Here is a 144,179-nt window from a genome sequence, read left to right on the forward strand (position 1 = left end):
ATGTGTGTTGTAAGATATGTGTATGTGTGTTGTAAGATATGTGTATGTGTGTTGTAAGATATGTGTATGTGTGTGTATTGTAAGATATGTGTATGTGTGTTGTAAGATATGTGTATGTGTGTGTTGTAAGATGTGTGTATGTGTGTGTGTTGTAAGATATGTGTATGTGTGTGTTGTAAGATATGTGTATGTGTGTTGTAAGATATGTGTATGTGTGTGTTGTAAGATATGTGTATGTGTGTGTGTTGTAAGATATGTGTATGTGTGTGTTGTAAGATATGTGTATGTGTGTGTGTTGTAAGATATGTGTATGTGTGTTGTAAGATATGTGTATATGTGTGTGTTGTAAGATATGTGTATGTGTGTGTGTTGTAAGATATGTGTATGTGTGTTGTAAGATATGTGTATATGTGTGTGTTGTAAGATATGTGTATGTGTGTGTGTTGTAAGATATGTGTATGTGTGTGTTGTAAGATATGTGTATGTGTGTGTGTTGTAAGATATGTGTATGTGTGTGTTGTAAGATATGTGTATGTGTGTTGTAATATATGTGTATATGTGTGTGTTGTAAGATATGTGTATGTGTGTGTGTTGTAAGATATGTGTATATGTGTGTGTTGTAAGATATGTGTATGTGTGTGTTGTAAGATATGTGTGTGTGTTGTAAGATATGTGTATGTGTGTGTGTTGTAAGATATGTGTATGTGTGTGTTGTAAGATATGTGTATGTGTGTGTGTTGTAAGATATGTGTATGTGTGTGTTGTTGTAAGATATGTGTATGTGTGTGTTGTAAGATATGTATATGTGTGTGTTGTAAGATATGTGTATGTGTGTGTTGTAAGATATGTGTATGTATGTGTGTTGTAAGATATGTGTATATGTTTTGTAAGATAAGTGTGTGTTGTAAGATATGTGTATGTGTGTGTTGTAAGATATGTGTATGTGTGTTGTAAGATAAGTGTGTGTTGTAAGATATGTGTATGTGTGTGTGTTATAAGATATGTGTGTGTGTTGTAAGATATGTGTATATGTGTGTGTTGTAAGATATGTCTATAAGTGTGTGTTGTAAGATATGTGTGTGTTGTAAGATGTGTGTATGTGTGTGTTGTAAGATATGTGTATGTATGTGTGTTGTAAGATATGTGTGTGTTGTAAGATATGTGTATGTGTGTGTTGTAAGATATGTGTATGTGTGTGTTGTAAGATATGTGTGTGTGTTGTAAGATATGTGTATATGTGTGTGTGTTGTAAGATATGTGTGTGTTGTAAGATATGTGTGTGTTGTAAGATATGTGTATGTGTGTGTTATAAGATATGTGTATGTGTGTGTTGTAAGATAAAGGTATATGTGTGTGTTGTAAGATATGTGTATGTGTGTGTTGTAAGATATGTGTATGTGTGTGTTGTAAGATATAGGTATATGTGTGTGTTGTAAGATATGTGTATGTGTGTGTGTTGTAAGATATGTGTGTGTTGTAAGATATGTGTGTGTTGTAAGATATAGGTATATGTGTGTGTTGTAAGATATGTGTATGTATGTGTGTTGTAAGATATGTGTGTGTTGCAAGATATGTGTATGTGTGTGTTGTAATATATGTGTATATGTGTGTGTTGTAAGATATGTGTATATGTGTGTGTTGTAAGATATGTGTATGTGTGTGTTGTAAGATATGTGTATATGTGTGTTGTAATATATGTGTATGTGTGTGTTGTAAGATATGTGTATATGTGTGTTGTAAGATATGTGTATGTGTGTTGTAAGATATGTGTATATGTGTGTGTTGTAAGATATGTGTATGTGTGTGTGTTGTAAGATATGTGTATGTGTGTTGTAAGATATGTGTATATGTGTGTGTTGTAAGATATGTGTATGTGTGTGTGTTGTAAGATATGTGTATGTGTGTGTTGTAAGATATGTGTATGTGTGTGCTGTTGTAAGATATGTGTATGTGTGTTGTGTTGTAAGATATGTGTATGTGTGTTGTAATATATGTGTATATGTGTGTGTTGTAAGATATGTGTATGTGTGTGTTGTAAGATATGTGTATATGTGTGTGTTGTAAGATATGTGTATGTGTGTGTTGTAAGATATGTGTATGTGTGTTGTAAGATATGTGTATGTGTGTGTGTTGTAAGATATGTGTATGTGTGTGTTGTAAGATATGTGTATGTGTGTGTGTGTAAGATATGTGTATGTGTGTGTGTTGTAAGATATGTGTATGTGTGTGTTGTAAGATATGTATATGTGTGTGTTGTAAGATATGTGTATGTGTGTGTTGTAAGATATGTGTATGTATGTGTGTTGTAAGATATGTGTATATGTTTGTAAGATAAGTGTGTGTTTGTAAGATATGTGTATGTGTGTGTTGTAAGATATGTGTATGTGTGTTGAAGATAAGTGTGTGTTGTAAGATATGTGTATGTGTGTGTGTTATAAGATATGTGTGTGTGTTGTAAGATATGTGTATATGTGTGTGTTGTAAGATAGTCTATAAGTGTGTGTTGTAAGATATGTGTGTGTTGTAAGATGTGTGTATGTGTGTGTTGTAAGATAGGTGTATGTATGTGTGTTGTAAGATATGTGTGTGTTGTAAGATATGTGTATGTGTGTGTTGTAAGATATGTGTATGTGTGTGTTGTAAGATATGTGTTGTGTGTTGTAAGATATGTGTATATGTGTGTGTGTTGTAAGATATGTGTTGTGTTGTAAGATATGTGTGTGTTGTAAGATATGTGTATGTGTGTGTCTAAGATATTGTGTATGTGTGTGTTGTAAGATAAAGGTATATTGTGTGTTTTGTAAGATATGTGTATGTGTGGTTGTAAGATATGTGTATGTGTGTTGTTGTAAGATATGTGTATGTGTGTGTTGAAGATATAGGTATATGTGTGTTGTAAGATATGTGTATGTGTGTGTGTTGTAAGATATGTGTGTGTTGTAAGATATGTGTGTGTTGTAAGATATTAGGTATAGTGTGGTGTGTAAGATATGGATGTATGTGTGTTGTAAGATATGTGTGTGTTGCAAGATATGTGTATGTGTGTGTTGTAATATATGTGTATATGTGTGTGTTGTAAGATATGTGTATATGTGTGTGTTGTAAGATATGTGTCTGTGTGTGTTGTAAGATATGTGTATATGTGTGTTGTAATATATGTGTATGTGTGTGTTGTAAGCTATGTGTATATGTGTGTTGTACGATATGTGTATGTGTGTGTTGTAAGATATGTGTATATGTGTGTGTTGTAAGATATGTGTATGTGTGTGTTGTAAGATATGTGTATGTGTGTGTTGTAAGATATGTGTATATGTGTGTTGTAAGATATGTGTATGTGTGTGTGTGTTGTAAGATATGTGTATGTGTGGTTGTAAGATATGTGTATGTGTGTGTTGTAAGATATGTGTATGTGTGTGTTGTAAGATATGTGTATATGTGTGTGTTGTAAGATATGTGTATATGTGTGTGTTGTAAGATATGTGTATGTGTGTTGTAAGATATGTGTATATGTTTTGTAAGATAAGTGTGTGTTGTAAGATATGTGTGTGTTGTAAGATATGTGTATGTGTGTGTAAGATATGTGTGTGTTGTAAGATATGTGTATGTGTGTGTTGTAAGATATGTGTGTGTGTTGTAAGATATGTGTATATGTGTGTGTTGTAAGATATGTCTATAAGTGTGTGTTGTAAGATATGTGTGTGTTGTAAGATATGTGTATGTGTGTGTGTTGTAAGATATGTGTATGTGTGTGTGTTGTAAGATATGTGTATGTGTGTGTTGTAAGATATGTGTATGTGTGTGTGTTGTAAGATGTGTATGTGTGTGTTGTAAGATATGTGTGTGTTGTAAGATATGTGTATGTGTGTGTTGTAAGATATGTGTATGTGTGTGTTGTAAGATATGTGTATGTGTGTGTTGTAAGATATGTGTGTGTTGTAAGATATGTGTATGTGTGTTGTAAGATATGTGTATGTGTGTGTTGTAAGATATGTGTATGTATGTGTGTTGTAAGATATGTGTGTGTTGTAAGATATGTGTATGTGTGTGTTGTAATATATGTGTATATGTGTGTGTTGTAAGATATGTGTATATGTGTGTGTGTAGATATGTGTGTGTGTGTTGTAAGATATGTGTATATGTGTGTTGTAAGATATGTGTATGTGTGTGTTGTAAGATATGTGTATGTGTGTTGTAAGATATGTGTATGTGTGTGTGTGTTGTAAGATATGTGTATGTGTGTGTTGTAAGATATGTGTATGTGTGTGTTGTAAGATATGTGTATATGTGTGTGTTGTAAGATATGTGTATATGTGTGTTGTAAGATATGTGTATGTGTGTGTGTTGTAAGATATGTGTATGTGTGTGTTGTAAGATATGTGTATATGTGTGTTGTAATATATGTGTATGTGTGTGTTGTAAGATATGTGTATATGTGTGGTTGTAAGATATGTGTATGTGTGGTTGTAAGATATGTGTATATGTGTGTGTTGTAAGATATGTGTATGTGTGTGTTGTAAGATATGTGTATGTGTTGCAAGATATGTGTATGTGTGTGTTGTAATATATGTGTATGTGTGTGTTGTAAGATATGTGTATATGTGTGTGTTGTAAGATATGTGTATGTGTGTGTTGTAAGATATGTGTATATGTGTGTGTTGTAATATATGTGTATGTGTGTGTTGTAAGATATGTGTATATGTGTGTTGTAAGATATGTGTATATGTGTGTGTTGTAAGATATGTGTATATGTGTGTGTTGTAAGATATGTGTATGTGTGTGTTGTAAGATATGTGTATGTGTGTGTTGTAAGATATGTGTATGTGTGTGTTGTAAGATATGTGTATGTGTGTGTTGTAAGATATGTGTATGTGTGTGTGTAAGATATGTGTATGTGGTTGTAAGATATGTGTATGTGTGTGTGTTGTAAGATATGTGTATGTGTGTGTTGTAAGATATGTGTATGTGTGTGTGTTGTAAGATATGTGTATATGTGTGTGTTGTAAGATATGTGTATATGTGTGTGTTGTAAGATATGTGTATGTGTGTTGTAAGATATGTGTATATGTTTTGTAAGATAAGTATGTGTTGTAAGATATGTGTATGTGTGTGTGTTGTAAGATATGTGTATGTGTGTTGTAAGATAAGTGTGTGTTGTAAGATATGTGTATGTGTGTGTTGTAAGATATGTGTGTGTGTGTTGTAAGATATGTGTATATGTGTGTGTTGTAAGATATGTCTATAAGTGTGTGTTGTAAGATATGTGTGTGTTGTAAGATGTGTGTATGTGTGTGTTGTAAGATATGTGTATGTATGTGTGTTGTAAGATATGTGTATGTGTGTGTTGTAATATATGTGTATATGTGTGTGTTGTAAGATATGTGTATGTGTGTGTTGTAAGATATGTGTGTGTTGTAAGATATGTGTATGTGTTGTGTAAGATATGTGTATGTGTGTGTGTTGTAAGATATGTGTGTGTTGTAAGATATGTGTATGTGTGTGTTGTAAGATATAGGTATATGTGTGTGTTGTAAGATATGTGTATGTATGTGTGTGTAAGATATGTGTGTGTTGTAAGATATGTGTATGTGTGTGTTGTAATATATGTGTATATGTGTGTGTTGTAAGATATGTGTATATGTGTGTGTTGTAAGATATGTGTGTGTGTGTTGTAAGATATGTGTATATGTGCGTTGTAATATATGTGTATGTGTGTGTTGTAAGATATGTGTATATGTGTGTTGTAAGATATATGTATGTGTGTGTGTTGTAAAATATGTGTATATGTGTGTGTTGTAAGATATGTGTATGTGTGTGTTTGTAAGATATGTGTATATGTGTGTGTTGTAAGATATGTGTATATGTGTGTTGTAAGATATGTGTATGTGTGTGTGTTGTAAGATATGTGTAATGTATGTGTGTTGTAAGATATGTGTATGTGTGTGTTGTAAGATATGTGTATATGTGTGTTGTAAGATATGTGTATGTGTGTGTGTTGTAAGATATGTGTATGTGTGTGTTGTAAGATATGTGTATGTGTGTGTGTTGTAAGATATGTGTATATGTGTGTTGTAAGATATGTGTATATGTGTGTTGTAAGATATGTGTATGTGTGTTGTAAGATATGTCTATGTGTGTGTGTTGTAAGATATGTGTATGTGTGTTGTAAGATAAGTCTGTGTTGTAAGATATGTGTATGTGTGTGTGTTGTAGATATGTGTGTGTGTTGTAAGATATGTGTATGTGTGTGTTGTAAGATGTGTATGTGGTGTAAGATATGTGTAGTGTGTGTGTTGTAGATATGTGTATGTGTGTGTTGTAAGATATGTGTATGTGTGTGTGTTGTAAGATATGTGTATGGGTGTGTTGTAAGATATGTGTATGTGTGTGTGTTGTAAGATATGTGCTATGGTGTGTGTTGTAAGATATGTGTATGTGTGTGTGTTGTAAGATATGTGTATGTGTGTGTGTTGTAAGATATGTGTATGTGTGTGTTGTAAGATATGTGTATGTGTGGTGTAAGATAAGTGTATGTGTGTGTGTTGTAAGATATGTGTATATGTGTGTGTTGTAAGATATGTGTATATGTGTGTGTTGTAAGATATGTGTATGTGTGTTGTAAGATATGTGTATATGTTTTGTAAGATAAGTGTGTGTTGTAAGATATGTCTATGTGTGTGTGTTGTAAGATATGTGTATGTGTGTTGTAAGATAAGTCTGTGTTGTAAGATATGTGTATGTGTGTGTGTTGTAAGATATCTGTGTGTGTGTTGTAAGATATGTGTATATGTGTGTGTTGTAAGATATGTCTATAAGTGTGTGTTGTAAGATATGTGTGTGTTGTAAGATGTGTGTATGTGTGTGTTGTAAGATATGTGTATGTATGTGTGTTGTAAGATATGTGTGTGTTGTAAGATATGTGTATGTGTGTGTTGTAATATATGTGTATATGTGTGTGTTGTAAGATATGTGTATATGTGTGTGTTGTAAGATATGTGTATGTGTGTGTTGTAAGATATGTGTGTGTGTTGTAAGATATGTGTATGTGTGTGTTGTAAGATATGTGTATGTGTGTGTGTTGTAAGATATGTGTATATGTGTGTGTTGTAAGATATGTGTATATGTGTGTGTTGTAAGATATGTGTATGTGTGTGTTGTAAGATATGTGTATGTGTGTGTGTTGTAAGATATGTGTATGTGTGTTGTAAGATAATAGTGTGTTGTAAGATATGTGTATGTGTGTGTGTTGTAAGATATGTGTGTGTGTTGTAAGATATGTGTATATGTGTGTTTTGTAAGATATGTCTATAAGTGTGTGTTGTAAGATATGTGTGTGTTGTAAGATGTGTGTATGTGTGTGTTGTAAGATATGTGTATGTATGTGTGTTGTAAGATATGTGTGTGTTGTAAGATATGTGTATGTGTGTGTTGTAATATATGTGTATATGTGTGTGTTGTAAGATATGTGTATATGTGTGTGTTGTAAAATATGTCTATAAGTGTGTGTTGTAAGATATGTGTGTGTTGTAAGATGTGTGTATGTGTGTGTTGTAAGATATGTGTATGTATGTGTGTTGTAAGATATGTGTGTGTTGTAAGATATGTGTATGTGTGTGTTGTAATATATGTGTATATGTGTGTGTTGTAAGATATGTGTATATGTGTGTGTTGTAAGATATGTGTATGTGTGTGTTGTAATATATGTGTATATGTGTGTTGTAATATATGTGTATGTGTGTGTTGTAAGATATGTGTATGTGTGTGTTGTAAGATATGTGTATATGTGTGTGTTGTAAGATATGTGTATATGTGTGTTGTAAGATATGTGTATGTGTGTGTGTTGTAAGATATGTGTATGTGTGTGTTGTAAGATATGTGTATATGTGTGTGTTGTAAGAAATGTGTATATGTGTGTTGTAAGATATGTGTATGTGTGTGTGTTGTAAGATATGTGTATGTGTGTGTGTTGTAAGATATGTGTATATGTGTGTGTTGTAAGATATGTGTATGTGTTTTGTAAGATAAGTGTGTGTTGTAAGATATGTGTATGTGTGTGTGTTGTAAGATATGTGTATATGTGTGTGTTGTAAGATATGTGTATATGTGTGTTGTAATATATGTGTATATGTGTGTGTTGTAAGATATGTGTATCTGTGTGTTGTAAGATATGTGTATATGTGTGTGTTGTAAGATATGTGTATATGTGTGTTGTAAGATATGTGTATGTGTGTGTGTTGTAAGATATGTGTATATGTGTGTTGTAAGATATGTGTATGTGTGTGTGTTGTAAGATATGTGTATGTGTGTGTTGTAAGATATGTGTATATGTGTGTGTTGTAAGATATGTGTATGTGTTTTGTAAGATAAGTGTGTGTTGTAAGATATGTGTATGTGTGTGTGTTGTAAGATATGTGTGTGTGTGTTGTAAGATATGTGTATATGTGTGTGTTTGTAAGATATGTCTTTTAAGTGTGTGTTGTAAGATATGTGTGTGTTGTAAGATGTATGTATGTGTGTGTTGTAAGATATGTGTGTGTTGTAAGATGTGTGTATGTGTGTGTTGTAAGATATGTGTGTGTTGTAAGATATGTGTGTGTTGTAAGATATGTGTGTGTTGTAAGATGTGTGTGTGTTGTAAGATGTGTGTATGTTGTAAGATATGTGTGTGTTGTAAGATGTGTGTGTGTTGTAAGATATATGTATATGTGTGTGTTGTAAGATGTGTGTATGTGTGTGTTTTAAGATATGTGTGTGTTTTCTAAGAAACAGAAATCACTTGAGACCAATTTTTACTAAATCCTGGTGTCATCTCATTTCTGCTAAATTCAGAATCAAGTTTGGGTTAAAGGATAAAGGACGAAGCATTCGGGGAACTGAAATGACAACATTGGTGTTAAATTGCTAATAACTGTCACCAACATTTCTGCCCGTCAGTCTTATTTAATGTTGAGCATTTAAGTGCAAAATGCAGCCTGAGCTGACCCGAGTGTGTGAGGTCCAGCTAAGTGGGCTTTGGGTCTACAGCTCTGGAATGAAGGAGTGTGGGAGCCGGGAGAGGAAGTCCATCTAAAGCTGAGGCATGTAGTCCAGCTGTGAGCTCATCGTACACACACACACACACTGTATATCTTCACTTACTGTGTGTATTCATGTTCAGCTAGGTTTATTCCAGCTGTAAGCTCAAAGTGTGTGTGTGTGTGTGTGTGTGTAGAAATATACATGTGTGTTCATGTGTCGCCGGCCTGTGATTAATGACCCGCCGCCCTGCTTTCTTCTACTTCCTTCCTCTCCAGTCGTGTCACACACATCATCACGCGTCAGCGTAATGGACGCCGACAGACGGCTGCAGCAGCTCCTGCTCGGCCTCGTGGATACAAACAGACCATAACATCCTCCTCATGCAAACGCATTCGCACATTTACATTTTAAGCTGCTCTGGGAGACTTTGCATGTCCCATGATGTGACGTCAATGTGTCCTCCTCTGACCGGAGCTGGAGGTCAGCTTCATGAAGCTTCAGAGGATCAACTCTGTCGCCTGAAACATTAAGTTCCCAAACAACTAAATACTAAACTGTATTGTCAATTACGTTTCGAGGGAAATGTTTTTTGTCCCAGAACACAAGAGGGTAACGTCGTTGAAGCAACAAAACGTCTGGGTTTGGTTGAGAAGAAAGATCTCGGTTTGGCTCTAAATAAGTTTGTTCATAAATGTAAAAAATACTTTTTATTTCACACGCAAACTGTGTAAAAGTCCACCAGCATCTCAAAGGAGGAGGTTTGTTTTTTGGAAATACGCTTACAAAAATTTCCAAAACAAGATTTACACATTTAGTAAAATCTCTCCGTCCAGCTTTAACAAGTTTAGGTATTTTATTAGGCTTTTACAATTCTGTTATCCAATTACCCTCTGACTATTAAACTCATGAACAGAATGTATTTCAATTACTACATTGCAACCGAGGAATATTAGACAGCTGATGTGTGATAATAAATCTGTGTTACTGCCATGTGTGTTTGAGAAAACTCATTATATGTATTTATTTAAAAGGACGACACATTAATCGACATCTTTAAAGTGTTAGCCAGTTGGCTCATTTTCAACTGCAGCACTTTGACGAGATGTTTTGAAAGCAGTTAGAGAAAGTAGAGAAACCAAGAAGAAGTAGGAAGAACACACACACACACACACACACACACACACACACACACACACACACACACACACACACACACACACACACACACACACACACACACACACACACACATCTCATCCATCAAACCTCATCAGACTTTTCCAAAACCCATCCTGTCAAACACACTCTGAAGGCCAAAGAAAAGTGTGTGTTGGTGTGAGCACATGTGTCCTGGACTGTCTGCTGACGTGCTGCAATGTGCTGCAAGTGTGTGTGAGAGAGAGACAGATACAAGAGAAAGAAAAGGAGTGCGACTGACAAAGAAGAGAGAGGGGAGATAAAGGAAGAAAAAGCATGAGCAGTGGAAAATGAAGAAAGAAAGGGAACAGCAGCAGAGACAGAAAGCAAGCGAGCCTTGCATGTGTGTTGGTTCCCAGCCCTGTCAGGGCCTGTCAGCCTGTGATTTATGGCAGCGAGACTGGGAGCAGTCTTCGCTGCCAGCTCAGTATTGTTACAACTGACAGCTAATGAGGCCGGACGGGCTTTCAAGCACAGCACTTAACAGAGGCCTCCATCTTCACGAGTCACGAGCTCCCCTCTTTCTTTTCTCCCATTTATTTCTTCTTCCAGGGTGGCAGCAGTGTGGCGAGCCACCACCACATTTCTGTGGCTGCAGAGAGAATCAGGCGGGCGACAGAGATATATGGGCGACACTCTGTTACTGCTTCCACTCTCCTTCCTCCTGCTTGCTATTAAGCCAGAGGCTCTGCTCATATACACGAGAGGGTGAAACACACAAAGGGAAGAGACCTGCGTCCCTCTCTCTGCAATCTGTCGTGTTTCTAAAGCCTGGAGTCGCACGTCTCTCTGTGATTATGTGTGTGTGAGCCTGGCTGTGGTGTGTTTTACCTTCAACACCCCTGGCCCGGACTGCTTTGGACCCCGCTCTATAATCACTACCAGAGTCTCTCTGGCAGAGCTAGCCCCCCTCCCTCCACCCCCCCCCCCCCCCCCCCCCCCCCCCACCTCCTCCCACGGCCCCTGGTTTCTTGTCAGTCGTGATTAATGGCACTCGGGCCCCGGCGCGGCTTACGCTGCCAGTTCCAGCGATGTTCCCTTGATACTTAATGAACTCTGACAAACTTCTTTTCCCTTGCTCTGTTGTTCCCTCCCCCACCACCGCCCCCCTCCCTGTTTAAAATGCACAGCACAGAGCTGCCACTGCAGCACCTAGGGGTTAGCTCTAGTCCTTTGCAAATTTCTCAAGAGACCAACATCTAAAAATAAAGCGCCTCGGCCATTTTAGTGTCAAGAGCCGAGTGGTGTATCACTTCCACAGGCTGGTCTCTGACTCCTGATGTCATTAGTGGACCTTTACGCTCACAACTGACCTTTTTTAACACATTGCAGCCTCATTTTCTAAACAAAATGTTAAACTTTCTGTTTGTTGGTTTGGCTAACAACCCAGCGTGTCCACTACACATGAAGGAAGTAAAGTCAGCTGCAAGACAGCAGCGTTAAACTCTACACGTTGAAGTCATGGCAGACGGAGGGCGGGGGGCGGAGGAGAACGCGGCCTTTTGTAGGTTTCTCATGAACATGAAGTCTCAGCTGGTCTGTGTCGCCATCTTCTGCTCACAGCAGGGAAGAGGGAGAAACACTTCCCTGAACACTCGGGTCACAAACATGCACGATACTTCATAGAGCATCTAAGATGAGATAAACAAGTGAAAACAACTACGTTTTTATTTTAAGTACATTTTTGAGGTACTTTAATTGAATATTTCTACTCCACTACAATTCAGAGGCAAATATTTTACTTTTTTCCCCAATACATTTACCCGACGGCTTGAGTTACTTTACAGATTCAGATTTTATACAAAATATAATCAACAAATAATGTTTTCATCACTTTCAATTCTGTACATTTAGAAATCTGCAACATTCAATTATTAAACACATGAATGCATCAATATTATAATTCAATAATATCAAATATATTATTCTGAAACGTTTTGTACATTAAAAACATTTTATTATTATATATATTATATATAGATACTAAGTATTTCTGTGGTGTTATTACTTTTATTTAAATAAGACCTCTGGCAGGTAGAGAATCAGTTCCACAGTCCAGAGTTGTATTTATAGTATTTATTAAGTTGTTGATAAAGGTTATATTGATACTTTTACACATTATGGACATTTTAATGCCACTACAACGAGGCAGTAAAGTAAATTGTTTGATTAAATGACTTGTAGTCATGCAAATGTTCTGAGGCTCATTTAAAAGAGACTTTCAGCTCAGTGTTTGTGGGTTCCAGCTCATAAACTCAGCAGGAAAATCAGGCTGATTAAGTTAAGCTTCCAACAACAACAAACATTTGCAACCAAAAACAACAACTTGCAGCTTCAATGAGCGTTGGAAAATGTAAAAACAGGAAGACATGCATGCAAAGCTTCAGGGCTACCATTGGGTCATATAACTAAATCCTTCATTTCTCTTTTTCATTGCTTTTGGTGCATTTTATGCCTTTAACGAGAGCGAACCCGGGGCAGGGATGTGTTCACGGTCAGCGTGACATCCTCAACCTGGTTAAACAAAGTATGCCATGTGTTTTAGTTTTTTTAGTACAAACACAGAGCATGTTGCTTCCATTAGGACAGAAATGAGAGGAAGACTCGACACTGTCTCCTGTTGGCTTCTGGCCCGATAACCAGCTGCTTTGCATTCGCTCTGAGACAGAACTCATTTGGTTTACAGTTTATTCATAGTGTACTTCATTTCTTTAGTTTTGTTTTTAGCCTAGTCACTGTTGCATGAGCCTTTTCTTCTTCAGCTGGAGCCTCGTCATGGAAATAAAGCCTGTGTGGAATTTGCACACTTGTCCCATGTTGCTGCATGCTTCCTCTCTGTACTCTGAGACATACAGGCTGTGTGAAGTGTATATGCAGCCTCTTGTGTAAGTACTGTAAATAGTTTATTTCATTTTAAATAAACATGTTAATCATATTTGCCTCTGTTTAAATAAAGCAGGTCAGGCAGCTGCTCAGGCGAGGGGGCCCAAACGCAGGTCGACCCACTCCAGCACTGTTTATGTGAACAATAGGAGCTGTATTGGATTTTAAATAAGAAATATTGTGTTACAGACAAAACCGAAGAAGTTTCAGGGTCCAGAAATGATATTGATGTAAAATGTGTGTTTTGAAACAATGGAACCAAGAATATCTGTATATGTATATGTATTTAAAAGATTTGGTTAGATATAGATTGACTGGCTTAATTATTAATTTAGAAAAAAGAGACATCATATTGTATATATGTTTTATGATAAGAATGATCTATATTTGAACCTCTTTATTTTATATGGATAATACAACACCCCCAAATGCAAATAGAATAAAAAGAAACCACACATAATTCAAAATAGAAATCAGACACTATATTAACATATTACATAGATTAAAGAATAGTAAAGTAACAGGAAACATTTTTATTTTGTGATATTGGGCTATATAATCACATTTAGATATACAGTATCTATGTAGTTGTGTCTTGTCAAATTATCAAATTGTCTAATATTTTGTTTAGTTTGAAGATAATTGTATGGACAAAAAATTATACGATTAAACGTTTTTTTATTGATATATAACAAATTAATTCAATTCAATTCAAAGAACAACAGACGCTGTTTGTCGACCGTCCACGAGGGGGCGCTAATGCAACAGGTTGGAGGCCAAACGGTCAACTTCCACCGTAGAAGAAGAAGGTCGCAGGTGCCAGTTGAGGTGCCTGCTTGTTATCTGTTGTTAGTGTCCTCTCTGGTAAAATTACAGGTAAGACCTGCCGATTAATAAGAACATTGTGTTACTGTCTATTTAAACAAAGGCTCTGGTATCCCCTGTCTTGTTTAGTATAACAGTAACATGTCAAAGGAATGAAAGACGTGCTGATATTGTGTCGCTAACTTGTGACGGTAGCAAAGGTTAATTAGTATTTGGCGCTGTCTTGTGCTTGTAACGCGTGAAATGTAAAGTTAGCTACGTTGTAACATCTAAATTACTAATATTATCGTTACACCAGTCTGCTATTTAAAAATGCTCCTTTTTTAGGCAGCAATAACAATATAACTCACATTATGCTATTACAGCTAGCTGCCTTTGAAACCAAACTCTTTTCAAATGTTTGTATATTTTAAGTTAACTTACTAATAAGTCATACACATCTGTCATAATTTGATTGTTTTACGACTGTATACATATTTTGTAATTCACTCCTACCATTCGGCATACGTGTGTTGCCTAATAATTATATGTATTTTGATAACTTTGAACTTTGAACTGCTGCAGCTTTCCTGTCCGTGAATCAGGAAGCTGTGTCCGCCACTCTTCAAAATCTGAAGGGTTCTGTTTGGTCGATGATTTGTTTTCTGAAATTGCCAGAAGACCCTTTGTATTCGTACACGATCTGAAACAATATTCTATATGTACACTTTTACGCCTATAACACGATACGCATAAGCGAGTAATCACATCCGGGTTGTCCATGCAGGATGGTACAGCAAAGCTACATGTTTCTTAAACATTATTTTTAACTGTCAGGATGCATTTCTTGTTTGCATATACGTTGTAACTTAATTATATCTTTGTTTATTTCTGTTCAAATTGAGAGTCGCTTCCCAAGAAAAATATGACTAGCAACAAATCAAATAGTTGCAGACCAGAGTCTTGTAAAAGAACAAAGTCACAATACACAAAGAAATCTGAATTTAATTGGATATAACATACAAAGGGAAGTTATATCAACACTGCCCGATAACACTATGATTCTGAGAGTCCAGTGTTGAGCTGGCACGGTACCCAGATTATTGTATCTGCAAATCCTTACCAACAAACACTACCTCATCCGTCTGTCAGCTTAAACTAGCTAACATATTCACACATGTGTGCATGCAGATACTGTGAAATGGTACCATAGATTTGTTATGTATGACAAGAGGTTACAATGTTTTTGCACTTCAACTTCAATCCTCTTTAAGTGTGACAAGGTCATTGAGTCCCAGCTGATGCCGGGCTAAGCCTGAGCTGAGAGGAGATAACCCAGTGAATAAGAAGCCAACTCAACATGTTAGAGCAGTACGACACAAGCTGCTGGATAGACAGAGTTATTAGTACTTGTGGTTCGGAGCATTTGATTGTAATTAAGCCGAGACTTTGTGTAAACACCAACAGAGAATCTCTGTTCCCACCTGCTCGTTTTCACATGCTGTCTCTTGTCTGCCTGCCAGCAGGATGGCACAGTGGGGTGCCATATTCTCAATAATCGCTGCCATCGGAGGAGCAGCGCTCTTTGCCTCCGTGCACAAGATCGATGAGGGACACACTGGAGTTTACTACAGGTGAGACTGCAGCACACATTTCCTGTTGTGTGCCTGAGACATAAGTGTTGTAAAATGGAAACTATAAAGAAGAGAGCATCTGCTTCAAAGATGTTTGCTGTAAACAACGTGACTGTTAAATAGTGACAGCTATAAATACCTGGGCATTAAGATTGCAAAAAAAAAAAAAAGCAGCTGTGGAGCCTCTGTATCAGTATTTAAAGTGTCAACACCTGCACAGACATGCAGTAAATATCAGAGTGTTCATAACAAGCAAGAGGTGTGTGTGTGTGTGTGTGTGTGTGTGTGTGTGTGTGTGTGTGTGTGTGTGTGTGTGTGTGTGTGTGTGTTAGGGGAGGGGCTCTACTGACCATCACCAGCGGCCCGGGCTTCCATCTTATGCTTCCATTCATCACAACCTACAAACCTGTCCAGGTGAGTGAAGTGAAGTCGATCTTATTTTTAAATCCCAAATCCGTAATAATCTGCACGACGCACTGTGTGTTTATTGGATCCTCAATTCTGAAGTGAAAACTTTATCAAACATGCAATAGTTATCGTGTACAGAAATACCACATGTTGTGTGTATGAATGATAATATATTATTAATATATTCATAATTCTACATGTAGAATAATCTAAATCCTTACTATTGAATGGGTACTGCATGAACACAAGAGGATCCCTCTCGGGTGTTAAGGCTCAGACCATGATGTATAAGCATGTGGTAGGTAGGGCTGCACAATATTTTGTTTTTAAAGTCAACTTCTACGACATGAAAGAGTTCGATATTGCACTCAGGGATTCTTTGTGTTCGTTGAAAGAGAGTATCAGTAGAAAAGTGCAAGTGTTGTTTTAAGCAGTAAACTGAGTACACTTCAATATGCTCATTTATAGTATCTCACATGTCGCATGTTCCCCTCATCGTGCAGCGCTGACAGCAGGAAGTAGACTTTATCTGGTCTTTTGTTGTAAGACTGGTTCCACTGTTTAGGTACCGCACACCCATGTAATACACAGTGAGCATGTGATGTGCTGCTCAGGGCTGATGTTAACATCAGAGGAGTACGTGTGTGTTGGACGAAGAGACTCTTTATAAATGTTGATAGTTTGGACACCAGACTGTTTCATTAAACTGTGTTTGAAAAGGGAAGGAGACAGCCGGTCACAGCTGATCTAAAGCACGGATAACATGAAGATCCAGGAGGATGGAAGTTTGAATACCTTGAACTTTGCATAAATCTGTTAATATGAAGCAGCTTTGTGAAGGTTTATAAGGTCATAGAGAAGTTTAAAAGATACTGACCAGGACTTCCTGCGTGACTCCTGCAACTCAAATCCAGCTTTCTTCAATTTATTTTACCGCAGTAAAAGATTTTATTTATTTAAAAACATAATTTAGAGGATAAAACCCTTGAGATGCAGCGTCCAAACATTAGTCCTCAAACATTTATATACACGTGATAATCACACGATAAGTAAAACAAACAGCAGTATAATAAGAGATAATAATATATAATAACAGTAAACACTAATGCATATTATAAAGACATAATTCTCTCCTTCCACACTTTAACATATTGTGTTGATGGATTTACTCCCACAGTCTCTTGTTTTGATTTCAGAATGTTTTTGCACAAAACTAATGAAATGTTTTATTCCTGCAGACGACGCTGCAGACAGACGAGGTGAAGAATGTGCCGTGTGGCACCGGGTAGGTCTGAGCCTCCACACACTCACACACACACACACACACACACACACTCACACATACTCACACATACTCACACACACACTCACACACACACACACTCACACATACTCACACATACTCACACACCATCACACACACACACACACACACACACACACACATCACACTCACACATACTCACACACACACTCACACACACCATCACACTCACACACACCATCACACACACACACACACACATCACACTCACACACATCACACTCACACACACCATCACACACACACACACACACACACATCACACACATCACACTCACACACACACATCACACACACACACACACTCACACACACACTCACACACATCACACTCACACACACACTCACACACATCACACACACACACATCACACTGTCAGAGCGTCACACACACATCTCTGAACTGTTGGCGTCACGCAGACTGAAGATACTGATTGATCTTGTGTAGTTGGTTCATGTTGTGTGTTTGCGTTCTTCCAGTGGAGGAGTGATGATTTACTTCGACCGTATAGAAGTGGTGAACTACCTCGTGCCATCAGCAGGTAAACCAAACATCCAACCATGTGTTGACCCTGAACCTTCTTCCTGGGGTCACATCAGACGTGTGTTTGTTGCAGCTCTCACCTGCTCTGTTCCGTGTCACTCTGTCCTCTCGCTGCAGTGTTCGACATAGTGAAGAACTTCACAGCGGACTACGACAAAGCTTTGATATTCAACAAAGTTCACCATGAGCTCAACCAGTTCTGCAGTGTTCACTCGCTGCAGGAGGTCTACATCGGCTTGTTTGGTGAGTGCTGCACACGGGGTGGAACGTCTACACACAGCTTGTAGCGGCTGCAGCTGAGGGTTCAGAGCACCTGACGGCCCTGCTTTGCATCAGCCCGTCTCTAAAGAGCCACATTTTTACAAACTACCCGGCGTAATGATGAGACGCATGCATATTCATTCTAAAGGTTTGTTCACAGTAAACAGATTAGAAGTTGTGTAGCAAACACTGATCGTGGAGCAGCGCCAACAATACTTAACAAAACTTATGGTGATCCTGAAGAATGTTTTATACATTTAGATTAAAGCGGATTACTTCCATCCGGATGTATTTTGAAGCACGTATTGCCTGATACCAGTAACTATCTCTGGAGCCGCACACTTGTGTATTGTAACGCATTGTATGCGTGACACTGTCCAAACTGACGGACGAGCGTCAGCGACTAAATAAGTTTCATTTGTTTTCTATCGGAACGTCCCAACCGGCTGTTTCTATTGTTTCTCACTCGCTCACTTTGAAGCTCCACAACTCACCAGAACAGCTGATTAGTGACGTTCAGATCCTAAATATTGTGGCAGCCTGCTTGAGGGAGATCGCCTGGAAGTTTCCTGCTTGCTGTGTTGTTTGTTGTTTCTAGGAAATATCCCATAATAAAGCTGAAGGACGTGTTTCAGCGCTCGCTGGCTGTCCCGCTTTATTTTACACGTGTTGTTGAATCCTCGTCCAGCTTGACCTGACGTTACCTTTTTATTTTCAGTTGATTAAAGTGACCTTGTGTGACTCGGTAGATAAATAGATTCTATTGTCTGTAAACACTTTGTTCCTCTGAAGACATGAGACCCATTTACAGAGACATTGACATTGACCCCCCCCGTGTCGCTCTCGCACTTTACCCCAACAGACCAAATCGATGAGAACCTGAAGTTGACGCTACAACAGGATCTCACATCGATGGCTCCTGGACTCATCATACAGGTACAGGAAGGCTCACCAGCGTCTCAGGTGTAGTTGGACCAGAACTAAGCCCCGGACAATGTATAATGTATGTTTCTATTCCTTTGCTGAACTGATTGCCGCGCCCTCACAGAGAGGCTGGATGTCAGCACTTAAATATATAACAACATTTCTAAGGTTTACTTTGGAGCTTCTATCCACATCTGACGTGTTTCTACCAAAAAGCCTGGACTTCTTCACAGAGCCATCATGTTGCACTGCCTTTAATGAAACGAGGGTTTATCTCTGAGAAGTAACACGTCTCTGGGTTTAAATACGAGATGCACATTTCTGAACACGCAGCAGCTTCAGTGGACCAGAATGCAATGCAGTCCATGCACAACACACGTGTTGAGTTGTGGCTGTCATCGTTGTGTTCTGTCGGGAGGCACTGATGCCGTGCGGGACCAGAGTTTCATTCATAATCTGCGGAAGTGACTGCGGTCTTTCCTTTACATAAGGCATTCATAACTTTGTAAAACAAATACACGAAAGTAACACACAGCCTCGTGTAATACAAAGTGTAAACCTTGTTAATGCAGCAACACGTGTTAAAAGTTATTCTACTTCAGAATGTCTGTAGTATATAAAGCTAGAATCCATGGTCCCGCTGTCACGATGCCGGTCCAGCTGGGTCGGTATCTCTGCATCTTTGGTTCTGCAGCTTTGTGTCAGAAGCTCATCTCTGATGGATTGCATCAGCTGTTTGCACGCTGGGCTTTGTTTAAGTGCATTCTGGGAAATCAACTAGTCGAGGAAAGCTGTGAGCACCATGAAGTTTATTATCTAACCAAGAGAATGGAAGAAGGTTTATGATAACATCCAGACTGGACTGAGTGTGCTGCATCAGCTTCACAGTTCTACCTTCTGTCCCCTTGTTGTCTCTGAACATGAGGACTTATAAATATAAATAAACTCTGAAATAGATCTAAACTGGACTGCAGCACAGAACCAGTGTGGACCAGAGCTGAAGCCATAAAAAGCAACAGTTTTCAGCCTCATGTTGACTTTCACAGCCTCCCTAAAGCCTGCAGAGCTTATAACAACACCAGACATCATTCTAAAGAACATTAGGACTGGCTTTAAAAGGAGCCTGAGTGCCCCCACACACACACACACACACACTGAATCCTCCCGCAGAGATACACACATCTCCCTCCTGAGTGTTAAACGCTCCGCTGGGCTTTAATACTCTGGACTTATGTTTCCTGTAAATCTGTAGAAACCTTTAAAATCCCAATGGCAGTCACTTCTGTGAGATGATCTCACGGTTCAGAGGGCTTGAAACAGGACGGGCTTTGTCTCCGGCTCCATGTTGCCTTTAATGTTCCTGCACTTCACCGTTGACTCTGTGTCTCTGTTTGTCTGCCACTGATCCACAGGCGGTCCGTGTCACGAAGCCCGTTATCCCAGAGAGCATTCGCAGGAACTACGAGCTCATGTGAGTTTTCTCTTTTTTCCGTGCCCAACGAGGAATGTTCCCTGACCCCTGCAGCAGCCTGCGTTGTGTAATAACTTTCCCTCCCAAGTGGATAAACTTGATGTGCACCCCCCTCCCTGCCAAGTCCTGTAAGACTCTGCTGTTTCATGTCCGTCTGTGAGCTTCTCACGTCGGCCTCATGAATCGGCAGCATGTGCTTCTTCTTAGAAACTGTGACTAAGAGAGGAAGTCGAGGATTTACAATAAGTTGTAGTAGAAGCACTGAGACATCGGCTACAGTGGAAAATCAGGAAAGAATGTTGGCATGGTTTGTCTGACTTCTGACTCCCACACACAACCTGATTATTGCAACATGCACTTGTTGATTAATTGTGTAACTGGTGGGTGTTCCTCTCAGAGAAGTGGACCGTGTCTCAACTCTCTTACAACGCCACATTTGCAGTTTAGTTTGGCAGATTTACAAAATTCTTTATCATTTTCTAAATGTCAGCAAACGTCAGTTAGATCAGCTGTAACGAGCCGGTGAAGCTAACATTCAATGTATTAGTTGAAAACGCCGCCGGACTTTCAAGATGACAGATCTTCTATTTCACCTTTTATTTTACCAAACGTATTCCTGGGAGTCCTGGCCGAGACTATACTCGCATAGACGTATATATTTATTCATGTTTATAATAACCTTAATTCATATTTGTAGATCCACACCCTGACTACATGTTTATACTTGTATTTATTATTATTATTTGTTTGTGTAGGCAGAGACGGTGCAGTCAGACGGTCGCAGAAGTTCAGTGTTGTTAACAAAAAACATAACTTGCAGAACTTCAACTGGATGTACTGCTCTGTGTTGGCAGTGGACGTGAGACTTTGGATGATCTTACTTTTTGGTTTCACTTTCTAATAAGCCGTTGAGGATATGTTGAAACTGACTTTTGTTGTTGCAGCCTGTGCGTTGGTGTTGTTTACATGACTGGAGGCCAGGCATGTAAACAGATCTGAGCTGATGTGATATGTGATCATACAGGAGATTACAATAACCACGCACACACAGTAACCCCCCCCCACTCTTAAAACAAAGCCAGTTTCCATTTAAACCAGCAGTTGTGTCTTCCAATGAGGCAAAGCATTGAAGATGCAAAGCAAAGATTTAATAAGCAGATTGTTTCAGTCCGTGTGTCCGTGATGTCACAGGTTTAGATCTTGGAAGGACTGCAGCTTCCCTAAACATTTGCAGGACTCAGCGCTGCCTGGTGGAGTTTTTGAGCACAACTCTACATTTTATATAGAAGTTATTGTAATTCTGACCGTCGGCATCCAAGTTATGATTGCAAATTATTACTCGGATGTTTCTGAATATACGATGCATCAAACTTATAATATGAATCCCTCATGTCAGCCCAAGTCTAGTGTTGAAGGTGATGTGAAGTGTTGGATGCCCTGACTAAACCGTACATGCCCAGGTGTGTGTGTGTGTGTGTGTGTTTTGTTGTTAAAGTGTGTGTTCGTGTTTGCAGGGAGAGCGAGAAGACGAAGCTGCTGATCTCTCAACAGACACAGAAGGTTGTGGAGAAGGAGGCAGAAACAGAAAGGATCAAAGCTGTGATCGGTGAGCAAACAGAGAAGTGCAATAAACACTAAACAAGTTACACACTAAACAAGTTACACGCTAAACAAGTTACACGCTAAACAAGTTACACGCTAAACAAGTTACACGCTAAACAAGTTACACGCTAAACAAGTTACACGCTAAACAAGTTAAACGCTAAACAAGTTACACGCTAAACAAGTTACACGCTAAACAAGTTAAACGCTAAACAAGTTACACGCTAAACAAGTTAAACGCTAAACAAGTTACACGTAAGTTACACGCTAAACAAGTTACACGCTAAACAAGTTAAACACTAAACAAGTTAAACACTAAACAAGTTAAACGCTAAACAAGTTACACGCTAAACAAGTTAAACGCTAAACAAGTTAAACACTAAACAAGTTAAACGCTAAACAAGTTACACACTAAACAAGTTACACGCTAAACAAGTTAAACACTAAACAAGTTAAACGCTAAACAAGTTACACGCTAAACAAGTTAAACACTAAACAAGTTAAACGCTAAACAAGTTACACACTAAACAAGTTACACGCTAAACAAGTTAAACACTAAACAAGTTACACGCTAAACAAGTTACACGCTAAACAAGTTACACGCTAAACAAGTTACACGCTAAACAAGTTAAACACTAAACAAGTTACACGCTAAACAAGTTAAACACTAAACAAGTTACACACTAAACAAGTTACACGCTAAACAAGTTACACACTAAACAAGTTACACGCTAAACAAGTTAAACACTAAACAAGTTACACGCTAAACAAGTTAAACACTAAACAAGTTACACGCTAAACAAGGTTAAACACTAAACAAGTTACACGCTAAACAAGTTAAACACTAAACAAGTTACACGCTAACAAGTTACACGCTAAACAGTTACACGCTAAACAAGTTAAACGCTAAACAAGTTAAACGCTAAAGTTACACACTAAACAAGTTACACGCAAGTTACACGCTAAACAAGTTACACGCTAAACAAGTTACACGCAAGTTACACGCTAAACAAGTTACACGCAAGTTACACGCTAAACAAGTTACACGCAAGTTACACGCTAAACAAGTTACACGCAAGTTACACGCTAAACAAGTTACACACTAAACAAGTTAAACACTAAACAAGTTAAACGCTAAACAAGTTACACACTAAACAAGTTACACGCTAAACAAGTTAAACACTAAACAAGTTAAACGCTAAACAAGTTACACGCTAAACAAGTTAAACACTAAACAAGTTAAACGCTAAACAAGTTACACACTAAACAAGTTACACGCTAAACAAGTTAAACACTAAACAAGTTACACGCTAAACAAGTTACACGCTAAACAAGTTACACGCTAACAAGTTACACGCTAAACAAGTTAAACACTAAACAAGTTACACGCTAAACAAGTTAAACACTAAACAAGTTACACACTAAACAAGTTACACGCTAAACAAGTTACACACTAAACAAGTTACACGCTAAACAAGTTAAACACTAAACAAGTTACACGCTAAACAAGTTAAACACTAAACAAGTTACACGCTAAACAAGTTAAACACTAAACAAGTTACACGCTAAACAAGTTAAACACTAAACAAGTTACACGCTAAACAAGTTACACGCTAAACAAGTTACACGCTAAACAAGTTAAACGCTAAACAAGTTAAACGCTAAAGTTACACACTAAACAAGTTACACGCAAGTTACACGCTAAACAAGTTACACGCTAAACAAGTTACACGCAAGTTACACGCTAAACAAGTTACACGCAAGTTACACGCTAAACAAGTTACACGCAAGTTACACGCTAAACAAGTTACACGCAAGTTACACGCTAAACAAGTTACACACTAAACAAGTTACACACTAAACAAGTTAAACACTAAACAAGTTACACACTAAAGTTACACACTAAAGTTACACACTAACTAATTGTATTTGTCTTACAGAGGCTGAGAAAGTGGCACAAGTGGCAGAGATCAAGTACGGACAGAAGGTCATGGAGAAGCAAACAGAAAAAAGGATTTCTGAAATTGAAGGTTTGTATCCAGCGAGGGAAGAAGTACTCGGATCAATGAACGAAGGATAAGTACAAAGTAAAAGTACTACATTACAAGTTACAGTTCTAAATTCTAAATCCTACTTAAAGGAAAGATCAGATAAATCTAATCTAAAGTAATCCTTATTACAGATTATTATCTGACAGACAACAAGGGTGTGAATCCCTTTTATTTATCCGATGAAGAGGAGGAGTAAAGAGTACATACTTACCTCCACTGTGCAGAGGCTCAGGCGTCACATGTAACAACATGAATCATTTCTACGTGTGTTGACTGTACGGTTATAAAACCGATCACCAGCCTGAAGCATCAACATGCACTGTATGGACAAAAGTATTGGGCCACTCCTCTTCATCATTGAAGTCAGGTGTTTCATTGTGTATAACATCCAGCAGCGAGTCATGCAGCCTTTACAAACGTGTGAGAGAATGGCTCCTTCTAAAGAGCTACCTGAATTCCAACGTGGTCGCCGAGTGCTGAGCCGCATAGTGCGTAAAAGTTCTGCAGACTCCAGAACCAGCTCCGGCTTTAATATCGGCACCAAAACTGTGCCGGGAGCTTCATGGCCGAGCGGCTGCATGCAAGCCGGACATCACCAAGCACAACGCCAAGCGTCGGATGGAGCGGTGTAAAGCACGGCCCTTTAGTTCCAGTGAAGGGACATCTTAATGCTTCATCTTAAGTCATTTTGGACAATTGTATGCTTCCAACTTTATGGAAACAGTTTGGGGAAGAACCTTCTGTTCCAGCATGACCAGGTCCAGACACGGAGTGAGGGGTTTGTGTGGAAGAACTTGACTGTCCTGCACAGATCCCAACCCCATTGAACACCTTTGGGATGAACTAGAACGGAGATTGGACATCAGTGTCTAACCTCTCTAATGCTCTTCTGGATGAACGGGACACGCTCCAACATGTTGTAGAGGTGCTGAGTTCAGTGGGAGCTGCGTGTTCACTGGTTCACTGTTTGAGTCTGAACCAGTTGATTAGATGGAGCTCATGTTTGTGGGTCTCAGTGTTTACACCAGCTTTACTAAAGCAGGATTTATTAAACCAACCTGCTGTTGACTCTCACGCTTTATTTTCTGATTCACAGACGGAGCTTTCGTCGCCCGGCAGAGAGCCAAGGCCGACGCCGACTTCTACACGTCACAGAAAGTTGCCGACGGCAACAAGGTAGAGATGACGCACAATACCCGTTATTTAGGATGCAACCAAAGCTCTGCTGATTCAGTGATTAACACGATTTGTATTTACTATATTTTTCCTATAGATTCTTCACAATAAAAGTCCCCTGTTTTTTTTATTTTAAAAGCTTTTATTATGAAACAGGAAAATCAGGAAATGTCGAGTTCTCATCAGCAGGAACACGATACACTAACTACAGTACCCATACTACCGTATTATTTAGTATGCCTGCTTTTCTGGCTATTGTGACCCACAATCCTTTGGGATATACGATCAAGAGGGTCAAAAGTTGCTTTTTTATGACTAAGTCGTGTGTCCCTCTTGTACACACACTAAGTGCAACAGCAGCTGCAGAACGTAAACTAGTAAAAAGACAAAGTTTAGTATATTCTCCAACACGCTCTTGTTTAAGGGGGGGGTGGGGGGATGCTCCATCTCAAAGTGCTGAAACTGGTAATGAAAACGCAAATCAGCGGCATGGTTTAACACGGTTCCGATAGAGAAGCCCTAAACGAATGCAAAGCAGAAAGTCCACACCGCTCTATAATTTGAGTTCTGGTTCCCTTCTTGCAGATGAAGCTAACGAAAGAGTACCTGCAGCTCATGAAGTACAAGGCCATCGCAACCAACAGCAAGATCTACTTTGGCAACGAGATACCCCAGATGTTTGTGGACACTGGCTCTGCAGGGAGCTCCGTCAAGGCCGCTGCACTCATGGACGTTGTTGCTGAGCAGATCCTGGACCTGGATTAGCACGGGGATTAGCCGGGCCCACAGGACCACCCAGGGGTGGAGGGCTGTCTGCTGGAGGCAGGAGCCCGGCCCGCTGGCTTCTCCCTCTGACCCGGAGAAGCTCTGCTGACCAGGCCCGTATTTCTCAAACGCATCACAATAACCTTCGAAGTCACATTGAAAGTCTGGGATGTAATATTCTCTGTCGGAGCAGAGCGCTGTGTTAGTTAAGATCTAATCTCTTCACTGTTCCTTCAAAACAACCATTTTAAAGAGTTTCTTCTGCCGCTCTGCTCGTGTTGTCAGTCCATCACAACCTCCAGGATCCTTTTCTACTGTGTTTATAAAAGACCACTTCATTTTATTATCCATTAATCTGCCGATGATGTAATTAATTAACTAATTAGTCTAAGAAACATTACCGGTAACCTCACACAGGAGCTTTTCATTATGCTAACGTTTCCCCTCGAGTCCTTCACTCGCGTCTTCGCTCCTCCGAGCGACGACGTGAGCGAGAGAAGCGAGGACGGAGCAAAGCTCTTTGCTTCTCTCTCATTTGTGTTTCCTCCCCTCGAGGTGCATTTGAAGGTTTGGAAGATCCTCCATGATGGCAGAGGAGGAACACTTTGTCATGTGAGGAAGCTCAAGTTAGCGTAATGAGAAGCACCCAAAGTTCAGTAGGTGGTTAGAACTGTGCTAACGATTGGCCTGGGAAGTAATGCTAGGTTACTACTGTAGCTGGACATGCTAACAACTGTAGCTTACGTTAGCAGAGAAACTCAAAGTTAAAGAAAATAAAACCTTTTAATCAGAACATGACATGTTATATATTCACGTCCAGCTCTTATAGACCCCAGAGGACATGAGCTGACAGTTATAACATGTCGCTGCTGAAAGGACCTCTGAAGATGCTCCGCCGTGACTTCTTATTCTGAAGTGCTTGAGACATACGGGTCCAGACGTCCCTGTAGACGAGACGCAGAAGGAGAATGTTGGCTGCCGCCCGCCGGATGTAACGTCATCGTCATTCTGTTTTATCTGTCGAGTGCAGCTGTGTGAAGTTCATGTTGCTGTAAGTGTTTGTAGCACTTTGTTTTCTCACCGTACAAACAGCGGGAGACTTTATTTGTGCGGCTGTTTGTTTTGACTGTTCATGTGTATTTTGCATTAGAAGTTTTATTTGCCCACTTTGAAACCTTTGTGTTGAGTTGTGACACGAAGAACAATCTTCTTTTCTACAAACATGTGACATCAGCTTTCCTCAAAAGACAGTCTTCAGCTATGTGTTGATGATTTAATACAGTTTGATGTGCATCCTGTGACGATAGTACCACAGTAGTGAATTGGCTAATATACAGATTGATGCTGAGGGACTCGCTGGACCTCAAAACCTTTTTTATAGAACTCTTGACTTGATCAGGACCAAAAAACAAACCTGTGTTCTGTGTCTTAGATTATTAAAGGACTCATTTGTCTAAACGTTTGTCAGTTTTTCAGTTGGAGTGTTTCCACACATTATAGATTATAGAGTTATGAGTTAGCGACCAAATGATGCGTTCTTTAAAGAAACAATGACTCACTTTATTATGTAGCTTCAGGCGAAGCGGCTTGTTCAGGCGATGATTCTGGCAGTTTCTTAAGTGTTAGCAGACGCAGTGATGACATGAAAACCCAACACGACTTCCTTCTCTCTTACTTTCTCTTACGTTTCTCTTCTCTTCTTTCGTGCAAACAGTGGTTCTGTTCTTGTGTCGGCGCCGCTCTGTGTTGTTTAGAGTTGCTCCAGTTACTTCAGATTAAAACACGTTTCTCTGATTGATTTTCGACTTCACGATGACTTGAAATGCAAAAGTTTCTGCACTGATTTTAATTGTAAATATGCAATCGAGATATTGTCATTTGGCAATAAAGTACTGCGGGTTATTCTTTGACAAATCAGTTTCATTATGAAGAGTTTTTATTTACAAGGATGTCTGTTTGAAACACGAACATTTAGAATTGTAAATCACATATCGGATTATTTAAAAAGTACTTTTGAGTAATAATTACACCAGAAGCTTAACATCACAGACATTTTAATAAACGTAATGTTGTATGTAATGAGATTACATCTAATATCCAGGTAGTAACTATTACAGAAACACAGTCTGCACCATGTCCAGCTGCTGCAGACTGTGTTACGGTTGTATTTTACAGCTGTGCCATATTTATGAGTCATTGGCTGATTGTGTAATGCTTAGATTTCCCTTTAAACGCCACAGTCACTACTGAATTACTTGGTAACTATTTTCGAGCCCCCGCCTCCTTGCCAGGAGTTCCTGTTAAACGCCTTTTTTGTTAATCTTCTCAAGGACGGAGCTGAACTGTCTCCAGACGGATGTGTCAACGACCTCCTGAAGGGCGCGTCTGTCCCTTTTAGATTCCACAGATTCATCCCACACAAACGTTACTGTGCAGCACTGTGCTGGGCTTTCTGTGCAAAATGTATTGTTTGCATAATGGATCTTATAATGTAGTTGATTTTGATGGCCAGTAATAATTCAGACATTTGCAATGATTTCAAAACTGCATATTTGTGTCTCCTTAAATCCTGCTTTTATGAAGATAAGTGGTAAAAATCAAGATTTAAGATTCAATCATTTATAGTATCGTGACTCTTGATCTTCTTCATTATCGAACATTACTTACGCTTTGGTAAAGTTGGACACTTTTGTTTATTGTTGTTTACTATTTTTCTAAAGTTAGAATCTTGATTTCTCTTATTTTGGTACTCGTCCTTATAGAAACAAGATTTAAGGAGATAAAATATTCAGCTGTGAAGTCAAAGAACATAAAGAAGAATACAGAAAATCAATGAGATGATAAAATGTTTTAGTTTTTTTATTCTCAGTTTGAGAACCAGTCCACTATCTGCAGCCTGTTTTCAGTCTCAGTCAGACTTATCTTTAAGAAACATGTCTCCCAGAAAGCCCCCACACTTCCAGCAGCCTGCATGGGGGAGGATCCAGAGTGTGAATCTGCCTTCAGGGGGATTGCATCATAATCACTTTCGCTCTGTATGTTTCCACATGTAAGGACCTGGAGCTCCTCCTCCCCCCCCCACACCGTGTGGACAGAAAGCTTATCCAGCAGCAGCAGCGAGGCAGGAACACTCGAGGCAGCAGCACCTAACTTACCTTTTATAGAATCTGATGACAGAGTTGATCCAGGACGGATCCTTCTGAGGGACATTCAAAGTGGAGACGGTTCATATGAGGACATCAGCTTTACGGGCTTTTTAAATATAAACTCCTGCTTCGTTTTCTCTCAAATATAAAGTTGTGCATGACTCGGTGACGCTGAAAGAAGATGCACATGCTCCCCACTGAGCACGGAGAGGCGCCTATCCTGCAGGGTCTGTGGGAGTCGGTGAGAGCAGGGCAGGAGGAGATCCTGCTCTCCCCTTACCTGCCTGCGTCCTACGCCTTCCTGACGCACGTCCTGCTCTGCGCACCTTTCCTCGCGCTTGACGCGCTGGGGAGCGTCTGTCAGCGGGTGCGCTCGTGGAGGGTCTCCGCAGGCTCGGGCCCGCCGCCCCCTCTCCGGCGCTGGTTGGACTGTTTCTGGAGGGTTCTGTACAGATACCTGACCACCGTGCTCCCCGCCACCGCGCTGCTCCACGGGCTGCGCGGCCCCGCGCGGCTGCCGCTGCTGGCTCCATCCTGCCCCCAGCTGTTTGTAGAAGTGTTCGCGTGTTTGCTGCTGTTTGACACGCTCTTCTTTATATGGCACGTGACCATGCACAGGTGAGCAGTCTGCACCGTCACGTTAGTTGTTGATGTTGTACTTTTATCATTTAAAAGGTAAGTTAGCAAACCTGTTTCCATCCTGACGAGAATCTAAAACATTACAACGCGTGCGTGAGACGTCAGCTGTTAGTGTTGGGAAGGTTACTTTATAAGTGTAATAGATTACAGTAGTTACCCTGTTAAAAATGTAATCATTACATAACTATTTCAATTACTTCATCAAATGTATCCTATTACATTTGATTACTTTCTAACAAATATTTTAAAGTAATAATAAATCTAAAAAAAGTCCTAAAAACAAACTCAACACTGATTACTATTATTAATATTAATTTAATTAAGATTGGAACAGATCAAATTAAATGTTATATTCTACAAATAACTTTTTAACAAAAATAATCTGCTGTATTGGGATGTGTGTAATCATCAGTTTGATTAGAAACTAATTTAATTACATATTTTTTCTTAACTGATTACAATTACATGCATCTTGGAATTTAATGACATTAAATCCTTAAAACTGACTGTTGGCAGCTTCCTTCCAATAATGTTAATAATCATTTATTGTCCCTATTAGTCTATAGATCATATTACTCAGTGGTGGAAAGTAACGAAGTATATTTACTCAAGTACTGAATTTAAGTACAATTCAGAGGTTCTACTTTAATGGTCTGCTTAAAGCCTGCATTTACAAAGGAACTACTGTTTTGCTAAAATGATCTTATCAAGTGATATTGTGACAGCCCTACTGTCTATGTTTATTTTGTATTATTGTTTATTGCAGGTACATTGCAAGTAATCAGTTCCGTCCCATGAATAAAATAAAATAAATAAACCCCTCTATGGCGCAGATTACCCCAGACATGCTGGTAAACATGTAGAGATGATCCAGAACAGCAAGAGTGAACGCTGACGGCTGTTTGTGTTCCTCACCAGGTTCCCTCGGCTCTACCGCAGCACCCACCAACAGCACCACCTTCACCGCGTCACCTTCGCTCTGGCCGCTCAGGACAGCAGCGCTGCGGAGCTCCTGTCCCTGCTGCTGCTGGCTCTGAGCAGCGCCTGGGTGGTGGGCTGCCACCCGCTGAGCGAAGCCTTCTTCCACATGGTCAACAGCTGGCTGGCGGTGGAGGACCACTGTGGTTACGACCTGCCCTGGGCTCTGCACAGACTGCTTCCCTGTCTGGGAGGAGCCCCCTGCCACCAAGCCCACCATACTCTCCACAGCGTCAACTACGCCCCCTACTTCACCCACTGGGACCTCCTCTTCGGCACGTACCGGGCACCAGTGCGGACTTCATGTCCAGCGTGACAGAAACTGTTGCGTGTGGCAAACGGAGGATTGCTCAAGTTCCAGTGTCAGGATACAATGAAGGATGTTTTCCGGTCAGCTCTTCATACGCACACTTGATGAGAGACATGTCATCCATCTTTAGTCTCACATCCTCCAGTAGCAGGACATGTGGAGAGATGTGACCACAAAATGACTTTTATAATAAAAAGATTGAAATCTGTCAACAAGACTTCATGTGACTTTAACACCAATGATAAGAGACTTCACCTGAGCCTTCTGATACCTTCCCCAAAGTGTGACACCAATCAATTCATGTCCTGAATAACTCCAAACTAATCGACACCTCCAGGTCCGCTCAGATCCACTTTGTCTGAGCCGACAGCATCCAATCAAGTTCAGGAGAAAACCATCAACTAGGGTTACTTACAGAAAGGATTATACAAAAGATCATTTCAAAAACTATGCGGTGGTCAACAAAACACGAATTGCAGTACGCAAAGCAGGGGGGGGGGGGACAAAATGGCATTAGAGTTGTTTAGGACTTTAGGATTTACGTGCAAAGACTAATCACGTTACGTTACATTTTACAATAAGTGCAAACAACCATGAGGTCACAAACTCCAAACAGCAAGAATCTGGCAGCTACATCAGCTTCAACCATTTTAACTGCTACATACAGATATATTCTATTTTATTTTAATTATTGGCCGAGGTGCAGTCGAAACAGGTGAGTTTTCAGTGTGCGACGGAAGGTGTGAAGACTTCCTGCTGACTGGGTGATATTCTGCTATTTAAAAACAGGATGTCCAGTGACGGCCTAGTCTCTGACCAGTCAGGGGGCTGCAGTGTTTTAGCTCCACTTTTAGTCTCATGGAAAGACATGGTGCAGTGTTTACAGTGTGAAAACAATCAATGGCATTTTAATGCTCATTTCTACAGCTGCTCTGTGTGAAGTGAATGCATCACGAGACAGTGCGGGGACGACTCAATAAATCAAGACTGTGAAACAATGAACGTGTGTGGAACTGCATCTGATTTGCCCTCGTGACGTGGGGGTGTTTTTTGGATTGATTTATATGCTTTCATTTTGTAGGCGTAACGCAGATGATACATGCCAGATGCATTTTGGTCATTGCTGATCTTACGTGTAGGTCTTACGTGTAGGAGACTCCTCTGTAACATCCAGCAGGAGGAGACTCCTCTGTAACATCCAGCAGGAGGAGACTCCTCTGTAACATCCAGCAGGAGACTCCTCTGTAACATCCAGCAGGAGGAGACTCCTCTGTAACATCCAGCAGGAGACTCCTCTGTAACATCCAGCAGGAGGAGACTCCTCTGTAACATCCAGCAGGAGACTCCTCTGTAACATCCAGCAGGAGACTCCTCTGTAACATCCAGCAGGAGACTCCTCTGTAACATCCAGCAGGAGGAGACTCCTCTGTAACATCCAGCAGGAGGAGACTCCTCTGTAACATCCAGCAGCAGGAGACTCCTCTGTAACATCCAGCAGGAGGAGACTCCTCTGTAACATCCAGCAGGAGGAGACTCCTCTGTAACATCCAGCAGGAGGAGACTCCTCTGTAACATCCAGCACCAGGAGACTCCTCTGTAACATCCAGCAGCAGGAGACTCCTCTGTAACATCCAGCAGCAGGAGACTCCTCTGTAACATCCAGCAGGAGGAGACTCCTCTGTAACATCCAGCAGCAGGAGACTCCTCTGTAACATCCAGCAGGAGGAGACTCCTCTGTAACATCCAGCAGGAGGAGACTCCTCTGTAACATCCAGCAGCAGGAGACTCCTCTGTAACATCCAGCAGGAGGAGACTCCTCTGTAACATCCAGCAGGAGGAGACTCCTCTGTAACATCCAGCAGGAGGAGACTCCTCTGTACATCCAGCAGGAGGAGACTCCTCTGTAACATCCAGCAGGAGGAGACTCCTCTGTAACATCCAGCAGCAGGAGACTCCTCTGTAACATCCAGCAGCAGGAGACTCCTCTGTAACATCCAGCAGCAGGAGACTCCTCTGTAACATCCAGCAGCAGGAGACTCCTCTGTAACATCCAGCAGAGGAGACTCCTCTGTAACATCCAGCAGGAGGAGACTCCTCTGTAACATCCAGCAGAGGAGACTCCTCTGTAACATCCAGCAGAGGAGACTCCTCTGTAACATCCAGCAGGAGACTCCTCTGTAACATCCAGCAGGAGACTCCTCTGTAACATCCAGCAGGAGGAGACTCCTCTGTAACATCCAGCAGCAGGAGACTCCTCTGTAACATCCAGCAGGAGGAGACTCCTCTGTAACATCCAGCAGGAGGAGACTCCTCTGTAACATCCAAGCAGGAGACTCCTCTGTAACATCCAGCAGGAGGAGACTCCTCTGTAACATCCAGCAGGAGGAGACTCCTCTGTAACATCCAGCAGGAGGAGACTCCTCTGTAACATCCAGCAGGAGACTCCTCTGTAACATCCAGCAGGAGACTCCTCTGTAACATCCAGCAGGAGCAGACTCCTCTGTAACATCCAGCAGGAGCAGACTCCTCTGTAACATCCAGCAGGAGACTCCTCTGTAACATCCAGCAGGAGGAGACTCCTCTGTAACATCCAGCAGGAGACTCCTCTGTAACATCCAGCAGCAGGAGACTCCTCTGTAACATCCAGCAGCAGGAGACTCCTCTGTAACATCCAGCAGGAGACTCCTCTGTAACATCCAGCAGGAGACTCCTCTGTAACATCCAGCAGGAGACTCCTCTGTAACATCCAGCAGCAGGAGACTCCTCTGTAACATCCAGCAGGAGGAGACTCCTCTGTAACATCCAGCAGGAGGAGACTCCTCTGTAACATCCAGCAGCAGGAGACTCCTCTGTAACATCCAGCAGGAGGAGACTCCTCTGTAACATCCAGCAGGAGACTCCTCTGTAACATCCAGCAGGAGGAGACTCCTCTGTAACATCCAGCAGCAGGAGACTCCTCTGTAACATCCAGCAGGAGGAGACTCCTCTGTAACATCCAGCAGCAGGAGACTCCTCTGTAACATCCAGCAGGAGGAGACTCCTCTGTAACATCCAGCAGGAGGAGACTCCTCTGTAACATCCAGCAGGAGGAGACTCCTCTGTAACATCCAGCAGCAGGAGACTCCTCTGTAACATCCAGCAGGAGGAGACTCCTCTGTAACATCCAGCAGGAGACTCCTCTGTAACATCCAGCAGGAGGAGACTCCTCTGTAACATCCAGCAGCAGGAGACTCCTCTGTAACATCCAGCAGGAGACTCCTCTGTAACATCCAGCAGGAGGAGACTCCTCTGTAACATCCAGCAGCAGGAGACTCCTCTGTAACATCCAGCAGGAGGAGACTCCTCTGTAACATCCAGCAGCAGGAGACTCCTCTGTAACATCCAGCAGGAGACTCCTCTGTAACATCCAGCAGGAGGAGACTCCTCTGTAACATCCAGCAGGAGGAGACTCCTCTGTAACATCCAGCAGCAGGAGACTCCTCTGTAACATCCAGCAGCAGGAGACTCCTCTGTAACATCCAGCAGGAGGAGACTCCTCTGTAACATCCAGCAGGAGGAGACTCCTCTGTAACATCCAGCAGCAGGAGACTCCTCTGTAACATCCAGCAGCAGGAGACTCCTCTGTAACATCCAGCAGCAGGAGACTCCTCTGTAACCTCCAGCAGGGGGCGACTCCTCTGGTTGTATAGAAGTCTATGAGGAAATGTTTCTTCTTCTCTCTTGATTTATTTCCTCAGTAACATTGTCCTGATGAGTTTATGTATCAGTCTGTAGTTTCAAGTCTTCTTCAACATGATGTTCATTTAGTAACTTATGGAAACATGTAGAGTAAAATAGAGGATAAAGCAGCGACTCTTCAGGGTGGGGCTACCTGTGATTGACAGGTTGCTACCACGGTGTTGTTGTCCGTGTTCTCGTCTTACAACTTCAACTCTTTCACAGTTTGTCTTCTCAGTTCTTGAAAGTTATTGTAACATTTTTGGTCCTATAAAAATGTTTCTGTTCAGCGTTCTGTTGTACTTCGCTTCACCCTCTCACGGCTTCAAAACCACAATCCACTGGGGGGGCGTCACGGTGACTACGTCCACTTATAAACACTATATGGTAGAGACATGAGGGGTTTTGATCTTATCATCTAACTTTTGGGAAATCAAATGAGTTATATAACCCAAAATGTGAAACTATTGCAGTCATTTAAGTAAGACTTCAACTTCAGCTTCAACTTCAGAGGAACAATGTCAGAATAATGTCAATATTTAAGGTGATCTTTCCTCTTTGAGCCATAGTTGTTGTATACTTTGTATATTGTTGTATATATCCTCGTGATGAGTGTATTGTAAAGATGCTATATTTGCTCGTGTACACATGAGAGTATGTGGAGGCAGGACACAGAGGCCTCAGGTTCAGGTTTCTGTTGTTCTGCTGTGGTTGGTGATTTTTATGTGCTGGGCCTCTCAGCTGGCTTCTCTCTCTGTAAACTGATTCCATGTGGCTGAGTAATGACAACCACATGTTGTTAGAGATGCAAAGCCTTTCAGGCGCTATTTGCAGTTGTAACATTCATAACTACTTTTACTAGACGGGCATTGTCATCAATACCTTCTACAGAAACAACACTAACGGCACCCTGAGGGTTCATGTTGCACAGAACTCAGCTGCAGAGGATGTGGAGCTTCGTCTTCTTTGGCACTCGTGCTGTGTTCGCATGAAAGTAGGACAGCAAAGAGCGTCCTGCTCTTGATCACCTGAGATACGAGGTTGAACACTTTATGACTCGCCGCGGGAGCCAAATGCAAATCCTGCAGAGAAATAACAAGTTTATGAATCATTAGCAGCAATTAATGTTGTGATTGTGACTGTTGTCTGTAACTGTGCTGCTGGCCAGGACTCTCTTGAAAAAGACATTTTCAATCTCAATGAGACATAAGGTAAAATAAAGGATATAAAAAAAAAATGTGTTGTTTCAGAGCCGAAAGTAACTTAGTACATTTACTTTCCCTTTACTGCTACTTTACACTTCTACAGGCAGATATTGTACTTTTTACTCCACTACATGTATTTTACACTTTTTACATAAAAACCTGATGTTTATATTATATATATATATTTATATATATATATATTTATATATATATATATTTATATATATATATATTTATATATATTTATATATATATATATATATATATTTATATATATATATATATATATTTATATATATATATATATATATATTTATATATTTTTATATATATATATATATATATATTTATATTTATATATATATATATATATATTTATATTTATATATATATATTTATATTTATATATATATATATTATATTATATATATATATATATATATATATATATATATATATATATATATATATATATATATATATACATATATATATATATATACATGACTTATCTACGCAAAGTATTTGGTAATTGGCTTCACGTTGACAAACTGCTTAAATGTTTTTGTTGGTGATTAAAACACTTTTTAAAGAGCCATTCTGCAAAATGAGTACTTTTACTTTTGACACTTTAAGTACATTGAGCTGATAATACTTTTACTTTACATTTTGAAGTATTCTCAGTATTTTCAGACTGAGCTATTACTACTTTTACTTGCGTAAAGGATCTGAGGACTTTTTAAACATGATTTTAACAATAGTACAACACTTATTTTTCCCACGCAGCTGCCTTCTGGATAACAACTTTATATGATGTTTATTTTGAGGGTCTCTGGCGAGTGAAGTTTAATTAATAACAGTTGACTTATCCTGAACGCAATGTTCTGAGAAATCACACGAGTCATCATATGTAGCACGCTGAACATATGGTTTTCATTTCTGACTCTTCCAATGGGCTTTTTTTGTTGCAATTTCGCAACATCAAGTTATTACATAAGGCCTTTGAACCGTTGGAGGTAGTTTTGGCATTCTGTCGTAAAGTTGTGCCAAAGTGAACTTTTCATGGGAAATGAAGACGAGGGAGGAGCAAGAGATGAGTGCTGGGTGGTGTTGCAGAGAGATGGAGTGATAAACATGTGACCCAAAACGGAAACAATCAGGCCTTATTACAGACCCCACGTCAGAGTCGGGCGAGTCCTGCAGCTTTGTGTGACACACACGTTCACACGCGTTCACACCCACACACATGTTCACACCAACACACACGTTCACAGCAAGACGCACGTCAGCGTCCTGCAGCTGACGTCACGATGTGGATGCAGTGGTGGAAAAATCCTCAGATCCTTTACTCAAGTAAAAGTAGTAATACTTCAGTCTGAATATACTCCATCACAAGTAAAAGTAGTAATACCTCAGTCTGAATATACTCCATCACAAGTAAAAGTAGTAATACCTTCAGTCTGAATATACTCCATCACAAGTAAAAGTAGTAATACCTCAGTCTGAATATACTCCATCACAAGTAAAAGTAGTAATACCTCAGTCTGAATATACTCCATCACAAGTAAAAGTAGTAATACTTCAGTCTGAATATACTCCATCACAAGTAAAAGTAGTAATACTCAGTCTGAATATACTCCATCACAAGTAAAAGTAGTAATACCTCAGTCTGAATATACTCCATCACAAGTAAAAGTAGTAATACTTCAGTCTGAATATACTCCATCACAAGTAAAGTAGTAATACTTCAGTCTGAATATACTCCATCACAAGTAAAGTAGTAATACTTCAGTCTGAATATACTCCATCACAAGTAAAAGTAGTAATACTTCAGTCTGAATATACTCCATCACAAGTAAAAGTAGTAATACTTCAGTCTGAATATACTCCATCACAAGTAAAAGTAGTAATACTTCAGTCTGAATATACTCCATCACAAGTAAAAGTAGTAATACTTCAGTCTGAATATACTCCATCACAAGTAAAAGTAGTAATACTTCAGTCTGAATATACTCATCACAAGTAAAAGTAGTAATACTTCAGTCTGAATATACTCCATCACAAGTAAAAGTAGTAATACCTCAGTCTGAATATACTCCATCACAAGTAAAAGTAGTAATACCTATCAGTCTGAATATACTCCATCACAAGTAAAAGTAGTAATACTTCAGTCTGAATATACTCCATCACAAGTAAAAGTAAAGTAGTAATACCTCAGTCTGAATATACTCCATCACAAGTAAAAGTAGTAATACCTCAGTCTGAATATACTCCATCACAAGTAAAAGTAGTAATACCTCAGTCTGAATATACTCCATCACAAGTAAAAGTAGTAATACCTCAGTCTGAATATACTCCATCACAAGTAAAAGTAGTAATACCTCAGTCTGAATATACTCCATCACAAGTAAAAGTAGTAATACTTCAGTCTGAATATACTCCATCACAAGTAAAAGTAGTAATACTTCAGTCTGAATATACTCCATCACAAGTAAAAGTAGTAATACTTCAGTCTGAATATACTCCATCACAAGTAAAAGTAGTAATACTTCAGTCTGAAAATGTAAAGTAAAAAGTTTTATCAGCTAAATGTACTTAAAGTATCAAAAGTAAAAGTACTAATTTTGCAGAATGGCTCTTTAAAAAGTGTTTTATTATTTGTCTAGAATCTGTTTTTATCTTTCTCTCACAAAGAGCTTTTTCATTTGGAGCCAATTTAAAAATACTTTGAGTAGATAAGTCGTATATATATATTTTATATAAAACATGTTTTTATGTGAAAAATAACTATAAGTATCAAATAAATGTAGTGGAGTAAAAAGTACAATATTTGTAAGTATAGTACTTGAGTAAAAGTTACTTTACTTTGACGAGCTGTACGTTTGTTTGCTTGTGAAGTGTGCTCCTAAATAAACTCCGTCAGCCAAATCCAAGAAGAGAGATTAAGACTGTCAGATGAAGCCAAGAGAGGAAGAAGCCCAGAGCGTATCCACCAGAGCTTATCATCACAGCGAACACTGAAGACTTCCCATTTCATCATATTCCCTGAAAGTTTGCAAAGTGACAAAGGCCAGATTCATATTTCTTCCACCATTCTGTAAATATTCAATTAGTGAGCTTCACACAGCGGTTGTCTCAGAGAGGTTCTTGCTCTCAGGTCTGTAACTATTCTTAGACGACCTCTGCTCTCATCCTACACGAGGGTCAGTCACTGACTTGTTTTCTGAAACAGCTCAGTGCACTTGTCATTAGTGGGATGTTGCCAAAGACTTATTTTGAGGAAAGTTTCGAGAACTGCAACTTCAGTTATGACGCACACTGTTTGACTTTATGTGAATCAATGTAGCATATTAGCATTTTACTGTGTGATGATCCATGAAATTAAAATAAGCATTTTATCAAAACCAAGAGGCAGCAGAAGGGTTACGTAACCATCATGTTGTAACAATGTACCAGTGATGTTTGCACAAGTTATATTAACCTCACACGTACCTCTCACTTACATTTTTGTAAACTTTTAATAAATGAGTAACCGCAATAGATTTGGTCACAGGTTGCAAAATCCTCTGCTTAGAATTGGCTGAGAATTGGATGAAAAGATTGACACCACACTCTAAGTGTGAAGCTACCACTAGGAGACAGTTAGCTTAGCATAAATGCAAGAAACGGGGGGAAACCGCTCGCCCGGTTCTGTCCTCACTCTCAAAGAAAGGAATTTAAATGTGCAAAATTAGCAATATGAAATTTTCATTTTGTTACATCAGTCTGTATCTTAGTCTTTATTTCCATCCTGAGAGAATTACCCAAACAGAGCACAGCGTCTCACCTTTAATACAACTTTGTGTTCTTGACAAGAAGACTTTCAAGCATTTCAGAGCATGAATCTGATCTGTAGCCTTTATTTATCGTCACTGTGCGTTGGTACATGAAAGGAACAACACAATGCTCTTGAGTTCAGAAAGAGATACTGCATCTTTGTGTTGCATCTGCATCTGCTAGCTGTCAGTGTGAGCAGCAGGCCATCCATTTTGTTCATTAGCAGTCCTCCACTCAGTTTCCCATGGCTCTTTGTTTGTGTGTCATGTATGAACTATGCCCTGCGAACTGATACTGTCTAAATTATCTGAATGTCAGCAATGCATTGTATCATTGGTCCAGCAGCTTCTTCCTCAAATAACGGCAAGGAAAGTTGACAGACCAAGATGCTTTGATTGATAATGTTTAAATATAACTGTGAAAACAACATCAGTGTGGCATTTCAGCTCCAAATATTTACATTCATCTTGATTCGAGATAATCCTAATGACATTGTTATGGCGTGTAAATTTTCTGAAACCCGATCAGCGATGGATTCACAGTTAAGGAGACTTCGTTAAGTATTTGTTCTTTATTGTTTTAGAAATTGTTACCATTTCTCTTCCCAACAGAATTAAGCTTTATGCTGCAAATGCATTGTCATGGATACAAAACCTGCTGTACACTTACAAATGTACATATAGTTATCTACTCTGTTGTAAAAATTAATAAATTAGAACAATAAATAGTCTTTCATTTGACACAAGCAGCAGAGGTATCAAAAGGCTTCTAAACAAAGAAAGTGTATTTCAGTGGCTGTGCTTCCTCTGGGTCGTACCCATATAGGTGACAAGGTGCCGCCTTCCACTCGGCTGTCAGATAATAACTGTCCAAAAAGTCCGTTTTTACCATAAAAGTGATGGATGGCTCAACTGAGGAGTTGGAGATATGTTAGGGGCACATGGTACTAGGTCAGAGAGTTGCAGTTAAGATTGGTTGTTGCCTAGGAATTTGGACAACCCTGCCCCCTCGTCCTGTCCCACTCCCCCATCCCACCACCTCAAAAGTTGCCCAGAATGCGTCCAGTTCTCCAAGCCTGAGTGATGGCATACATGTTTCTCAACCCCCCACACCTTGCTATCGCTATAGCCCGGGGGAGTGGAAAAGAAGCATGTGAAGTGGGAAACAGGATCGGGATAGATAACCCTGCCACTAGGAGTCCTTGCACAGCGTCTACGTATCAGGAGGCTGCAGGAGGCAGGAGGTCGGACTGGAGAGTTCATGTCTTGTCAGGTTGCCTCAGGGGGGGTCATTTCACTGCGCCAGGACACATGAAGTGCTGATTAGTGTTTGCATCGAGTGGGGAGGCAAGAGATAAGTGGAGAGGAAGACAGATGTCAGGGGGAAGGAGAGGGAGGGGGACCACTGGCCCGCTGGTTCCCACCAGGCCGCACACACTGTAGGAGGTGCTTGGTTCGGTCCTATGGGAAATCTTGGGCCTTTTCTTTCTATGACATTTGGCAACATGTTAACTGTAGATCTTTCCATTGGCAACTGATATTTATGCCTTAAGATGAAGTTCTTGTTTTTGTTCAGCTGTTTAAAACACATATTGTCCACAATCATTCATTTCAAAGCGCACATAGTTTCATGAATAGTGAATGTGCACTTCCAGTCTCACTGAGGACCCTTTCCAACAGATGGCTAACCGCCTTTTTCAGATAGTACTGTCTTTCCTCTTTTTGTAAGACTTTACGACGAGTTAAACTCTTTGAAAGCATGGACTATCTGCAGCCACACTCAGCTACCACCATGCCTTCAAACTTGTACTTGTAGGTGACCACGCCTGTGTCATCCAGGTACAGCAGGGAGATGGGGTCCAGCTTGGTGGGCACGCAACAAGCTCGTGCCGCCTTCTGAGGACTGTTGATGTTGATCAGTGTCTGGACTATGGCATGCTTTGTGGGTGTGACGTGCTTCGTCAGTGGGAAAGAACAAACGCCTGTGCACTCAAAGGCATCGTAACCGGTGGGTGCCAGGATCCAACTGTCCCATCCAATGTCCTTGAACTCTACATACAGAGATTGTTTCTTGCAGTGGTTTCCCTTGGCATTGCGACGAATGCGGGACGCTGTGTCGTAGATCAGATTGGAGCGCATTTGGATGAGGTCCTCTTCATCTGGCTCTGCTTCTTCATCATCCCTCCCCAACTCCCCCCAAAGCCCATTCAGGCCCATCCCCAAGTCGTTCTGGAGAACCATGTTGGAGGTTTCGTGGTCAATCATCTCTTTCAGCTCGCGCTTGTCATCCCGATGATCACTGCTTTGGTCATCAGAGAAAACAATCAGCAGAGGTTTGTGTTTTTCCTCCGGGCTGGTGTCGATCTTCATGCCCTCTTCAGGTCTGTCGTTGTTGTCCTCTGTCATACCTTGAACATTATCTTCATTAGCCATGCTGGCAATGCACACTTCCAACCGGTGCGTGGGGCTGTAGTCAGAATTGCGCCAGCGTTGAACAGCAGCAGTGAGATCAAAGGCCTCCCAGCCGTTATCGGTGCCGTAGACCTGCCGTGAAGCCAACTCCACCAGCTCTATTTTCTCTTCTTCACCTCTGAATCCATCGCCTCTCACAGTGTTCTCATCCGTCATGTTGTCATCCACCACATGCAATTCCAGCGCATAGATAGTGACCTTGCGGTCGACACCACCATATAAGTGACGGTCAGTCTGGACAAGAGTGTAGAGGCGAAGCTCAGACGCTGTGATGCGTTCATTATGGGGGATTGACACATTGAAAAGGAGTGGGTGACGCCTCACTCCTCCAACACCCACAACACTGGGGGATGAATCTGAGGAAGAGAATACCTGGTCAAAGTTGAACTTCAACAAAAGTTTAAATTTTGTCTTTATAATGAGTTTTTCAGTTGAGTTCTTCAACATCTTCTAACCTTTATCTTAATCTTATAGACAGTTGTTCCATTTTAGAGTAAGAATAACATTTTTATATGAACATTGCAATGAACAGGGTCATGACTAAGGCTTGGATTTAAACAGCAACATTTTGATTGGTACATGCAACAAGACCTTTGCTGTCAGTTTCACTACTTATATGATGAAAATACTCCAATGAAAAATGTCATAAATATATTCAATAAACATGGCAGCAACTAAGAAAGCAAATGTAGTTCTCATTTTAATATACATTATATGATCAACATCATCATATGGATCTATAGAGAATCTTTACCTTCATTTTTGAAGCTGCGGATGATGTTGGCGGTGGGCATGGCAGTGCGGTCATTAGCGAAACGGTTGTAGAGCTCCATCATGTACTCAGGAGGCTCTTCCCGTGTGCCTACAGGAGGCAGGGCCTGAGGTCCCAGGCCAGACAGGTTGAAAGTCCGCAGAAACTGTTCCTTCAGGCTCTGCAGCAGGCTCTGCATGCTTATGTTTTTGTCCTGCTCCAGCAGTGACGGATCCACCACCCCTCCGTGCCCGTCTCCCAGCCCCGGAGCGGGGCGATGCCTCTGATGGGTGTTGGAGATCGGGCTGCTCTGTCCACAGAGCCCCTGGAGCAGCAGGACGGAAAACAACAAGAGCAAAGTCTTGGAGCTGCAGATGGTTCCCAGTTGAGAGACCCAAATGCTCGCCATGGGAAAAACAATCTGCAGCTTTCTATGTTATGCCCTTTGGGGTTGATTATGGATGAGCTGATACAACAGTAAGACGAAATAATTGTGATCTCTGAAAGCCCTAATCCAAATGTTAATTGACAGTGTGGTCAGTTCATCTGTAGGCAAAGAAAGTTCTTGATCCCTGGCAGTAGACAGGACTGCTGTTGACCCTCGCACTGAGCAGTGTGAGCCTCTCTGCTGGAGTGTGTGTTCCTGCTGCTCTCCTCCAGATCTCACAGCATTTATTCTAATGCACACCTTTTGATGTCCTTTGCAACAGGGCTGCAGTTCCGGTGACAGGGTGGCCAAGGCTTGGCTTTGTCCGTCCGAGTCATCTCTGTTGTGTCCTCTCCTCTGTCGGTCTCTCTCTGTGCTCTGCTCTCTTTCCCAGCTCTTTCTGTCTGTCCCTTATCTATGATACGGTGGGTTCTGCATTGCTCAGTGCTTATGGTCTCTTTGCTGGTGTGTGTGTGTGCACGTGCGTGCCTTCAACTTTGTGTGAGGCACATGAGCGTGTGTTATCTCACAACTTCCTTAATGAGGATTTTGTAAACACTGTCCTGTAGCCTCTTCCTTGTGGAAGCGCTATTTTGTTTGGGTGGGTGCTCCAGGGTGGATATTCTTCATTTGTTTATTCACTTTGAAAATGGTGGAGTCCTGCAAGCTTGACCATTTCTTTATGATGACATACATCAAGGCTCTGTTGGTGTCATTGAATGTAACAGGACATATCTATTAGACGACACTTGTCCAAATGAAATTGAAATGCAATGAGGTGTGAGGCCTTAATGATCAAGGAGGGAATGTAATGAGATGACCGTGAGTCTGGAGCTCCAGAGGACTACAGAGTAGTGCAAAACAATCATTCATGTTCCCTTGTTGTGCTAAAATGTTCTGTGTACTTCCTCTTCTGGTAAATGGACACTTTCTCTGAAAGTGGTTATCTGGGCACAAGATAATTTATACTAATTATAAAATGCAACAGCAAGAACAGATGAGGTACCTTCTCAATGAGGAGCTCTACAGACATGTCTCACTCACATGTACGTCACACATCTACTGTGGTTAACCAGAGAATGCAGAATTATTATTCATGACTTTCTCTTTTTGTAATCACCTGTAAAGCACTACACGGTCTGGCCCTACTTTATATTTCTGAATTATTTTGTGGCCACTTCGTTGAGATCTACTGACAAAGGCCTGAAGCATTAAAACCATAGAAACAGAATGACAGAAGAACGGACATTGAGGTGTTTGCTGTGGTCATTTGACTCGTTCGATAGTAAATGGCGCTCAGCACTCTGACTCTAAAAATAGAATGAGGTTTTTTGTTGAGATTTTTTTATTTGATAGCAAAGCTGAAGAGAGACAGGAAATGGGAGAGAAAGAGTGGAGACATGCAGCAGAGGGCCGGAGGTCAGGTTTGAGCTGGTGGGGACACATAACAATGGCCGCCGCTCTCACATCCTGAAATGTTTGTTTAAATGTCCCCCTACTTATAAAAAACTCACCTGTTTCCAAAGAACTTTGTCCTGTAAGTGTTTTTATTATTTGTGTTTGTCTTCTTTGTTTCTGTTTTTAACTTTCTATTGTTATGTTTGCTTCATGCAGCACCTTGTAACTCGAGAGGCTGCTCAGATGTTTAGTGATCAGATTAATAACGACTCCTCATAACTTGAATCACTGTTCTGTCCACTACACAACCGTCCGTCATTCCTGAGCTTCTTCGTGTGACCTGCAGATACACTCTGACTGCGGTGCGTCACACATGGGAAGGAATGAGCTTTTCCTGCCTCTGCCACTCATCTGCCAGGCTGACAGACGACAGACGTGCTGTTATCTGTCACTCTGTTAAACTGCTGCCGCAACAGACATCACATCTTCCTAGAAGGCTTGATAATGGGAACACACACACACACACACACACACACACACACACACACACACTATCCCATCCACATGGTTTGTATTATGGAACTAAGCGTGTAGCAAATGTGGATTTACGAAGGCACGAGTTGCTATTTTTGGATTGATCCTTCCCAAAGACACTATTTTGTACGGATATCAAATATCCAGATTTTATGATTTTCATATGTGTTTCCCAAACAACACACTCGCCATCACCCCAAAATATATTATGAAGTTAATTCAGGTTAAGAGGGTCTTTAGGAAACCAGTTATCAGTTATTCACAGCAGTGTTAAGTGATTGCAGTGACATTATCACCATATAAAGTCATTTTGATGAATGTGTTGGCAAAAAGAACAATCGGCTTTTACATATTCAGCAGACATGTCGTGTTTCTGTGATATTTTATATCTCTTTAATTTAGCCTTTTAATAGTGATATTTTATATCTCTTTACTTTTAGCCTTTTAATAGTGATATTTTATATCTCTTTACTTTTAGCCTTTTAATAGTGATATTTTATATCTCTTTACTTTTAGCCTTTTAATAGTGATATTTTATATCTCTTTACTTTTAGCCTTTAATAGTGATATTTTATATCTCTTTAATTTAGCCTTTTAATAGTGATATTTTATATCTCTTTACTTTTAGCCTTTTAATAGTGATATTTTATATCTCTTTACTTTAGCCTTTTAATGGTGATATTTTATATCTCTTTACTTTAGCCTTTTAATAGTGATATTTTATATCTCTTTACTTTTAGCCTTTTAATAGTGATATTTTATATCTCTTTACTTTTAGCCTTTTAATAGTGATATTTTATATCTCTTTACTTTTAGCCTTTTAATAGTGATATTTTATATCTCTTTACTTTAGCCTTTTAATAATGATATTTTATATCTCTTTACTTTTAGCCTTTTAATAGTGATATTTTATATCTCTTTACTTTAGCCTTTTAATGGTGATATTTTATATCTCTTTACTTTAGCCTTTTAATAGTGATATTTTATATCTCTTTACTTTTAGCCTTTTAATAGTGATATTTTATATCTCTTTACTTTAGCCTTTTAATAGTGATATTTTATATCTCTTTACTTTTAGCCTTTTAATAGTGATATTTTATATCTCTTACTTTAGCCTTTTATTGGTGATATTTTATATCTCTTTACTTTAGCCTTTTAATGGTGCCACTTTAAACTAATTTAAATGATTTCATTAATGTTTGCTATACCTGGTTTAACATTGAATGTGTAAAGGTAACTGAAATGAATTTCAGAGTGTGTATTTTTGAAAAGCCTGAGATCAAATAGACGGTGTTACCACGGGAACAAGAGGAAGCTTCTCTGATAAATGTGTATTGGGGAAAAACTGGCTTTAACCGAAGGGAGTAAACCAGTTGAAGGGCCACAGGGGCCCCAAAATATGGCTCTGATAGTTTAAAACATTTACAAGAATGGTGATGAATGTGGTTTCCTGGCAGTAGGGTCGTTAAGTACGACACAGATAGGGAAACTAGGCAAGATTTCCAATGTTATTTTATACTATTGTAATTCTGCTATTTTTATACAATTTTACTTATGTTATATTATATTATTTTAATTCTGCTATTTTTATAATGGTGCTTCAGACTCATGTACATCTTCACTGTGATTATTGTTCTGTAAATGTTCTTATTCTAATCTTGTACTAATTGTTATGTTTTTGCTGTGAAGCACTTTGGGCTGCAATTCTTGTATGAAAGGTGCTATACAAATAAAGTTATTATTATTATTATTATTATTATTATTATTATTATTATTATTATTATTATGTGTTGGGATAGTAAACAAGATTTATTTAAGATCATTTATCTTGAGGACCAAACTGAGCTCAAATGCATCCGGTGTCATCCCACAGTAACCAGTTCATGTACAATTCTGTTGAAGCTGGCAGAGTCATAAATCCAAACGCTAGCGAGTCTGAAAATGACTGTTAGGTGGGATCTTGCGGCTTTTTGGCGAGTAACCGCTGAATGTCTCTTTGCAGCTCCTCGTTGCGTTTCTGGGCCTCGTCTCGGTTTCGTTCTGCGTTTCTCAGGCAGATCTCCAGAGCGGACACATGGCGGCGATCTGCCTCCTGGGCAGCCTGGAGCTCTGCCATTGTGGCCTTCAGCTCCTTGTTCTCCTGCTGCAGGCTGCAGGGAGACACAGGGGTCAGACATGCACTCTGGAAACAATCCATGTTATAGTGTTATAGTCTCCGTCACTGTGAAAACACATGAATCCAGTCTAAAACAATATCAAATATTGAGTTCTAAAATTGAATTTCCTCAGAAAGTCAAATCCTGCCAGTGGACGGAGATTACTTCTGTTTTCAATCTAACTTCTTTCAAGTGTGTCCAGGAAGTAAGTGTCATTTTCTTGATTCTAGTCCAGTGATCTGTCAACTCTCAATCCTACAATATTCCCAAAACAATAAATACTGCACATTAAACAACATTAGTTGTCAAAACACATTATTTTTGCAGGAAAGTAATCCTGGATATAAGAGTTTCGCTCCAGTCTTGGTGTTTGTATGAAGGACTGGAAGAGATTTATATATTATAGAGAGAGAACAGCCAACAGGATTTATATTAGATTTTTGGATTATTGCAGAAAATCAGCTCTGTGGCAAACAGACGTTTATGATACTCACACGTTTTGTTCAGCAGGATAATCTCCACAAATGAACGTTTATGATTTTTGAATGGTAAAGTAGAAAGCTAACATTCCGCTATAACCAAACGACACCACGGTCACATGACTTCATGACATTTAATGTCCCCTGGAGAGGGGCAAGCGCACATCCAGGCAGAACACTCAGATGGAAGACAAAGGCTTTTCTGATCAGGGAGTCTGCTCACTGTGAAGATCAGAATAAGTATTTTATTTTGTCAACATCAGTAGCTCCGGAGGGACTTGGATTGGGAACTGGAGGGTCCCCGAACGGACCAAGTACAGAGTGGACTGGTACTGCCGAGGGACCCTTCAGCAAGTGTGTACATGTGTGACAATTAAAAGTTCAATTTGAATGCTTCATTTCCATCTTCTTCAGGAAACCTCTGTACTCTCATTCAGCCACGAGTCAGGTTTTAACTGACATGTTTTATGTTGTAGAACAAAACTTTGAGATCTCTTAAGCTTCTGTTTACCACACACATCGAACATGAATAACCCCATCGACTTCGAGAGGAGGGAACGGGGAACACGTGTCCTCAGGACTCGCTCCTGCAGCTCTCTGAGTCCTGAGGACACACAAGCTTAATCTGTTCCTGAAAAGATCTTTTTGATGTTTTTCAGTGTTATTTTGTGGGTAAGAACTATTTCATTGATGATATTACCGTGAAAGAGTGTGTAGCCTCCCACATGTGCTGGATGGGGGGGTCTCAGGTGTGAACTCACCTGTCTACCAGCTGCTGCTCCGGCCCGCTGTGGCCCGGCTGTACCGACCTGCTCACTGCCAGCTTCCCTGCACTCCTCTGGTGAGACAGCACCCAGGACGGCTGGGGGTCGCGGTCAGGTTTTTGTGAGGCAGCAGAAGAAGAACTTGTGTTGTCACTTCCTCTTTGGGCCGTTAACCTCTCCCCCCCCTCCTTGTTACCCATCTGATCCGCCCTGAACAGTGAACCTGAACTCCGGAGGTCCAGGATCTTAAAAATGTCCTCCGACAACGTCCCGCTCTTCTCCTCCACGCTCTCCTGGATGTGACTCCACCGGTTCAGGGCGTCGGCCTTGGCTGCCATCCCGGTGAGGGGGCAGTTGAAGGCGGGCAGGGTCTGAGTGCGCTTGCGGGGGGAAGGCGAGTGGCGCTCCTGCAGCAGGTTGACGGGGCTGCAGTTTCCTCTGACTGGACCTGGACTGTCGTTGTCCTCCTCCTCTTCTGGAGACTCGGACAGAGAAGCGTCGGCCATCTGAGACACATTACTGAAGATTAATAATAATAATTTATATTCTACATGTGAACATTTTATAGTTCTTTCGTGTGTGTTCTGTCATGTGTGTGTAAGGCCAGAACCCGTCCTGAAGACAGGACATGCAAAGTGCCACAGAGGCCTAACGTGCGCTCCTCTGCTCATACCTCCGCAGACTCCCAGCCCACAAAGCTTCGGGGTGTGTTCTTCTGGCTCTCAGCCTTGTTTGAAGGAGGGGAGGGGAGCACGTCTTTGGAGAGAGGAAACAGAGCCTCATGCTGTCTGATCATCACTGTCATCAGCTTCTGGATCTGAGGAGTCGCTGCCAACAAATACAAACGTGAAAAGATTAAGATCAGTCTTTAGCTTCTTGTCACTTTCTTCAATCTATTGAAAACTCACAGCAACAGTCGGCGACTTCTTGTTGCACCGTTTTGTTATTATTTTGTTGTTATGTACAGTGCAGCGCCCGGGTGCATAATCCACTTTACCTCGTCTTAAAGGTCATAATGTCGTAAAAAATGTCATTGTATAGTATACCGTAAGAAAAGTGAGGAAAAAATAAAAAAAGTCACAGAATAAAACAATAAAACAAATCATAAGAAAGTCTTAGTAAAAAGAATGTATGTAAAAAGAATAATTAAAAACAATGTCATCGTATATTATGTAATAAAAATAATCATTAAATCATCATTAAAAATTATTATAAAAACATAAAAATGTCAAAGTATGTCATAAAATAAATTGTCATAAAAAATGTTGTTGCATAATATATAATAAAAAATCATAGAAATGTCATTAAAAAAAGTCACAATATATTATGTAATATAAAATCATTAAAAAGTCCTAACATCATAAGCATAAAAAAGATTTTTAAAAGTATGTCACAAAAAATCATTAAAATGTTGTCGCATAAAATCTTTTATGAAAAATGTCAAAGTATATTATGTTCATAAAGTATCATAAAAAAGTAACTAAGTAGCTTATCTCTCAAAGTCGTTTCCTCGTGCATAATAATGTCATTTCATTCATAATTTCAGAACTTATTAGTGCACAGATACGTAGGCATAAACATTGACAGTCATTTAAGATAGTATGCGTACTGTTCACAATAAGTGTATCTAAATGAGACATAACTTCCTAACTTCTGAGGTCTTTTTGTAAAAAGCAGTTATTTAGTGCAAGAAAACAGAAGCATGTCGCCACGCAGCAGCGTTACCACATATATCGAGCGATGCAGTTTCCACAGTTAGAGAAACACTTTATATTATCAGCCCGTTTCAGACCACGACATCAGACACATGCTGGTGCATCAGGACGCTTCTCTCACCCTTCATCACAGTGATGGGGTCTTCAATCTGAGGTTTGAGCAGGTTGATCCCCATCACTGTAGCCAAGTTCTCCACGTTCATCTTATTCACCTTGGAGTGAAGCTGCACCTCAAACAAAAACCTGCAGAGCAAAGACACGTGGTCAGGTAGATAACAGTGTGAGCGTGGAAGAGTTATATTCATTAAATGAAGTTTATTTAACAAAATAAGACGAGTTATATATATTAAAGAAAGTTCATTTAACAAAATAAGACGAGTTATATTTATTAAAGAAAGTTCATTTAACAAAATAAGACAAGTTATATTTATTAAAGAAAGTTCATTTAACAAAATAAGACAAGTTATATATATTAAAGAAAGTTCATTTAACAAAATAAGACGACTTATATTTATTAAAGAAAGTTCATTTAACAAAATAATACATAATATATTCAAAAGTTGAACATAGTTGATTTAACAAATGATATTAATTATAAAAAGACTAACTCAATGAATCCAATAAATCATTTTTTGGTGATGACGTTATAAAATCTGACGACATTCAAAGCTTCATTCGAAAACCTGAATCAAAGCTTTGCATGTAACAAGAAATGACATTCAGTACATCAATGTTCTCTCTGTAATGTCCCATAATGCTTTGCGCTTCAGCTTCTACTCACCGGCAGACATAACTGAGAAGGTTGTAGTTGTATTTGGGCAGAAGAGAGATTTGTTTCTCCATCTGTTCCCGACCCTGAGAGGACACATGAGCGAGAGATTAAAGGACTAACACGCCCAAAATATGACAGAAGCTCTGCTGCATGGACATGAACGCACCTCCGTGGTGCTGCCGTCCAGCAGGTTGGTGCAGTCCAGGAAGTCTTGGTACTGAGTCCACGGCACCACGGGTTCAGGAAGCTCGCGCAGGTACAGTTTGAGCAGCGACGCCACCGTGTGGACGTCTGTGTCACTGCGGGCAATAACATCATCCAATGAACATCCACTCACAGTGTAACACTTTAACACGTAAAGAAACGAGCAGCGTGTCATTTCATCACACACAATATGTTCTTCTCTGCCTCCAGGGGTCTCCAAATCAAAACACTAAGAAAAGACGTGAACCATCATCCACAGACGTCTCCTCCTCTCAAAACACACGCCTGGCGCGGAGAGTAGAACCAGAACGAACAGAGAATGAAGCAGTTTGAGGTTAAACATCAGAGTTCCTCCTGCACGCTAACGTTTGTCAGCTTGTTTCTGTGAGAACTTAAGATCCAGACGTCCGAGGACTAAAATCCTTCATTCGGTCTTAAAACTGGATAAAAAGTCCGTTTGAGAAGCTTCTGTCTACAAACACACCTTCAGGAACTTCTGAGATAATATAAGTACACAACTCAACATAGATTTAGTCATTTTTAGACCGTTTACTGTGGAAATGTTACGTATTATACCTTTAAATTAATATGTTTATTGGATTCTACACATAAATGCATAAATAAAAGAGTTGTTCCGTCTTTATCCGACTTTACCCGGGGTTGTAGAATACACAAAGTCCTCTCAGATGTTTTGGGGTTGAGTTTTGTTTGTTTTGAGCAGCAGGTTTACACTTTAACGCTCGGACTTGAGAAAACTCAAAAGCTTTTCTTCTTTGTTTTATTTAAGGCCTGAATTCGACGTCTCTCAGCAGCCTCTGCTCCTCGACTCGACTCACACACAGACGAACAAGTTGAACGTTTTCATCGACATGGTGTGATGTTGAGTAGCTCAGACTTCCTCCTGTGTGACCGTCAGAACAGGATGTGGCCTCACCTTCAGCTCGGAGCAGACACACACACGCTCTCATCGCTCTTTGCTTTCTCAGTAAGAACAGAAACAGCTGATGCTGAAGGATGGAGGTTATAAAGCAGTGACCTTCTTAATCTCACACATTTACCAACCTGGTTTAAAGAGGGCTGTGAATGTGTCTTTATATGTTTCCATATACTGTTCATATGCACAACATGTGAAATCAGTTGAGCCAATAATAATAATAATAATGTTGTTATGAGGTAGAAATCATGACACATTTTCATGGAGAACTGATATATCACAATATAATATATATAATTTAACATGAAACTTCTTCTAGTTATTACTGATATTAACACAATTACTTTTTATGTTACAAGTGTTCTGAACTGTGATGTTTGAATATGTAAATGAGGCTTTATGTTATTAAACATCTGCTGATGTGCTCCATGTCCAGATCTAAAGTGAAGTCTGGATGAAGCAGGTTCAAAGTGTTGCATGTTGTTCACATGTCAAAGGTTTGTACAGATTCTGGATCTGTGATTCTCATGTTTCCTCTCCACTATATCCCACATTCTCAAAGCAGAGCAGCATGTCACCTGGGGAAGGAGGGTCGCTCTCCTGCATCAAAGGCGTCTCTGAACTGTTTCACAGCGTTGTCCTGACCTGGCAGACGGAAGATGCCCTCCTCGTTCAGACCGTGCTCTTTGATGAACTCCACACACTTCTGCACCAGGATCGGCACCATGTGAGGCCCAAACCTCTGCTCGTACGTTACTATGTCCATGAGACTCTTTCCAAACACTGCAGACCGGCAGAGAGAGGAGACAGGACCGGTTTTAATCAGAAACATTCTACACATTCAAATGAAAGGAGTGATATGTTATCTGCTGCACTGACAGTAGTGCAGTGGGAGCGGTCTTCTCATTGAACTATATTTGCAAGAAAGTGAATAAATGTGCTTCAGAAATGTCCAACTATTCCTGTAAGATCTTTGCAATGTCATAACAATACAAAGTGTTACTAAACCTCCACTTGTTGGTACTCCAATGACCCTGCGCACAGTGCGGACCCACTCCTCCATGTCACTCTGGGAGTTTGCCATGAACACATACGGACATCGCTCTCTGTCTCCAGTCGTACCTGTGAGATGATGAATGATGTTGGACATGTGAGTCGTGGGACAGACACGCACGCATTCATCGGGATTTATAATGCATTCATAAACACATAATGCTCTCTGATTTAAAACGATAAAACATTATAAATGTGACTTATATTATGATGTCTTACAGATGTTCTGCTCTACTATGAGTTATAACTACACATTATGCTTTAATAATGTGTTAATGCACGCTTCATCATAACGTGAAGTAAAGTGTAAAGCATCTAAAATAATAAGTGATTATTTTACTAAATGCTTCACACATACAATCTCCTCCCATCGACAACACGTCTTTATCATCTTTATTTATTGTCTTTAATATTCTGTACATCATTTTTCACAGTCATATTTTTTATTGTATTTTTTATGTTTTTGTTCACATTTATTATTCATGTTTGATTTTTTTATAAATATTTCTTTATTTTTCCATATTAATTTCACTTGTGTTTATTATGCACCAAAGGAAATCCGTTACGTGTAAACCTCCTTCTGATTCTGATGTTGTAGAACACGACGACAGCTTCAGGGTGTTGAGGTGTGTATAGCTGGTCAACATGTATTATAAACTCATCATTCATAACAGCATCATCCATCAGATACAACTCTTCAGTTAGAAAGGACATGAAACGTGCACTGCTACTGCCCAAATATATGAGCCTTGCCTCAAATCTGATTTTAAACCTAGCGCTATCTAGAGCTATCAGCCAGCGACGTGATGTGTGCAGACGTGACCGGGTTCACCTGCAGCGTGTTCCTCGATCGACGGTCAGATTGTCAACATTTAGCATTGGAAAAGTAAGATTTCGTTCATGTTGTTTCATGATGGCGACAATATAAATGTTTTATTTTTTGGCAGTTGAAATGGAAAAAACATTTATCAGTGTTAATCCCACGTCTTAAAAACATGATCTCAAAAAAAGAAATGTTCAAAAGAAGAAATCCTAAAACAGGAAAAGCTTAATAAGTAAGTAAGAAAGTCCATTTAGTAAATCATCTTAACTTTAAAGGTGATTTCATGCTTACGTGGAATGATTTCGAAGAGGAACTTCCCCGGGTCGTCTGAGTTCTGAGGTAGTTCATTAACTTTACTGAACCGGAGCTGGATCACTCCCTGCAGAACACAAACAAGTCAAGAACAACCTCTGACAGACAGCATGCAGATACTGCACTGTTAGCTGCAGGCACTGTTAGCTGCAGATACTGTTAGCTGCAGATACTGTTAGCTGCAGATACTGTTAGCTGCAGGCACTGTTAGCTGCAGATACTGCAGTGTTAGCTGCAGACACTGTTAGCTGCAGATACTGCAGTGTTAGCTGCAGATACTGCAGTGTTAGCTGCAGATACTGCAGTGTTAGCTGCAGGCACTGTTAGCTGCAGATACTGCACTGTTAGCTGCAGGCACTGTTAGCTGCAGATACTGCACTGTTAGCTGCAGACACTGTTAGCTGCAGATACTGTTAGCTGCAGGCACTGTTAGCTGCAGATACTGCAGTGTTAGCTGCAGACACTGTTAGCTGCAGATACTGCAGTGTTAGCTGCAGACACTGTTAGCTGCAGATACTGCAGTGTTAGCTGCAGACACTGTTAGCTGCAGATACTGCAGTGTTAGCTGCAGACACTGTTAGCTGCAGATACTGCAGTGTTAGCTGCAAACACTGTTAGCTGCAGACACTGTTAGCTGCAGGCACTGTTAGCTGCAGATACTGCAGTGTTAGCTGCAAACACTGTTAGCTGCAGACACTGTTAGCTGCAGACACTGTTAGCTGCAGGCACTGTTAGCTGCAGATACTGCAGTGTTAGCTGCAGAGACTGTTAGCTGCAGAGACTGTTAGCTGCAGACACTGCAGTGTTAGCTGCAGAGACTGTTAGCTGCAGAGACTGTTAGCTGCAGAGACTGTTAGCTGCAGATACTGCAGTGTTAGCTGCAGATACTGTTAGCTGCAGAGACTGTTAGCTGCAGACACTGTTAGCTGCAGATACTGCAGTGTTAGCTGCAGATACTGTTAGCTGCAGATACTGCAGTGTTAGCTGCAGACACTGTTAGCTGCAGATACTGTTACCTGCAGATACTGTTACCTGCAGTGTTAGCTGCAGAGTCCAGTCTTTAGAAGGTATTAGTACCTTTATAATAATGATATTATTGGCACATTTATATCTAACCTGTTCGAAACGTATGACAATGAATTAAATGTGTATTATAATTATTGATATTCAGTGAAATTAATGTAAAAATCTAAAATAAATGTTCTTCTAAATAAAGAAATTATCACTTCTAAGCAGTGAAATACTATAGCCTATACCTAATATTACTTATTTAATATTTAAACTGAAAACATCAAATGACTACGTTACGACGAGTCTTTAACTTCCAAGTCGAGTCATTTCAAATCTCTGGTCTATTCTCATGTTGTGTGAGTTCCCTGTTCACAGCAGATACAGTACATTATATATATATTATATTTCCCAGTGTGCAGCCCACTTCCTCTATCACCACCCACACCATCATTTATTCATGGTTTAAACACCAAGGCCAAAAACTGGAAGTGTTAACAGGATTTTACCACTCTGGTGGTGATGGTCTGGTGGTTCGGCTTCCAGAAGGTTGTGAGTTCAACACCAGGGACCATTGAGCCTCTGAGCAAGACACTTCACCCTGAGCTGCTCCAGACTGTCCCTGTAGTTAGTTCACTGGAGAAGAGCGTCTGCTAAATGACCTGTAGTAATAATTTATATTTATATTTTCATGAACGCTGACTTCCTGTTTCACTATCACTCATGTCTCAGGATGACACATGTAAGAGGAGACACAAACCAAACTTTATTTTGGTTTTGATGTTTTTTAGTATGGTTTACAAATTTGCACAATTTGCTGCCTGCACAGACGGTTGTAACGCAATCTGATTGCAACAGGAAACATTTCAGGGGTTTCAGTGTCGCCTGCAGAGATCCGAACCAAGACGTCTTTTTTCTGTGCGTAGCTCATCGGTCACAGTCCGATTAGCAACTTAACACGTGAGAAAGGAGTTACGAGATGACGTCTGACGTATGACTCCATCGTTTCACCAGTTTACCAGCTCAAATCAAGCCAATGAAAAGTAAAATCATCGTCAGACTAAAGCCGATGGGTTCTGACACCAAGACATTTCACATGTTAGCAACCGTGAGCATAAATGCTAACGGCGTCTGAACCTACTCGTACGTGTAGCAGGAACCTTCTCACACATATTCATGAGGCTGCTGATAACGACCATTTAATGGGCTGACATCATCCGAAGCAGGTGATTGTCCAGACTTTGCACAACATATTAGGAGAGAATGAACATGACGACTAAGACTGTAGCGTCTTGTTCAATGTTAAATACGTGAGTGTGAACTCGTGGATTAGATAAACAAGGGTTTGTTTTGTTACAGGAAATGTGCGACGCCGGCCACAAGTCAGCAGAGTGTTTGTGGTGTTGAATGGAACATTTCTTATCTTAATCTATAATCTAATCTATGAAAATAAAATATGTTTAAGACAAAAAACATTAGATTACTAAACGTTGCAGTGAGGAAATGCTTTAATTCCTTAACATCCTGAATGAAGAATCATTTATATAGACGTGGAAAAGATGTTAAAGAACGTCCTCACATGGAAGTTATTGCCAAGTTCAAAAAGTTGTTTTTTAAATAACTTGCATGCTTTTATAAAAGCAAAAGGAGAAGAAAGTGACATAAAAATCAAGATGATAATATCAACATGGGCTGAAATAAAGTAACTTCCCAGCGTCTCACCTGGACTGTGGTCTCCTTGTCATCTTTGCTGTAGGTCAGAGTGCTTCCTCTCAGCACAAAGTACCGCTGCTGCCAGTTCTTCACTAAAGATCTCTGCTGCTTCTTGAGCCAGCCGGCCTTCAGCGGCCTCTCCATGGCCCTGGGGGAGCGTGGCGACCCCGGGCTGGGGCCTCCCTCTCCAGGTATCACACTCCTGGACCGCGCTGCCAAACACCACAAGAAAGCTGTTGGTAAAAGCGAACAACAATCCCCAGCTTGTTGTGAAACATTACAGACACAGCAGCGCTCGAATCAACCGGAGCAGAGCACTTCCTCCTTCTTCATACGCTGCAGCAGCCAATCAGCTTTGACTGTTCCCCACCTATAAAGTTTCAGGCTGAAAGGAAACTGAAGGTCTGAGTTGACCAGTTTCCTGTGGAAGGATCTCGAGCAGCTGTGATTGCTCAACATTAATAACACACAGTGTCTGCAAGAGGCCGAACATCAAACACTACGATCAGAAAGGTCAGAGATTAAAGGTCAGCGTGCAGTGCAGCGATGGACGGTGAACAAGTACTGAAGTACACATTTGAGGTACTTGTACTCTTCTCTCTTCATGCCACTTGAACTACATCTTGTACTTTTTACTTCACTACATTTACCTGACAGCTTTAGTTACAGATTGATCCATAATGAAAATAATCATTAGTTGCAGTTTTATACAAACAAGTTGAAATGAGCTCCACCTCAACAGAGAGATCCTTCTGTAATACATAACATATAAATAATATCATGATATCATATGTCAGTCACAGGGGACTAACGTAATGAATACTTCCTCCACCCTAACCCTGGCTCACCCCCCCTGTGCAGGCGTGTCGGAGAACTACGGTGGCCGTGAGGTGACAAAGACGTAACGAGCCCTCTCTAGAGCAGGTTTGGTTTGTCCCTTCTGGGCTACTGTAGATATAAAGATATAAATATAAAAAACATTTTCTAGCTTCAGGTGATTATATAATATTATATCCCTTAACCCTTCAATCCTGCACACTGGACCTTGAACTCAAACTGACACAGAAGTCCTATGTTTGCCGGACACCCTCCAGAGATGAAAGGCCGAGGTCTACGTGGCCCGGAGGAGACGGAGACGGTCGCAGTAACACGCAGCACTGTGGCCTGCAGAGATATCTGGATTGCGATCGAGCCCACACGCTCAGTTGTTCTTAAATTCACCGTGTCTTGTTAAGCAAGATGATAGAGAAGAAGAGAAGAAGCAGGGCCGCGCCGGGTAAACAGGAAGCTGCCACATCAACGCCGGAGGGCCGGCCACACTTTGAAGAGCTCTGAGAGGCCTTTGGTCTCATCTCAACAGCGTCACTCTCCCTTGATTAGTGGAAAGTTAAAGTGCTGTTGGGGAACCCTGAAGCCCACACACAGAGGCCGATGTCACACCACACCCACAGCTGACAAACACACCGCTGCTTCAAACTGGCCTTGAAAGCACCACAAAGATGTGTTCAGTGCCCGCCATCAGAAGACTTTCACGTCTTTTTACTGCAAACCAAATCTACGTACTGCAAATAAAGTGACCTGAACAGATCAGAAACCTGCAGAGCTTCATGTTCGACTGGCGGGACGGGGAGAGGATTATGGGATGGGAGAAAATAGTTTCCTTTCAGCTCGTCCTTATTTTTACACGTCTACATGTGTGTATATACAGTGTGTGTGTATGTTTACATATTTGCATGTGTGTTTTGTATGCAGTAAATATTATTACTGCTGTTGTTTCTTTTGGTGTATTTTTTTTATTATTTTGTAGCTTTTACAATTTTTCTTAAAATGTTCTCTGCTGTTTTTGTGTTTTTTTATTTATTTTAATTATTAGTATTTATTTATTTATTATTATTTTCTTTATTATTATTATTATTATAAAATTTTTTGTTGTGAATATTCATCTGTAAAACATTTTAAACTGCTTTTTTTACTCCCCATTTTGGGAATATATAATATAAATATATTGTCAGGTATACATTTAAAATGTTTAAATATACATTTAAAAGGTTTAAATGTATATTTAAAAGGTTTAAATGTATAAAGCCAAAGCTTCAGTTTACACCTTTTCAGTTAGTATAAGTTTGCTTTGGTTGGTCACTATTTTAAAAGACTTATTATATTATTATTATTATGACTTATAATTGTTATATAGTATATTATATATGTTATATTGTTATATTGTATAATTGTTTGGTGTTTTTTATTTGAGTTTTTAGGTTAAAAAAGGCAGAAAAACACAAACTAAACATTCACTCCTGTACACTGACACATGAGTGGTTGTCCTTTCAAATATGTACTGTCATGAAGATGAAGTATGACTGTGCACACACTCATATGTGCACACACTCACATGTACACACACTCACAGATACACACACTCACATATATGTAGTCAGAGCTCTGCAGAAACTGAGCTCTTGCATCAGTTTCCTGTAGAAAACCTGCGTCACTGCAGCTCCAGAGAATAACATCTGTCACGTTTATGGTCCACAAATCATCTCAAGGCAAAAGAAGCATGAAGGGGTCGCCCGATGCTTTCATACTAAATTAAGAGCGTGATGATAACAGCAGCTGATATCCAGCCGACATGAAGCAGATCGAATAATGTGCGGCAACTTCCTTCCCCAGAGCTGAAGTAACACTGATGGTGAAAGGGATTAGAGCAGATGCACTTTGTGAACAATAGCATGTTGTGCTGTGGAGAAGCGATCCAGTCGCTGCTCGTGTGCAAAACGCTTTTATTTCAGTGTTGCAAGTGTTGTGCCATCCGAGCCCGAGAGACGAAGCATGCGGTCGCACTGATGCCACCCTGCAAACAAGCCAGGCATTAGTACGTCTAGACGGAAGTTACTTTAAAATACATGACTGCACATAGTGTTGCATGCACAGCTGGACTTGTTGTAATATTGCCACTTTTAGTGGTCTAGTGGTACGCCTTCCAAACAAAACACTAGAAGGTTGTGAGTTCAACACCAGGCTGCCACCATTGTGCCCCTGAGCAAGGCACTTAACCCTGAGCTGCTCCAGGGAGACTGTCCTGTACTGAGTTCACTGTGAGTCTCTGGATCAGAGTCTGTTGAATGACCTGTACTGTAAAATCACAACACTGCTTGATGAACTACTTAAATTCATGAAGAATGTTCTGCTTCCTGAACCTTTGTTCACGGAGGCAGGACACAAAAGTTTCTTCAAGAGTTCAAGGAAACACGTGGTGAGTGTGTGATTTACACATTTTGTAGGTGAGGTTTTCCCTTTTGAATGTTTTAATGTCTAGCTATGTTTTAATATAGAAACCACTCATGCTATATTAGCAGACTGTGATTTGTGTAAAGAACAATGTTCCACACTGGTTACCATCACCACATAGGAAGTGACCACCTGCACAAACCCACACTGATAACACTAAACACAGACTCAGTCACTTCGTATCTGATCTGTACTCAAAGTGCTCATTCTGCAGAATGATGTTATATTAGTGATGCATTCATGTGTTCATCACTTTAATGTTGCAGCTTGTGAATTTCACCAAAGGATCAATAAAGTTTTATCTTAAACTATAATATGAAAATGAGAAATGAATCTGCAAAGTAAAGCTGATAAATGCAGTAAAAAGTAAAAGATGTGCCTCTGAGATAAAGTAAACCAGGGAAGTCTGATCAACTGTAAAACCCAACACTGAGATCTCAGGTGTTTTATAAAAATACTTTATTTAGTCGTTTCCACTTTAAAAAAAATACATATATATATATATATATATATATATATATATTATTTAAAATAAGTTTAATTAAAAAAGTAAAATGTCTGCTATGTGGATGTTTTAAAACACTGGTTTACTGGTAGATTATGAAGAGTTAGAGCAACAGGTACATGTACAGGTACATACGGCGGACAGTGAACGCAGCACGAGCTTACCTATGCGAGCCGTCTCAGCCTTGAAGGTGCTGAAGTCCCAGTTCCGAGGCAGTTTCAGAGACATTGTCCTCAAGTCAAAGTCAAGGCCAGCGGAGCACACACACACACACACACACACTCACACACACACACACACACAAGCTGGAGATCTCTCCTATCACACTTCCTACTTCCTGTGTTTTAATCTTTCTTCTTCTTTCTGTCAGCTAAACGCGTCTCCTCATGTTGCCTTTACTTCCATGTTCTTGTGCTGCTTCACTGAGCTGCAGAGCTGCAGAGCTGCAGAGCTGCAGAGCTCCATGTTACACTCGTGGGGACTTTTCAGATGACTAATGTTCACTAGTGTCACTAAACAAAACCGCGTGTGTCTCTGAAAGGAAATGTGTTCACCTCTCGGTTTGTCTGAAGAGGATATTTGTACTCGAGTATTTCCATTTCCTGCTACTTTATACTTCTCTACATCTCAGAGGCACATTTTGTACCTTCTACTGCATTTATCTGACTTTAAACATTCAGATGAATAAATCAACAAACAATGTGTCACGTATTATTATAGGTTATAATAAAACTATTGATCCCTTGGTGAAGTTCACAAGACAGTAACGAAGTATATTTACTCAAGTACTGCATTTGTAGGTACTTGTACTTAACTTTAGAAGTCTTTAAAGTAAAATACTTTTACTACATTTATCCGACAGCTTTACTTTGCAGATTCAGATTAATACAAAATAAAATAATTTTCTATCATAGTTTAAGATAAAACTTTATTGATAATCAGTAATTATTATACACATACATAACCAGCTGCAACATTAAAGTGATGAACACATTAATGCATCAATAATATCATTTATATTATTCTGAATGAGCACTTTTATACCTTTACTGACATTTTAAATGCAGGTAACTTGTAACAGAAGTATTTCTACACAGGTATTACTACTTTTACTTAAGTAAAGTATGAGTACTTCATGCACCTCATCTTAAAGTACCAAAAGCTTATTCTGCACATCACAATATATTTTATATTTTAGGATTATTATTATTGCAGCTGGTAAATGTGGAGGCCATTTTTTTTTTTTTTAAATGGACCAAGGGATCAATAAAGTTTTATTATAACCTATATACATGATTTGTTGATGATATTTTGTTTTATTATCTGAATCTTCAAAGTAAGTCAAGTTAAAAGTGCAGTAAAAAGAACAATATTTGAAATACTCAGTAAAGCACCTGTAAAAGTTCAGTACTTGAATAAATGTATTTATCTGCTGCTTTAAGAAATAAACCACGATTATGAAGTTGGTCAGTCCACAAAATGGACGTGATATCTATTTCAAGAAGGGGAAGAAGCCGAAGAGGGAAGAAAGCAGTCACACACACACACACACACACTTTTGATATACCTTTAATTTTCTTTGAACTAAGGCAAAGCACATTTCAGCATCAAAGAGTACAACTTTTCTCTAGACAGAAATGTACAACTCAACACAAACCATTGCACAGTTTTAAGAATATACAGAAATCATACAGCTTTATAAGAGAAATCTATAAGCACAAAGTAAAATGTCCACAAAGGGGTGTACACAGCATGTGGGACGTACATTCCTTTCACACGAGGGCACTGTGTTCATTAAAAACGGCACAGAGGTGTTTCCTGTTGCCATGAAACAAAAAAACAATCTTTTTTTTTTAATAGTGGTATCTGTTTCTTCCTGTGAGCAAATCTATGAGTCCTGGAATGTATTTAACAGCAGTAACAAACTTGAGGAGCTGCAGCGCCCTCTAGTGGCGGTAACAGAGAATGCAGTACAGGGCTGCAGCGCCCTCTAGTGGCGGTAAACAGAGAATGCAGTACTGAGCTGCAGCGCCCTCTAGTGGCGGTAACAGAGAATGCAGTACAGGGCTGCAGCGCCCTCTAGTGGCGGTAACAGAGAATGCCGTACTGGGCTGCAGCGCCCTCTAGTGGCGGAAACAGAGAATGCAGTACTGAGCTGCAGCGCCCTCTAGTGGCGGAAACAGAATGCAGTACTGGGCTGCAGCGCCCTCTAGTGGCGGAAACAGAGAATGCAGTACTGGGCTGCAGCGTCCTCTAGTGGCGCTAACAGAGAATGCAGTACTGAGCTGCAGCGCCCTCTAGTGGCGCTAACAGAGAATGCAGTACTGGGCTGCAGGGCAGAAATATAAAGACAGCAGTCTGCAGTCATCTTCACGAGACGAGGAAACACACAACTGCACTGAAGTCACAGCAAGAAGACTAAATACTTTCCCTCCATCGCAATACTCTCCTATATGGCAATAATAATAATACTTTAAATATTCCGCTAACCAAAAATACTAAAGAACACTCAACATGTTTCTAAACATCTTCTTAAATGTACAATATAGTAACTTTGAAAAAGTTTTTCTCACAGTAAATAAAATAAATACTTTAAGAAGTTAACACATGAAATGACGTCAATAAAAACATGAACGGTGCAACATTCAAATCGGCAGAAACATGTAAAGCGTTTATACAGTGGTTCCATCTGAACTCTCAGGAATTGATTGCCATAATAAGCTAAATTTGGAGTTAGAAAAAGTCCTTTGCTTAAAAATATATAGAAGTTTTTGAGGACAGAATCCGATGAGGAAATTTAAGGTGTCAAACTATTTCCAAAAGTGAAGCAGTCGTTACCTGAACACATAATAGTTTTATATGATTACCAGTTAGATACCGACCCTCACATCCTGCTACACTGACTGCTGAATGATTGTTCATATTGCTGCTCACGTTACATCGAGAACTGTTGCATTATTATGTTCCTGATTGGATAGAAAGTAAAAGGATGAATGTGACAGTCCGAAGCGAGGAGGAGTTTGGGAATCAAAAGTCATATTTGTCAAGAGTTGGATTAAATCAGCATCTTCACTTCTTTGGGAAATTTAAAGTACAAGCTGCATTTCATTTACTTTCCTAAACAATATCAGCCAAAAGTCTTACAAACATTCCATCTTCGCGCCCTGAAAGTACATTTGTTGTATTTAAGTCGTTATAACTTAAGTCAGTCAACTTAATGCAGGAAATGCAAAGTAAATGTTTACCCTGTTCATCTGGGGAGTCTCCCAAAAACAAAACAGAAATTAACTTTTATATTTTAACCACATCTCACAGAATACGACTTGTATTGGTAAACAACCTGAACATCAGAAGCAGGTCCGGTCCACCAGTGATACATGTATATGTGTGTGTGTGTGTGTGTGTGTGTATATATATATATATATATATATATATACACACACACACACACCTGCATGCATCTGCTCTGAAGCTGCCAACCTGATGAGGTTCCAACACACAGAAGCAGATATTGTGTCACAATCAGGATCCATAATGCAACAATCCACCTTCCTCATGTGTAACAACTATAAACACACAACCAACCAATCAAAAAGCTTCTCTGAAAGATTGTGACCATTATTCTGAAAGGGATGCTGGTATCTGTCGCACTGGCCTTCAAAATAAAACGCTATTTTTGTATAATTTCTAACCGTGCCTTACAACAAACCATCTCAACTCGGACTTGATTCTAACGGATCCGGTGAAACTTCCACTCGGGACGTCGCCGCTTGATAATATGAGAAAATGGCTTTTTTGAAATGAACTGCAGAAACAACGCAGGAGACGCTTCAACACACGCGCTGATGTCTGAGCAGAACAGACACGACATTTATAATAGAACATACCAAATATAAAAACATCTATGTATAAATATAAACAATCACAACAGAGTAAATTAAAATCTGTGTGTGTGTGTGTGTGGGGGGGGGGCAGCTGGGGTAACAACACGGTGAGAGCAGTGCATTAAAACTAAAACCACACGTTAATAAGTTTATAGAGGATTTCCTGTCGAGCTGAAACCTTTGGTTCCACAGTGTTACTAGAAACACGTCGGCTGTAACGGAAATGTTTAACAGTAATTCACTGATTCACAGACTGCATGAAAACACACACACACACACACACACACACACACACACACACACACACACACACACACACACACACACACACACAAAAGGGAATGAAGGCTGAAGGTTTTTGTATTTTTTCTCTGATGTGGTTTCTTCTCGCTCACACAAAGTACTGGCAGTCTCCCAGATTTCCGGGGGCTGCTCGGGGCCCTCGGGGCGCCGCCCTCCTCTCTGGTCTCCCTCTCAGGGGCCGGTGTGGGAGGGCTCTAGGCGGCGGCCTCCTCCAGCACCGGCAGCAGCCCCTTCTCCGTCAGGTGAGCCTTCAGCGAGTTGAAGATGTGGAGCTGCTGATCGATACGCAGCGCCAGGAGCTGCAGGATCACCCTGCTGGGGTGAGGGCCCCTGAGAGCAGACAAGACGATTAGGGATGAGATGATAATAATAACATTTCAAGTGTCATCATTTCACATAGTCGTGTGTTTACCTGATGAAGCTGGCTATGTAGACGTTAACAAACGTGGCCATGAGGTACTGGCAGTCGAATCTGTCCATGATGCCACCGTGACCCGGGATAGTGTTGGCAAAATCCTGGAAGGACAGAACTTGTGCTTAGATGCTCTGAACATGAAGCAAGATAGAGAGCGACAGACGTGAGGCTGTACGAGGGTTAGGGTTAGGGTCGTGTGTTCGCTGCAGTAAACAGACCGCAGTACCAGGAGACAACAGTGTAATGTGCTGCTGGCGGGGACGTGAGCACTTAAACAAAATCAATATCAGTTTAAATGTACGTTATATTTAGAATATCTTCACTACTTTACTTTAGCCCTCTCTGACGGAGCCACCAGACTCCATTGAAAAAACGGTCGTTTGTTTGTGTTGTTGTGTGACTTTGGTTAGTTCGGCTTCACTAAACCAAAGTCACACAACAACACAAACAAACGGACCGATGGAGGCAGCTGTACACCAGCCACTCCTGTGGTCTGAGTAAAATGACCGTTTTTTCAATGGAGTCTGGTGGCCTTAGCGAGAGCATCGATAAACATCGTCGTAAACATATCTTCTATAGCCGTCTCACAAGGGAAAGCGGTGTAAATAATCTAAACACAGCGTACGGAGGGCCTAATGCCCAGCGGTACAGTTTTATCTTGTGAGCGGTAACTTCTGTCTGTTTCTTGCCAACATACACGGACTATGAATAAATACATCGGAAAACTGAAAACATCCAAACTACCCTTTAACAGATGTTTTACAAACACAGAATATTTCATATGTAACTAAGCACAATACGCCGGACACTGAAATATAAAACTGTACAGTGGACTTGACAGAAATAATAAACCTTGATCTTAAAGGCTCTTTTGAAGCCGCTGGCGAAGAAGCCTCCGAAAGGTCCCATGATGGAGGCAAAGGAGGAGAGAGCGATGCTGTGGATCTGGAACGGGTAGAGACGCACTGTGGTCTGCGGAGACACGAACACACACAGCTGTTCAGAGACTTTGACCAGTGAGAATCACTTTGCTATATTTTGTGTTAAAAAATACAAATAACAGATTTCTTTAATTTGTATTTTATAATCGCTTCTCTTCTGTAATTGTAAGTCTTTAGTTCTTTTTTTCATGACTAACATGAGATGAAACAACGTCATTAAACACGTGATTATATCAACGCAACACTAAAATATTTATATTTATTTATATATATATAAATAAATAAATGATATATATATATAAATATAAATAAATATAAATATATATATATATATATATAAAAATATATATTTTATTTATAAATAAATATAGAAATATATCTTTTTTTATTTATAAATAAATATATTTTATTTATAAATAAATATATTTATAAATAAATATATTTTATTTTTGAAAAATGAAAAACATCAATAAAATCCTAAAACCCCTTCTTACAGAGGACTAAAAATAAATAACAAAAACAGCTGACAAAATGAACACCAGCTGAAACTATAAAAATGGTTTGTTTTATTCTTTACATTACAGAGGTGCTGTTATGCTGCACAAATACAATCTGCTATAAACATCTTAAATGTTCGCATCTTGGCACAACATGCTTAAGGTAAATGTTACTTTTATGTTCTGCAGAGAGACAGAGATGGCGGACGGGGGGAGGAGGAGTGCGGGGGAGTCTTACCCATCCAGTGAAAGACTGCAGCATGGCGGGCAGGATGTAGTCCTGGAGCTGGAAGAGCTCCGATGGCTCACAGTCGACCTGGAAACTATTGGAGTCGTTGTTGAATTCCACCGGACACACAAAGTAGCGCCAGCCGGCCATCACGTAGGAGAGCTGAGAGGAGAACAAGGTTATAGTGGGGGCCGAAACAGACGGCGTGCAGGATTCTCTATAACACTCTGATCTCACCATGATGCCAAACACAATGGTGGAGAACAGGCCTCCGATGAATCCCTCCCACGTCTTCTTAGGCGACAGCTGCAGAGGACAGTCAAGGTTAACGTGTCCCCATGTACCAAACAAGACTCTCAATGTGTGCACAGGTCGACACCCACACCCCCCCTGCCACCCTGACATTACACGTGAGTTTATTCTGTTTCTTGCTTTAATGTTAAGATAAGAACGACGATGTACAACCAACCTTGATGAGAGGGGTGCGGCCGAAGAAGAAGCCAAACATGTAGGCCATGATGTCGTTACAGATCACGCAGGATATCGGCACGATGAACCTGTTCAGACGAGAAGCGTTTACATGACACTGAAGACACTGGGGGGGGGGGGCATGTTTCATGGAAAGAAAGACACGAGGAGATTTTAACAAGATTGTACTTCTGGACTTGACACCAGAGAGAAGAAGTTACTTCCTGCTACAACACACGTGCGTGCAGGAGATGAAAGGAGCGCTTGTTTACCAGATCATCCCCTCGAACAGGTTGTGAATGATGAGGTGAGACTGCGTCACCACGATCAGCAGAGTCACATGAGTCCAACCAAACTGTGGAGACCAAACAACAAGATGAGCCACATAAGTTCACACTCAATGTGTGAAAGTAAACACTGGACGGTCACAGTCTGATGAGCAGATAACATCTGGATTAAATGTGAGGTCTCCTCCGTGACATGAAGGAGCTGTAAAACTCTGCACGCCGCCCCAGGATCCGTATCTAGGTCGTCCTTCATTGCACTGCAAGTATAAAATGAATACGTGCAGCGCTGGGCAGATTGCATTAAAACAATGTGTTTATTCCAAGAGATTAAACTTTAATCTACCAGAAATCTGGAATATTCTCTGAGAATATAAACTCAGATATTTTAATATCAAAATGTTTTGATTAAAGCTTCAATGTTCTGTCCAGAAGAAACTCTTTGGTCAAGGATGACGTCACTCCCTCATTTATTGTATTCTTTTATTAACAATGCGCCGCACTGTCGTCACGATGTGAACACTGTTCGAGCTCTGGCCCACTTCTCCAGACGCTCGCCTCATCAATAACCCAGGAGCCCCGAGCCGCTCGCCACTCACCATGTAGAACTGAAGGCGGTAGTGCTTCTTCACCAAACTCAGCACAAACATGCAGAAACCTGCAACAACAGGAAACAACATGTGTGAGACACTGAACAGCGACACCATCAGGGCAAATCAATTCTCACTGGGAGAAAATAATAATCTAAAAGAAAACGTGTTCCTGGCACAACCATCTTCAAAGCCTTTCTGCTGAAGACGAGCGAGTGAGCGCTTCCTTCCTCACAACATCCTGTTCAGCTGCAGCACAACAGAATTACTAACTGACAACACGCCGTGCAGGAAGCGGGACTTTACGCGGGGCCTGAAATAACCGACTTTGGAAGACAAAGTTATGAAGTTTGATTCAACGGTTGATGAAAGAAGCAGTTTGAGTTTGTTAATAATCAATGTGTCCTTTATGATCTATTGAAATATGAAACTTCTTCTTTGCTCCCTGAAGTCTAGAGGTTTTACGTTGGTCTGTTACGGTTCTGTGGTTCCTCACAAGGGACTTCTCTCTGCTTCGCCAGCAGGTCACTTTACAAGTGACACATTTAGTCAGAAACAGGAACACATTGCAGTGAAGATGCACAACGAGGCGGCTGCGTCTGCGTTCAGGACGTTTCTGTGATGAATCTAAATCAAGAGATTCATCTCGTCTACGAGTTCAGTCATTCTGGTTCCTTTGCATTTGTTCTGGTTTGACCGCAGGACTCTCCTGAAAGAGACGTGGAACTGTTGGGATTAAAGTCTCACGTATTAAACCGGCGAGGAGATGGCAACTTTGAATGTTGTGTTTATAAAACGAACATCCCTTCTCATTGTAAAGTCCCTGTAAACCCGACGAGCGGACAGACATCAGTACAGGATGTGTTCAGCGTCTGTACCTGTGAGGTAGAGGGCGAAGGATATAAAGCGGTGGTATTTGCTGAGGATGCGAAGCGGCTCCTCCCTTTGCACCAGCGTGAAGAAGTAGTCCGTCACAGTTTCACCATAGAAGAAGTAGTTGACGCACAGCAGGAAGTACCTGTGGGGTGGAACATGACGTCTCAGGGCTTTAAGACAGCAGCTAATCAGACTCTGCGTTCAGGACGCCTGCAGAAACCCAGTGACTGATGTGACTCACTTCAATGACAAAAGATTAAAAGGCCAAATTACTAACTGCACATACAGTTCAGAGGTTTCTGACTCGCGGCGTAGTGAACGTCAGGACTGATATCTATCCCTCTATAAAGTTCAACACTAATGTTCTAGAGATGCATCGACTGCAATTTACTTTAAAAGTCTGAGCTGCAGACTTTCTGTATAACATTCAACATACTTTATTGTGTGCGTGTGTGTGTGTGTGTGTGTGTGTAGGTCGATAACAGAGTGTTATCAACACAATGTATTTAATATATAAATCTATCTATGCATCAGTATCTTAATACAAGAAAGTATGTGTGTCTAAATTACAATAAAATAAGATGTTCCAAATGTGTGTGTGTGAGAGTGTGTGTGAGAGTGTGTGTGTGAGTGTGTTTGGATCGATGCATCTCTACTAAAATCAAACAGCTCTCATGATTCACAATATTCCTGATTGGCTTAATAATCTACAATCTACTCAAAATGTAATCAGGTCAGTAAACAAACCTCAGGACGTCTGCAACAAAACATGAGACAACACCATGAGAGAAGCAACACACCAGATTTGCACCGTTCATGACACAAAATGTTGTGATATCGTGTGTGTGTGTGTGTGTGTGTGTGTGTGTGTGTGTCCTCACCAGCTCAGCGTCCTGAACCAGGGCAGGTGGTAGGAGTGATACACATTGTAGCCGATGGTGATGATTTCCTGGAAGCATTTTATCTGAACACAAAGGACCTGCAGAGAAACACTGGAGCATGAGGTGTGTGTGTGTGTGTGTGTGTGTGTGTGTGTGTGTGTGTGTGTGTGTGTGTGTGTGTGTGTGTCTGTGTGTGTGTCCTGGATCCTTTAATCTCACGGTGTTACATTTTTAATTTGTGCTAAGAGTCACTGAACGTGCAGCAGAACAAACACAGTACGATCCCGACACACTGAACACTTGAGAACCTTAAATACAGACTCGTGTACGTGCAGGGCTCAAATGTTAGATTTTAAAAGATGAATCTCTTTGTCAGCACAGCAACACCTTCTCTGCACGGTGTGTACTCACAATCATCATGAGCACCATGGGGCCCAGGTAGATGATGATGAAGAAGAAGGAGATCATGGCAAGTGTGAGGATCCCCCGGACCCACCAGTTCCTCCATCTGAAACAGAGCCACCGTCATATTAATGATGTTTCTGCAGGAATACAGGTTCAAAGGTTCAGTGATTCACTTCTGCTGCTCATGGGGGGGGGGGGGGGGTACCTTGAGGAGAGTCCAGACAGGGCTTTGTTTAAAACCACGGGGGTGTCATCAGCACAGACTGGAACCTTTGGGACTGTGTCCACCTTGGACTCTCCATCTGAGGCTCCATCTTTCTCCACCTTCAGCTCGCTGTCTGAACCCTGAGACACAGAGAGACACACACACACACACACACACACACACACACACAGAGAGACACACAGAGAGACACACAGAGAGACACACAGAGAGACACACACACACACACACACACGATTAATATGCTGACATTTAGCAGATTATGCTGTAGAGACTAAACAACAGTCAGTCTTAGATTCTGGTGGAATGAAGCCGTTCAGATATTCATACCATAAATCGAACTATTCTCCAAATGTTTTATGTATTGTTCTGTCTGGCAGCTGTCCCAGAACATGTATCCACACATCTCCAGCGCCAGAGCAGCTCGAGGAACGTAAATAAAGCTCTTTATTTACGTCACAAGTTCAAACTAACAATAAATACTCTGAGCATGGCGACTGCCACATGATGGTATCCAGGTTACAAACCCACAACAGATCTTAAAGACACATCAGATCTCAAAGTGTCACAATGATGAGAATGAAAGCAAAGACGCAGGTTTATATAAACATTTAGATGCAGTTAAACATTATGATACGACGTCAACAGTACAGCCATGTCATCGCATCCTATCAACTGTAATTCTCAGTTTAAATACGTAACTGTGAATTATCTCTCCGGCAGCCGACTGTAAGAGAGCCGCTGCACGCTGAAGGAAGTGGGATTTATTGTTTTGTTTGACGAGAATCAGATTTCCCTCGTCCTCAGAGAGTCACATGCAGACTGAGCGTGTAGTAAACAAACACTTCCAGTCGTAGGAAGAGGTCAAATATCCCAGAATAATTAAAGACTTGGCCGGAGCACACGTGCAACACGTTTAAGACCCTGCTGGTCAAACCTGTGTTCGTCATGTACAGCATTTAATCCATTATTTAAAGTCAAAGTGTGTTTATTGGTAATTAGTAGAAGTGGAAACAGAATTTAAAGAGATTTTTGCATGAAAAGTTACTTTAACTATCGATTATCAAAATGTCTCAAGATGTCTCGGCTGAAAGCGGACGCAGGCTCATTTTCCACCTGCTGGTTTCTATGGAGACCGTATCCATCACTCAGGATGCTCGAGTTAAAAATAGGCGCTCTTTTCACATAAACACTCCTCCCCTCTCCCCTCGGTGGTCGTCAACACTGAGCGCCTCCAATTCATTAGAACAAACGCTAAATCTGCAAGCTGTGAAAGGATCATTTTTACTGGGATTTTAGGGGCTTTGTTTCTTTAGACGAGTGTGTGATGCAGGAGTGTGTGATGCAGGAGTGTGTGATGCAGGAGTGTGTGATGCAGGAGTGTGTGATGCAGGAGTGTGTGATGCAGGAGTGTGTGACGCAGGAGTGTGTGACGCAGGAGTGTGTGACGCAGGAGTGTGTGATGCAGGAGTGTGTGATGCAGGAGTGTGTGATGCAGGAGTGTGTGACGCAGGAGTGTGTGACGCAGGAGTGTGTGACGCAGGAGTGTGTGACGCAGGAGTGTGTGATGCAGGAGTGTGTGATGCAGGAGTGTGTGATGCAGGAGTGTGTGATGCAGGAGTGTGTGATGCAGGAGTGTGTGATGCAGGAGTGTGTGATGCAGGAGTGTGTGACGCAGGAGTGTGTGACGCAGGAGTGTGTGACGCAGGAGTGTGTGATGCAGGAGTGTGTGATGCAGGAGTGTGTCCTGCAGAAGCAGAGAAAAAGAGGTTTGTGATTCTCAGCTGTGTCGTGTCACCAGGCACAAATGTTTTAGAGCAACCGTTTTAAATGTTTTGAATCGCTAAAGCCCAGACGTGTGTTCAGATTAGACTTCCCGACATCGTCTGATTTACAAACAGTCAATGTCTATAATTAGAAATGTACACAACCAGATGTTGCACCACACACACATGCAGAAGTGTTGCAGGTGAATGTTGAGGCACCTAAACTAACTCCTCATTTCATAAACGGATCCAGATAAAAAGGTCGTGTCAGGGCCAGAATAGATTTAACCCTTCACTAGATGCAGCTGTATACCCTGCAGTAATGCTTTATGTTTTGGATGACTTGTGTGATTGTGGTTCTCCTGCAGCTAAACCGCAGGACGATTCATTATTTTCCATATCCAAATAGAACACCTGTGGCACACGATCACTGCTCGAGCGTTCGCACCAGGTGGGTCCGTGTTGAGCCAGGATGTTGTATTTACACAGGATTGAGCTTTACACTGGTATTATGTAAAAACTGCTTTAGATCATTTCATAGACGTCTAGATGCCTGCATTTTGAGCGTCACTTCAAACTACTGTATAAATTACTACTACTAATAAAAAACAATCAGTGGATTTTCTATATTGGTAGATGCTACATGAAGCAGATCATGTTGAAGATATAAAAGTTATCAGTTCCTGTTCTTTAAATGATTACAGAGACATTATAGGCATCAATAAAGAAAACAGACACGATATAATAAATAAAAACAGTAAAGATATAATAAACAAGTAAGCAAACAACAAAAAACATACAATAGTGGACAGACTGAATCATTGAATTCACATTATTGCACATATTAAATATTGATATTTGACAGAATAATATCTTTATTATTAAGAGGTGTTGACTGTTAAACTTGCACTTCTGTAACAAACATCCCCGCTGTGGATAAATAAAGGATTCCCTTATCTTAGTACAACTCCACATTAGTGCCAACACATGTAATACTACTCCCTGATGTGCCCAGTGGTTTGTGTCCGGATGCAGATGAAGCTTTTAGCTCTTCCTCAGTTATCTGTAATGATGTCCTCTCGTCCTACATTACACCACCACGCCCCTTTGTTTGCTCCGACTATTTACTGGAAATCTACTGAGACATCCATGTTGACAACACAGAGAATGAGTTTCTTTTCCCTTCAGTTTGAATGCAACACGAGAGCTTTATAATATCTTGTCAGAAAGCCTGAAGCAGTTGTTATTATTGTTGTAGCAGCTAAGCTAGTGTTGCACTAGCATGGAGTCCTGTTTAGCAGTCGTACATTAAATAAGATAACGTTACAGTAAACATTTGACTTTATCTAACGTTGTTGGGTAGAAACTATAATTAAGATCAAATACAGTCATCACCAGTTTTTCGCTTGAGGCTTTTTCGACATTTGTTGTGATGTAAGACCGTGTCTGGGGCTAGCTACAAAACGGCTTACCAAACATCCATCAAATTCTTCACGATTTACTAATGCTTTGATTAGCATGAAATAAAAACACATGTTCAAATTAAACTTCAGGGTTTTTATACAAGGAGAGTCTTTCTATACATCGGCATATACATGATAAAGAAAGCAGAGTTAATTTCGATATAATTTGAATTGGTGCATTTTGTTTGCCTGTTTTCACGATGAAAGCACACACAGGAAGACCGTAAGTAGCATCAGCCAATCAAGTTTAAAATGGGAGTAGTTTGGCGGATGATTTGTACAGCCCATATCAGTTGATTTTAACATATTTTAAATAATTATGCTACTCAAGCAACATTGTCCAAAGTCAAAATGCCGGATATAAATAGATTTTAACATGTTTTTTCCTCTAGCTACACGAACCACAGGATAATGCATTGGACATCCGACTATCACATAGCTAGCTGGCTAACTAGCATTAGCATCGCTTCCCGTAGCGCTGGCTGATGTTACCTTGTCCTCTGACGGTTGTAACGTCGGGTCGGTGTCTTTGGCTCCACGGTGCCGTAGCTCTGTCATCGTAGCGGATAGTAGCCTCACGACTACAGCGAAGGTCCTGTGTCTCCGAGACACTGACTCGTTACTCGGACTGACAGATCTCCTGCTAAGCTTGCAGCTAGATTTTGCACAGCAACACTTTTCAGTCGATGAACCAGGACGGTGTCAAGTCCGCAGGAATAAAAGATAAAGACGACTTCCGGCTTTCAAAATAAAGTCCATGCCGATTACGTTTAATAATAAATAATGCTTGCATTACTCAAAGTACATGTTGTATTTTAAAAACTTTATACAGCAGATAATACTTATCTGTGTGCCAGTATAAAACAAACATTTAACAGAATTATAGGTATATTTCCAGCTGTGTTTTTACCAGTTATTTAGTGAGCAGCAGAAACACATCTATCTGAACAGGTTTAATGTTTAATCTATCTGGAATTAAACTTAAAGTGTTTCAAAGGAAAGACAGGATCAGAATCACTTCATTCACCAAATGTAAAATGTACACATGTAAATATATTGTTGTTATTTGGTTTGGTTGAGTTTTGATTCTCTTAGTTATTTTATGTTATTTATTTATTTAAATAAAGTGTACAATGGACTCTAAAGGAAACAATTACCTAGAAGATGAGAAAAGAAACAAAAAGTATAAATAAATACAAATTTCACAATAAAATATTGTTTAGAAAAAAGAAGATTCTCTGAAGACTGAAGCGAGCCTGCTTGTAAAACTGTAATTTGCACCTTTAACACCAAGTGGCAGCAAAAGCTCACTTTATCTGTGTGTGTGTGTGTGTGTGTGTGTGTGTGCGTGTGTGTGTGTGTGCGTGGTGCGTTTTTTGTGTGTGTAAAGTTTTGAAGAGGATCCATAGTCTTTTTATTACTATATTTCTTATAACTTCTTTATGTTTATATAATTTTATAGCAACTGTAGCTTTCTGATTCTGATGATAAGACATTAAAGCGCTTTGTATAACTCAGTTGTTGTGTGCTTCCATGGCACACTGTTTTATTGTGATGCTTTGGTGTGTCATGCGGGTGTGTACCCTGCATGACTAAATGCACGTTTGCATGTGTGTGTGTGTGTGTGTGTGTGTGTGTGTGTGTGTGTGTGTGTGTGTGTGTGTGTGTGTGTGTGTGTGTGTGTGTGTGTGTCAGCTCTGGCCTGACAGCAGTTATAAATACTTAATGCCCTACCGCTGTTGCAGCAGAAGTGAAGGAGGTTTATCATTGCAGCCCAAATACAACAGTTCGATAGGCACGTGATGGATGGTGTTATTAACTGGGCTGCATCACTGAAACAAGCACCAACATAAGACAACGCGGTTATAAAGGACAGCGCGCTACAGACTGATCTTAGGGTTACATTTGAGAATGTTTTTATTACAATGCACCACTCTGTATGTTCTGCATACTTCATGATGCATTGCTAATATGACCTGTAGTGAACACAGCTGGTGCACACTGAGTCATGACTCAGCAGGTTTTTACAGCATCAGTGAGAAGAGACTAAAAGAACCTGTGCATAAATGATCACTGACTGCAGACAACACACCCTTTTCATATTAAATGTCTTTTTATAGTCTTTAATTTGTTGTATGTAAAGCACTTTGAATTCCAGTATTTCGTCAGATGTGTCCATCACTACAGAACATATGACGTTATGTGTCAGGACTAAAGATGTCTCATTTGATTAATTACCAGAAAACAATAAAGATTTTTAGATATTTCTGTAAGCATGTTGTTGCAGGTCATTAATTGCTACTGAAACTTGATGTTAATGTATAAAAAGCTTTAACTTTCCCTCCTATTCTTTCAGAATTCTCTTCTTTAATAACTGCCATTGCTCTTGTGCTCCAACTACTTTATTATTAAGTTCCCTAAACGATTAATTATGATCATTGTGCATTACTTGCATCCTCAGAAATAGTGATATGATAACTGTTGTTAGTGAAGATGTGTTTATCCACTTACCAATCTTGATCAATCTAAAGCTTCTTCTCTTTTAAAGAGCCATGACTGAGCAGAAAAGCAGAAAGTCAGAAACATTAGCATGACAACAAGAATACACCCACCCAGAGATTATGACTGCAGTGCTTTGACTCTGTTCTGTGCGGGCACTTCATCCTTGCTGCAGTGTGATGCCTCGGACGTCGCTCCGCCGTGCTGCACACACGCTGCACATGCACACTGCTACTGTGCTGTAGAGTCATGCTGGGACTGTCCCCTCCTGGGGGGCACACGTTTCTGCTCGCCTGGGCTCTGTGTGTGTCAGGCAGGCTACATTTTGGCTGGGACTCCTGAGCAGCTCCTCCAGAACTGCAGGGCTCTGGGACATCTGCAATGCAGAAGTCTATATATAGCCTGGGAGTTACAGGGAGAGAGAGGGGGAGAGAGGGAGACAGAGAGACAGGAGGATGAAGAGACACAGAGAGGAAGGACAGGAGACGGACACAATGAATCAAAAGAGTGAACCTTGAACTGAGAATGAGCAGTAGGGCCGACATAAGGAAGCTTTTTAACTTTTACAGCTTATACAAAGTAAATTCCTACTTTTGTGTAAACTGAAAGCTCTGATTCTACTTAAGAAAGTTCCAGAAGATGTTTCACTCCGGACGTCAGCCTCGCAATGGCAAGGTCACAGTGAAGTGTGTCTGTGATTAACTCACTTTAAACAGCAAATGTAATCACATGCTCGTGGACGCACAGCAACAGGGAAGGGTGGTGGTTAAATGCTGAGGTTGAGTATTTATTGCTTTATCTGGAATAGTCTCGGGGGGGCAGTAGAGGAGGAGGAGGGCAGTTCAATTATGTATGCACCTTCACAACAACAGAATGTGCTGACAGCAGAGCTCAGCACGCACACAGCAGCGACGCGACCAGATCAAGGACGACTCCGCGGCCCGGCGCGGGCCCCCGGCCCGGCAGAGCTGGGATTGATCAGACTCTTGAGTTTCCAATAAATCTGCCCTCTGACGTCTGACGCTCCATCTCAGAGGTCCACGCAGAGTCATAACTCTGCTCGTGTCACGGCCCAAAGATAAAACATCCATCACGCAGAGGGAGGAGGGCTGGAGCAGCAGGGATTACACGTTAACTCTGGGAGACATCAGCACTCATCAAGAACAAATCATGAATTCACTTTAAAGATTGTTTTGGAATGTAACCGTGGCATTTATGAGTATTTTAGCTAATTACACCATCATGTTGCACATTACACCACCATGTTGCACATTACACCACCATGTTGCACATTACACCACCATGTTGCACATTACACCATCATGTTGCACATTACACCACCATGTTGCACATTACACCGCCATGTTGCACATTACACCACCATGTTGCACATTACACCACCATGTTGCACATTACACCACCATGTTGAACATTACACCACCATGTTGCACATTACACCACCATGTTGAACATTACACCACCATGTTGCACATTACACCACCATGTTGCACATTACACCACCATGTTGCACATTACACCACCATGTTGCACATTACACCACCATGTTGCACATTACACCGCCATGTTGCACATTACACCACCATGTTGCACATTACACCACCATGTTGCACCGCCATGTTGCACATTAAACCACCATGTTGCACATTACACCGCCATGTTGCACATTACACCACCATGTTGCACATTACACCGCCATGTTGCACCGCCATGTTGCACCGCCATGTTGCACCGCCATGTTGGTTGCACCGCCATGTATGTTGCACCGCCATGTTGCACATTACACCGCCATGTTGCACATTACACCGCCATGTTGCACGGCCATGTTGCACATTACACCGCCATGTTGCACCGCCATGTTCTACAGTAGCCCAGAACGGACAAACCAACTCTGGCTCTGACGATACCTTTGGTGTTTTTACCTGAAGGCCACCGTAGGGAGAGGTATTTAGTTAGGTATTAACCACACACACACACACACACACACACACACACACACACACACACACACACACACACACACACACACACGCACAAAAACCCCTCTTGGTAAAACCACAGGGCCAGGCCACCTGCACTGCTGCAGCTTCATCTGTAACAGACAGATGTATATTCTCTTATTCTTTATATACTCTTGTGCAGCATTACGACGATCTGTCTCAAATAGCTTCTAACTTCTTGTTGATTGTCTGAAACACGTGCAGAGAAGCGTTTCTCTCTCTTGTTGTATAACGTTGCATTTCTTCTTTTCCTGAATCTCGCGTGTCGCTTTTCATCTGAAAGGAAAATGTCCTTGTTAAAATGTCATGTTTCAGACGCACAGATCAGAAGCAAACCATTTCCATCTTTACTCAGAGAGCATCTTTCACCCAACGGATAAAGACAACTGTAGTCTTTTCGGCGGTCTTGCCAACCTCGACTGTTTCTTCTGTTGAAGAAGGTAAACAGGGAAGAAGTGCAAAACACATCCGTGATAAATGAGAGAACCCCATCTTTAAGTTTTGACTAATTGAATTTTAAATGTGAAACCATGATCACAGGAGAAACAGGCCTGTAGCAAGTTAACCTCCCTCCTTAATACCACATTATATCAGTTATGAATAATCACAAAGATCCTTCCAACATGTTTCAGTCTAACTATTATTAAAGGATCTGTCGCCTGAACACTTCCAGCGTGTTCAGAGACATTTGCATTGGCGTCCATCACACCAGCCCCCCCCCCTCACCCTTACAGACACCCAGCAGACATCTTGACTTGCCGAAGCAGAAAAAGCCCAACATGAGGGCTGCCACCTCCAGAGCTCTGGTGTCGCTCCGTGTGGCTCAGACTTGGTTAATGTGAGTGTTTATAATGTGAATGTCCCGTGTTGAGCTCTCGGGCCGGCTCATGGTGGGAACAACAGTCCCCTCACACACCGAGTGTCACTGCTAACAGCTCAGGTAAAACACACACACGCTGAACCAAACTGACGTCTTCAGCTCGACTGGAAACTTTGAATTTCTAGATTGCAAAATCGTGTTTGTTTGTCTTAATTTCCCCAAAGGCATGCTGGGAAAAACTCCAGCTGCTTAATGGTATTGCAGGTGTAATGAGTTATTAATATGAGGGGAGAGGCTTTAATTGTTTTCTTTCCTTTTTACCTCCTTAATCTGCACACTGAGAACACAAGTAGATGCTTTACTTTTATATGCACACTCTATACTAACGCACTAACACTACAATACTTTAGTAAATGAAACATCATTTCTAACTTCTGTTGGAAGCTCTATGGAGTCACTGTTTAACCCTCTGGAGTCTGATGATGACTTTCTCTGCATCTGTTTGTCTTTTTAAACCGTCTTTAACCTTAACATATAAACAGCTGTAAGTATAACATTTAGTCAATTTAACAAAGAATAGAGCGGCCAGTTCATACAACAAACATGTAACAAGCTTGTGATGATCACTTAAAGTATTATTCTAGAACAATTCTACATTTATAAAGATCCTCACAAATACAGTCTCTACATGATATATGAATACAGTTATAAAACATTATATTTATATTATATAAACATTATATGTTAACTACAGTATATCTCAAAAGTGAGTACACCCTTTAGATTTTTGCAAATATTCTGTTATATCCTTTCAGGGGATAACATTATCCTACTGAAACTTTGATATAACTTAAAGTAGTCAGTGTGCTGCTTGAATAACAGTATAGATTTATTGTCCTTTGAAAATTACTCAGTACACAGCTGTTAATGTCTAAACAGCTGGCAACAAAAGTGAGTACACCCCATAGTGAACATGTCTAAATTGTGCCCAAAGTGTCAATATTTTGTGTGACCACCATTTTTATCTAGCACTGCTTTAACCCTCCTGGGCATGGAATTCACCAGAGCTGCACAGGTTGCTTCTGGACTCTTCTTCCACTCCTCCACGACGACATCACGGAGCGCACGGATGTTGGACACCTTGCACTCCTCCACCTTCCTCTTGAGGATGCCCCACATGTGCTCAATTGGGTTTAGGTCTGGAGACATACTTGGCCAGTCCATCACCTTAACCTTCAGCTTCTTCAGCAAGGCCGTTGTCATCTTGGAGGTGTGTTTAGGGTCATTATCATGTTGGAAAACTGCCCTACGGCCCAGTTTCCGAAGAGAGGGGATCATGCTCTGCTGCAGGATGTCACAGTATATATTGGAATTCATGTGTCCCTCAATGAAATGCAGCTCCCCAGTGCCGGCAGCACTCATGCAGCCCCAGACCATGATGCTGCCACCACCATGCTTGACTGTAGGCAAAACACATTTGTCTTGGTACTCCTCACCAGGGTGCCGCCACACACGCCGGACACCATCTGACCCAAACAGGTTTATTTTGGTCTCATCAGACCACAGGACATGGTTCCAGTAACTCATGTTCTTGGATTCATTGTCTTCAGCAAACTGTTTGCGGGCTTTCTTATGCATCGGTTTCAGAAGGGGCTTCTGTCTGGGGCGACGGCCATACAAACCGATTTGATGCAGTGTGCGGCGTATGGTCTGGGCACTGACAGGCTGACATCCCACTTCTGCAACCTCTGCAGCAATGCTGGAAGCACTCGCACGTCTATTTTTGGAAACCAACCTCTGGATATGACGCTGAGCACGTGGACTCAACTTCTTTGGTCGACCCTGGCGAGGCCTGTTCCGAGTGGAACCTGTCCTGGAAAACCGCTGCTATGATCTTAGCCACTGTGCTGCAACTCATTTTCATGGTGTTGGCAATCTTCTTATAGCCAAGGCCATCTTTGTGAAGCGCAATAATCCTTTTTTTCAGCCGCTCAGAGAGTTCCTTGCCATGAGGTGCCATGTTGTCCAGCATTCAGAGAGAATTGTGCCCAAAACACCAAATTTAACAGCCCTGCTTATCATTTACACCTGAATCCTTGTAACACTAACGAGTCACATGACACCAGGGCGGGAAAACAACATCATTGGGCACAATTAGGACATGTTCACTATGGGGTGTACTCACTTTTGTTGCCAGCTGTTTAGACATTAACAGCTGTGTACTGAGTAATTTTCAAAGGACAATAAATCTATACTGTTATTCAAGCAGCACACTGACTACTTTAAGTTATATCAAAGTTTCAGTAGGATAATGTTATCCCCTGAAAGGATATAACAGAATATTTGCAAAAATCTAAAGGGTGTACTCACTTTTGAGATATACTGTATTATTTAAAGACAATGAGCATCTCTCGTGTGTGTATCTGATACTATTATGTACACTATAGCAGTGGAAGTATATCATCTTATTAAAGTTGCTTTACATATGCTACTCCAGGACATTAACGACGCAGACATGGTGAATGTTTGGTTAATAAATGTCTTTATTTGGCTTTGAGAGGAATATGACTGCATGAGATAGCAGCACGTATACAGTCACAGTTGTACAGCAGAGGTCTGGAGAGTGTGGGCTCCTCAGCCTCCTCACAAACAGGTGAGATGGAGCGAAAAATCAGGTTTTATTTTCACTTTCAGTCATAGTTAAGGCAAGTTTTTTTAATTGAACACACAACAAGCAAAAATCTATCCCATCCAGCAGATATTCAAGCTCGACGAGTCAGGCCATGCACTCATGCCCGTTGGTTGATTCATCTGTCACGAAAGAAAGAGGGTGAAGGGAGGGAATTAAGTGATAAGAAGGGTTCATGGTGAAAATAGCCCTTATATGCAACTTCTGCCCCACATGCCACCTTCAGTCTGCGCTGAGGGCCGTCAGTGTCACCTCCAGCTGCCTGACACCCACAGCCCTGCTCCCCCCCACCCTGCGTCCTCTATCCAGCTAAATTAAACAAAAGCACCACTACATTTGTATGAGGAGGAAGAAGGGGTTTGTTTTCTCTAAATGTGGCAGATATTAAACTGAAACTGAAAGGCTGAAAAGTTCAGTGACAAATGAATCAATCAAAGAATCAAAAAAATAAAATAGATATATACATATATATATATATATATATATATGTATATATATATATGTATATATATATATGTATACATATATATATACATATATATATATATATATATATATATATATATATATATATATTATATATATATATATGTATATATATATATATGTATACATATATATATATATAAACGCAGTGCCTGCTTGTGTCAAACAAAACGATTCTTTTACTGTATTCCTTATTTCCCGCCTCACATTTTTCCGGCCGGTTCTTGGTTCTCAACATGGTGGCTGCCTCGCACACTTTAAACAGTACTGAACAGTTCACTAATATACGTTTCTCAAAACATTTGAGGCAATACAGTGATCAGCGCTGCCTCTGATTGGTTGTTTTCCTTCCTCATCACTAAACCCCTCGTTCTTCCATGAGTATCTCGATGTGACCAGCAGAAGTGTAAAGGTGTCTCCTCTAAAACAGGACGGAGCTGTGAGCTGATGCCAAACTCTCCCTTTGGCGCAGGCTGACTCACCGCAGCCGTGGCCGGTGTGTGGAGGTGAAGCAGGCAGCGAACGTCTGGCCGGGCCGAGTAGATGGCCGAGTGCAGGCTGAACTCCTCCGTGTCCACGCCCAGGTTGGTGCTGCCCTTCTCCACCACCTCACCCAGGATGTTCACCTTTACCTGGAAAAACAGAAGAGCAGTTTTGGTTATTGATCCATTGTATAATAAGATACTTAAATACACTCAGTGGTACACCTGCACAACCTAATGTCACCAATACAACTGTTCTGCATAAAGCTGTTTAACCGGGAGTCTCAGTGAGGTTAACAATCTCTTCTTTAAAGGAGACACACAGTTACACACAGTTACACACAGAAAACACAAAAGGAGACTAACATTAAAAAGGAACTAAAGTGTAAGCATAAGGAACTCACATTTCAAGAGTATATTTAATAACTGGGTACATTAAAAACATTGACATTTTAAGGAATAAAAAAACAGCTGTTTGATCAAAACATCAAACAAAGATCTGCACGTGTATTAAAAGCTCACAGCTGACAGTGAAACGTTTTGATCCAACAAACATCTTCGTAACGCAGTAAAAGTAGATTTAAAGATCCAGCAGCAGGACAAGTTGTTTGGACTCTACAAGCTGTCAATATATAGGAATCTTCCTTTAATTCTTTACATTTAAAAGCATTGACGAGATTAATTCATTGAGTTTTAAATTATTCTGCAACATAATCCATGTGTAAAATACTCAAATGCCCTTTGTGTCATTTGGGGCAGAAAGCATAAAGATGCCCGTAATGTTGAGACGGTCATAGAGGGGCGCTGAGGTAAAGGTTAGTGATGCTGTACTGAACTGCATTATATTCAGAGGAATAATATAAAGGAGTGCAACGCCACCTTAATGCCCCCGAACGTTACACGCAAGGAAATGCACAGAGACGGAAAGTTGAGGAAAAGTTCCTTTTGTGTGTTTTTGGTGAGTGCTATGGAATATGCACCTGGAGCATTACCGAGACCAGGAGTACTAATACAATATATACGAATAACTTAATGTTTATGAATGTAATAATGAACTCTGACTGGAGGCTACGCTAACCATATATCTTAGCAAAATAATATTACTCAAATGCACACTGTCTGAACGCTGCCGCAAAGGTTTTACATTTTTCAACAAACACGACTTAAAGTCCAGACCGAACGCAACGGAAGGAGGAATTTCGTAAACACATCGGAGGCATGAACCTTCGGTCGACTCGCATACGTGCACAGAGCTGTGATAACCTGAGCAATAAACAGGTTACAGTTCTGACAACGAACACTGAACCCTATCAACTAGAAGGTATCACTCCAGTCAGAGCTGTTGTTGGAGCTAGCCTGTATATGTGTACCTAATAAAGTGGCCACTGAGTGCATGTGTAACCTTTATCCCCACTCACCAGACTGGATCCAGTCACCTCGCTGTAGGCCAGGCCGTGTGGAAGCACCAGGAAGTGTTCCTGTTCTTTACTGACACGCAGCTGTCAGGGAGGGAGAGACGGTTAGTAAAGACACACACATCATGGAAGTAAAGCTATGCTAACCTTCGTGCTTTAACTCATCGTGATGAAGTTACTATCCGGAGGGTGCGGTGTTGCCATCTATTTTCCACACCGCATAAAACATCAAATTCAAGGACTTTCTAGGGACTTTCTAGTCTCAATTCCCTCAAATTCAAGGACCCAACACGGGATAGTTTTCGACACGGATCAAGGTTAATTAGTGTTACAACCCTGAGAATGTTTATAATGAGAACAAGCCGGCTTTACAGAAGCTTACACACAATAATGACAAAGAGAGCGAGGCTTGAACGTGTGAACACTCGCTGGCAGACAGAAAAACAATATATTGTGTAAGTGGAGCGATAGAGACGAGTTGAGAAGCTAACTTCAATTTCTATTCTTACAATAATATATAAATTCAAGCACTTTCAATTACTATTTTCAAAAACTTTCAAGGCCTTGATCCCCCCCCTCAAATTCTGAAACATTGAAGGACTTCCAGGAACAATAGGTGTCATGCTCAATGACCCAACACTGACGTGAAGGAGTCTCTGCCTCACAATGAACACGGGGGTGTAATGGAAACAGGAAGTGGTACTAACAGTGAGACATGTGCGGCTGATCTGGGCCCAGCCGTACAGATCAAACAGGCGATGGACACTCGCCAGCTTGCAGCGCATCAACCTCTCCCCCTTCACCATGCTGCCAGGCTCCCAGCTCTGCAGGTCATTGATGGGGGTCACCATCATCATGTCTGTGGGAGAGAGCGAGAGGGCAGTGAAGAGGCACACAGGTAATATCACCATCTTATGCCCCGCAGACTATACTTGAATGTATGTAATGTTTTTAATAATGTTTTGTATTAAAGATACTACACAGGTTTTCAAACGATGATTAAAACCTAAGTCATCAGGACAAATTCATCTTTACATTAGTTTGTTGTCTCTTTTTAGGCAAATGAATTACCCTGAAGTCTAGGGAGGCGCAGACACAAGTGAAGAGACACTAAACTAAATATCTACACGGCCTAACATCTGCCCAAAACATTTTTTCATATGTATTATTAACATGATATATTATATTTCATCTTTTAACGTAATCAAATGTATTTATAAAGCCCGATATCACATGACACGTGTGTCTCTTCTTTACAGACTGTACAGCAACACCCTCTGTCTTCAGACCCTCGCACCACACAAGGAAAAACTCCCCAAAAAGAACCCCCACTATGACGTTATCATCCATACGCAGTCTGGTTGGAGATTTATTTAAAAGTCTTGTTCACGCACTAGAAGGGGAGACGGGCAGGGCGGCCGGGGAGCCGTGTGAGGCCATGAAGTCAGCCAGCTGCCTCAGAGCCCAGAGGTTAGAGGAGCTGCCACCTTTCTTCATCTGCTCCTGGATCAGCACATCCAGCTCCTCCCTGAACGACTACACACACACACACACACACACACACACACACACACACACACACACACACACACACACACACACACACACACACACACACACACACACACACACACACACACACACACACACACACACACACACACACACACACACACAGGTTAGATATAATTTACGAGTGGTTGAGAGCACTCTTACCCAGGTAAGAAAGAAACATCTTGTTTTCAGAGTCCACTAATTATTTGTCCAACGCAAAGAAACACAAGTTTTAAACGCATTAATATCATATAATCAAATTTAGATTATTATATGTAATTATAATGATTGAATTATTATGTTCATGGGCTAAATAAATACTATTGGTCTATTGATCCAATAAAGACAATAAAAACCCAGTGAAGATGATGCTGCGTGTGTTCAGCTTACATACTGTAACACCCGTCCTGCAGAACATCACATGTTTACTTTGTTTAACTTTATTAAACAGTTCAACTGCCATCTCTCCAATTCTTAGGCATGTACCAGAGTATTGGCACACCTGCCCTTATATGGTGTTGAGGGGGCGTCAGCTATACTTATAATAAACAATCGGCCATGAGCCTCCAGTTGATGATCCAGTGACTCATCATTCAGATCCATCACTGACCGCAGCCCAAGCTGTCAAGTGGCATGTGAAGCAGATTTACTGTAATGTGAGGAGAGAAGAACACAACACACACACACACACACACACACACACACACACACACACACACACACACACACACACACACACAACACACACACACACACACACACACACACACACACACACACACACACACACACACACACACACACCTCACCGGACTCTGAAGGAGGCTGGAGATGCGTTTCTTCTGTTGGGGTCCGGAGCTTGGTGTGGATTGCTGGGGAGACTGGAGGCCCTCAGGGACCCCATCACTGGGGCTGCGCTGCACCGGGGTGCCTTTGGGGGTCGGGGACTTGCTCATCTTCTACTGTTTTGCAGTGGGCGTCTTACAACCAGGGGTGGATGAGGATAGCTGTAAAGAAAGAGCATCAATATTATAAATGCTGCTTAAAGCTGGAGTGTGTGACTTTCAAAAAAAGAAAGCAAAGAGAGCGCTCCTGGGGTCGGGGGGGGGGGGGGGGGGGGAATGCTGCGAGTTCACAGACATATTAACCATAAGCAGCGTTGACAACGTTTGTGTAATTACTCTCACTGCCAGAGGGGGAGACAAAGGTTCCGCTAGCGTTTTGCGAGGAACATGTCGAAACAAACATGCACTCCTCTTCTCAGACCCCCACACTACTTTAACATCTCCCTAATTTACCTTAAGCATCGACTTGCCAAACTAGACGATCTACTTGATTTTGAGCAACATGTATGGAAAATATGTGATAGTGCTTAACATCTGAACTGAACACAAAAGGAACCAATACGAAACAATTATGATTAGTAAAGTCAGATTTTAAACTAACAAAACAAATCAATATTGACATTGGGATGACAATAAATTAAAAAAAAATATATATAATATATATATACTGATATGATATAATATATATATGAAGAGATTATTTATAATTAAAGAGAAAGATATATATATTATAGGATAGAGTAGATAAGAGATAGAAAGAGATATAGATGATATTATAGAGATATAGATAATGATGATAGTATATATAATGAGATAGATAAATTTATATATATGCATATGAAATATACAATTATATATATATATTTACTATTATATATAAATATATATATAATATAAATATATATATATATATTAATATATATATTATATATATATAATATATATATATAATAAATATATGCAGCCCTAGCAGCAATTGACAGGTACTTGCAATCTAAACCAGCCAGAGTTTGGATTCTTTAACTTCCACGTTAGAGTTACTAAAGACATGCAGTCGATTTACACAAGCAGCAAATTCATCTTGAGAAAAGTCTGGAGATCGACCTGAAGGCACATCATGACTCAGAAATAGAAAATCGTACACGCCGCCACTTATTGGAATAAAGGAGTAATTCATTGCGACTGGACCGGCCCTTCCTTATGGCAGGATGAGCCTGGGGAGGGCCAACAAACCTGCTGATGAGCCACACGGCACACAACAAGCTGCAAGTGTGGAAAAGTGACAGTTTGGAAAATATGTTTCAATTCATCAAATCCTGTTCAAACCTCGGGCTGAACCACACCATGAATCACAACTGCAATATCAGTCAAAAATATTCGCAATTAGATTCGATATAAGAAGAAAGATAACAAGTTATAAGACATTAAAAGATGGACTATTCTGATTCTACTAGCCATAAGCTCCTAAAGCAGCAGCCATGATCCTCTTCAGGAGAAAATGTCATTGCTATCAAAGCTTACACTAAGAAATGTAAGTAAATGGCAGAAGTGCAGTGAGCAGAATATTGTTTAATCTTCCTGAGTCTATTCTCCAAACAGTCCACTAAAGCCCTGCACATCAAATATGCTCACTAATGTGCAATTAAACCTCAAGCAAAATACTGTTGTGTCTTTTCATTAATGTGAAAAGAGAGTTGCAAAAACAAACTGCATATCAAGCCTGGACTTCTTTGTATATTCAAATGGCTGCATTAAGATAGAGAAACCTACCCGCACATTAAGGATGCTGTATTCCTCAATGAGAGGTGCAGAGCGATGGAACACCAGCAGAGCAGAGCTCGCAGGCAGCAGAACCACTAACAGGAAGTTAGATCGTGATACGGCTTGGTAATTGGAGTAAAGAGTTACCGTAAGGAGCTGGCCACTCCCCGAATAAAAAACACACACACACACACACACACACACACACAGGCACGCACACACACACACACACACACACACACACACAGCAGATAAGGCCGACACACACACCCCACCCTCTCTCCTGTGCTACATCGTACTTGATAAGTTACATTACAATAACATAGATATTTCTGATCGCATGCTTTGTCATCCCTTCATGTGTGTTAGTATCCAGTGCGAGCTTTAAAGGTGCTCCATCAGATCCACGTGCGTTACTAAGTCTGATTGCGCTGCACACCACACACTTGGACGGATGTCTAAACCTTTAATGGAGTTTCTGGATAAACGGTGAGCACTTTAAACCAACACTGTCAGCTGTCCAACAACACCAGACAATCACTGAAGCAACTAAACTTCCCCATCACACACACACACACACACACACACACACACACACACACACACACACACACACACACACACACACACACACACACACACACACACACACACACACACACACACACACACACACACACACGTGTTGTCTTACGTTGAAATGAATGTACTTTCATTATCGATGATTCTGCAGATTATATTCTATATTCATCGTTTGGTCTACAACATGTCAGAAAATAGTGAAGCATGTCCAGTCAGTCCAAGTTAATGTCTTTAAAGGTCTTGTTTTGTCATATCAATATATATTCACTTTAATTTGATATAAAACATATTTTTAAGACTTTTTGTATGAAACATTATTTTAACGATTAATCGATTAATAGTTGGTGGTGATTTTTCTGTCGATCGACTAATCGTTGTAGTTCTACTTACTATTAAATATAATATAATTTACTATTCAAATAAATGGTGTTTTCCTTTTTATTCACAAACTCTAACATTTATATCTTTATTGTAATATTTTAACAGAGTTGCTTTTTTTAAATGACAAGCAGCTGTATTGTATTTGTATATATCACAAAGAGGCTGGTTCAGTGTGTTTGACTCTCAGCAGACAGAAAGCCTCTCTCTCCAGGGAGGGTCCTAATGACTGAGGGGAGACGATCTGGCTGCTGGCCCACCATCACTTCCTCTTTGCTCTTATCCTCAGTCGCACTGTGATGGCTGATCATGCTGCATCATCAGCTCCCTTTTCTTCCATAAACTCTCAGGAAGTAAGGAAGCTGATTTCCTGCCAGTCTCTCCTTTTTTACACATCCATACTCCATACTGCACAACACATCATTTCAGCACTGGCGTCGCAATGTGCACATGCACAATGGTCCCATCGCAGCACGTGCCATGTTTAAGGAAGGCAAGTGAACTCAAAAACATCATGCTTCATTCATTCATTAAACCACCTGAAGCAGCGAGTCATCAACCACAACCTGGACCTGAGCGAGGAAGAGGAGAACAACACAGAAAAGGAAGATTTTGGTTGCAAAAAGAAACTCAACGTCAGTATTCTGGAAATCATTTGTCTCCATGATGATGATGATGTTGATACTGTGTCCTGTGGTTTCTTTCATACCGTGATATATATTGCAGAAAAAACAATATCGCAATGTCAGTTTCATCCAACCCTAATGCAAAGGTAGAATTACAGTACTGCTTAAATAGTTTAATTCTGTTAAACTAATATGAATTGCTGTAGTATCCTTCACCAGAACATTCAGATCTGTCCTTTAACAAGAGGTGAACTAAACCCTCAACGTTCGAGGTTTGGTGTACATCATCTTCTAGAGCTACAAGGATTTGTTGACAGAAAAATAATCGATAATAATTGATCATTTGTTGAATCGTTAAGTCATTTCTAATGCATGGAAATCTGGAGATTTCCTGCTTTCCCGTTTTATATCATATTAAAGTGAATATCTTTGTGCTTTTGAGTGAAAAACAAGACATTTAAAGACGTCACCTTGGACTTTAAGAAACTGAGATGGACATTTTTCACTATTTTCTGACATTTTATAGACCAAACCATGAATCGATAATGAAAGTAATCGTTAGTTGCAGCCCTATTATCTTCACTTATACATGCCTGTATTGGCTGCTGTAAATCTACCCACTTGCGAGAGGTTTCAGGAGGTCTATGTCGGAGCATTGACATCCTGCCGCAGAGACAGATGCGGGTATAATTACTGAAGGAGCTCCGGATTGATTTTCTTTGGCTTCGCTTTCAGTACGTTTATGTCGTAATGTCTGCGTAGTGGATCCCGAGCAGCAAGCAGTAACGAGTTACTAACAAACCATTATCTCTGACAAAATAAGATAAAGGGAAATAAATGTGTTTTAATGTCTAAACTCATTGCAGCTCATCATGTTTGCCTCTTCATTTTACACGATATAATCGAACGTAAACGTGTTCAGACGTCACATAGTCCTCACTAGCTTTCCAACCTTAATTACTTAATTGTAATTATATTATAATTAACTACTCACCTACAGTATAATGCCCCTCAAAATCTCACAATGTATTTTCAATATCTACAAACTTGATATTAAGATTTTTTTGGACGTCTGCAACTACAAATATTGTCATTATGGATTAACAAGATGGATTAACAAGATGAATGAATTGTGGATAACATTTCTGCATGAAACATTATCTAAAACATTTATTGATTTGAAAAATAGTACTAATCGATTAGTCGTTGCAGCTCTATTGTAAAGCAGCATATTCCTATAATTCGTCTTGGACAAGCCGTATTGCAATGTGTAGTCAGTGTTTTATATGTGGATCATTTTAGGATGATTAATGATCAATGATTAGTCGATCAACAGAAAAATAATCGCTAACTATTGAGATAATCGATGAATCATTGGAAGAAAACATGGAGATTTCCTGCTTTTCTGTTTTATATCATATTAATGTGAATATCTTTGGCTTTTGGACTCACAAAACAAGACATTTAAAGATGTTGGGAATATTCAGTAAATCAACACGTGACATATTATTCAGATAAAGGTTAATAATAAAAACTAAACTCCACTAACAGTGACTTCAACAGGAACTTCTACACTGCTGTGGCTCAGATGAACCCATCCTCATTGTGCAGAGGGAGATTACAATCTCTGTTTTTATTTTAAGCATTTTCCTCAACCGTCAACTGTCTGCATGGCTGCCTAGCAACTCTAGCACGCGCTGCAGCATCAGCACCAGAATCCGCTCAATGGCCACCCGCAAAAATGCAGCTGCGACGGATCAACATAGCGCGACTCTTCCTCTGTAAAGAACCGAGCAAATTCACATACAAAACATAATTCAAATGAGCAACTGCACTTAAGCATGTCCTGCATATTCACCCAGAGCTACTGTAAATGAACAAGCAACCATCGCTTGCACGCTAATAAACGAGATTAGACGCTGCATGGCTGAATCAGTGAAGGCACTGCCATCACAGTATGAATACACGACACAACCTGCACACATGAGACCTTGCTTTAGTCTCGGGCCTTCATCTGCAGAGCACACTGAAGAAAACAAAGCAGGGGCAATATGGGGAGGGTGCTATGCGCTGCACAATTGACTATTTCAATAATGTTATACAAGCACATAGTAGCGAGGGAGCAGGATGCACCGTATGCCCGACATCAGGCAGTCAGGACGCTATCGTGTCGGATAATCGGGCACGGCTCATGCACGCGTCAGGCAGGACCTACGCCCAGCCATTTAACCATGATTGTGTTTCGACAGGCGACTGAACACAAATGTTAGCAGGCAGTATACTCACCTCAGTGCATCCTCAGGAGCGCGTCTTCTGTGCGGGCGCGGCACACCCACAGCCCCGAAGCCGTACCTCAGGAAGAAGCAGAGGCAGTTAATTACAAACTAGATGATCACCCTTTGGTTGCGACAGCAGGGTTCCTTTGTCAGATTATTTCAGGGCCTCAGATGATAGCAAATCGAAGGATGTTTTTCATCGCTTGGTGCGCCTGGACCAGCCCACTGCCACGCCTGTACAGTGACACCCAAAGGGCTCCCAATCATGCATGCAACCACAGTGGGAATCCGTATTTGCAATGCACTTAGTTATGGTTTGTAAAAAGCACAGCCCTGGTGGATGTCTCACGAGGTCTCCTAAAACGTTGTTTAGTTGGCAGTTCAAATCGGACACAATGATATCCCATCAAACAGGCGCCCCCTCCTGTCCGAATGGAGAAGAGTCTGTACACTGTAGAAAACTCATATTTGTAAAAGACATTTCAGCAGGTTCACATCTGATTGAGATTGACACCAACACAAAAGTACTGTACTAAGTATAAGTACTAAGTATAAGTACTAAGTATAAGCAGTGGTGGACAGAAACTACGTACATTTATTCAAGTACTGTAATTTGAGTTACTTCCATTTTACACTTTCTACTTCTACTCCACTAAAATTCAGAGGTAAATGTTTTACTTTTTACATATATTTAATACATTTAGTTACTTTGAAGATTCAGGTTCAGATTAATGAACAAAATATACTCAACAAATAATTTATCATGCATTATAGCTTCAAATAAAACTTTATTGATCCCTTGGTAAATTCAAGGCAGTATATTATTTATTTTTATAAAAGCTCCTCCTTTACCAGCTGCAACTTTAAAGTGATGAATACATTAACGCAATAATAATAATTAAATATAAAACATATTACCCTGAAATGGGCCTTTGTGCAGAATGAGTAGTTTAAGTTTATTTTGATACCAATACTTTAGTGTTTCTACTTTAGTAAAATGTTTTGAATGCAGGACTTTCACTTGTAGCTTAGTATTTATGAAAACACCAGGTACAAAGGGTCATTACAACATTAAACATTAAATTAAAGCTTTTGACATGAGCCCACAACATTCAATTATATATAAACTTGTATATTAAATCAACCAATGAGAGCCAGAGATGTAACTAAACATGTCTCCTCTCAAAGGACATTTCATGACGGCTGATACATTCATATTTATAACACCTGGTAACATGAATTGTTGATATCGCATGAGACGGCATCTATAAGACTTACGACAGAAAAACAACAAACCTCGTCAGAGAGAAATGTTAAAAACAGAAGCGTCTCGTACATTTTATTTAAGGGCTGCCAAGGATACGGTTAACAAAAACATTCATATTGACTCAAACTAAATTTATATTTTCAAAAGTTAAATTAAACAAGACAAATAAAATTGCATTTTCTTCATGAACAATCCTTTCTTCACCAGGCGCCTGAAAATAAAACAAGAATTATCTAAAGTAACAGTTCATTAACACAAAACCTACATTCAGTGACTGGTTGATATTTGAATGGCAAGAACTTTCTGTTTTTCATTCTTCGTTCACCGTGGAGGCAGGAGAGAAAGTTATTTTATTCAAAGTAACACAGGGAGAGTTTTATATACAATAATAATTTATATAATTTATATACAAATGACTGTGGGTGAAGTTTTAATAAGGACATACTAGCTGTGTCTCACTTCAGAGGCTGCAGCTTTAAGAGGCTGCATTTGTAGACCGATTACATCACAGCGGCCGCGGCAGGGGTGTCCCATTCCGGAGACCCCTTCAAAGGCAGCCGACAAATGCGGCCTTCTTGTGCCGGATTTGGAGGACACACCTGATGTCTCCTTCACGGCCGCAGGTATCCCAAGATTCATTGCGCGCCCAGAGAAGTTATTTTCTGATGAAAAATGGTAAGTAAAGCAGTAAAGGCAAATGGATATACTTTTAAATGTAAGTATTGGGTTTCAACTCGCTCGAATAGCTAACGATACAAATGTTAGAAACTCAAAGGACCTTAAAATATAACATTTTCGCTAAAATGACGGGACGTTAGTGCTGATGCTAGTTAAGCTAGCTGCTAGGAGCTGCTGTACGATGCAGCTTGGCTGCCGGCATCTGACCTAAGTTTTAAAGACTTTGAAAGTAGAACTTTTAAGACCTTAACTTTCAAACCTAAGAGTTTTACATGTTGATTTATATTTTACATAGTTTGTGGCGACTGTATAGATAATTTATACTTCATATTATCTGCTTGGTTTTCTGACAGTTGAATATCACTTAATCAGTCCAGTGCAATCGTTCGGATTGACATTTTATTATTTATAATAGGTGTACTTATTTTGCAACTTAATCTGCTTTTGTTTAGTGGTGTATAGATAAACCTGCTCTAACATTTTGTTTTAGGGAGGAGGTGGAAGAGAGGATGGAGAGCAGGGAGACTCTCTGCTGGAGAAACTTGTTGACAAATGAAATGTAAATTCATTTAAATAATTAATACATATATCTATATATATATATATATATCTATATATATATATCTATATATCTATATATCTATATATATCTATATCTATATCTATATCTATATATATATATATATATATATATATATATATATATATATATATATATATATATATATATATAAATAAATAAATAAATATCTATATATATATCTATATCTATATATATATATAAATAAATCTATATCTATCTATTATAAACAGAAAAGTATTATAAAACAATATAACTTTTACAGTATATACAGATAAAGTTTGCTGCTGGACTTAGATGGGCTGCCACAATAAAGCCCCTGGTGTCTCCTGATGCATCATCTGGGGGGGGTCTCCAGAGTGTGTATGAGATGCCCCTCAACGTCTAAAATACATTATGCGCCGGTGATGAAGCATATCTTCAATCAAGAGTGAAATTAAAAAAAGGAAAGTATTATCTCTGGTTCCGTTCTCTGGGAAAAAATACTAAAGTAAGCCGTCAACTGCGCTTGATAACTTCTGAGAGTTGCTAGGCGACTGGAGCGTCAAAAGGTAGGGGCGTGAACAGCTGGTGACGTACCAGGAAATCCCCCGTAGACCGGACCATCTCATGTCGTAGACCACTCTGTTCAGCCTTCGCGGTGTACGGAGGACCCGGCCTCCAAAGACCGCGTCCTCCGAAGGCTGCAGCCTCTGAATTGAAACACAGCTAATATCAAGCAGCAGACTGACTTCTCATAGCAGGAAGAAGCAGGTGTTACTAATAACATTAACGATGGCTCTGCTCTATTCAAACGTACCAGTAAGCTGTGACAGAGCCAGCACGCACAAAACCAGGAACTTGTAACTGAAGCAGCCAAAGGCAAATTAAATCATAAGATTTCTTTAGTCGATTCGTCTTTTTTCTTGCTGAAGGACATCATTCTCAGAGATGTTTGAGCACATCTATTGTAAAAACACAAGATTTAACTGTCATAGAAATGACAATAATCTTTCAGACCACAACATTTTAAATACTCCTGGACCAATGCTTATATATGGCTCTGGTTCTATTACTACCACCACGATGCATTATAATATTAATTATAAGTAACAAAAATAATACAATTATTATAAGACCCGACATAACGTGTCTGATATTTACAGTATGCGGTTGTTTTTTAACACCCTGCAGTGTTTAGACTTTTAAAAATCTTCCCAACCTTTGACCGCAATCTGCATTTTAACTGAAGATATACTTCTAACAACTCATTTGATATTGATGTATTAAACATATCCAACCTGAGGTTTCCAATATTGGTCCAAGTCATCTGCTCTAGGGTTGAGACATCTGTTGAATAAAGAATTCTTTACAGTATTCATAAACGTTTCTTCATGGTATAAACAGCTCTACATTTTCCATTAATAAAGATGTTTTAGCGCGGGGCGCGGGCGCTGTGTTTTCACACCAATTAAAGTTTGTCCGTGTCTGATTGCCTGCAGTCTCTAACACCAACTTACATGGCTTTTTTTGCTGCCTGGGTACATAGCGTATTAGGGCAATTGCAGGTAAAAATATATAGTGTAAGAAATGTTATTATGTAACTTCAATCTCAGATAATTTGAGTTTTTATAATAACTTAATATAGCAGTCCTAATAAGAAAAATAAGAATTTAAATTCAAAATTACGATATATAATACAATATAAATACTAAGAATAATAAACATTCAAATTCAGGGGAGACAATTAGCCTACATTTTATTTGAGGGGGGGCAGTAAGGGACCACTGTGCTAAAGGTTAAATTCATCATTACCCACCGCCGCTCCCCCACCCACATCGATTTATCCAATCAGACGACGAGGTACTTGTGAGGACGGTCTGAATGCCTCTGATGCGAAGGCCACACAGCAGACAATCAAATGCTTGAAGTTCACGACGTAACTGATTGCTTATTGTTCGGTCTGTATTATTCCTCTATAAACAGCCCTTTGTGAAACATATATCTATATATATATTGTCCACACACACACACACACACACTTTTAAGTTCTGGAGTATTCTTTATATTGTATTCTACAGCTATACCTCTCTCTTCTAGTGTTGCTATATTTACTGTGTATGTATTACTCCTGTGTCAGTCAGTTCGATAGACCAGACTGCTGAAACTCAGTCGGTGACGTTATGTTTCTTCAGTTTGTATGTTGGTTTGGGTCTGAGCTGCAGACGAGAGACCGACTCGTGTACTGGTTTCGTCCTCCGCGCTGACACAGTACGTGCAGCGAGCAGGCTCCGGCGGATCGGATTCGGACGTTTTAAGTTTAAATCCTGGTACATCTTACAAATTGGAACAACTGCGTTTTTACATAGATGTGCTGTTCCCGATTTCTTCTGGGAATGTATAAACACGTTCGATAAAGTGGGATATACTGAAAATCATTTTCAGTTGGATTTTATTAACCTGGAGCACTTTGAATTTGAGATGAGAAGGTGCAGTTTGGAGAAAATGTAAGTTGTTATTTATTATGAACAAACAACTGAACTTCAATTTTCCATGAAGAAAGATGTTTGTACATGTCAATGATAGTTCTTAGAAAGTCAGAAAACCAGAATCAGCAGGTAAGACTTTTAAAAACGTTGGAATTGGCCAAGAACAAACTCTACCTGACAAACAACACCAAGCAGAAAATAAGGTACAATTAGTTACCAAAGTCTGATCAGGGGCTACTTGGATGATGAACTGGTAAGCAGGCATCACACAATGTTGCAACATCAGTCGGGTCATATCTCCGTCCTCAGTTAGTGGTTCTGGGGGCATGATGAATCCATCTTCCATGCGCTCCTCTGACATGTTCAGCAACTGTTAGGAAAAAGCAAACAAGTAAAAATATATCAAAACATAACCTTTTACTACCAGTGTTTCCCCAACCGAACCGCGCGCCCCCCCTGAAATTCAAGGTGGGTTTTTATTTTTATTCACAACTCACTTTTCACATTGAACAGGTGCTCTTCTATTAAATAAACTACACACTTATGTTATTTATCTCATTTATGTGCACGTTTCAGTGTCTACCGAGTTGCTTTGCGCATTCACATTCTGTCCTCCGCTCTGTTTCGCGAAGGGCGGGGCTTCACTCTCAACACGTGTTCACACACCTACAGTCAGACAGAGCGGAGGAGAGGAGAGGACTAAAAAAAATCCACACGACAGTGGACTAACTACAGGGACAGTCACCCTGGAGCAACTTGGGGTTAAGTGCCTTGCTCAGAGGCACAATAGTGGCAGCCCTGGTATTGAACTCACAACCGTCCGGTGTTCTGTTTGGAAGGCGTACAGTGGAGAAGACAAACACTCACATCATCCATTCTCCACAGGTCATTACCCAAGCAGTCAGTCTGGCCATAAGTGATTGCATTCTTTAGGAAATCAGTCCCACTGCCATCATCCTGAGAAAGAGGAAACCAACCTAAATCAATATTACACAATAAGTGGCAGTACTGTCTTTGGAAAACAGGACACTTCTCATTTGATAGAGTCCTGATGAATCCAGCACTTACACTGTCTGCATCCTGCAAAACAGCAAGAAGCAATCGAATGTATTCCGTCGCAGCTTTGAGTGTGTCCACTTTACTGGGCTTTCGGTCTGGTCGCATTAGTGGCACCATGCGCTTCAAGCGGGAGAACATTGTGTTCAAGTTCCTGATCTGCATAGAAGAGAGGCTGAAGTCTCACATCAACTATGTGCTGGATTAGATCTTGAAAGAATGATCTCTGAGGTTATGCAACCATAAACAAAGCAAAACCATGATGATGAGTAAGAACATGCATGAGCACTGACATGGAAAAAAACAAGAGCCACAGATTCAAGGATACTTTGTCATCTCTTTGTGGACATTTTGCTCCTCTTTGTGGTCTATTTGTGTCTCTTTAGTTGTTATTGCATCTCTCTTTTGGTCCTTTTGCATCTCTGTGGTAGTTTAGTTTTTTTGGGTGCTTTTGAGTCTCTGAAGATGTTTTGCATCCATTATTCATCCTTTTTTTTATTTATTTTACTAATTTTGCATATTTGTGGTGGTTTTGAGTATCTTTTTGCTAGCTGTGTTTCTTTGTTTTGCTACTCATCATGGTCTTTTCCCCATCTTCTTTTGGTTGTTTTGTGTCTCTAGACATTTTGCATCTCTTAGTGGTCTTTATGCGTATCTTCTTAGTTGGTTTCCCGTCTCTTTTTGGGCTAATATCGTCCAGACACAAAGGTAAGCCATGTTTAAGAATTGAGGAAAACGGTTTTTACATTATAAACCTTTTACATCCATTAATTTACTCCCACTTTACGACAGGCTGCATTAACAAATCTTTTTTTTTTTTTTAAGTCAGGCTTACTGCTTAAAACAGACCTCTTAAAACAAGATGTAGGCCTGTATGTTTGACCCAATATTGTCCATGGATACATTATGTGCGTTTAAACAGCACGTTGCAATCATTAAGCATTAAAATAAACCAGAACAAGCAGACTGTGGTTGGCCTATAAAGCCCAAGAGAATAGCTGGACAGTAGAACAATTCTCAAAATTGAAATGGAGTTAGCATGATTGGCTAAGTGTGCAGTTTAGGGGAAGCTACTTTAAATGTTTTGAAGATTACTAGTTACTTACCACTGGAATAAGTTATATTACAGCAAAGCTACCCTAGGGAGAAATCTAGTTTTCTACTCAGAAAATGTAGTTCAAAGTATTTTGTAAAAAAGGACGTTTTGCAAAAAATGCCAAATGCTTTACAAATCGTACATAAACCAAAATAATTAAATATCTTAAATTAAATTTAAACTTATATTTAAAAGAAAAAAAAGGGGGTTTCATTACAGTAGAGAAGTAATGGTAAAATAAAAAATAATTCCTTTGCTTTTATGGGCCAAAACTGTTTGTAGCATTAGTTAACTCAAGAAAAGTATTTTAACTACTTGAATCTCTATGCAAATATGAATGTAACGTTAGTTTAACTACAGCAAAATGTAGTTTACTAATTTACTTAACTTTATATTTACGCTGGCTGTGCATGTGAATGATAAGAGCTCACAGACGTTTAAAGCTAACTAGCTACATTTCTAAGCTAACTTACATGCTAGCAAATGTTAGCTAACAGAGTTTGACGTTAACCTGCTGTCGAACACATTTCTAAACTATCAAACATTTATTCATGGTTCATAAAGTAATTTCCACTCACTCTCAGTCGCTCCTTGGCGTTGACCAATTCTCTTTTCTTCACAGTTTCAACGTACTCCTCGGCTACGAAGTATAAGCCTTCCTTTCCTAGTTTAAACTTCTCAATGTCGCTGTACGCGGGGAGGGCAGACTCGCCCGTTAGCCGCTTCAAGATGTCGCTCATCAGTTCCTCCTCTGGTACCTTCATTTTAACGAGTAATCCGAACATATGATAGACTTAATAATCTCCTGTTAATTGTTCACGTTATGTTGTAATGTGAATGTCAAAAGGCAGGAGAGGAGCTGCGGGAGAGCTGGGGATCAACACACCTGGGCTCCGTGTTTAATTAGCATCATTAGCATTAGCAACTTCAGGGAGCTGTCAATCAAAATGTCAGTTGAATTTAACGGTTGTAACGGCTGCTATGATTGTACCGCAGAAGCTATGGAGGTATTCAGTTAATAATAATATTATACAATCATATAATGCTTTAATTCATTAATTAATAATTATATAATTTAATGTTTATTTGTCATCATAAATAAATACATCACAAATTAAATCAGACATTAAATATATAAATGGTAAATTTATTTGTATATTTATTTATATATCTACACATTTATTTTTCATTTATCTGTTATTTTTTATATATATATTTAAATGTATTCATAGTATTATGGAGAGTTTTAAGGGCCGAAACTAAGTATATAAATACATAATATGTTATACAGATAAATACTTAAATACATGAATAATTATGTTAATGAATGAATGCTAACTGTCACCATAACACAGAGACATTATATATATAAATGTTACATTTATTTGTGTATGTATTCATTTATTCATACATTTATAATTCTATTTATTTATGTATACTTTTATTTTTAAGGGTTTTCAAGGTTTAAGGTTTTTAAGGGTCGAAACTAAATACATAGCTAATTATCTAATTACATGCTTACATTTATGAAAACTTTTTATTTTCATTTAATTGTGTTGTTATTTAATGCCACAAAGGTTCACAAGACATTAAATATATACATTTTAAATGTATTTGAGTATTAATTAATTAATCTATATGTTTATATATTTGTATATGTATTTACTTATGAATTTATTCCTACATTTATTTATCTACATAAATATTTTTAATTTATACATCCTTTCATTTATTCACAGTTTCATGCTTTAATAAATGAATAAATAAATAATTATAAATGTTATTTAATGCCTCATGTCACTGGCACTGCCTCGTTTTGATTCTGACAGGTTGAGACTCAACACTTTATAAATGCGAATTTATATACATTCAGGAAATACATGTTTATTTAAAGTATGTATTACTTGTACAGACATGTTTATAAGATTTATGTATTTGATTTATTAGTTATTATCATCAATTTATTTGATGATTGATGAGTTGTGTGGCTTTTGTGTTCCCGAGGAGGACTTCCTTGCGATGCATACCTGTCAACCCTCCCGTTTATCCCGGGATTATCCCGTATTTTTCCTTCTATCCCGCTGTCCTCCCATTTAAATATCTTTTCCCGTAATTATCCCGTATTTTTAACCTTTCAAAAATAAAAATAGGCCTTATTTTAAAAAGTGTACAGTGGTATGGTGGCCTCCGGTACAGCAGGGGGCAGTATTATGTTTAACTTTAGCTGAAAAACGTTATCCGGCATTAAACACACAGAAGAAGAAACCCGGAAGAAGACGACAACATATGGATGAGTCACAGTGAACGGGAGATAGATGGAGACGCAGTTTTACCTGCCAAACAAGTTAAAACTTTATGCAAGTACCAAATGAGAGGAGACCTTCCCTCATTTAATAAAAAGCAGAGTCGGGCAAACTCGTGCTTTTTGTAAAGTGTGCCATTCAGATGTCAAACTTTACAGTTGTGCAGTTGTGATCAGTATTATTGTTTGATTATGATTTGAAAGTTGTTGTTTGTTAATTTTTCAAAATATAAAGTCAGAAATAAACATTACAGTGACATGAATCCAACATATTATTAACAAAGATAAATCAGCCGATTCGTAAGAAACAAACAAATAAACAAGCCGTTAAATTTGCACATTAATGAAAGTCGAACTGTTGCTGCATGTATCTTCGTCCAATCACGTGATCTTTGCTACATGTCTGTGCGGTGAAGATTCGCTGGCATCTGTCCCCGTCGGCCTCCTGAAGGCTGCTGCTGCTGCTGCTGCTGCTGCTGCACTGCTGCTGCTGCTGCTCTGCTGCTGCTGCTGCACTGCTGCTGCTGCTGCTCTGCTGCTGCTCATGTGTTTAAAGACAAACTGCACAACTGACTATAAAGAAGCAGAGCTCACATGAGAGCTTCTTGTGTCAGCATCTGCACAAGAGAAGAAAGTGACAAAACGCTTTTGAGTTTGAAGCTCTGCCTGCAGCACTTTTCCCTTTGTATATAAAGGAAATGCAGGTCTTTCACAGAAACTGTCTTTTTAAGTGTGCATGGTAACAGAGTGCTGCAGGGAGGACGCAGTTCTGTAGTGAAGTATTTGCTGTATTATTTAATAAAACCCATTGACTTTAGCACCAGAAGAGCTAAATTACTAACTCATTTCTGGGTTGTAGGACTCATTCCTGCACCTCTCTATGTTGGGTTTAATGTTTAGAGTAATGATCAGAATCAGTAAGAATCAGAAATCCTTTATTAGTTCCACAACGGGGAAATGTACGTTGTTACAGCAAAATAACAAGAAAGTAAAGTGGCGAGTACACAATAATAAAATATAATAAAATAGAGTAATAGTAATATAAGTACAGAGTCGTTGATAAAAAGTTGTAAAAGTGAATATTGCACATGGCAGTGATAATTGCACAACAGTGGTGGAATAGACCTTTCTTGGTGTGGTGGTCTACCAGGGGCCGTGGTGAATGTACAGTCGGACCGCTGCAGGGAGAAAGGACATGTTCAAACATTTTAGACATGTTCTCAACATCTCAACATAATAAGAAATAATAATGATAGTGAAAAAACAAAACAGGAGTAAATCAACTTCATAAATATCAAATTATAAGTAAAGAAAGTATTTAATATTATTTAAAGATTTCATCATACCATTTTGATAGTTTTATCCCTTCTATTAGTATTTAACATTTTAATAGTTTTAATATATTCTTTAAACTCACATAGAGATCCAATGACATTGAGGCTTTTGTTGTTTTACATTTATATAGTGGTGGAAAGTAACTTTTACTCAAATACTGTACTTAAGTACACTTTTAAAAGTACTTGTACTTGTATTTTCCTTTTAACTACTTTATACTTCTACTCCACTACAATTTGGAAACAAATATTGTACATTTACTCCTCTACATTTATTTGACAACATTAGTTACTAGTTACTTTGCAGGTTCATATTATTCATGCAAAATATAAATCAACTAATGAATTATGGTGTACTATAATTTATTAAGATACCTGGCAGTATAACAAGTCATTAAAGCTCCATCTTTACCAGCTGCTAAATCATCATTAATTATATACAGTGACATGATATATATTATTCTGCATAAAGAGTACTTTTAAAGTATATGTTGAATACTTTTGTAATTTTACTTAACTGTAAATCGTAATTTTGCCATATATAACGTTCAAACAGTGTAATTAATAATAAATAAATAAATATTATTTTATATTATTGGACATTATTTATGTGTATGTATGCGCCTTCTCCGCAGCCAATCAGCGCCATCAATTTGGCATGACGTCACAAACTTCCAACTTCAGGAAGCTGGAACTTTTTTAGTACGTCTCCGTTTTTAACTGACGTTACAGCTTTAAATTCACGTCTTTTAGACAAGAAACCGAGAGCGGGTGAACATATTATTGTTGTTTTGTATTTATGCTTCAAAGAAACTGTCTTTGTAGATCAACTTTGTGCGAACTTAAGATACAAGAGGACGAGCAGGACTTTAAGCTCGCCAAACATCACGAACTGAACATGTTAGCCTCCAGTTTGCTAGCTAACTACGGTACCGAGCTCCATGACGACCAAGTTCTTAAAGTGAGTCCTGGTGTAAAACACTTCTTAGTTGTTGGCTTGTTTTTGGGGACGTTTGTTTGATCCTGACGGGACATTTGAATGTGTTGCCCTGCTGTGAGAGAGTAAAGACAGGGGTCTAGCAGGTAGCTCGACTTCCTAGCATGTATGTGACGCCTCAGTGTAAACAGCCCACTATAGTTCCCATCAGCTGAGAGCTCAGACAATATGCACATTGCAATGGTGAAGATCCCACAGAGACTGGAGCACTGTGCTAACTGACAGCACTGGACACACAGTATGCACAGTATCTCATTGCATATGTTGTATTCAGTGTGTCCCTGTGTTTAGCTCATGTGTAGCTCTCTAGCTAGCTAGATATCTATGGACACATTAATAAGGCCTTTTTCACAAAGATGTGCTTTACTTGGGGAAATAAGTGTTTTTATGTAGACATTTCACAAGAGGAAACATTGCAGAGTCGAGGACAATTGAGTTTATTGATGTTTAACTGATACGCAGGCAATAATTGAAGTTAGTATGTAAAACAGTAATTTGCATGTTGCCTTGGACTAAGAAGGTATTTGAAGTCGGGTTGTAACAGTACACCGGTGTGCTGCGGTATTAACATGGACAGTTATGATACCGTGAAGCTCTTGTACTGCACTTTAAATGATTTCACCTATTGGAAGCTAATGTACTTGCAAGATTCTTGCTATTTGGAGTTGTATTCTCATGATTGTTTGCACTAACTGTATGTCGCTTTGAACAAAAGCATCAGCTAAATGAAAAGTAATGTAAAGTGTACATTTGCTTATCTAGGGTATTAACACGTGTGTGTGTGTGTGTGTGTGTGTGTGTGTGTGTGTGTGTGTGTGTGTGTGTGTGTGTGTGTGTGTGTGTGTGTGTGTGTGTGTGTCTCAACATTAGTTCACAAGCTGATGTTTTTCATTTAGTAGTTAATGATATAGTGCTGCTAACATGCTTTAGTTGTATAACATTATAGATGTACACTATTTTTTAAATGTGATTTCTATTTCTTATTATAATTATCTTTTCAAACCTTTAAGGGTCATTGTAACTGATATTATTATTATTATCGTGCTGTGATGTACAGGTTGTAGTAGTTACAGTTTATATTTACAGTAAATATAATTAATTGTTTTTTCCTTGCACTTCAAATGTAGGTGGATTATTTACATGCATAAAATCTCAGTTATATTACATTTGTAATATTTGGGAATATCTGAATATCATTGTGTCTGCCTAATAACTGTGCACCTTTATTTCTGTTTGATACTCTCGCAGGAGGAGTCTTTTGGGGTTAATCTTAATCTGTCGAGCTCTTTCTATAACGAGGTTCGCTTGAATTTAAAAAGGGACAGTTGTTTCTTGTTTAAAAGTAATCTATTGAACTTTATTGAGTGACCCTGTTTGTTTTTAAATGTGGATTATGGCCAGGTTACTCTTTAGAGCTCCAAGATGAGGCTTCCTTCATTGGAAACATACAAAGGTAATATAGACATAGATAGAATTCTAACATTGTAGTTACCTCTGTTCTTCTGGTTAATGCCAGACCCATATTTAGTGTTCTTCCACTCACTCCTTACCCCTAGTTTACCTGCTGTCAGACAACACATCATGACATCAGATGGGAAAATCTGGTTTTCATGGCCTTATCCAGAAAAATGATAAAAAGCTTTCACCTAATTTTGTCGAGGTGCTTTTACTCATTCTCAAAATGTCAGCAGGACTAAATTTGGGGATGGAATTAAGAATGGAAACATTTTGAACTGCAGTTATTCCTGCACTATCCATAAACTAATGCATTACTGAGGCTAATTAGAGCTAAACAAAAGCCTAAATTGTTTGTACTGGCTCCTGATTTCCCTCGCACATATAGATGGTTGAACACTTCCGATGAGATGAGATAAGAGAAGATAAGATAATCCTTTATTAGTCCCACAACAGGGAAATGTGCAGTGTTACAGCAGCAAAGGTTACAGTCCAACAACAAGAGGGAGTAAAAAAGTATGATGAATAAGTAAACAATATAAATATAGTAGACGGACTGGACATGGAATTTCAGTTATTGCATGTATGATATATGATTTTGCACATGAATGACTGAATTGTGAGTCTTTGTATGTGCGGTGCTTCTCTTTAGAACAATAATATGCTTTGTATTTACTCACTCTGGCACAATGTGGTGATCAATGTTTGCATTTTAATCTGGGGTCATTTCACATTAAAAACAGCTTTACGTGCTAATTACTATCCCCTGTTATTTTTAACAGTGGGGGGCAAAGGTTTTTAAATTTCCTACACTGCATGTAACGGTTTCTCCTCTACAATGTTGTAGGTGGACAAATACCTGAACCATTTTCAGTTGTCAGATGAGACTTTGATGGATTTGTCAATAAGATTTCGACGAGAGATGGACAAAGGTCTGTGCAGAGACACCAACCCCACAGCTGCTGTGAAGATGCTGCCCACGTTTGTGCGCTCCACTCCTGATGGAACAGGTAACACGCCCAGAGATGTGTATATTAAATGGGTCCACTGATGTTAGACTGCTGTTCAAGGTTCATCTCGTTTTTATTAACGGAGACTCGAGACTCGGATCTGCTACAGTAGTTTCACACATTACTCCAAATGTCCTCTGACAATTGTGCACATTTCTGCACAATACGACTTCTAAAACGGCACAGCTCTTCCACTTTCAGTTCAGATACACTCTACATGTAGATAGTTTTGCAGCGCTTTTAGTTCAGAATCAGAAACTGATTAAATGCCAAGTAGGTTTGCACATACAAGCCATTTGGTGCATGATAATAATACATTGCAAAAGTAACGCCTCTAATCTTGTCACGCTGTTTGCGCCTATTGTTGCTCCCAATTTCTATGGCTCTGCATACGACCCCTTTGAACCCCCTTCAATTATGGGGTTTCTTTTAGGAAGTTTTTCCTTGTGCTGTGCGAGGGTCTGAGGACAGAGGGTCTGAGGACAGAGGGTCTGAGGACAGAGGGTCTGAGGACAGAGGGTCTGAGGACAGAGGGTCTGAGGACAGAGGGTCTGAGGACAGAGGGTCTGAGGACAGAGGGTCTGAGGACAGAGGGTCTGAGGACAGAGGGTGTAAGGACAGAGGGTGTAAGGACAGAGGTCATTCCACTTTATTGCACATCATTTCTTTAAGGGATCGGAGAGACTTCTGTACATGTGTAGTTTTATTGAGGTAATACCAGTGTCTGGGCTAAACTGTATGTGAGTAGCTGCCTAGGAAATAATGCTAAAAATGTTGACGTGTTGAAGAGTTATTTCCCCGCTGAACATGAGCACGCTGCTGATCCGAGCTGGAACATTTACTCTATTAGCTGAGTCGTTGATCAACAGACAAATAATCCTCAACTATTTTGATAATCAATAGTTTTTCTGAGTCCTTTTTCAAACAAAAATGACAAAAAACCAGATGAAGATGAAGATGAAGAAGACTGCTAGTTGATCAACAGGGATGTAAATAATAGTAAAAAATATAACTGCTTTCTTAATGATTTTTGTTTGATTTGTTTTTTTTTGTTCGAAGAGCAAGGAGAATTCCTGGCACTCGATCTTGGCGGATCCAACTTCCGGGTGCTCCTGGTCAAAGTTATGGCTAATGGCAAGCAAGAGGTGGAGATGGAAAATCAGATTTACGCCATTCCTGAACACCTCATGAGAGGCAACGGGACTGCGGTGAGAAACATGTAGCAGTGTCAGAAATCTAATTAATATATTGATTTGATGGTGTAGCAGTACCAATAGGCCTTTTTAACTGGGCCTGTCACATTCATGTTGAATACTAATAAATATTGGTTTGATATTCGTCAGCTTGATCATTTCTCTGGAGAGGAGTCTCCACTCTTTTGAACTACAAAGTTACTTTCAGTCTCAGTGATTTGTCTTTTCACTCACAACGGTCTTTGGCGTAGTCTGCAGCGTGGAGAGAGCACCTGAACCAACAGTCCCATGTTTCAGTGTAGCTGTTACAGAATCAACATTAATTAACGGTCAGTGATGGCTGTGAATGAGAAGCCTGCTAACGTCACCTGCCTGTTTTCAATATAGGAGATTTATGGAAACGAAACATTAAGAAATATACTTATTACTTTACTACGACTATATATGACTGTACAGCTGCTCTCTGTACACAGCGACTTCCGATAACAATTACTAGTGGCAATAAAACAACCACACTATGAAAGTTACTAATACAAATGCTACGAATAATAATCACACACACCATACTGAAAATGAAAGCTCTTGGTTAATAAGAAAACTGACATGTTCTCCGTCCTCTAGCTATTTGACCACATCGCTGATTGTCTGGCTCAGTTCCTGGAGAAGTTGGGCATAAAGGATAAAAAGCTGCCTCTGGGTTTCACCTTCTCTTTTCCCTGTCAGCAGACAAAGCTGGATGAGGTGAGTGTTTTATTCTCTACTTAAAGTCATACTGTATTTCAACCTTTAGTAAACTGCCGATTTGTCCGTAACAGATCCATCAAATGGACCAGAGACCCATTAGTTTTATTATAAAGCATCACACATGTTTCTTTACATGAGATGAATAATCCTCCTTATTTGTATATTTATAAAGGTGTATTACAAAATGGTGAGACGATGAGCGACACAACAGTGTGTCACAGGTACGTTATGAATGAAGGGATGAGCTGGGAGAAAGTGTGTTTTGAAGGTGGAGTTGGATCTGATGCTGAGATTTTCTCTTGGTTAGTTTTAAAGTCATGTTTTACGCTTGATGTTCGGTCTCCTCTTGCAATGAACCTGAACTCCATTATCTCATCATACTGCTTTTATCTGATTTATCTCTAAGATAATATGTTAATAATGTTATATTTACCAAAGTACAGACGTATGTTGGAGTTTAGTATTACAGTGCAGGAAAAAGTCAGTTTCCACAGAAAGTCCAAAAAAACTGACCAAACACTGCAAATGTCTGGTAATCATATAACAGAGTTCTTCCTCATCTACTCTCCTCCATATGGCGGAATCACGCGAGAATCATGAGATCACACGAGAATAGCTACCGTGTTGAAATGCTGCTGCATATTCTCCACCGGTGGACACATTTCTACCGTTGCACAGTGTATACCATCACATCAACAAATGAAGTTGAACACATTTCAATCAGTTTAAAGGACGTCACCTTTATCCTGCAGGGGGGAGCCCGTAAGCCGTGATGTTGCAGAGGAGTTATCGTCAGGACTTTATAATCTGATCTACTGATACAGCTGTATAACTAAATGATTCAGTACGATACTGTGTTATTAAATAACAAATAGTTTATGACAGATTAGATTTGCTACAATAACATCAATTATTTCTTGCTTTTTTATTTAATGCATATTTTTTGTTGCCATTTTGTATCAATTTGCTTTTTTGAAATTCGTGATTTTGTTGCAGAAAAGAGTCTTTAACTCTGAGCAGCGTTGATTATAATGTCAGCACATGACAAGGCTGAAATGAAATGTGCAGATAATCTTAGTTCTGCTCCAACTCTTTATTTTCTTATTTGCAGAGTGTTTTGGTGTCTTGGACCAAAAACTTCAAGGCCTGCGGCGTAGAGGGAAAGGATGTGGTCAGCCTTCTGAGGAAATCCATTAAGAAACGAGGCGTAAGTGTACAAATCAGAAATCATTGTGTAACATTACAAAACATGTTGTAGTTCTAGACGTGAAAGAAATGCATGTTGTTGAGCACAAAGGAGTCTTAGTCTTCAATGCCTGAGTTGTGGAGAGCCTTGAGAGAAGGATGATGGTTAATAGTTCACATATTGATTCTCTGTGGCTTTCCAACAATGCATCTATAATAGGTACTATATATGCTACTTAAAGATGACACTGATCCTGAAGAAGCATCCACAATGACAAATCAAATCAAATTTATTTGTATAGCCCAATAGCCCAATATCACAAATTATACATTTGTCTCGGTGTGCTTTACAGACTGTACAGGTTACGACACCCTCTGTCCTTAGACCCTCTGTCCTTAGACCCTCTGTCCTTAGACCCTCGCAGCGCACAAGGAAAAACTTCCTAAAAGAAACCCCATAATTAAAGGGGGAACAATGGAAGAAACCTCAGGGAGAGACTGAGGAGGGATCCCTCTCCCAGGACGGACAGACGTGCAATAGATGTCGTATCTACAGGATAAACAACATAGTACAAATACAACATTTGACAGAAATGATGATGTGTTGAAAAAGAGAAAGTTTGGATGAATCCAGGATAATATCAAAAAGTAAACTTTATCAGTGGCAACCTGCCACATGAGACACAGAAACTCCGGGGATGATGCCCCGGATGATGAGTTAGTAACATACATTTACATAAACGCATACAGATAGAGAGGGAGAAGAAGAGAGAGGGAGGGGAGGAGAGAGGAAGAGAAGGAAGAGAGCAGGGAGGTGTCCCCCGGCAGTCTAAGCCTATAGCAGCATAACTAGGGGCTGATCCAGGGCAAGCCTGAGCCAGCCCTAACTATAAGCTTTATCAAAAAGGAAAGTCTTTAGCCTGCTCTTAAATGTGGAGAGTGTGCCTGCCTCCCGAACACAAACTGGAAGCTGGTTCCACTGGAGAGGAGCTTGATGGATGAAGGCTCTGGCTCCCATTGTACTCTTAGAGACTCTAGGAACCACAAGTAACCCTGCAGTCTGGGAGCGCAATGCTCTAGTTGGTTTATAAGGTACTATGAGATCTTTAAGATATGTTGGAGCCTGACCATTAATTTCTTTGTAAGTCAAGAGAAGGATTTTGAATTCTATTCTGTATTTTACCGGGAGCCAGTGCAGAGCAGCTAATACAGGAGTAATATGATCCCGTTTCCTTGTTCTTGTCAATACACGTGCCGCTGCATCAAGACAGATCTTGATCAAAGATGACGCGTTTCGGAGGCATTTAGGGCCAAGTATAATAACTTCAGTTTTGTTTGTGTTGAACATCAAGAAGTTGCTAGACATCCAAGTTTTTATGTCCTTAAGGCTTGAAGTTTAGCCAATTGATTGGTTTCGTCTGGTTTAATTGATAGATATAATTGGGTATCATCCGCATAACAATGAAAGTTTATAGAGTGGTTCCTTATAATATTGCCCAAAGGCAGCGTATATAAGGTGAATAGAATCGGTCCAAGTACAGAACCCTGCGGAACTCCAAGACTGACTTTGGCTGTCATGGAGGATTTATCGTTAACACGTACAAATTGAGATCGCTCAGAGAAATAGAAGGTCATTGGCAACTTTCACCAGTGCCGTCTCTGTGCTATGATGAACTCTAAATCCAGATTGAAAAACCTCAAATAAACTATTATTATGTAAGAAATCACATAACTGTTTTGCAACTACTTTCTCAAGGATCTCAGCGAGACAGGGGAGGACAAGTGTGGATGAATCCACGTCAAACCCAACAATATTTGCCACAAGTCCTAAAAATACAAAATGATCACCGCTGCCCTCTCGTATATACTTTTGTTACGAACGATTTAATAATAAGATGGTAAATCTGACATTTTAACCTGCTTGCATGTAAGTAAAGCAGAGTGATGCATATAGTTACAGATCCCACTAATGTTGTTCTGTATATCAGCTTGGAAAGCCTCTTGTCCAATCACATTCCTCGGTAAGAACTAACTGTTGTATACAATTAAATTAAATGTCTTTGCAGGACTTTGATGTTGACATTCTGGCTGTGATAAATGACACCGTGGGAACCATGATGACCTGTGGCTACGACGATCATCACTGTGAAATTGGCCTCATTGTGGGTGAGTCCGCTCTAGTCCACTCTAAGGAAAGTGTGGACAGAATTGTTTGTTCTTCCGCTTCACATGGAGCTACCGATTATTTCTTCTAATCCGTCATTTAGAGTTCATCCCCTGCTACACAGGTGACTGTTCACTGTGCAGGAACATGATCCCACACAGGCCCCCCCGCTGGTTATAAAAGACAATTATGTGCAGACTTTATTTTGTTGGGTGATGCAAATAAAGTTACATTACCTCAGCATTTTAATTTATACATTTTGGAAGCCAGAACCTTTTACTCCTTTAACTTACAGGTGGGGGAATTTACCCGAAAATACCTACAAACAACACCCAAAGTAAATTGAAAGCTGCTCTTCAACCATTTGCACCAGCTGCATGATTTTGGTCTCATTCGAAAGATAATCACTCCAAGTGCTTCTGGCACTGAGTAATAGTGGTCTGAATATACTGAACTTGAAGAAAATACACTCCGCCTGAAGTTTGTTGTTGAAAAAGATGTCTGAAGACGGTACAGCTGGTGGGTGTGGACTGGAACACACAAGACAAACAGAACCAAGTGTTATCAAGTAAAACTTCCAATTTCAGATAAAAGGGATAAAAACTTAGACAGGTTTGTCCAAGAGTAACACCAGGCGTACACAAACTGTGCAATATGTACATGTACATATTATAATATTTATTAATAAATATTATTTAGATTTATTTATAAATAACTATTATATACCCATATTCCCTGTTAGTAGTAACAGAGTAAGTGAAGTATACATTTTTTAACATTTTTTTACATTTTTAAAATTTTCTTCTGAACAATAAATAATAAATATAATTTTGAAAATACATTTTATTTTGTAAAAACAAACCAAGGGATGTGACGCATCTAACGAACGAGGTGCTCATTGATCAGCTGATTTCACAGATTGCAACACTTATTCATGGACTTTTATCGATGTGACGATGTTCACGGTGGATATCTTTTTCCCGGAGACGAACGTGTGTTCCTCTGGCGATGCCTCAGGAGCGTCTTTTTCAAAATATTGCTGAAAAGAGGATATTTATGAGGCTTTATAGGTAAGTGGGCTCAAAGTTATGATTTTGAGTGTGCTTGCTAGTTTGAGGAGCTGATTGTACCGCTGTTGTGATTTTCATCTCAATATCTAAATAGACGAGATTCTAAGCTTCTTTTTTTTTCAGAATTAGAAAATGTACACGGCACAATAAAACTCCTCGCCGGCCGCCGGGCCGTCCACCCGTTAAGAGGTTAACAGCTTTCGATTCAGATTCTGAGCGAATACAAAATATAAATCAACATTTAATTATAGGTTAAGAAGTCCAGCAGCAGTTTACAAAGTAACTAAAAGTAGCTCCACCTTTCGACAAATGAATGCATCAATAATCATATACAATAATTTATTATATGTTATTGTGAAATAGGACATTACGCATTACGAGTATTTTGATGGCAATACTTTTTGTAGTTTTACTAAAGTAAGATTAGGAACGCAGGACTTTTACTTTAGTTTAGTATTGCTACTTTTACTTAAGTAAAAGATCTGAGTACTTCTTCCACCACTGCTTGTATAAAATCGTAATTCATGTATTTTAACAGTATTATTAATAGAAATTAATTCATACAAAAAAATAAATAATAATAATAAAAAATGTTCTTTTGAATCTCTTTCATCGCCAAGCACTATTGGTATTGTAACTTAAATATCAAAGTTAAGAACTTGTACATCACATCAGTTGATGATGCCCAGCCTTCGGTATTGTTGGTTGATGGCCTTCATGGGGGGGGTCAGCAGCTGGATTAAGACTGAGGGACACTGCAGTAAAATGTTTTGTATTTTTGGGTGAGAATCATTCACTAATTGTTGTGATGACATTCCCTCCCTCAAGGAACGGGTACCAACGCCTGCTACATGGAGCAGATGAGGAACCTGGACCTGCTGGACAGTGACGAGGGCCGGATGTGTGTTAATACGGAGTGGGGCGCTTTTGGAGACGATGGCGCCCTGGAGGACCTGCGCACCAACATTGACCGGGAAATAGACGCAGGCTCTCTGAACCCTGGCAAGCAGCTGTGAGTGTCCCTCAGTATTGTTTTCACTTAACTCAACTGCAGCTCATATTAAAGATGCCATATAGGCCACGTCCCTCCTCGCAGCGGACACTAAGTCCACAGCCTCAAGGAAGTGGCGACGTCCGGAGCTGCACGCCACCTTCAGCCCGGGCCTCTAAGTCGACCTGAAGCTGGATGTCCCCACCCGATTCTCTAGTTTTGATCCAAACAAGCTGTAATGTTGTCTTATAGCGGGGGTGCAGCTGCCTCGCCTGCTCCATTTCTCAGGCGCCTTTTGAGTGTAATTATGTGTTATGTCTCTATGCTGCCTTGCTGCAAAGAAATCTGGACTGTGCAGAAGACCGTCAGATGGATGCTAATTAAATACAGACTAGGGGATTGCCATTCAATTCAATTTTTAATTGTGCGCACGAAACACGAAGCACGAAACACGAAGCACGAAACACGAAGCACAAGGAAATTGGTTTAAAATGAGTCCTAGAGAAAAATCGTGTCTGAGGTTGGACCTATATGTCTCTGTCCCTATCAAAGGCAACTTAAAGTGGAAAATGTATGTGAGGAGGTGTACTTACTGAAACACTCTGTGAGGCTGCATCTGTGTTTGTATGTGTAGATACATTATTTTTGTAGCTCTGTTTAAAGGTATGAATTAAACTTTTTTGTGTGTGTTGACATGCAGGTTTGAGAAGATGGTCAGCGGCCTGTACATGGGGGAAGTGGTGCGTCTCATCCTGGTGAGGATGACCAAAGAGCAGCAGCTGTTCAAGGGCAAAACTACAGCAGAGCTCCTGACCACCGGAAGCTTCCACACCAGCTACATCTATGGCATTGACAATGACGTGTGAGTGTGAGTGTGAGTGTGAGTCCTGATCTGATACTTTCATTTCCCTTGATAATACAGCTGCACACTTCCAGTGTACATGCTTCACAATTGAGTAGCTCTGCATTTCCTTTTGCCTGAGCTACGTGAACAAACTGTTTTACGTTGAGTGTATATTGCCGTTGTCTGCACATCTTAGGGCGGATTACATTAATTACTCTGAGTAGTAGGGCATCATACACGACAGCAAACCGTTAGAGACTCCCACCCTGAGCTGATGAAAACAAATGCACATAAATGAGGTACATAACATAAATGAACAGTCTCGTACTGCATTTAGCTGTTTATGGGTGTGTTTCGCATTTTATTGTTCATATTTTGTACTTGTGTATGATCTCTTATCCAATTGATGCGTCATTTATTCGTCATATGCGAGGAAGTTTTTAATGCAATGCAGCGTTTACGTTACGCTTGCATGACAATAAAGTTTAATCTTGAATCTTTCCCTCCTGAACCACACATGTTCCTCTTTCCATTCACTTTCTTAACTGCCTGCACTGTTTAGAATCACACTTCCCAGTCAAAGTTTGATTTGTATTCTGCTTTACCTGCAGAGAAGAGGAAGGTCTGGCGAGTGCGGAAAAGGTGCTCCGGGGCCTGGGTCTGGACCCGTTGGTTGAAGACTGCATAGCCACACAGAGGGTGTGTCAGATAGTATCTACCCGGGCCGCACACCTGTGTTCTTCCACTCTCGTGGCAGTGCTGCGGCAGATCCGGGATAACAAAGCAGCTGAGAAGCTTCGTTCCACTATCGGAGTGGATGGCTCTGTTTACAAGAATCATCCAGAGTAAGTGTTCCTGAACACACACAAACACACAGATACACTTATGCTACGGAGCTCAGTTTATAAAAGGACTTTCAGTGTTCAATATGAATGCAAGTCAGCTGAATAGAGGTGAAGAGGTGAACACACAAATGGCCACGATTCTGTGAATTTACATTGTTCAGGGTCGTGTTCATTCTGTGGACTCGCCTGATGTTCGCCTGATGTTCGCCTGATGTTCGCCTGATGTTCGCCTGATGTTCGCCTGATGTTCGCCTGATGTTCTAAAATTCGCTGCACCCTCATCATGTTTGACTGTCGTCCGTCCTTACCACTCTCGCCAACACGATATCTCAGGAACGTCTTGAAGTCCACTCAGACTTGAGGATGAACTGATCAGTATTTGGTGGTCAAAAGTCTCTCTGACCTCACAACATGTTTTAACATTTCTTTATATAACAAATATGATAAAATGATGACAGACCTGGAAGTAAACTGCACCTTGATCGGTTGGCAGAGACAAACAACTGTGAGGCAGAAAGTCTAGTTTATACAGCATTTCATATTCTTGATGATTTACTTTTTATTGAGTTGGACACATTATGTTACAGGTTCCAACAGAAGAAATGAAAACATTCCCCATTATAACCATTATAACCATTATAACCATTATAACCATTATAACCATTATAACCATTATAACCATTATAACCATTATACACAGCCAGACATCCATGAAAGGAAAATAAGTAACACAAATAAATTGAGGACTAAACTCGGAGAAAAGAGAAAAGTGATCACAGACATACAAAACAACACATTTGACAGGATGTTTCTCCTTTTCTTAGGTTTTCCAGGAGGCTCCACAAGATGGTACGGCGACTTGTGCCGGACTGCGATGTGCGTTTTCTGCAGTCGCAGTGTGGCAGTGGGAAGGGTGCCGCTATGGTAACGGCAGTAGCCTACCGCCTGGCCGCGCAGCATGCCGAGCGTCAGCACATCCTCGACACCTTGCGTCTGAGTCGTGAGCAGCTGCTGGAGGTGAAGAAGATAATGAGCGAGCAGATGGTGCGAGGCCTGTCCAGGCAAACCCATCAGCAAGCGAGCGTCAAGATGCTCCCCACCTTTGTCAGAGACACACCAGACGGAACAGGTAGAGTCCCGTAATGCTCCCATGAACATGTATTTAATTTAATTTAATTTAATTATCCTCTGGATGTGCTGTTTGTAAATATTCACTACAGACAAAGACTTTGTTTTTATTCTTTCAGACTAGTAGGAAGAAAACATCAAAACACACATTTAGGAGTTTATTTGACTTTGTGTGTCTGTAAAAGTAACATTACATAATGCCTCATTTGAATATTTAAACATGAAATGTCGGAAAGCTTCTAACACAAACAGTGATTGTGTTGATGTGAGTAATCAGCTGGAGAAGCTTCCTGGTGACATCAGTTAGTTTAACATTTGACTCAGCTGTAGTGTCTCCCCTCGAGAGACGCTTGACTTGTTATTGAGTTCAGTTTTCTCTTTTCGTCTGTTCGGGCTTCTTGTCTTTATCGTCCTCATCAGAGCACGGCGACTACTTGGCTTTGGACCTCGGGGGCTCCAGCTTCCGGGTGCTGCTGGTGCGAGTGCGAAGTGGAAAGGGACACAATGTGGACATGCATCACAAGATCTACAGTATCCCACAGGACACGATGCAAGGCACAGGGGAAGAGGTGAAACATCACTTCTCTTTCAGTGTTTGAAACTGGTGCTCTGACTAAAGGGTCTCAACACATTGTATTCATCAAGGACTGTATCCGAAACACAGATTATGTTGAGCGTCTGTCGGCACGGTGAAATAGGACATTTATGCTGAATTTGTGTTCGGAATAATCGTAAAACTCCCAACTGGAAGAATTCACGTGAATGCCCCCCCACGTCGGAAAAAACACTCTGAAACAGATCAATGAGCAATAAAATACACCATGCAGTATCTTCTTTGTAACCTCCTTGATTCTATATGTCATAGGACTTTTTCGCACAGAACTCTGACAGCACCCCCCCTCGTTTGAATACCGCTGCAGCAGCAGGGGGTCCCAGCTGCACCAGTTTGGGGGTCCTTGGCCTGAAGAACGTTGACGACCCCTGCTCTATGTGACTGCGTGCAGTTTCCTGATGCAGATATGTAACTCTAAGATTTTTCTCTCCTGTGTTGCAGCTGTTCAGCCACATTGTCGACTGCATCGCCGACTTCCTGGAATACGTTGGTATGAGAGGAGCATCCTTACCTCTGGGATTTACTTTCTCCTTCCCCTGTAATCAAAGCAAACTGGATCAGGTAATGTTTGATTCAGTATAAGTGTACGAGTAGCGATCACACGTATGATAACATCTTGAATATCTCCCTGAACTTCAGTGTGAATGATGTTGTCAGGAACAATATCTGTTTGCTTGTATTGAAATTGTAATTTAGTGAAGCCGGTGGTTTCCAGAGCATGAGTTCAGAAAGGATCCTTATTCTTTATCTTTATTAACCAAAACCAGCTTCACCACAGGATTGCCCTCAGTGAACTATTGAGAGTTCAGCTGATGACGACCATGAGAAGCATTATGTTCTGGCACTAAACCCTAAATCACCATGTCTGTAATAAGAAATGATTCAGCCATGGATTCATACAAGAAAGATCATTTGGTGGATTGTGTAAGTGCAGGCACGCATGTTTCTGAGCTTTGATTTATGACAATAAGTCCCATTATATTGTTTAAAGCAGAAGTATGGAGTATAACAACAATTCTGCAGCGTTTAAAAACAATTATTCTTTGTATCAAACTGCAAACAACTGGAGACACTGAAGTTCTACCACGGCAGGCGTGAGCGGCGTGAGCGGCGTGAGCGGCGTGAGTCTTCTGTCGGTAACAGTTTGTTGTACGACGCAGTAATTGTTCTGTGAAGTTCATTATGAAATGGTTTAAAATAACCGGACTTCATCACATTTGACATTTCTCTTCTTATATTTGGAGCTTCCATACGAACAAACACTTGAGTTAAAAACAAAAGACTGTAGTATAATCATTTCAGTGTTAAAGGTTTGTAAGTGAGTAAATAAACACCAGCCTGACTTCAGTGCAATATAACAAATCACACACATTTGTATTTTAGAGTTTGCAGAGAGAACTCAACTGTTCCTGCAGGATTTGCTCATCTTTCATTTCGAGCAGCAAAACACTGACGACATGTGCAGATAATCGTAACCAGAGTTCTTCCTGCTCCTCTGTATTTACAACGTCACGCTCCTCCACGGTCGCCTGAAGCACGTCACCTTGCGAGGCAGCTGCTTTTGAGAATACCAAATCTCTACCTGTGGACACATGTTTACAGTCGCCAGGTGTTTAGTGTATACCTGGCAACATTTGAATTACTGCAAGAATGCATTTCTCTTTTTTTATTTTAAATTCTGTTAAATAATGTTTTGTTAATAATAAAGTCACACACAAAAATCTCTTGTCATTCGTCCAGGGCATTCTTCTGAAGTGGACAAAGGGTTTCAAAGCCAGCGGCTGTGAAGGACAAGATGTCATTAAGTTACTGCAGGATGCTGTCCGCCGCAGACAGGTCGGTACACGCATCAGACGCAGTGTGAGAGACCTGTGAGTGTTGTCACCTGAAGAACATGAGTCTTTCCTTTAGAAGTGTAACCCCCTCACACTGCCTCCCTCTCTTATCCAACATCTCAGGTGGCAAAGTATAATCTACAAGAAACCTTTTTCTTATCGGTTACATCTGAAAGCTGAAACATTAAAGTGTGACAAATATGCAAGTTTAGAAGAAAGACATGTTCTGGATCATGCACTAGTAATTATGATCGTTAAGAAAATGATCTCGGAGAAACAAGCTGACAAACGTTCGCGGCAGCCGAACAGCGTGCAGGAGAAACTCTGTTAATCTCCGGGTCCATTAGTTTTGGAGAGGAGGAGACGTGGAGGATTCTGCTCTCGGTCAAAACTACTGGCAGAAAATACATATTGTGTTTATATACACACATTATTTAAATTCTATTTAATTCTTATTATATTCTCAATTTGCCCGAGCTCACACCAACAGTCTGAGTCTACATGCGGACTGTTTACCTGCCTGAGGACAATAATGCAATCAGGACGAACCTCAGAGTAAAACAAAGTCGCCTGCTGTTCTGAACAATCTCACATGTGGAACGAATTCCAGCTAAAGATCTTCTGATTAAAGTCATGGTGTTATTACAAACAATCTGCTGCTCTCGTGTGTTTCTGGTGTGATGGATGTCATCACTTTATCACTGCTTCCAGGAATTTGACTTGAACTTTGTGGCGGTGGTTAACGACACAGTGGGAACCATGATGACCTGCAGCTACGAGGACCCCGAATGTGAGGTGGGACTCATCGTAGGTAAGTCTGTCCCCCCCCACCTTCCTCGCTGGGAGCTTCTGTCTCTTTGTGCTATTTTTAAACATTATAATTAGGGATGCATGATATTAGCTTTTTGACAATATCTTTCAACTAATCTTTGCTGATAAAGATTCACTTTCTTTAGTGGCATTAACATTATGATGCCACTGTTATCATGTCTCAAAGACAATCCAATGCTTTTCAGTATGTATACATATAAGAAAGGTTTTATATGTAATCTAAGTAGTTGACATATTTATTGTTATGTAACATATCGGAGGTATTTAATTGTAAAGCCTTTATGACGTGAAGATATCATCGTGCATCCATAATTATATTCAATCCACTAACAAGCAAACATTGACTGAACTTTGTTTTCTTAATATTTCTTTGAGTGCTCTTCAAAAACGGACTGTTTTCCTTCCATGAACGTTGCGAGAGTAAAAACCTTTCCACCCGTCTTGAACTCAGGCACAGGGACCAACGCCTGCTACATGGAAGAAATGCAGAACATCGAGTTGGTGGAGGGAAACGACGGCCGTATGTGTGTCAACATGGAGTGGGGAGCATTTGGTGACGATGGGGAACTCGATGACTTCTGCACCCAGTTTGATCACATTGTCGATGATTGCTCTAACAATCCTGGGAAGCAGAGGTATTGGGTCATTTATTACATATTAAATCGACTTTACGGCAATGAAAAACAACCAAAAACTGCCAATTTAGCATCACATCCCATGAAGTCACAAATACAGTATGAACTAATAAGTGTGCCAAGGACTTCTGTCAAAGAAGAATTGTGCAGTAATTTAAAAAGATGTGTAAAGTGCACTTCACGGGAGCAGTCCGTTCAGAAACGTGACGGTTGTTTGAGTAGCTTGAGAGTCCTCGACCTGAATGTGAGAGAGAGAGAGAGAGTGTGAGAGAGTGAGTGTGTGAGAGAGAGAGAGAGAGTGTGAGAGAGTGAGTGTGTGAGAGAGAGAGTGAGTGTGTGAGAGAGAGAGAGTGTGTGAGAGAGAGAGAGTGTGTAAGAGAGAGAGTGTGTGAGAGAGAGAGAGAGAGTGTGTGAGAGAGAGTGTGTGAGAGAGAGAGTGTGAGAGAGAGAGTGTGTGAGAGAGAGAGAGAGAGTGTTGTAAGAGAGAGAGAGAGTGTGTGAGAGAGAGAGAGTGTGTGAGAGAGAGAGAGTGTGTGAGAGAGAGAGAGTGTGTGAGAGAGAGAGAGAGAGTGTGTGAGAGAGAGAGAGTGTGTGAGAGAGAGAGAGTGTGTGAGAGAGAGAGAGTGTGAGAGAGAGTGTGAGAGAGAGAGAGAGTGTGAGAGAGAGAGAGAGAGTGTGTGTGAGAGAGAGTGTGTGTGAGAGAGAGAGAGAGAGAGAGTGTGTGTGAGAGAGAGTGTGTGTGAGAGAGAGAGAGAGAGAGTGTGTGAGAGAGAGAGAGAGAGAGAGAGAGTGTGTGTGAGAGTGTGTGAGAGAGAGAGTGTGTGTGAGAGAGAGAGTGTGTGTGTGAGAGAGGGAGTGTGTGAGAGAGAGAGAGTGTGTGAGAGAGAGAGAGAGTGAGAGAGAGAGAGAGAGAGAGAGAGAGAGAGAGAGAGAGACACCTGCTCATGTCTCTATGGCAACGAGCCTGATATAGACTCAATACACATCAGGTTGGCTGATTGTCCTTCTAAGCCTCAGTTGATTAGAACGTTTCTTTTCTCTCTGCTCTCCTGTTGCTCACCACCTCTGATCCTGTTACATCCCTGCAACAGATTTCTTCTTCACTGGCTTCAACTAGTTCCTCACTTTTGGTTTGGCCTTCCTAAAGAGATGACATGTTACTCTATTAATCAGAAAATACTGGAAACCTCGTTAATGCATCAAAAAAACATCCTGAAGATCCGCACAAGGTCAAGTCATTCCAAAATCAAATATTTAAAGTGCGCTCTGCGCACATGCTCGATCGATTTCACTTTAAATAGTTTGGTGGTCTCTATGAAAGGACGAATAGATTCTTTCAATACTAATATGCTGACTTTCTCTGCTGCGCTTTAATTCACACTGACACAGCTGGATGCACCTGCACCTGCACCTGCAAAGTGCACGGCAGCGTGGAGCTCCCTGCGGCGCATGCTTTCTGAACAGCAGGTGCTCTGCGAGGCTGGCTCACGTCCCGCAGAGATAGTTGTGCTGTCTGTCTATTTGTTTCTGAACAGAGAGCGAGAAAAGACACACACACACACACGCACACGCACGCACACACACATATTTTATATTTCTCATATGTAATGTGTACAGTCTGGATTAATGAGAAACATTAACGAGGTGCTGATAACAGCGGCCTGGATCGCAGCGTTCTCTACTTCCACATGAACGTGGCTCTGAAGCAGCCGTGAAGACGTCTTTTGTTTGTGCCTTGATTGATGCCGTTAAAGATTATGTTATTATGAGTAAGAGCAGTTGCTTTTATTAATTAAATGTTTTTGTCTGGACTGTCTGATTGCAGCCCCCTTCACACCTCCGCATGAATTATTCAAATGAAACCCAGAACTGCTCTTTGTTTCCGTCATGACAACAAAATTAAAGCTTTTCTGTTGGAACAAAAATCTAATTTAATCCGTTCGAAATAATTGTATGATAGAAATAGTAAATAATATTATTATTATGTGTCTTTCTCTCTAAAGGTATGAGAAGATGATCAGTGGCATGTACCTGGGGGAGATAGTGAGGAATGTGCTCATCGATTTCACTGCAAAGGGCTTGCTGTTCAGAGGCAAAGTGTCGGAGCGACTCAAGACCCACTGCATCTTCGAGACAAAGTTCCTGGCACAGATTGAAAGGTGAGCATTACAGACTAGTCTCAGTGTAACGGGGCTCAGCTCAACACCTTTCACTGTAGAAAGAAACACGTATGAGACTTTGCAGTTAAATCCTGGCATTCGTGGCAAAGCTGCCAAATGAGAGCACATGAGTCAAATCCACACAGTTACATGTGTGGCGCCCACTCGCCGCAGACGGCAGGTTCCAGCGCCTTCAAGGCATAGACACACATGCAGCGATATGTTAAGAACTTCTAGAGATGCACGATATTGGGTTTTTGCAGATTTCCGATATGCCAATATTTTTACAACTCATTTTGGCTGATATCGATATACGCACAGACTTTGTCCTTTTAATTGCAGAGAACGTCAAGTTTCTCCTGGAGTGGAATTAACATATTACATATATGCCGACTGGCAGATGTACGATATAACGCTTTTCAAAATGTACACTTTTACTTAAGTTACATGTCAAACATGCTGTTATTTGTGACGCATCAGCCATATTAAAGGAAATGTTCCTTTAATATGGGGGTGCGTGGCGTGGATTCTATTTAGCTCTCCCCTCTCCTTTCCTCGTGTGTGTGTGTGTGTGTGTGTGTGTGTGTGTGTGTGTGTGTGTGTGTGTGTGTGTGTGTGTGTGTGTGTGTGTGTGTGTGTGTGTGTGTGTGTGTGTGTGTGTGTGTGTGTGTGTGTGTGTGTGTGTGTGTGTGTGTGTGTGAGGTGCGAAGCCCCGCACTTTGCAAAACGTAGCGAAGGAGAGAATGTGAATAAGCAAAGTAGACCGTACAAACTGAAATGTGCACATAAATTAGATCAACAACATAAGCGTTTAGTTGGGTTTAGTTCTGAATAAACAATGTGAGAACTTCAGACGGGGCGCAGCGCCCCTCCAACACAATGGTAGGGGAAACACTGCTGTCAGTAATCCACTCGGGGAAGAAACAATATCACGATCACGATCGCGTGTATAATCCTGATTCTCTCTGTCCCCAGTGACCGCCTGGCCATGCGACAGGTCCGCTCGATACTGCAGCACCTGGGCCTCGACAACTCCACGTGTGATGACAGCGTGCTGGTGAAGGAGGTGTGCAGTGTGGTGTCACGCCGTGCAGCTCAGCTCTGCGGGGCCGGTTTAGCCGCCGTGGTCGACAAGATGCGACAGAGCCGCAACCTGAACCAGCTTTCCATCGGCGTGGGAGTGGACGGCACCCTTTATAAGACGCACCCTCAGTAAGGAGCAACATGTCCCAACACGCATACAAGTCTGCACTAGTGGATTTACAGATATAATATGTAACATTTCCTCACTTCCTGTTTTAAATATTTTTGGATAAATGGAGGCAGAAGATGTTATCTTTCAGTCAGCAATGCACACGTTCAGCTCCGCTCCACACACACACACACACACACACACCTACAGTCAGAGACAGAGCGCAGGAAAGAACTAAAATGTAAAATGTCTTCACTCACCTTGACTCACACACTTACAGCAGGTCGTCATCATCATGCACCACATGCAGGACCAGAAGAAAGGTCAAATCCAAAGTGTGCTGATATGTTACATGTCGGGTTCCCACAGCTACTTAATATTCATTCATACTTTACTACCAAGCGTGCATGAAATATACTGAACCTTTTTTTATTCTCTTGCCTCCCTCTCTCTGTTTGAAAGTTTCTCCAGCATCATGCAGGAGACGCTGCAGGATTTGGCCCCGCAGTGCCAGGTGACTTTCCACAAGTCTGAGGATGGAAGTGGGAGGGGAGCCGCTCTGATCACAGCCGTGGCCTGCAGGATCAAGAGTGAAGAGCAGCGCTGAAAGACTTTGACCGGCAGGTAGAACCAGAGCTGCTACGACTCAGATCTGTAGTGCTGAAATGTTTATTCTGCCTCATTGGGAGTGGGTTCACATGCACGCTGTGAGCGTTTAGCTTTGTGTTCGGTACATATTTATGGCGTGAGCTGACATTGCTGTGTCTTTCAGAACTGACAGTTTGTGTGTTGGAGTTGCAGCTTCTGAGAAATATGACTGTTACGAGCTGTGAGGCTCTTTTTATTTTTACACTCCTTCATTTTGATTTGAACCATTTGGTTTCCTCCCAGCTGTTTAATAACTTCCTAATCACAGAGAGCGTTTGGTTTCATATCAGTTTTAATAAAACAAGATTTTAATATAAATACTTTTTATACAAACTATCACCTTCTTTCCATTTTACCAAATTTCAATTTTGTCGTCTTATTAATTTAAAAATAAACGTGTTATTCTCTCCTTCTCGATTGACTGCACTGAGGATTTAATATTCCACATCTCCCACCATCTTACTAACATCACGATTGTTAACAAACGAACGGTTCAGACTCTAAATGTTTCTTCATCTTATAAAGTACATACACAAACTTGGAATGTAAATTGCACTTGTGTTGTCTTCTTCTGAAACTGAGAGATGTTCGGCTCTCGTCAGCGTGCCGCGCTTCTTCTTCTCTGTTTTTATTGAGGGGAGAAAAATGTACAATTTACAGCCGTTAGACTCAAACGAGTGAGTTTTTTCCACACTGAGACTCTTGATCCACGACAACACAGAGATACCACGTGATGCTAACGTCGTTATACTATTCGCAAGACTCGTTAGCAACGCCACAAGGACGTCTATAAAGGTAAACATTCAATTCTTTCAAATAAGTAATTTAAAAAGCTTTATGAGTGTATTATTCTAAAGAAATATTCATCTATATTATATAATCTGTCTTAGTGTAAGGAGTCAGGATCTCATGATGCCGATGGAAAATGTTTTCACCCTGTTCGATGACCTTGTGAATCCTTCTGTGCTCAGGAACTTCTTTCTGCTCCCTGAAGGTCCCGTTGTATAATTCCAGTAAACAGAGTTCTTCAGCTTCTTCAGACGTCACACTGGGCTGTTATTGGAAAAAGCACTCAAAGAAATATTCAAAATATTACAGCTTTTCACTTGATTGCGTGGCGTTCTTCTGTCTGTGCACTCTTTCTTCTCGTTTCTCGATGTTCCACGATGTCGCTCTGCCAGGCTGCTGCCCACATCTCCAGTGCAGAGAGTTCATAATAAACTGTGGGAAATATAAAAGTTAAACAACACATATTACTGTAAAAGCTTTCAGCTGGTGTTATTTTGCATTTAGTACTTAATAGTGCTCCTTAAATGTAAGACTAACATGCTCTTTAATTATTATAACATATTATAGTTACATGCTATTTCTTGTATTAGGTTTTAAATTATAATTCTGTTCTCATTCCTTTAAGGGTTATTAATAATAATAATAATATTATTACTATGTCTTGAGATGCAACAGACGGTGAATCATCCTGGAGGGAGAAATGCAAACACTGGGTTGATCTGTTGTCATCTTCTCCAGACGTTACGGGTGATGGAACAACATGTTTGTTTGTTTTGCGTTCATGTTTTTAAAGAGAATCACATTTTTTGTGTTATGACTTTGAGAAAACACCCCTGATCGCTTACCTGGAGGAATAAATCAATTAAACCACGCTGGTCAACGTGTGAAGAGGAGGATTAGTGGCCACAGGGAGTGGGGGGTTTAAGGGAGTACAAAGATTAAAGGAGGGATTTATCTGTATGCATTCATGTCCCTTAAATGTATGTTACTAACTCAGCATCCGGGGCATCATCGCTGGAGTTTCTGTATCTCATCTGGCAGGTTGCCACGGTTAAAGTCTGGATCATAAATCGTGGTCCTGCCTGACGTCCACGTTAATATATATTGTTTGGAGGCACCAGGAAGCTTTTGGACATCCTCCTGGATCCATCCATCCTGTACAGTCTAATGCCCGCTGAGACTAATGTGTAGTTTGTGACATTGGGCTTTATAAATACATTTGATTTGACCTTTAACAACAGCCTCTGATTGGTCAACAGCTTCGTCCCACTACATCATGGGATACACGCTGTAGCTAGGTTTCAGCTAACGGCTAACGTTAAAAAAAAAATATATATAGAATTAATATATAATATATATAATTAATATATATTAATTATATATATATAATATATTAATTAATTATATATATTATATATAATTAATATATATTAATATATATTAGTTATATATATATTATATATCATTAATATATATATATATATATATATATATATATAAGTAATATATTAATTATATAAAAGATAATTATAGTATTTTGTTGTTGTGGACAACATTGTTGAACATCTTCTGTGTTTACTTTTTGTCTCTAGTATTTTGTGTCTTTATGGTCGTCGGTTCTGTTTGGGCCCGTGTTATCAGGGTCCTCCTGGGCTTGTGCCCATAAAGCTTGTTTAATAATCCATCCATGTTTGCAGCGGCTCAGCATGATTTTATATTTAAAGGTTAACTCTATGCCCACACACGCCTAATACATGCATATTGTTGAGCGGGGACTCCCTGGAGACCTATACCGCCGAGTCCTGTGATTCTTCTGAAAGATGCTCTGAGATGGTGAAGAACATAATCCAACATGCATTTACATGGAGGATTGTGATGCCCACATTAAATGTAGAACATCACAATGAATGCATTCAAAAGTTACTTTCAGAAAGAAACTTAAAACAACTTGTTAGTGTAGTAATAAAGTATAAAGTCCTCTATAACTGGTTCTAAGCATACTGTTCAGTACCGCCCATGCACCTGAAGAAGTCTTTGAATGTGACTTTTGAAAAGGTGTAGGAACCATGAAGATGGGTTCATATCCACTTTCTTCAACGGGTTCACACATTCTAAAGGTCACATGTCAGCCCGGTGTGGAGCGCAGTCTGTCAGTGTCAGATATATTTCTGGTGGCACAGATATGACTGAAAGTGTGTCCAGCTGAGCCGACAGCCTGAGGGGAACATGAGTCGATGTCCGAGTGAGCTTCAATGGAACTGTAAGCTGTGTAACCGGTCCCTGTGACTGCAGACGAACCTCACCGTTAAAGATGGATCATGTAATTAAGTTTAGCCAACATAAATGTGTTCTGAGTTTGTCACACAGCAGTAAAATGTGTTTTGGGGTCTCGTATCGATACCGGTTCTTAGCGATTCTTGATTCTGATTCTTTGAGGGCGTCAACAGGTCACATGCTTACACCATTCATATGCACTTCATACAGTTTATTTATGGAACCTGTAGATTCAGTTCAGTTCCTTTTGGTTGTTATTGAATAGTATGATCAGCGGTGGGATGTAACTAAGTATATTTAGTCAGGTATTGTACTTATGTTAAGTACCTCAAAACTACTTAAGTTTTTCCATTTCCTGTTACTTCATTAATTATAATTAATATTGCTGTGAAAACATCTCTAAATGTTAAAAGATTGCACTTAAGACCTTTTGAGTGAAATGGTTATTTGGAAACTACAAGAAAAGGAACAACTGCACGCACGCACTTCTGCAGACTTTTGTTTTTTGAAATGACTTTTATATATTTTAAAAGAATTGCACCATGAGCCAAACATAGTCTGTTTCCTGTCTGTTTTTCTGTAGTGGATTAATAAAGTTGTATTGAATTGAATGATTAGAAACGTAGATGTGATATGTTCCCCTTGAAACGTGAAACAATGCAGTTTCCTAGTATCTGAACATTTTAGTGGGACGGTCTGGTCTTAAAGTTTGGTATGAGGATGTTAGCATACTGATGCTAACCTTTAGCTCAAAGCATGTGCCTTAGAGAGCCGGAGCAAAGCTGTTCCCTGTAAGATCTGAGAGAAGAGTTTTATAACCTCAGGAGACTGAACGGTCTCCACAGTGAAAGTGTGACCTCACATCTCATGTTGGGAGAAAGCCAGAGCAGCTCAGGAGAGATTAAAGGCCTTGATTGGATTTTTAATATAGCAATAAGAGTTAGGTGTTTATGTGATGGTGCAACACATCAGCCCAGATTTGCATGTACTGTTTAATTTATTTATTGATCAATATTCCTCTGCTGGGACACTACAGCTGCTGCGGGACGTTGCAACATTTACATTCCACATTTTAAAACGATATCTGTGGCTCATTGTCTTTAATTATCTTCAAAGTTTAGAAGCTGAACAGAGAAGCGTTTTATTTCCTCCAGAGCATTTCTCATACACGGTTTCACAACAACATCAATATTTGACCAACACATTTTAAGACTTCATTACAAAATGATCATTAATAGGAAAAAAACAACCACATCAGTAAATCCAGAGAAACAGAACATGAATATTACAGTTACAAGTTCAACAATACACAGAAGTCCAGGTTTGCAATGCAAGCCACGAACATATCGTGTACAACACAGTTTGTCTTCCTCCACAGCTGCTAAATAATTCATGTTGGGCACTGATCTGATTCAAATGAATCCAACAGTAACATTACAACCTACTGCACCACCAACAGCTGTTACACATGACACCTGAGCTTTACATTTACAATACACATTTAAATACTGCTGTTTTTCACTTGTTCACTGTCGTATAGTGAACAACAGCCATACTTACCCAACAAGGCACACTATCAACTCGTGACTGGGTTAATAATAATAATAATAATAATAATAATAATAATAATAATAACCCTGCACACAAGGCCACGACCCAGAAACATTCAAGTCCCACAGCGACACAAATATTACCACTTTAACATGTTTCAGAATAAACACTTATTTTATTATATAGTTATTTGGTTGTGGTTCTTGTACATAATCTGTACCGTGCACATGTTTTATATTTTTATATTTTATGTATCTGTCTTGCTGTAGTGTAGGGGTTCCCAAACGTTTCAGCCCGCGACCCCCAAAATAACGGTGCCAGAGACTAGCTGACCCCCCACTGTCCCCGGAGATGACTGAAACATAAGAGAACGTGCGCACAGGACGCGCGCACTAATAGGCGTATCCAAACACGAGCATAACGACAACACAAAATAACAGAACAGCCTGACCACCATGATATGAGTTTACATTACAGTTACTGTAAGACAAAAGAACATCTCAGTCAAGGTAATAGCCATAACCTGTAGCACTGAGTGAACATGTGAACATTGTTGCCACGCACATTTACAGTTTGGGAATTACTGTGTGTCAGCGTTAATCTCACCTCATGAGATGGGTGGGCACTATGTCCATTTCAACTCGCGCAGTCCAGCCATCCACTTTCCTCTTCACATGTTAAGTCTGTTCAATGTGTCAAATATGCAAGACAAATACGCTAGCCTTGTTAACCTGGGTCAGTCAGCTGGGACCCATGCTCCATCAGAAATAAGCGCACCTCGTCCCGCAGTTCATACCGGCGGCTGAGAACACTTCCCCGGGACAGCCACCTGACTTCTGTGTGGAACAGCAGGCCCTGATGCTCCGATCCCAGCTCATTACAGAGAGTGGCGAGCAGCCTGGTGTTGGGTGGACGTGATTTTATGTAGTTGACCATTTTTATCGCAGTCTCAAGAACACTTTAAGCTCTGGGTCGAGCGCTTTACTCGCAAGAGCTTCTCTGTGGAGAACACAGTGCGTAACGTGTACGTGGGGCGCCACTTGTAAGACTCTTGCTTTTAGTCCTTTCTTTCCCCCCAGCATTGCTGCAGCACCGTATGTGCACACACAGATGCACTCATCCCAAGACACTCCCTCTTCTTTTAGTTTGTTGTCAAGTTTTGTGAAAATGTCCTCGCCTGTGCTCTTAACCTCCAGCGGGGGCAAAACAGCATGTCCTCGTTAAGTTTCCCCTCAAAGCTGTTTCTGACGAAAACAAGCAGCTGGGCAGAGTTTGATACATCTGTGGATTCATGTAACTGCAAAGCATATTTCCCTTTCTTCACTCAATCAGCTGACACTTTATGTCCTGGGCCATGTCCGTGATGCGGCGGGACATGGTCCCGTCAGAGCGGCACTGCTTCTAGCTCCCGCGCCTGTTTATCCCCATGCATTGTCCGACTCATAGCATAGCAGCAGGTGTTATTAGGCTTTCCCCCGATTGTGTGTGGCTTTTTTTTGCCTGTGCAATTAAATATGCCACCTCATATGATGCCTTTTGAGCCATTATCTGCACTATTCTAAGTGCTTCTTATTCTGTTCTAGTTTAGTTCATTACTTTATTTGACAGGCACAGTGCACATTATATTATAATGGGTATTAGCATCTGTCGGCCTCAGGCAGGCAACAGTTAAAAGCAGATGTGAGGAATAAACACCAAAACAATAAGAACAGATGCAGAGCCTGCGTTACATAGAGACAGGTAGGTTGTGCAGTATGACAGTGACGTGTCCTTGAGGCTTCTTGTCTCACTGATGTTAACCATGTTAATGTCCACAACCTGTCAGACAGCACGTGATGTGCCGGAGGATCAGTGTTCATGAACATTTTGGATCCATTAGTGGACATGCAGTTTCAGTTTCAACAGTCCAGTCAACTTTTCTTTTTAACGTGTGACAGATTCAGTGATGCCAACGTGTTCAATACATTCAACACTACGAATATCTTCCAGGAACAACAATCAACACTGTTGCCTTCTGTCGGCTGTGAGAACCAGTCCTGTGACACAGACTTCATCTTCATCTCAGCAGATGCAGAAACATCACAAACCCCAGACAGGAACATATTACTGATGGCAACAACACGTGTAATTGTTCACATATGAAGTGAAATGATATTCTGAGATAGTTACTGTTGAAGAAAGGGTTGTAGATTATGTTTGAGAAGCCAAACACAAGTTATTTACAGTATTGTGAACACTGATGGAAGTTGAGGTAGCTGACCAACAGCTTTTATATGTTTTATAATGTGTAATACTGTACGGAGAGCTTACACTGACTGACATCTACAACGCTGTGGAGGTAGATATGTAACATAACATAATAACATGTATATTACAATAACCATCATATGACCGTTGTAAGCGTGATAAAGGAGGCATGTTGGAATGAGAAATGTGATGTTCTATATAAAGGTATCATAAACATGAAGCAACGTTTCATTTCCAGTTTAACAAGAACCTCAAACACATCCTTCAACAGTCGGATTGTTGTTATATAATAAGTACAATTGGGGTCACAAAATCACAAAAAGTCTTTCAGTGGGATCAGCTGGTAGAGCAGGCGCCCCGTGGCCCCCCCCCCCATGCTGAGTCCTGTTGTGACCACAGGAAGGGAAATATCCCAATTGACCAATCTGTCTGAGTGTTTCCCATTTCAAAGAGCGCAGCTTGGCGTTATGGCAGCGCAGAGAGGATGTTGTTTTCTTGACGATGTCGAAATCCGGAGCAAGATTGTGCAGGGCCCAAATATCTGTCGAGACCGAAGAGGTGTGTGTGTGTGTGTGTGTGTGTGTGTGTGTGTGTGTGTGTGTGTGTGTGTGTGTGCGCGCGTTCGTTCGTTCGTTGTTTAATTTCTTATATCCTTTGTGATTTAAAAATGACTGCATAATTGTATTTAATTAAAAATGATGAAGTACTTAAAGTTAAAATGCCGTTAGAAGTACACATTTACTCGGTCAAATGAAATGCATTACCTGTTAAAATGATGACAGCAGCTGTGCATGTGTTGTGTTCATTTAGTGCGCGTGCATTTGTAAATTAATTTAAGGTTCTAATGCTGGATGAAATAGAAATAGTTGGAAATTACAAATGTGTGTATCTTGCTATTGACATTTATTTGAGTTGCCTTGTAATATTTATTAATTCTCTGTTCTGTTTGTTTTCTATTCAAAAGGTTTTTCACCTAAATACCTGAGCATCACGTGTAATTACCTCGTCTGAGGAGGAAAACACAGCAATTTGGTCTTTGAGTGAAATCCAGTTAAAAAACCTTTCCAGTAGGGAAGCTGCACATTTAGAAAATAACTTGACACCAATTATACAATAAGCCCAGGGTACATGGGGCCACGTTCAGTGGTTTCATCATATTATGGCTTCATTGGTTCATGTCTGGCCATCATTGTGCACACTCGGATATCCACGCCTGATGCACTGAAGCTGCCCGTTGACCAACCCTCTCTGACCCCTCAGCATTACTGCCTTTCTTATGTACCACTGTCATTTCTAACCCTTGATCTGGAAGACTTCCCCCTGAGTGGACTGCCACACACGCCACCTTTACACTCTTATCCACGTCTGCTATTTCATTCAACTGGTTGATGTTATGGACTCGATTTCTCAGCCCCAAAACAAAATGATTGTGAGTGTTAGTGACATCTTTGCAGTCCATCCCTCTACAAGGTGCTTGCACAGACTTGTCTTTCCTGCCCCACATGGCCGTCCTGCTCCACAGCTGGCACTGGATGAGGCAACAGAAGGGCCTGGACTTGCACATCGCCTGGAAGCCCCTCTTAAAGTTCTCATTGTAGTAGCCGTAGATGATGGGGTTGATGCTGGAGTTGGAGAAAGCCAGCCAGTGGGCGAAGGGGAAGATGTAGCTGGCCAGTAGTTCCAGCTGGTCTCTGTCCAAGCCTCCGTAGTCGGTCATCATCATGAGGGTCCACAGTGGTAACCAGGACAGCATGAAAAGCAAAGCCACCAGGATGAGCATCTTTATCACCTTCATCTTTTTCTGAGAAATCATTGGCTGACCAGCTCTTCTGCCGCCAACCTGGACTGTGGCGTTGGCCTGCTGCGGTTCTCTGTTTGCAATCACCGAAGAACACAGTTTGGCTCCGATACAGCCGTACATCAGTGTGATGATGGTGAGCGGCACCAAATAGATGTTAGTAAACAGAACCGACGTGTAGACCTTTCTCATCTGAGGGGTGGCAAAGTTTTCGGAGCAGGTGTACAGGGCGGCCGTGTTGTTGAAGTCATTGTTGTACACGGTGTTGTGGAAAGGAACTTTCTCCACAGTCAGTGCCACAGCAGCAGGACACATGAGCACCACCGCCAGCAACCAGATCAACCCGATGGCTGCCTTTGCAACAAATACAGTCGGCTTGGGTTGTAGAGGGTACACAATACAGCGAAACCTGGAGTAGATAAGAAGGAACATTGCCAAACATTAGCTTTATGGCAGACATAAACAAAAGAAGAATATTTATCTTTAACTAACTGAAGTTTAATCTTCCAATAATGTTTTACATTGTTTATTTCATCTTTAAAATCATCAAACTCTCAAACTAAAATGTATTTTCCTTTGGGACACCATGAAATTGACATTTATGGTACATTTTAAGACACATTTGGTGTTGATATCCATGTTTCCCTCAGGATACATTTTAATATCTTTGGTGATCCTAACGTTTCATCTGGCGCAGGGGTGGGCAATTATCTTCCATTGGGCCACATGAACAACAGAAAATAATGTGGAGGGCCGGGCCAAAAGGCTGAACTCAATTCTGCATAATATTAATTGTATTTCTTTATAAAAAGCAGTAAATAGCATTGTTTTGACACGCTGGTAAGAGTATATGTTATAGTTAAGCAATGAAAAAGTGAGGTTGCCTTACAACAAATATCATTTATTCAAACAATGGTAAACAAAATGTGAACGTTTTATTTACCATTTGTGACGCATATTAGTGAACATCTTCAGCCACATTCACTACAAAACACATTTTGAGTTTCATATAGTGTTGGAAAGTTGTGTAAAGTTTCTTAGCATTCTAAAGACATCAACATATTGTCTTTGTGCTCCAAACATTAAACAAGATACATCTTGAACTGTCACTGAACATCACTGAACTGTGATTTTGAGAAAAAGGCTTCCAAAGAAAGTGTCCCAGTTCACTGCTAGTGCCTTTACATGCCTACATTTGTAGTCTAACCACCTCATTTGGTGTTTTTGAGTTCTTTGTTCTTGTTCAGTGAGAGACATCTAGTCTCTGCTGGGCTTTAACGAGTGCATCAAAGTCAGGTTGAATGTCTGAGGTGGAGATGCGAAGCACAGCTGACAGATGATCATCAGTGAGACTTCATTATTGAAAATGTTTGTTCACATATGTAAGAGCCAAAGAGAGCCAACATCTTCTGAGCATGTCTCCTCATGTTTGGAAAGTTCTCCTCCAGCAGAGATCCCGACTTAAAGTGCTCTGCCAGTACTGCATCAGACTGCAGGTCAATGAGTTCCAGCTGAACATCACTGGGTGCATTATCCACACTGCAGGTGAAGGGAGAGGAACTCATGTGCATTTCATCCTCGATTGTTCTGAGATCTTCAAATCTGCCATCCAGTCGTCATCTGAGAGCTCTGGGAAGTCTTTGACTTTCTTCTCACAAAACTCTCGAATCTCTGCTCTCAGGTCCCAAACTCTTTTTAGCACTTTGCCCAGGCTGAGCCATCTGACAGCTGTGTGGTGGCCGATGTCACGATGTCTCAGTCTCATGCTCCTCCAAAAGTGCGACAAACTGTCTGTGGTTCACTGCCCGTGCCCTGATGAAGTTTACTATTTTAGTAACATCAATAACATGGTTAATTTTTAGCACTGACTTGCACAACACATGTTTGTGTATAATGCAATGCAAAAATACCTATTTCTGATCTGGGTCCATTTCAGTCACTTTATCTTGCATACGTTTCAAAAGTCCGACATTTTTCCCTGTAAGACTTGGACAACCGTCCGATGTGACACCTGCCAGTCTGTCCCATTTCAGTCCCAGCGTGTCCGTACACACATTTACCTCGGACATCACAGCTCTCGTCCAAAGCCAAGGAGAAAAAGTCAAAACTTGCTACTTCACGTTGCAGCTGAGACTCCAGATTCCCCGCAATGTCCTCGATCCTTCTCGTCATGGTTCGCCTGGACAGTGGAACTTGCTCAAATGCTTCTTTTTCTTCAGGGCACATTAGTGCTGCAGAGTCCACCATGCACTCTTTGACAAACTCCCCCTCAGAGAATGGCTTACTGTTTTTAGCGACTTTGTGGGATATCACAAAGCTGGTCTCGGTTGCTGCATCCCTGGATGTGTGAAGCTTGGTAAAAAAGCCTTGCTGCTTCTGCAGATTAGCAAAGCTTCCGATGTTCGCGCCCTTTCAGCATCAGTCAAGTTTTTGTATTTCTGCGCGTGTTTCTGTTTCGTCTCGTAATGTCGACTCAAATTGTAGTCCTTAAACACACGGCTTTACCTCCGACTTCAGTAAATAAATACTTAGCAGTCCAATGTTTGTTGAACCCCTGCATTCAGCATCTACCTTTCTTGTTTTAGCACGAGCGGACTTTTTTTGAGGGGTAAGGTAAGGTCGTCTTGTGACCTGATTGTGACAACGATTTTGACGGCTAGCCGGCCAGTATTACTTGTAGCTGTTCACGTGCGTGGTGCGCGCGTACGTAAATAAAGAAAAACAGCACGCTTTTCAAAATAATAGCAACACAGTTAGAAAGTTATTTACACCATGCACGCAATACAATGGTGTTGCTTTTATTTTGAAAATGGTGCTGTTTAAAAATATATATATATACTTTTTCATATATGTTATAATTTACGATCAGACCTGGGCATTGTACGGGGGCCAGATGTGGCCCGCGAGCCGTACAATGCCCAACAATACAATGTTTCCATGTCAACTGCAAACAGATTGCTGAGCAGCTCATGCGCAGTCGGGAACACAGCGGTGGAGATGTTTGTCAGTGTTTGGAAACACGTAGTGACCAAAGTTTCCTGCTGCATCCAAGTCTCCCACAGTCAGCTCGCCTCTCACTGCATCATACATGTCTGTGATCACACGGCCCTGAAGCTGCAGGTTTAACAGTGAGATGCTTCGTTATGTCGCACAAACAGGCCAGCTCACATCGTCCCAGAGATCTGTGCTGTGTTTCCCTTTGCTTCCAAAAACGGCCAGATTTCTTCACGCACCTCGAAAAATCTATTCATCCCTTTCCCTCGACTGAGCCATCGCACCGCCATGTTCAGAATGTATCTCCTCATGAAAAGACTTACATTGTCTCTTATAAAGTTTCCTGTCTATGTTACGGTGCTTATTACATGTTCCATCTCCAGAGCTTTACAACACAGCGCTTCCTGGTGTATGATGCAGTGATACACCGTCAGCTCACCTGCACAGTACTCCCGCTGCATCTTCTCCCGCATCCTGTACTAATTCGCTCTTTTCATCACATGGCAACCCTAACCCTAACCCTGCATTAGATAGATAGATACTTTATTCATCCCGAGGGAAATGTAGGCATCCAGTAGCTTAAAAGACATTATACATTTATTAATGTATAATGGATACGGAGTAAGGATCACATGTTAAAGTGGTCGAGATATGTGACGTGTATTTCGGTGTCCACACTACTTTGTTTGGGTCACATTTGATTGTGATGTGAAAGCAGCCTCAGAGCCCCACAACTGTAATAAGGATACCGAGGAACTAGCAAACACACAACCTTCTTTTGTTCATCCCTCACAAGAAACCTGTTCTCTCTGCTGCCCTCAGGTAGCTGCACCAGCAGACTGAGACACAGTTATTTCCCCAAAGCTATAAGACTCCTAAATAATAATCACACGCACACAAACACACAAAGCACGCAATCCAACCCCGGTGCAATATGATCAATTACATTGAATGCATCTTTTATTGTTTTTCTTAATGCATGTATATAATTCTTACTGCTTTTTATAGTTTACTATTTTATTTCATTTTACATATTTTATTTATTTATACTTGTATAACCGGAGTAAACAGTAAACATCTTATTTATTACACATTCTGTTTTGTTCTATATTTTGGTTATTTGTATCTGTAAATACAATTTCATCTCGTTCTGTTAAGCACTTTGTAACTGTGCTTTGAAAAGTGCTGTACAAATATAGTTGATTTATATTATCATTATTATTATTATTATTATTAACATATCATTTTGTATTTAAATATATATTTAATTGATCTATAAACGTTATTAATTGTATTATCATTTACGTTTTAATTAATTTCTTTCTCCTTGTCGCACGTTTCTGCACAGTTGAGCGTACACACTTTAGTACATGCACACGAGCTCAACACAAAGCTCACACTAATAAAAACAACTATTCTGCACCATATTCAAATCTTAGGGCCAGACAAAAGAGGAAGATGTTTTTTTATTTTGCATTTTGAGAATAAAGTTGAAATGATGATAATGAAGTCGAACTTTCAGTATATGCGCTAGTAATAGTTTGATTAATTCTCATGAATTCAACGTTTATTCTAGATATTTGGACGTTATTCTCAAATTGCAAGATAATGAAAAATCTTCTTCCTCTCATTTTTTCACCTCATGCTTGGCCTTAAAATCTTGCGTACTTTGTTATGTCCTGTGTTACTGTCCATCTAGTTTGTCACCTGTTCTTACTGCCTCATTGCACTAGTAAAGGGGGAAACAACAAATTCACCTTTCCACAGCGATGGCCACCAGGGTGAAGACTGATGCAGAAACAGACATTCCCTGCACAAAGCCGCTCGTCTTGCACACGATGTTAGAAAAGGACCAACCTGTTGACAAAGTGACAAACGCTCAAGAAAGTGGCTGCAGCACAGTGGGAACACAGTGACGTCATTATCACTCCTGGAGGATTGTTCAGAAATCTGTTGTCGTGCTCTACCATCCTCCAGGTCCTTTGGGGGAGTTTTTGGAGGAATTGGACGTTCTCCTTTCCAACATCCCTGAACATGGATGTTGGAAAGGATGTGAAACGGCCCTCCGCTCGTACTTCTCGGTGACTTCAACATCCAGTCAGAGTCAAAGGACTTAATATCTCTCCTGTCTCTCCTGGCTTTACATCTCTGATCACTTTTTCATATCTACTCTCTCCCCCTCTCCCAATCTAACAAACTTATCTCCCCGAAAACTGTACCCCTCCGTTGTAACCTCCGCTCCCTCTTTCCCTCTTCTCTTGACCCAGCTGTGCTCTTGGCCCTCCCTTCTCCTGACTCCTTCTCACTCATGCTTGCCAACTCATGCTTGCCAACTCTGCCACAGACACTCTTCTCTCTACTCTGTCCAGACCCCTCCAGCTCCCTGGTTGGATGACTCTGTGCGTGCTAACAGAACCATCCTACAGGGAGCTGAAAGAAAATGGCTGAAATCAAAACACTCTTCTCTCCTCTGTCTCTTCTTCTATTTCAGAAGCAAAAAAGCACTTTCTTCCAACTAAAAATTCAATCCTCTTTCTCCAACCCCAAAAAACGTTTCTCTATCTTCTCCACCCTCCTCAACCCGCCCAGTCCCCCATCTCCTTCTTCCCTCCTACCGTCCCACTTTGTCAACTACTTTGTATAAGAGATAGATGACATACACTCTTAATTTTCTGACTTACCGCATAAAATCAACTGTTCACCATCCACATCACTTCCCCCCACTCTTATTTCTTTCTCCCCCCTCTCTTCAAATGAAGTTCTATCTCTCGTTACCTCCACCACCTGCCCTCTGGACCCCATCCCCTCTCACCTTCTCCAGTCTATTGCTCCTGACCTCCTTCCTTTTCTCACCCATCTCATCAACACTTTAACATCTGGTTGCTTTCCAAACAATCTTAAGGAGACAAGAGTGAACCCTCTCTGAAAGAAACCCTCACTCGATCCTTCTGAAGTCAGACCTGTCTCTCTTCGTTCTTTTCTTTTCAAAGCACTTGAGCGTGCAGTCTTTAATGAACTCTCGTCTTACCTTCACCAGAACAACCTTCTCGATCCGCACCAATCTGGTTTCAAGGCAGGCCACTCAACTGAGACTGCCCTCCTCGCTGTCACTGAGGAACTTCACGCTGCTAGATCAGCCTCCCTCTCCTCTGTTGTCATCCATCAGGACATTTCTGCTGCGTTTGACACAGTGAACCACCAGATCCTCCTCAACACCCTCCAAGAACTGGGAGTCTCAGGCTCTGCTCTCTCTCTGCTCGAATCCTCCCTAAAGGGTAACTTGGAGAGGGGCTCTGTTGGACCCTTGTCAACTCACCACCGGGGTACCCCAGGGCTCCGTCCTGGGTCCGCTCCTCTTTTCTCTGTACACCAACTCAATTGGCTCTGTCATTCACTCTCATTGCTTCTCCTATCACAGCTACAGCTCTGAAAACTAACATCCCTACAACTAACTTGTGGCAGTCAGGAGTTTGGCAGACGGGAGCACTTCTGGCGGTTTTACCTGTGATGAGATTGTCCACCAGTGTTATAGGGATGCAGAAGAGGCCCACCAGTATGTCACTGACAGCCAGGTTGAGGATGAAGAGATTGGTGACTGTGCGCATACGTCGGTTTTCCAGTACGATGAGACACACCAGGCTGTTCCCCACCATACACAGCAGGAAGAGGAATGAGTAGGCCAGGATGTAGAGGACAGACACACACAGAGAGTGCTGATAGTAGGGCAAGAAGGTAGTGGAGATGTCTGCAGCGCCATCGAGGCTGGTGTTTATAGCGGCCGCTGTGGTGTCTGATCCCTCCTCCGTCCCCTCCTCCAACACATTGTCCATTCTTCGGATGAAGCAACGCTGCGGGGAAATCAAAGTGACAAAAGAGATTATTTTAGAGGTGTGTAAAATCATGAGCCAGCCCTAATTAACAGCATTATTAAAAGGATGACCAGAGAAGGCTCCATATCATGATTTATTGGGAGAAACCAAATAAGTGTGTCAGACATTCAGCACCTCTTTATGGCACAAATTAACCACATTTTCCCGCTAACTGCGATGATTTGATTGTCGAATCAGGCTCCTCAGATCAAATCGTCCATTATTTGGGGACACCCCTAGATCACTAGTCGGAATCTTTTGTTATTACGGTATATTGTTTTAGATTGCGTGTCACCAACCTCGTTCAGCAGGGGCTTATTGGATTGTTTGGAAGGCTACAGAACGTTTAAACGTTATTAAGTTAATACTCTGCCAAACCTACAAACTTTAGAGCGAGATCTGCTGGAGCAACGCGTTCACCCCCAACGGAGGGGCGTCGGTGGACCTCAGGGAGAACCAAAGAGGACTCTGGTACAGAACCCCATTTTATTAGTATTGGTACTTGAAAGTATCGACAGTGAATGACCGTATTCATGAGTTGTGTCGATGTGCAACAGGGAACTACTCGCAGTTAAGCTGGCGTTGTAGGAGTGGGGACCGAGCAGCCGTTCATCGTCTGGATGGATCACAGGAACCTGATTTACATTCAATCCGCCAAGAGACTAAATTCCCGACACATCTGTACTTGAATACTTTATTAGTTGGAACAATGTTTGGGCTGCGACTGTTTCACAAGAACACAAGTTCCTCCCAAAGATCTCTGTACTGTTCGCTCTTTAAGGAAGGCTCCTGCGTACCATTGGTGGTACGTGGACCACAGCTTTATGAATCACTGCATTAGCCTCTTAGTGCACTTACATCTCTATTGACACATATGTTTCAGCTCACAGAGTGATTCCCCGTACATCAGCCCCGTAATATTCTGCTTCCATATAATCCTTCAGATGTATAGACGAGGATGTGCATGTGTTTCTCTTCTCCACCTCGAATATGTGTTTCATGTGTTTCAGGTAAAAACATGTGTAAGACAGTTTAAGGGAGTTTAAAGCAGTTTAACCTCCTAAAATGTGGACGGGCCGTCATGTGTTTCTTTACATTTTCAGAGAGGTTGTATCTTGCCCTGTGTTGTTTACAGTCCACCATGCTGGATGTGGTACCCAATGCCATAGAAAGCTTAGAATCGCGTCTATTTAGCGAGCAAAACGGTTTTGAGATCACAATCACAACAGCAGGTACATTCAGCGTTTCAAACTAGCAAGCAAATCAATAATAAGCCAACAAAAACACTCTTGTGTCATTGCAGAGGTCCTATATATCGATTCCAGTAAAAAACATAGTGATCTTGAACATTGTCACATCGATAAATATCCATGAACAGCTGTTGCAATCTTTGAAATCAGCTGATTGATGTGTGTTATTTTACTGTTTATACAGAGACCGGCCTCTAAGCGTTCGATTGACACTTCATTTGAGCCAATCGGAGCTTCCATGCGTTATCTACAGCCATCAAGAGCCAATGAGTGTCAACTTGATAAGGAAGTGCCAGCCCTCTTCTTTTGTTTACAGACGGAGCCAGCTGCAGCCGAGTCTCCCGGTGACTTACGTATCTTGTAGCCAATGAACTGCTGAACAAGACAATATGCTACTTCAATGTTTTTACAAATGTTATTTAATTATTTTTATTGTATTTATTATTAAGTTCAGAAAGAAAAGAAAAAAAATACAAACAATGTGTTTATACTTACTCTGTGTCATTACTACTGACAGGGAATATGAGTATATAATAGTTATTTATGAAATAAATATGATGTGTTTTTGTTCTGAAATGTGAACCTGAACTTGGTAACACTTGGTGCTGTGTGTTCCAGCTCGGGACTACCAGCTATACCCATCTTCAGGCATCTTTTTCAACAACAAACTTCAGGCAGAGTTTATTTTCTGCAAATTCAGTATATTCAGACCACTATTACTCAGTGCCAGAAGCACTTGGAGTGATTCTTCACTGTTTTACAAGAACAATAAGAGAGTTATCTTTTGAATGAGACCAAAATCATCTGGTGCAAATGGTTGAAGAGCAACTTTCAATTTACTTTGGATATGTCGTTTGTAGGTATTTCGGGTAAATTCACCCACACTGTAAGAGTGAGATAGTAAAGTCGGCTATATTTTCTGAACTCTTAACCCTTTCATGCATTGAGGTCACTACAGTGGACCGCTATTCAAAAGCTGTTTTATTGTATATGCGTGGGTTTCAATGGTATAGTTGCACATCAGCCACTAAAGTGAAGGCTATTGCATCATCCCATACACTGCTACTCAGTTGCAAGCTGTTGTAAATGTAAGAGACATTTCTCAAAACCAAGATGGCCGACAGACAGCCAGAATCTTCCAGTCGCTCATCACTACCTTGCCAATCCTTCTATGGAAAGAGACCCGTGCAGTTATAAAAAAAATTGGTGACATCAAGAAGCAACTAAGGAATCATATAATTCATAAATTGTCAAAGTATTGATTTTATATTTGGGAGGAATAAACTACAATATTGCTACTGTTGTTCTTGAAAAAACTTAATCTGCAGTAACTGTTTTGGCTGTAATTCCATTTATTTATGTTATTAGATGCAATTTGAAGTTTTTGCATTTTCTTTATATTTTGCATGCAGTGTCTTGTGGCTTTGTGCCCTCGGTGCTTTGCCAATTCTCATAGAAGATAGTCTTCTCCAATGAAGGATCTTGTTATTAGTGTCACACTCCCCTCAGTTCTTAAGAGTTCACTGTGAGGATCTTGTTATTAGTGTCCTACTATCCTCACTTCTTAAGAGTTCAATATACACTGACCAATAATATTAACGCAACACTTTTCTTTTTGCTCCCATTTTATGTATGCACATTTTATTTATATATACATATCATTTTATAGTTTTCACATCTTTATATATAATTGTATTAATTTGTTTACATATAAATAAATCTTGTTTTTAGCAATAAAAACACTTTACTGAGGCGGTCATAATTCATGCATGACAGGGTTAACTCCTAAAACCCGCCATTTAAAAAAATATATTTTCATTTTTAAATAATAAACAACAATTTCTAAATACACAGCAGACTTTTTATGGGAGCGTGAATAGTTTTAAGTACTTTAAGTATTTTCGCTCTTTCAGTTTTGTTGAAAGAAAAGACAGTTTGACAGGTTCAACAAAGGAATGCTGAAAAAAATAACAGTGGAAATAATATTTTAATTTAATTTAATTTACTGTAAACTATCGTTTCACTTCTGGAAAAGCATGCAGCAGTAACATCAGCATTCTGTGGGGAGAACAGACGCTCGCCCGCTGTTTGGATATGTATAAATGTATAAATGTATAAGAAACATAATAATCCTACCTGTGTGGTTGCAGACGCTCTTTAACTCGCAGTTATCGACTGTAGAAAATAACACATACAAACAAAAGAAAAGAACAAAGCTTCGTCTGCTGCTCTCCAGATAGTCTAACACTTTACA

The 144,179-nt window shown here is 40.4% G+C and overlaps 9 protein-coding genes across 14 annotated transcripts; 3 read left to right on the forward strand and 6 right to left on the reverse strand.

Annotated features, from left to right (window-relative positions):
- Positions 1-13,844: 13,844 nt before the first annotated feature.
- Positions 13,845-27,976, forward strand: erlin2 (ER lipid raft associated 2). 2 transcript variants are annotated; one of them, XM_029440709.1, is made up of 12 exons: positions 13,845-13,971; positions 15,426-15,533; positions 15,866-15,947; positions 17,180-17,226; positions 17,746-17,807; positions 17,927-18,052; positions 18,933-19,006; positions 20,407-20,465; positions 21,980-22,071; positions 24,008-24,097; positions 25,215-25,294; positions 25,880-27,976. In XM_029440709.1, exons 2-12 carry the CDS (start codon positions 15,427-15,429, stop codon positions 26,057-26,059), a joined length of 999 nt encoding a protein of 332 aa, XP_029296569.1. In that variant the 5' UTR covers positions 13,845-13,971; position 15,426; the 3' UTR covers positions 26,060-27,976. The 2 variants fall into 2 exon arrangements, with proteins under 2 accessions (XP_029296569.1, XP_029296570.1); XM_029440710.1 differs by having other exon boundaries at positions 13,891-13,971; positions 15,423-15,533.
- A 1,121-nt stretch (positions 27,977-29,097) lies between these two features.
- On the forward strand, positions 29,098-32,134 carry ch25hl3 (cholesterol 25-hydroxylase like 3). Its single transcript, XM_029440715.1, has 2 exons — positions 29,098-29,823; positions 30,763-32,134. Exons 1-2 carry the CDS (start codon positions 29,387-29,389, stop codon positions 31,136-31,138), a joined length of 813 nt encoding a protein of 270 aa, XP_029296575.1. The 5' UTR covers positions 29,098-29,386; the 3' UTR covers positions 31,139-32,134.
- An 8,471-nt stretch (positions 32,135-40,605) lies between these two features.
- bmp10 (bone morphogenetic protein 10) lies at positions 40,606-43,661 on the reverse strand. Its single transcript, XM_029440692.1, has 2 exons — positions 43,096-43,661; positions 40,606-42,697 (listed from the first exon to the last, which is right to left on the reverse strand). The coding sequence occupies exons 1-2, from the start codon at positions 43,499-43,501 to the stop codon at positions 41,634-41,636; spliced, it is 1,470 nt and encodes a 489-aa protein (XP_029296552.1). The 5' UTR covers positions 43,502-43,661; the 3' UTR covers positions 40,606-41,633.
- Positions 43,662-47,125: 3,464 nt separating this feature from the next.
- Positions 47,126-61,405, reverse strand: arhgap25 (Rho GTPase activating protein 25). Its single transcript, XM_029440687.1, has 11 exons — positions 61,342-61,405; positions 57,394-57,596; positions 54,643-54,730; positions 53,484-53,597; positions 53,054-53,258; positions 51,504-51,636; positions 51,347-51,420; positions 50,687-50,808; positions 49,524-49,678; positions 48,848-49,356; positions 47,126-47,601 (listed from the first exon to the last, which is right to left on the reverse strand). Exons 1-11 carry the CDS (start codon positions 61,403-61,405, stop codon positions 47,400-47,402), a joined length of 1,869 nt encoding a protein of 622 aa, XP_029296547.1. The 3' UTR covers positions 47,126-47,399.
- Positions 61,406-62,730: 1,325 nt separating this feature from the next.
- On the reverse strand, positions 62,731-75,115 carry cds2 (CDP-diacylglycerol synthase (phosphatidate cytidylyltransferase) 2). The gene is made up of 13 exons (XM_029440698.1): positions 74,895-75,115; positions 71,156-71,295; positions 70,957-71,053; positions 70,546-70,643; positions 69,667-69,806; positions 68,798-68,856; positions 68,187-68,269; positions 67,916-68,003; positions 67,684-67,752; positions 67,456-67,608; positions 66,632-66,751; positions 65,777-65,880; positions 62,731-65,694 (listed from the first exon to the last, which is right to left on the reverse strand). The coding sequence occupies exons 1-13, from the start codon at positions 74,958-74,960 to the stop codon at positions 65,559-65,561; spliced, it is 1,353 nt and encodes a 450-aa protein (XP_029296558.1). The 5' UTR covers positions 74,961-75,115; the 3' UTR covers positions 62,731-65,558.
- Positions 75,116-82,515: 7,400 nt separating this feature from the next.
- add2 (adducin 2 (beta)) lies at positions 82,516-93,247 on the reverse strand. The gene is made up of 7 exons (XM_029439866.1): positions 92,844-93,247; positions 87,175-87,372; positions 86,206-86,347; positions 85,519-85,670; positions 84,815-84,895; positions 83,348-83,546; positions 82,516-82,550 (listed from the first exon to the last, which is right to left on the reverse strand). The coding sequence occupies exons 2-7, from the start codon at positions 87,319-87,321 to the stop codon at positions 82,516-82,518; spliced, it is 756 nt and encodes a 251-aa protein (XP_029295726.1). The 5' UTR covers positions 87,322-87,372; positions 92,844-93,247.
- Positions 93,248-93,725: 478 nt separating this feature from the next.
- figla (folliculogenesis specific bHLH transcription factor) lies at positions 93,726-100,908 on the reverse strand. Of its 3 annotated transcripts, none has more exons than XM_029440718.1 (6): positions 100,557-100,908; positions 98,895-99,041; positions 98,694-98,783; positions 98,044-98,196; positions 96,639-96,687; positions 93,726-94,311 (listed from the first exon to the last, which is right to left on the reverse strand). In XM_029440718.1, exons 1-5 carry the CDS (start codon positions 100,761-100,763, stop codon positions 96,673-96,675), a joined length of 612 nt encoding a protein of 203 aa, XP_029296578.1. In that variant the 5' UTR covers positions 100,764-100,908; the 3' UTR covers positions 93,726-94,311; positions 96,639-96,672. The 3 variants fall into 3 exon arrangements, with proteins under 3 accessions (XP_029296578.1, XP_029296577.1, XP_029296579.1); XM_029440719.1 differs by lacking the exon at positions 93,726-94,311 and adding an exon at positions 96,158-96,302; XM_029440717.1 differs by lacking the exon at positions 96,639-96,687.
- A 3,364-nt stretch (positions 100,909-104,272) lies between these two features.
- Positions 104,273-125,568, forward strand: hk2 (hexokinase 2). 3 transcript variants are annotated; one of them, XM_029440681.1, is made up of 19 exons: positions 104,273-104,575; positions 106,013-106,064; positions 106,914-107,076; positions 108,136-108,284; positions 108,891-109,010; positions 110,125-110,220; positions 112,265-112,364; positions 114,261-114,444; positions 115,124-115,285; positions 115,879-116,112; positions 116,937-117,241; positions 117,661-117,809; positions 118,295-118,414; positions 119,594-119,689; positions 120,400-120,499; positions 120,971-121,154; positions 123,158-123,313; positions 124,289-124,525; positions 124,968-125,112. In XM_029440681.1, exons 3-19 carry the CDS (start codon positions 106,959-106,961, stop codon positions 125,110-125,112), a joined length of 2,655 nt encoding a protein of 884 aa, XP_029296541.1. In that variant the 5' UTR covers positions 104,273-104,575; positions 106,013-106,064; positions 106,914-106,958. The 3 variants fall into 3 exon arrangements, with proteins under 3 accessions (XP_029296541.1, XP_029296540.1, XP_029296542.1); XM_029440680.1 differs by lacking the exon at positions 106,013-106,064 and having other exon boundaries at positions 124,968-125,568; XM_029440682.1 differs by lacking the exons at positions 104,273-104,575; positions 106,013-106,064; positions 106,914-107,076; ... (5 more) ...; positions 115,124-115,285; positions 115,879-116,112 and adding an exon at positions 116,301-116,445 and having other exon boundaries at positions 124,968-125,568.
- A 7,632-nt stretch (positions 125,569-133,200) lies between these two features.
- On the reverse strand, positions 133,201-140,747 carry npffr1l2 (neuropeptide FF receptor 1 like 2). Its single transcript, XM_029439872.1, has 3 exons — positions 140,309-140,747; positions 138,564-138,663; positions 133,201-134,221 (listed from the first exon to the last, which is right to left on the reverse strand). The coding sequence occupies exons 1-3, from the start codon at positions 140,706-140,708 to the stop codon at positions 133,201-133,203; spliced, it is 1,521 nt and encodes a 506-aa protein (XP_029295732.1). The 5' UTR covers positions 140,709-140,747.
- Positions 140,748-144,179: the final 3,432 nt, after the last annotated feature.

The sequence above is a fragment of the Cottoperca gobio genome, chromosome 9, assembly GCF_900634415.1.
Source record: "Cottoperca gobio chromosome 9, fCotGob3.1, whole genome shotgun sequence".
In the NCBI taxonomy this organism is placed as follows: Eukaryota; Metazoa; Chordata; class Actinopteri; order Perciformes; family Bovichtidae; genus Cottoperca; species Cottoperca gobio.

Bases quoted from the DNA above. Each gene is read 5' to 3' on its own strand.
- hk2 (XM_029440680.1), top strand. From the start codon at position 104,414: ATGCTTCAAAGAAACTGTCTTTGTAGATCAACTTTGTGCGAACTTAAG. The intron at 107,077-108,135 runs GTAACACGCCCA...TTTTGTTCGAAG, and splicing joins CTCCACTCCTGATGGAACAG to AGCAAGGAGAATTCCTGGCA. The intron at 121,155-123,157 runs GTATTGGGTCAT...TTCTCTCTAAAG, and splicing joins AACAATCCTGGGAAGCAGAG to GTATGAGAAGATGATCAGTG.
- cds2 (XM_029440698.1), bottom strand. From the start codon at position 74,960: ATGACAGAGCTACGGCACCGTGGAGCCAAAGACACCGACCCGACGTTA. The intron at 68,270-68,797 runs GTGAGTGGCGAG...TGGTCTCCACAG, and splicing joins ACCGCCTTCAGTTCTACATG to TTTGGTTGGACTCATGTGAC. The intron at 68,004-68,186 runs GTAAACAAGCGC...TCGTCTGAACAG, and splicing joins CTGTTCGAGGGGATGATCTG to GTTCATCGTGCCGATATCCT.
- npffr1l2 (XM_029439872.1), bottom strand. From the start codon at position 140,708: ATGATTTTACACACCTCTAAAATAATCTCTTTTGTCACTTTGATTTCC. The intron at 138,664-140,308 runs GTAAAACCGCCA...CTTTGTCAACAG, and splicing joins GGTGGACAATCTCATCACAG to GTTGGTCCTTTTCTAACATC. The intron at 134,222-138,563 runs GTGAATTTGTTG...TATCTACTCCAG, and splicing joins GTGGCCATCGCTGTGGAAAG to GTTTCGCTGTATTGTGTACC.
- add2 (XM_029439866.1), bottom strand. From the start codon at position 87,321: ATGAGCAAGTCCCCGACCCCCAAAGGCACCCCGGTGCAGCGCAGCCCC. The intron at 85,671-86,205 runs GTGCGTGAACAA...TCTCTCCCACAG, and splicing joins CCTGCCCGTCTCCCCTTCTA to ACATGATGATGGTGACCCCC. The intron at 82,551-83,347 runs GTCCTGTTTTAG...CTTTCGTGACAG, and splicing joins TGGCATCAGCTCACAGCTCC to ATGAATCAACCAACGGGCAT.
- erlin2 (XM_029440709.1), top strand. From the start codon at position 15,427: ATGGCACAGTGGGGTGCCATATTCTCAATAATCGCTGCCATCGGAGGA. The intron at 15,534-15,865 runs GTGAGACTGCAG...TGTGTGTGTTAG, and splicing joins CACACTGGAGTTTACTACAG to GGGAGGGGCTCTACTGACCA. The intron at 15,948-17,179 runs GTGAGTGAAGTG...TTATTCCTGCAG, and splicing joins CAACCTACAAACCTGTCCAG to ACGACGCTGCAGACAGACGA.
- figla (XM_029440717.1), bottom strand. From the start codon at position 100,763: ATGTTCGGATTACTCGTTAAAATGAAGGTACCAGAGGAGGAACTGATG. The intron at 99,042-100,556 runs GTGAGTGGAAAT...TCTTCTATGCAG, and splicing joins ACGCCAAGGAGCGACTGAGA to ATCAGGAACTTGAACACAAT. The intron at 98,197-98,693 runs GTGAGTGTTTGT...TTTTCCTAACAG, and splicing joins ACCTGTGGAGAATGGATGAT to TTGCTGAACATGTCAGAGGA.
- arhgap25 (XM_029440687.1), bottom strand. From the start codon at position 61,405: ATGTCTCTGAAACTGCCTCGGAACTGGGACTTCAGCACCTTCAAGGCT. The intron at 57,597-61,341 runs GTAAGCTCGTGC...GGTGTTTGGCAG, and splicing joins GGCTGAGACGGCTCGCATAG to CGCGGTCCAGGAGTGTGATA. The intron at 53,598-54,642 runs GTAAGCATGAAA...ATCATCTCACAG, and splicing joins CCTCTTCGAAATCATTCCAC to GTACGACTGGAGACAGAGAG.
- bmp10 (XM_029440692.1), bottom strand. From the start codon at position 43,501: ATGGCGAGCATTTGGGTCTCTCAACTGGGAACCATCTGCAGCTCCAAG. The intron at 42,698-43,095 runs GTAAAGATTCTC...TCTCTTCCTCAG, and splicing joins CCGCAGCTTCAAAAATGAAG to ATTCATCCCCCAGTGTTGTG.
- ch25hl3 (XM_029440715.1), top strand. From the start codon at position 29,387: ATGCACATGCTCCCCACTGAGCACGGAGAGGCGCCTATCCTGCAGGGT. The intron at 29,824-30,762 runs GTGAGCAGTCTG...GTTCCTCACCAG, and splicing joins TGGCACGTGACCATGCACAG to GTTCCCTCGGCTCTACCGCA.